This window comes from Panthera pardus, unplaced genomic scaffold (assembly GCF_024362965.1).
Source record: "Panthera pardus isolate Hobbes unplaced genomic scaffold, ASM2436296v1 HiC_scaffold_16, whole genome shotgun sequence".
Taxonomy (NCBI): domain Eukaryota; kingdom Metazoa; phylum Chordata; class Mammalia; order Carnivora; family Felidae; genus Panthera; species Panthera pardus.
Genome location: NW_026526721.1, coordinates 135616835 through 135745925, shown reverse-complemented (window position 1 = coordinate 135745925; position 129091 = coordinate 135616835). Strand labels below are relative to the sequence as shown.

The following is a 129091-nucleotide window of genomic DNA, read 5'->3' as shown; positions in this document are numbered from 1 at the left end:
TATTAGTAAACTTATTTTTGAGCATTTGGGGGATTACAGAAAACCTGAGCAGAAAGTACAGATTTCCCATATGCACCTCACTCCCTTCCCTCCGTATTGTTAACATCTTGCATTAGGGTGATACATCTGTTATACTTGGTGAGCCAATATTGATACATTATTATGAACGAAACCCATTGTTTACATTAAAATTCATTCTTTGCATTGTACGTTCTATAAGTTTTGACAAATGTATAATAACGTGTATCCACCATTACAATATCACTCGGAATAGTTTTACTGCTCTAAAAATCTCTTGTGCTCCATCCATTCATCCCTCTCTCCTCCCAGCTCTTTGATCCTTTTATTATCTCCATCGTTTTGCCTTTTCTAGAATGTCATGTAGCTAGAGTCATAGGATAGGCAGCCTTTTCACATCTGCTTCTTTCACTTAGTGATATGCTCTGGGGATTTGCCTAGGTGTTTTCTTCTCCTGATAGATCATTTCTCTCCATCACTGAATACTATTCCACTGTATGGATGTACCACAGTTTATTTATCCATTCACCCACTGAAGGACATCTTGGTGGCTTTCAAGTTTTGGCAATTATGAAGAAGGCTGCTGGAAGCATTCATGTGCAGGTTTTTTGTTCTTTGTTTTTGTATATGTAAACTTTCAACTCATTTCAGTAAATACCTAGGAGTGTAACTGCTAGATCGTACAGTAAATATATTTTTAGTTTTATAAGAAACTGCAAAACTGTCTTCCAAAGTGACTGTACTGTTTTAAATTCCCACCAGCAAGAAATGAGAGTTCCTGCTACTCTACACCATCTCCCCTCTCTCGCTTGCTCTCCCTCTCGCTCTCGCTCTCTCTCTCTCTGATAGAAGAGAGGTCTATCAGTGTTTGGACTTCAGCCACTCTAATAGGTGTGTACTGACAGCTCATTGTTTCCATCTGTAATTCTCTAATGACACACAGGTATTAAACACCATTTCCTATGCTTATTTGCCATTTGTGTATTTTCTTTGGTGAAGGGTCCGTTCAGATCTTATGCCCATTTTTAAATCCAGTTGTTTCATTTTTTATTGTGGAGTTTCAAGTGTTCTTTGCATATTTTGAATACCAGTCATTTGTCAAATATGTGTTTTACAAGTATTTTCTCCCAAATTGTGGTTTGTCTTTCCATTCTGGTAGTGTATTTTGCAGATCACTTGTTAATTTCAGTGAAGTTCAACTTATCAATTTTTCTTGCGTGGATTGAGGTTTTCATATCTGAAAAGTCATCGCCAAACCCAACGTTACTAGATTTTCTCCTATGTTATTTTTTGGGATTTTATACCTTTCTGCTTTAAATTGAGGTGTCTGAACCACTCACTTTGAGTTAATTTCGTGTAAAGTGTTAGATCTGTGTCTCAATTTTTTTTGTTTAGTTTTGTGTTTGAGAATGTCCAGATGTTCCAGCACCATTTGTTGAAAAGATTACCCTTTCTCCATTGAATCGCCTTTGCTCCCTCGTTAAAGATCAGTTGGCTATTTTGTGCAGGTTTATTTCTGGGCTCCCCATTCTGTTCTGTTGATCTCTTTGTCTATTCTTTCACCAATACCACGCGGCCTTGATTAGTGTAGCTTTAGAGTAAGTCTTGATGTTGGGTAGGGTCAGTTCTCCACCTTTGTTCTATCCTGTGTTGGCTACTTATGTGTTTAAAAGTAGTTTTGTTGTTTTCAGAAAAATTATGCATGTTTATTAAGAAAAATTTAAACCACATAGAAAAGTAATGCATATATTAAAAGTTTACTATTACAGAAGATTGATTTTTAATCAGTGAGAAAAATATTAATAACGCAAGAGGGGAGAAAGTATCTGAATCATTAGTTTCAGAGAAAAAGAAAGTTTAGGGCCCTACAAATATGTATAAAAACATCAACCTTTCTCTTAATTTAAAATGAAAAGAAATATTAGTAAGCTCCCATTTTGGGGTGCGCTTGGGTGGCTCATTGGTTAAGCCACCGACTCTTGATTTCAGCTCAGGTCATGATCTTGTTGTTCATGAGTTCAAGCCCTGCGTCCGGCTCTGTGCTGACAGTGCAGGACCTGTTTGGGATTCTCAGTCTCCCTCTCTCTCTGCCTTTCCCCTGCTTGTGCTGTCTCTATCTCTCTAAAAACAAACAAAGAAACAAACAAACAAATAAATACACATTAAAAAAAACTCCCATTTTTCTCTTTTGTGCCCATTATTAATCAGAATAGAGGAAATAAAACTCAGAAAAATGGTACAAATCGGTATAAAATGTGTAGATGGCTATTTGGCAATATTTGGAATATATGTTCCTTGTAGGAAGAAATTTGTTTTCCTCATATGGTATCCCCAGGCTAAAAATAGTGCCTGACACATAGTATATCTTCAATAAAGGGTTGTTACATAAATTTGGAAAATTCAAAATGTACTTAGTCACTAATAGAGGAATGCTACTACCTGGAATTTACCAAACAAGTATATGTCCAGGATTTTTTTGGTGCAGCATTGTTTGCAAAGGCAAGTGTTATTACCAGACTCAGTGTTCATCAATGCAGAAAACATTAAATCACTTTTTGTACAATCATAGAATAGATTATTATGTAGCTATTAAAAAAGAATAAGGTAGGTCTATATGAACTGATATGGAACAGGGTCAACAATATTACTGCTAAGTGAAAAAGCCAAGTATAGAACAGTAGATCTATAATACGAGAATATATAACATACAACCAACTTGTTTTCTGACCCATAGTGGAAGGATTCATGCTGTCCAGGGAATCTCTCTCTGGTTGATGGATCAAGGAAGGAAGAAAAGAACACTTTGACTTGAGAATCCACTTACTAGCTTACATTTTACACTGTAATAAGAAGCAAGTTCAAGCTTTATAATTGCTTTTCTTTTAAATAGATTTTTAAAAAGATTTTATTTTTAAGTTATCTCTACACCCAATGTGGGGCTTCAACTCACAACCTTGAGATCAAGAGTCATATATTCTACCAACTAAGTCAGCCAGGAGCCCCAAATTTATTTACTTGTTTGTTTGTTTATTGTTTAAGTATGATTTATTTTTTTTAATAAAAATGTATGAAGTTTTTACATAAAATATAAAAAGGGAAGATTTATTTATTCGAAAGTACCATAATTATTTAGGGAAAATGATATATGTTCATTTAAAAATCTATATAAAATCATGGGGTGCCTGGGTGGCTCAGTCGATTAAGTGGCCAACTTTGGCTCAGGTCATGATCTCATGGCTTGTGGGTTCGAGTCCTGCATTGGGCTCTGTGCTGACAGCTCAGAGCCTGGAGTGTGCTTTGGATTCTGTGTCTCCCTCTCTCTGTGCCCTTCCCCCGCTCTCTCTCTCTCTCAAAAAATAAACACTAAAAAATAAAAATAAAAAATAATAAAAATAAATAAAAATCTATATAAATTGACAAAAATAAAAAAGTAAAAATCTCTTCCAAAGAGAAAACTAATATCAGTTTGGTAAACATCTTTCTAGCTATTTCTTTATGCATCTGTACAATTTTACAAAAATGAGCTCACCCTACTTATGCTGCTATGTAGTCTCCTTTTAATCAAACGATATTCACTGGACTTTTTCTAAATAAATCAGTTTGTTTGTATAAGCTTTACAGTATGCCACTGTATTGACAAGTCATTTAGCAAACTAATCACTTATTTTTAAGCACTATAAACAATGCTGCCTCATTCATTTTGAAAAGAATGAATAAGCACACATATAAAAAATAAAATAAAATAAAATAATAAATAGGTATAAAGTAACAGTTTAAGCATGTATGTAAAATAAAATAGCAATACTCTGAAGAACAATCACCTAGTTAGACTTTCTGTGGTTTGAACATTCAACAAGCATCAATACGTGCAGCAAGATTGTAAATGTGCTCATACTCATTGTAGTTTTGCTCATTATAGCAAAAATAGTTACATTATTATAGGTAATAGTTAAATAATGTTACATTTTTACATTTATCATAGAACATAATACAGCAGTTAAAAAGAATAGGGCAAGTTGGTGGGGGCTCCTGACTGGCTCAGTTGGTAGAGCATGTGACTCTTGATATCTGGGTCATGAGTTCAAGTCCCATGCTGGGCACGGAGACCACTTTAAAAAAAGAAAAAGAAAAAGGAAATCACAAAACAAACAGAGTAAGTTGATAGCTACCAACTTGAAAAGTCCCCATCCCATACTAGGTAGCGAAAGAAAGCATTTACAGAATAATTTTGTGGTTATGTTACCCAGTTATTTCTAAAAATACAGGAAACTTGATTTAATGGAACCTACAAGTGTATTCCCATATAAAAATTCATCATGCTGTACATTTAGAATTTGTGCCATTGATAATATGTAAATTAAAGCTAAACTTAAAAAATAGGTTGTGTAGGGGCACCTGGGTGGCTCATTTGGTTAAGCATCGGACTCTCAGCTTCAGCTCAGTTCATGATCTCACAGTCCACGAGTTCAGGCCCCACATCAGGCTCTGCACTGATAGTGTGGAGCCTGCTTGGGATTCTCTCTCTCTTTCTCCCTCTCTCTCTCTCGTGCTCTCTCTCTCCCCCCCCCCCCCTTGTCCCTCTTCTGTTCACACTGTCTCTCTCTCTCAAAAGTAAATAAATAGAGGGGCGCCTGGGTGGCTCAGTCAGTTGAGCATCTGACTTCAGCTCAGGTCATGATCTCAGTTTGTGAGTTCAAGCCCCATGTCGGGCTCTCTGCTGACCCCTTGGAGCCTGGAACCTGCTTTGGATTCTGTGTCTCCCTCTCTCTCTGCCCCTCCTCTGCTCATGTGCTGTTTCTGTCTCTCAGTAAGAAATAAACATTAAAAAAATAATAAAAATAAACAAATAATCTTAGTTCATGTCCCACTTAGAATTGGTTTTAAAAAAAAGTAAATAAATAGACCTAAAAATTTTTAAAAAATAGGTTGTGTCTACCCCACACTGGGGGTAGAGTTTACTTAAAAACATAGGTTGTGGGGTGCCTTGGTAGCTCAGTCAGTTAAGCATCAGACCCTTGATCCTGGCTCAGGTCATGATCTCACAGTTTGTGAAGGCTGCTTGGGATTCTCTCTCTCCCTCTCTCTGCCCCTGCCCTGCTCACACACTCTCTCTCTCTCTTTCTCAAAATAAGTGACTAGACATTAAGAAAATAGGTTGTGTCTATATTTATATGTATATATGTAAACACATAGAAACTGTCTGGAACAACATACACCTGATTTTTGGCAATGGTTACCTTTAGAAAAGTAGACCTCTGCTTTTCCTCTATATACTTCTGTATGGTTTGAATATATTAAAAAGGAGAATGCATTAATTGGGTATCCAATCTATCAATAAATATAAATACAACATGTTTATATTTAAGTTAATAAAATAACATAAATGAAATAATCACTTCATAGATAAAATTAACAGACCACAAATAGATTTTGGAAGAAAACAAGCTGCTGAGAACCTATGTAGAAATACACCCATCTTCTTCCTTGGGAAGTATTTTAGGACAATGTTTTCTCTATCTTAGCCTCTCTGGAAAGAAGTTCACATTAAGTCACCAGCTAACTTCTTTAAGTACCCTAATACCCACCTGACCTGATGCGGAGGTGAGATGGGAATACCGCAGCCACCCTGCAAGGTGCCTGACCCTACCCCAGGGAGCAAGAGCCTATAGGAGACTCGCTACTTGCTTAAGGAACACACCTCACTCCTTTCCACACTTGTGGTGGTGGGGGGATGATACAACTGATGGAAATGAACACGCAGTACTGGCATGCGTGGTATGAATTAAAAAGTAATTGAATAGGGGCACCTGGGTGGCTCAGTAGGTTAAGCATCTAACTTTGGCTCAGATCATGATCTTGTGGTTCATGAGTCTGAGTCCCGCATCAAGTTCTCTGCTGTCACCACAGAGTCCGCCTGAGATCCTCTGCCTCTCCCCTGCTTCTCTCTCTCTTTCTCTCTCAAAAAAAAAAAAAAAAAAAAAAATTTTAATTAAAATGTTTTTTTAAAAAGTAGTTGAATAATAAGAAATTCAGATTAAAACAATCAAATGCCCTGTCCTACCAAACTGGTGAGGATTTAATGGCGCTACCCCATATTGGCATGGGATGAGGCAATGATGAGAGGGGAAGCTAGATAAATTAGCAGAGGTCTTAGGAAGGAAGGAGAGCATTGTCAAACACATTAAGTTTATCCCAGGAATCAGGGCAAGCCAGTAACAAGCCTTAGACAGTTGGATCGCCTGCTCTGAGGAGAATACATTGAGAAACAACCAGACTGGACATGGGTAGAGCGCCTAAGAGGCCAGTGAAGTAATCCTGGCAAAATATTTTTGTATCCTAGAACAGTGGGAAAGGAAACAAGTGGATGAGTAGAGGGATATATTGAAGAGAGAGGTCTGACAGGTCTTGGTGATTGATTGCATCCATCCATCCAGAAAGAGAGAACAGGGTGCTGGTGGTGGTAATGGCAGAGGTATCTATAGCATCTAGGGTTCAATCAGTAAAAGCTGAACCCTAGGACTCACGGAATAAGAAATTCATTGCTGAAATTAGACCTTGCACAGTCTGTGGAAGCAACTGAACATCTGGGAAGGGGCGTCCCTAACCAGGCAAGCTGAGAAGCTAAAAATGTCCAGCCACTGAAGTAGGACCTCAAAGAGGAGACTGATGGAGAAGTCTTGAAGAAGCATTTGCCTTTGGAGATCTAAAGGCAGTCAGACGCTGGTGGATCTGGGGCTGCTGTTGGCCAACAAGGCCTACAGTCCAGAGGAAGAGCTGGAGTAAGAGCAAGGACAAGCTGGAACCTGCCGGGCACCTCTGCTTGCACAGGTCATCTCATTGAACCATGATGGCGTTCACAAGTGGTGCCTCCAAATTCCTTTCTTGGCCCACTCTAACCTGGAACTGCACAGGGAAAGGGACTCTGCAAAACAGTTGCCAGCTTCACCAAGTTACTGGTGGGAGATTCTGGAGGAAATGCATTGAGTTCCGTTTTAGACGCGTTAACGATGAGTTGATTGTAATACGTCCCCACGGAGATGCCCCGTAAGCACCTATCTTGTCCAAATTTCATCACTACGCAAACATATTGCTCTAGTTCTAATCCATCCTGGGGTGAGAGAGTGGAATGCAGCTTTGGATTATGAACCTAGGAATGAAAGATATTGGCCAGGAGTGAAGACAGTCTCAGGAAACAAAAAGATGGTTCAAACAAGTCTATAACTTTCAGGCAGTGACTTGGGGCAGTGAGATGGAGTGTGCAGGCCCTACAGGGCAGGTGGGAGGTGGTGTCCTGGAGAGATGGCCTCAGAAACCTTACCTCTGACTGAGGAGAGAATTGGTCTATCCATCAGGGATAGCCTCTCAAATCAGAATTTTGAAAGTCTCATGACTTGTAAGACAAAAACTTACTTGACAGTTATTCCTCTTATTTTTTAATCCTCTTATGGAGGCACAAGACAGTATGTTTAATGAATGATTCTTCTTTTCAGAAACTTCAAAGACAAGTTTGTTAATACGGTTTGTGACCCTCCTGCTTCAAAGTCCTTCAGCATCATAAAGAGAGTTCTGACTGAGGTTCCAGGTGATGTAATAAACATCCCACACAGAGAGGTGTAGTATCACATCCGTGGAACCCCCACCACTGCCCCCACACCACCACCATTGCTCCCACCGTCTCAACCACCTCCACTACTGCTGTCAACATCATTATCCAATCTGGAGGAACAGAGGCTGGGGAAAGGCAGTAAAGAGAGAGCAAAGGGAGGTAACAATTCCAAATAAGTATGGAAATTAATAGTGCTTTCAGGTAAATCTTTTTCATTTCTAGTGGACAACAAATGTAGTCGACTAACATTTTTTTAAAAATTCCAGTGTAATTAACGTACAGTGTGATATTTGTTTTAGGTGTACAAGATAGTGATTCAATAATTCTACATATTACTCAGTGTTCATCATGATAAATGTACTCTTTTTTTTAAATATGAAATTTATTGTCAAATTGGTTTCCATACAACACCCAGTGCTCATCCCAACAGGTGCCCTCCTCAATACTCCTCACACACCCTCCCCACCCTCCCACCACCCATCAACCCTCAGTTTGTTCTCAGTTTTTAAGAGTCTCTTATGTTTTGGCTCCCTCCCTCTCTAACCTTTTTTTTTTTCCTTCCCCCCCCCCCCCCACCATGGTCTTCTGTTAAGTTTCTCAGGATCCACATAAGAGGGAAAACATATGGTATCTGTCTAAGCCTCTGCACTGCAAAGGAAACAATCAACAAAATTAAAAGGCAACCAACAGAATGTGAGAAGATATTTGCAAATGACCTATCAGACAAAGGGCTAGTATCCAAAATCTATAAAGAACTCACCAAACTCCACACCTGAAAAAACAAATAATCTAGTGAAGAAATGGGCAGAAAACATTAATAGACACTTCTCTAAAGAAGACATGCAGATGGCCAACAGGCACATGAAAAGATGCCCAATGTTGCTCCTCATCAGGGAAATACAAATCAAAACCACACTCAGATAAATGTACTCTTAATCCCCTTCACCTGTTTCACCCATCCCTCCACTCACCTCCCCTTTAGTAACCATCAGTTTGTTCTCTATAGTTAAGAGTCTGTTTTTTGGTTTGTCTTTTTTTTCCTTTGTTAGTTTTTTTTTTTTTTAAGTAGTCTTTACACCCAGTGCATAGCCCAACGTGGAGCTTGTACTCACGACCCTGCAATCAAGACCTAAGTTGAGATCAAGAGTCGGATGCTCAACTGACTGAAACATCCAGGTGCCTCTCATTTGTTTCATTTCTTAAATTCCATGAGTGAAATCATATGGTATTTGTCTTTCTCTGACTGACTTATTTGATTTAGCATAATACCCTTTAGATCCATCGATGTTGATGCAAATAGCAAGATTTCATTCTTTTTTTTTTTTTTTTTATGGCTGAATAATATCACCTCTTCTTTATCCACTCATCTATTGATGGGTATTGGGCTGCTTTCATAATTTGGCTATTGTAAATAATGCTGCAAAAACCATAGGGGTGCATGTATCCCTTCGAATTAGTGTTTTTGTATTCTTTGGGTAAAATACCCAGTAGTATGATTACTGGACCATAGGGTAGTTCTAATTTTTTGAGGAAGCTCCACACTGCTTTCCACCGAGGCCGCACCAGTTTGCATTCCCACCAACAGTGCACAAGAGTTCCTATTTCTCCACATCCTCACCAACACTTGTTTCTTGTTCTGTTGATTTTAGCCATTCTGACAGGTGTGAGGTGGTATCTCACTGTGGTTTTGATTTGCATTTCCATGATGAGTGATGTTGAGCATCTTTTCATGTGTCTGTTGGCCATCTCTAAGTCAATGAACAGTTTTATCTGCAGTATTCTTTTTCCTCCACTCTCTTAGTTATCAAATGAAATCTTGGCGTCCTGTTAGACTATGTACAGGGGCAAATGATATATTATTCTGACTACTTTTTACAAAGGAGGGCTTCAATCCCTCTCTATGCTCTTATTCTGCTGTATTTTTCATGTTAGTACTTACCCCTATCTGGGAATATATGTTTACATGCTTCCTTTATTTATTGTCTGCCTTTGTGTCAGTATAAGCTTCATCACAGACCATGCCTGTTTTCTTCACTGCTGTATTCCAGCAAATAAAACAGTACTTAGCATATTTCAGACACTCAAGTATTTGTTGAAAACTGAATGACACATTACATTCTAAGAATGACTCCAAGTGAGAGGTGAGAGAGAACTGTATCAGGCTAGTGCCTATATACAGAAAAATAAACTTCTGGTGTAAAGGATTGACTCTTTGTCAAATCACAGTCATAGGGTGCCTTATATATTGTCCCAACAGTTCATTAAGCCTCAGAAAAACTATACCCTTTACATGAACATTACCAAATAATAGCAATTAAAAATCTTGGCTCTACATTTTGGCCAGAAGAGCTTAATAGCTTTGCCAGTACAGTATAACCTTGGATTGTGAATGACTTGTTCTGCAAGTGTTCCACAAGAGGAGCAAACATTTCTACCCAATTTTAACTTGATAAACGAACGATGTCTTGCAATATGAGTGGGACGTGACGCCGAACGTCACATGATCACAACTGAGCCAAAGGTTCTTGAAATTTGCTTTGATATACACGTGCTTTGGATTACCTGCATGTTTCTGGAATGAATTATGCTCTCAAACCAACGTTTTCTTGTACTCATTTTCTCCACCTACTTCTTTGCTTTTACATCCTGTTTCCTTTGGTGGGTCCTCTTCCTCCTTCCTGCTAACTGGTCATTCCCTTGGATTTGCCTTGGACCTTGGACCTTGTTGATATCTCTCACCTGTGAGTTTTTCTAGGTCAGCTTCTCAGATGTCATGATGCCATTCTTAGCCAGATGAGGGGTTAGGTCCCTGGTTGGGTACTGTCCTGGGCTTCATCTGACCTGTTTAATTCTTTGTATGAAGGTATGAGTGGCACTGTGAACTCCTCCCCTGGAAGCTTCAAGCTTTTTTTGTCTCTGCATCTTCAGCACCATGCACACTAGTTGGCCTGTTGTAGGTATTGAAGAAGTGATTGGATGCTGACCAAATTTTTTGATGAGATTAAAGTATTTACCAGTGAAATTTATATAATTTTGGGATTTGCTCTAAAATATTCTAATAGACGGGTGCCTGGGTGGCTCATTGGTTAAGCTTCCGACTTTGGCTCAGGTCAAGATGTCATGGTGCATGGGTTTGAGCCCTGCATTGGACTCGGTGCTGACAGCTCAGAGCCTGGAGCCTGCTTCAGATTCTGTGTCTCCCTCTCTCTCTGACCCTCCCCCCACTTGTGCTCTGTGTCTCTCTCTCTTAAAAATAAATAGACACTGGGGCACATGAGTGGCTCAGTCGGTTAAGCATCTGACCCTTGATTTCAGCTCAGGTCATGATCTCACAGTTCTTGAGTTCAAGCCCCGCATCTGGCTCTGTGCTGTCAGATTCTCTCTCTGTGCTTGGGATTCTCTCTCTGCCCCTCCCCCACTTGTTCTCTATCTTTCGGTCAAAATAAATAAAAATAAACTTAAAAATATATATATATAATAAACAAATAAATAAACATTAAAAAGGTAAAATATTCCAATACAAATACATAAAATGAAACTAAAAAATAAAATGGTTGAAGACAAAGATGAAACAAGAATGAAAAAGTGTTGGTAATGGTTGAAGCTGGCGATGTTTATATGGGGGCTCATTATACTCTTCTATTTTTGTGTATTTTTAAATTTTTTTGTTAAAAAAACACAGAAATTTGTTGTTGAGGCAAAGCTAGGAGGGTCTACTAATATGCTAATAGTTCTAGAAACATTTATGAAGGGCAAATTTGTAAATAAAATTTTACTATACAGTTGTGCCCTTCAGGGAATTAAATACAAATAAGGAAAGCAGCAAAACGTTTCAAACTTTTCAGAGCTCTGCTTGTTTCTTTAATTTTTCATATTACCATGTGCAAAGCATATATGAAAGTTACTAAAACCCCTTGCCTATCACATAGTACACCATCTTATTTATCATTTATCATAGAAAATTTTCCTTCCTAGAAATAAGATTTTTGCATAGCATATAGAATAAAAATTCTACTGGGAAGAATCTTAAAGATATTTGCCTATTTTCTAGAGCTATCGTATTATTTTACTTATGCATTCATTTCTCATTTACATACATTTCTCAAAATTAGGCTCTATTTTTTTTAATGTTTTTATTTATTTAAGTAATCCCTACACCCAACATGGGGCTTGAACTCATGACCCCAAGATCAAGAGTCAAATACTCCCCCAATGTAGCCAGCCAGGTGCCCATAAACTGTGTTCTATCTTGTATGTCCAGTTTATTTTTATTATTATTTGTTAAACTAACATAACTGTAGCCAAGCAATGATATATACGACTTACCACAACATATTAATAAATACACATCAAGGAATTCTGAAACATTCAGATTCAGTTTCTGCTATTAACAACATCCTCTCCCTGGGTGCCTGTTTGGCTCAGTCAGTACATCATGTGACTGTTCATCTCGAGGTTGTAAGTTCAAGTGTCATATTGGGTATAAAGATTACTTAAAAAAAATCCTCTCCCATTGAGTTACTAATTTTTTCCCTTAAATTAGTTTTATATAGAATACATTTCCCCCTAAGCATTGCAATTTCACGTCTTTATGTCATATGTTGTCATTTGGTATGGTTCTCAGTGTTCTTTTTGCTTAGGGTAGAAGGAGCAGGCACTTTCTGAGTGTCCCCTATTGCCAATTGCTTCTCCATTGATCTCATTTGATGCTAAAAATAATCCTGTTCATTTACAGAAAGAAAGCAGATGGTCAGAGAAGCTCAATAACTTGACTAAGGCCATATAGTTTGTAAGTGAAGACAAATTTTCTTTTTTTAAAAAAAAAATTTTTTTAATGTTTATTTATTTTTGAGACAGAGAGAGACAGAGCATGAACGGGGGAGGGTCAGAGAGAGAGGGAGACACAGAACCTGAAGCAGGCTCCAGGCTTCGAGCTGTCAGCACAGAGCCCAACGCGGGGCTCGAACTCACAGACCGTGAGATCATGACCTGAGCCAAAGTCGGACGCTTAACCGACTGAGCCACCCAGGCGTCCCAAGACAGATTTTCTTTTAATCCAGAGTCTACATTGTTTACAGTAGATTGTTTTGCCTCTCCATATTCCAACTTTCAATATGAGGCCATGACTTAGTATTGAGTGATAATGGCAGATTCTGGGATGGCATGCAAAATGTGACCCTACTTACATTTCAGAAAAGATGACATATTTATATTATATATGTAAATATATTTATGTAATTAATGTTAACATTAATATATCATATCATTATATATTTAATGATATACACACACACATACATACACACATATTTGGAAAGATAGATAACAGGCGGTTAACTGAGCCTGGGATTTGGGAGTTAGGGGTGGGGCTGGGGAGACAAGCAGAACACGCTTTCATTTCTAGTTTGTATCTTTCTGTCATGAACTTAAAAATGATTATGCATTGTTTTTATGTAGAACATATTATTATTTTGTCATTAGTACTAAATGGGCTCATTTCTTATTTTGACAACTGTCAGCATTCTTGAATACCTGTTACTATGCATATTATTGTAGGTGCATCTACTATATTAAACGTACTCACATCACATACAATTATATGACTTGAGTTGAAGTTAACGGGATGTCACATGTCATAAACATTTAAAGCTACTAACTTTGATTTTTCAGGTTTTAAAATATTCTTTAACTAAAGCAGTTTTTTCAGATCTCCAACATTTCCCTGGGCTTCATGAATTGTGCTTATGTGGATAAAAATTGCCCTATGTGCTGAGTACTGTTCTAGATACTTCTGGGAAGTAGTATAAGAAAGGATGCCTGCTGTCCAGATATTTATCGTTCAGCTCCACAGCTTTTCTTTCCTTTCCTCAGCCTACACCCCTTTCCCATGTAGTCCTAAAAAATTCTGTCCTATAGTTCTTTTTATTAGTCTGCTTGGTTTGGGCATCTCCTATGCATTTTGTTGCAAGTTCTTTAAGTAGAACAAAACAATATTTTCAGCAAGATAAAATGGAGTACAAAAATATTCATGCTCGTGGCACCTGGGTGGCTCAGCCAGTTAAGGTCTGACTCTTGATTTCAGCTCAGGTCATGATCTCACGGTTCGTGAGATGGAGACCCCAGTCGGGCTCTCTGCTGACAGCATGGAGCCTGCTTGGATTCTCTCTCTCTCCCTGTCTCTCTTCCCCTCCCCCATGCTCTCTCTTTCAAAGTAAATAAATCAACTTAAAAAAAAATAATCATGCCCAATTTTAAATCAAATACCTAGGTCTCAGCATATACCTTCAAATGGCTGGGATACAATCTTGTGTTGATTTCTCGGAGTATTTGTTCTTAGATTTCTAGTTGACTTTGTAGAGACTTTGCCTAATTTTATTCAGGCACACACAGTTCAGTCACCAATTTTTTGAGTCCTACTTTTGTGGTCTTTTGGGGATGACAGAAAGATGCATCAGAATATTCAGCGGTAGGCCCACACAAAACTGTGAGGAACTAAAGCAAATCGCAAAGATAAAGGTCTGCCTGACAAGACTTTCTGTGTCATTCCTAGCGCGTAAATATCTTTTATCCTGTTTGCAGAGTGTTTTGGAAATCAAGGGAATGGAATGTGAGAAAGTCGACATTTAATTCAGACCAGGAAATACCACTTTCATTGGGAAGAAGGTATTTTAAGAGGAAGAAAAAGGGCAGACCATCCAGAGACTCTGAAGAGTATGATAAGCAACAGGTCGGTGATCACATGATAACATTTCCCTGTTCCACATGCAAGCACGAAATTGACGTACATGAAATTTTCCTCCATAAAAAGCAACATGTGGCTTGGGCCACCCTGGGGTTTCAGTGGATGGGTGGAAAGAAACCAGGGCCCTCAGTGATTGCCATTCAGAGACAGCTCATAATCGCTAAACTATTGTCATCATCTAGATTCACTGAAAAAATCCTACAGAGCATTAACAATGCTTTTGAGCTACTTTGGAAGAAACAAATACCAGCATACTATAAGATTGTTGACAGCATTCATAGGAGTTCCACACATCCTCAAACTATCTGTCATCTATTGATTAAAGGTGTCGCCATTTGTGAAGATAGAAATTCTACATGGAGAGCTGACATGAATGATAAATTCACTGTAGTGAACAATTTTGGCAATAAACACAATGTGTGTTTCTTTGGTTTGTTTGATGGACATCATGGTGTCTCAGCAGCAGAGCTGACATCAGTTGAACTCCCAGTTTTACTTCTCCATCAACTTTCCAGATTCGATCCTTCCTACCAAATGACCCCTGAAGAGCAAAACATAATTGAATCCTTTCACACAGTGTTTAGAGAAGAATACATAGCTATAGAAGAACTTTTCTCCTCCATAATGAAAAAGACAAAAACATTGAAATGTGAGTATGAGAACATACACAAAGCCTTTGCAAAAGCATTTTGGAGAATGGACAGGCTTTTACGTCTTGGAAGGAAAGAAGTATCCAGGGTTCGATGGAGTGGCTGTTCTGCAGTTACTTGTATACTGGAAGGCAACATTAAAAATCCCTATGCTGAGAGGAGAATCCATAAGCGTGTTAGTGTGGCCGAGAGTTTCCCTTCCCAGATGATGCCACAGATAATTTCTGGAGTATTGCATATTGCAAACACTGGTATGTACATTGAGTTGTGCACACTATACCTTACATTTATTTTTTATTCCTGGCAGCAAAACTTCTCTTGCTTCCAGAAATACTTAGTGACCTATGACGTAGTGACTTATTAATGCCTAGAAATTCCATTGGCTAATTTAAGAAAAGATCAATAACCACAGATTAAATGCATATTGCAGGCACAAAAACAGTTGTAATTTTGGAGGAACATATACATAATGATGTGACCAAAATGTTAAATTTCCTAAATGGGGTAGCAATACAGCTGTTGATAAAGGAAAAGCACATTTGCTTAGATCTGAATGAAACAAAAAACATTTCCCATACTTCCCTTTTCCAGGAGAATGGAAAGTTCTTTGAGGATTGTTACAGTCTGAACTGGTTATTCTGATAACACAATTGCAATAGGTCATGTGTGCTTATCGGTCAACTAGCATCAATTTGATTTTAGAGAAATAATACTTTATGCCTCAATTTTATAGGCATATGTTCTCTTCTCCAAAAGACAATTTTATTTCAAGAAACAATTCTTTTCACTTTAAGTGTTAAAGTTCTAGCTTAGGAGCTTGCCAAAATGGAAAGCACATAGGTTAAACAGTTTTAGAAAAGTTAAGCTGAGTTCCATGAGATGCCTAATTAGGTTTCCACTACCCCTTTCATGAACAGAGTTATTTGTTGTTGTTATTGTTTTTTTAAGTAAACCCTACCCTCAGTGCAGGGCTCGAACTCATGACTCCGAGATCAAGAATCGCATGGGCTACCAACTGAGCCAGTCAGGTGCCCCTGGATAGAGTTATTATTATTATTATTTTTAATATGAAATTTATTGTCAAATTGGTTTCCATACAACACCCAGTGCTCATCCCAACAGGTGCCCTCCTCAAGGCCCATCACCCACTTTCCCCTCCCTCCCACCCCCCATCAACCCTCAGTTTGTTCTCACTTTTTAAGAGTTGGATAGAGTTATTATTAATAATTGCATTCACTTATTGAATATTGAAGATAGCCTAATTTCTCATTTAGTTTTACAAGAACCCTGATATCTAAAGATATATTCTAAGTATTATTTTTTTAAATGTATTTGACATATGACCTTGTGCAAGTTTAAAGTATGTTAATATGATACATTTATATATTATAATATGATTGCTGTTCAGGTGACATTTAGCACCTCTATCATGTTACATAATTACCATTTCTTTTTTAGTGGTTGAAACAATTAAGTTCTAGTCTTAGCAACTTTGACGACTATCATACAGTATTGTTCTCTATATTCCCTATATTGTGCATTAGATCTCTGGGACTTATTACCTGCTGCAAGTGTGGACCCTTAAACTATCCATACCCCTGCCCTAGTATCTGTTGTTACCTCAATTTTCTATTTTTTAAAATGTTTATTTTATTTTTGAGAGAGAGAAAGAGCACGAGTGGGAGAGGGGCAGAGAGAGGGAGATACAGAATCCGAAGTAGGCTTCAGGCTCTGAGCTGTCAGCACAGAGCCTGATGCAGGGCTCAAACTCATAAACCATGAAATCATGACCTGAGCTGAAGTTGGATGCTTAACCGACTGAGCCACCCAGGTGCCCCTACCCCAGTTTTCTAGATGAGAAAACAGAAACTGGGAGAGGTGAGATAATTTGTTCAAGGTCTCAGCGGTAACAGGAATTGGAGCTGGAAATTAACCCTGCTATGTCATACTGCATCTAAAGGCGATTGCTTCCAAAGCTTGAGGAGGCTGGCCCTCAGAGAGTGGGACATTGTGATCGACATGGCTCTGAACAAAAACCAGACAATCACGAAGACCACTATAATGTCAAGGTCCCTGGAAGTCAGCCTGTTTCTGCTCTAGCTCTGGTTCTGAGCCCAAGATGAGTAACTCCCATTAAACAATGCCAAGTGCAATGCCAGTTAGTTCCCTCAGAATTTTCATCATTTCTCAGGCTTTATGCTGAGGTTCCAGATGGCTTCAGAGCAGGTCTACTTCATACACAGTTTTCAGATTTCAGATCAATCTGGGAACTGACCCATATTCTTGGACTTGGGACCTCCATTAGAAAATGTCATTACACATTAAGGTTCTTGTAAAATTAAAGGAAGAATTATGAGATAGTGAATAACTAGACACTATCATTAAATGTCTAATTTACTATGATTTACTACTTCCAGAATCACTGCCGTTTGGCTGGTTCTAATCTCCAGGTCAGACTTTTGTTGGATCTAATCTCCAGGCTACATAATTATGTTAAACTGTTTTCATTTAGGCATCCTTCATTTTAATAAAAACAAATAGGTAGGGGAAAAAATCCAGCTTGTGAAAAGGAGGTTGTGATTAATGACAAAAGAGTGCTCCTGGAAGAAAGCAATTTAAATGGGTTACAAAAAAATGTTCACAGAAATTCACCAAGAGCATGTTTTGTATTTTATGATACAAGACCTCTAATTATAGCAAGGGCATTTTTTTTTTCTTATTTGAAGTTTGTAAAATACCAGTGCCATCACAACTCCGAAATTAAACAAAAGAAAAAAAAAAAAAACTCGCTTTATAATGAAACATGAGTGCAATAATGAAGCCACTGAATAAATGTTGAATGTGTGCATGTGGAAACAGACACTTCCAAACCAACATTCTTGAGTTTTTATTCTTAGCACATCTCATTTAGAGTGCATTTTATAATTTCTCTTGGTGCTCTCGTATTTTACTTCAATTAGTCCTCACAGAATTAAAACACTAACAAATGTATTTACACAGAATACATAATTACACATTTTCCCTAACATCAAATAAACCACAAGTTTTACATTTCTAATTAACCACACTAGTTCCTTATAAACAGAATGAGCCCTTAATTTTCCCCAGTGCTTTTATTTTTAATAGCTTTATTGAGATGTAATTCACAAAGCATACAATTCACCCGTGTACAGTTCTGTGGTTTTTAGTACATTACATTTACAGATATGTGCAACCATCACCATATTCAATTTTTGAAAATTTTTGTCTTCTTACAAAGAAGCTCAGTACGCTTTAGCAATCAGCTCCCTAACCTGACATTTCTCCAGGTCCAAAAAGCCACTGATCTACATTCTGTCTCCATACAGTTCCCTCTTATGGGTACTTCATAGAAACGTAATCATATGACTTGTGTTCTTTTGTGACTACCTACTTTCACTTTGCATGTGTTGAAGGTTCACCCATGTTGTAACCTGCATCGGCACTTCTTTCCTTTCGGTTGCTGCATAATATTTCACCGTACAGTTGTGCCACATGTTGTTTATCCATTTATCAGTTGAAAAACATTTGCATTGTTTCCAATTTTTGGCCATTATGAATAATGTGGGCATGAACCTTGTGGATAAGTTTGTGTGTGGACATGTTTTCACTTGCTTGGGTACATACCCAGGAGTGGAATTGCTGGGTTGTAAGATAAGTCGACAGTTAACCATTAGAGGAACTGCCACACCATTTTCCAGAGTGGCCACACCATTTCACTATCCTGCCATGGATGTCTGAGGGCCCTAATATTTACACATTTTCCCAGTGCTGTCTTTCTGATTCTAGCCATCTTAGTGGGCATGAAGTGGTACTGATTTGCACTTTTCTTTGTTGACTATGTTGACTATTGACTACCTCTTTATGTGATGATTAATCATTTCACTATCTTCCTCTGAGAAATGTCTACTCAAATCTTTTGTCCATTTTTTTTTAATTGGGTTACTTGTCTATCGAGTTGCAAGGTTTTTTAGTATTCTGTACACAGAATCAGATAATATGATCAGGAAATATTTTAATTACATGGGTTTCTTCTCTTTCTTGTGTTCTGAAGCAAAAACACCTGAATTTTGATAAAATCCAATTTATCAACTTTGTTGTTTTGATGCTTGTACTTTTGGTGTCAAATCTGAGACCATTGCCTAACTCAAGGCTGCAGGAACTTACACCAGTGTTTTGTTCTAAGAGATTTATAGTTTTATCTCTTACATTCACGTCTATGATCCGTTTTGATCATGATGGGGGTCCAACTTCCCTCCTTTCTGTGTGGATATACAGTTGTATACTGTTATCTCTTTTACTACTTTCCTTTGAATTGATTTCTTTATTCCTATCTATCTTCTTTGTTGGGTAGTTAGCTATAACTCTTTGTTATTTTAGAAGTTTACAGTATACATGGGGCGCCTGGGTGGCTCAGTCGGTTAAGCGTCCGACTTCGGCTCAGGTCATGATCTCATTGTCCGTGAGTTCAAGCCCCGCGTCGGGCTCTGTGCTGACAGCTCAGAGCCTGGAGCCCGTTTCAGATTCTGTGTCTCCCTCTCTCTGCCCCTCCCCTGTTCATGCTCTGTCTCTCTCTGTCTCAAAAATAAATAAACGTTAAAAAAAAATTTTTTTTAAGAAGTTTACAGTATACATCTTTAGTTTCTCACAGTCTACCTTCAAATATTATATCATTTTACATATGGAATAAGATTCTTACAACAGCATACTTTTATTTCTTCCTTCCCAGACTATATATATATATCATATATAAGGTGTAAGAATCTTATTCCTTATGTATATGATATATATATGTGATATATATGATATATATATATATGATATATGATATATATGGTATATATGTGATATATATATGGTATATATATGGTATATATATGGTATATATATGACATATATATATATATATGACATATATATGAGTTTGTTTATATGTATAAAATATCTATTTTTTAAACTTGTCTATTTTTATACAAGCATATCTAGGAGGTATTTTGGGTTTGGTTCCAGACCACCACAATAAAGAAAATATTGTGACAAAGCAAGAGAAAAGAATTTTTGTTTGTTTCCCAGTGTCCATATGTGATGATCACACTATACTGTAGTCTACTAATAGTGTTATGGCTAAAAAGCCACAGTGCATATCTTAATTAAAAATACTTCGTTGCTAAAAAATAGTATCATCTGAGGTCTTAATAATGTAATCTTTTTGCTGGTGGTGGGTGTTGCCTCCTTGTTGAAGGCTGATCAGGGTGGTGGTCGCTAAAGGCTGCGGAGACTGTGACAATTTCTTAAAATAAGACAACAATAAAGTTTGCCACATCGATTGACTCTTCCTTTCATGAACTATTTCTCTGTAGTTTGTAACGCTGTTTGATAGTATTTTACTAACAGAAGAACTTCTTGCAAAATTGAAGTCAATCATCTCAAACCCTTCTGCTGCTTTATCAACTTGAGTGCCTGTGATATTCTAAATTCTTTGTTGTCATTTCAATGATCTGCACGGTATCTTCTTTACCAGGAATAGATTCCATTTCAGGAAACCACTTTCTTTGCTCATCCCTAAGAAGCAAGTCCTCATCTGTTGGTTTTATCATGAGATTGCAGCCATTCAGTCACAGCTTCAGGCTCCACTTGTCATTCTAGTTCTCTTGAATTTCCACCACATCTACACTGACTTCCTCCACTGGTCTTGAACCCCTCAAAGTCATCCATGAGTGCTGGAATCTGCTTCTAAACTCCTGTTGATGTCGATATGTTGACCTCTTCCCATGAATCATGAATGTTCAGAAGATTTCAATTTTCTTTGCCCAGATCTATCAGAGGAATAATTATCTATGCTGGCCATAACTTCATAAAACTCTTTCTGAAGTTACAACTTGAAAGTCAAAATGACTCCTTGATCCATGGGCTGCAGAATGGATGTTGTGTTAGCAGGCATGAAGACAACATTACTCTTTTTGCACATCACCAGAGCTCTTGGGTGACTTGATCAGCTGCATTGTCAATGAACAGTAATATTTGGATCTTTTTTTCCTGAGCAGTAGGTCTTAAGAGTAGGCTTAAAGGGGCGCCTGGGTGGCTCAGTCGGTTAAGCGTCCGACTTCAGCTCAGGTCACGATCTCACGGTCCGTGAGTTCGAGCCCCGTGTCGGGCTCTGGGCTGATGGCTCAGAGCCTGGAGCCTGCTTCCGATTCTGTGTCTCCCTCTCTCTCTGCCCCTCCCCCGTTCATGCTCTGTCTCTCTCTGTCTCAAAAATAAACATTAAAAAAAATTTTTTTTTAAAAAGAGTAGGCTTAAAATAGTAAATTGTATTATAAATAGTTGCACTGTCATCTAGGGTTTGTTGTTCCATTTATAGAGCACAGGCAGAGTATATTTCTCAAGACTATACTTAAGGGCCCTAGGATTTCTGGAATGGTAAATGGGCATTGGTAAAGTAGTGACTTAGTGTATCGATTCCAATATCTTTATGTCTAGATTATAAATATTTGTTCTTAAAATTCCTTTTAATGAGGCCCCAGAAACTACTTTTGTACTAGTGATGCAACCTTAATATAACTGGTGAGGTTCATTCTTCTTACGTATTAATATGTGATTACGCTTACCTCAAGAGGCTGTGAGGATTAAAGGAATCACTTGGTAACCTTGAGAAGAAAAGGACTGGGGCTTGAGGTGTCCAACAATTAAGGAATTGTGAATAATAGGAAAGTATTTGGTAAAGCTATGATTGGTCTCTGGATCTACAATGAGCTCATGGGACAGAAAACTGGGTCACTTAGGAAACAAAAGTAGTTTCTGGTAATTATTTCCAGCCCTATCCTTTTTCTGTAAAACCTAATTCAATTTCAGAATCACCTTATTTTACGCAGGGAAGAAACCATATTCTTAAATAACACTGACCTTTTACGTGCCTCTTCCTCCCTCTCCCTTTCTTGGGGTATGTTGGTGGTGATACAAACCTGATTCTGAAAATAGATTCAACAAATACTTGACAGATAGTTGAGGCTGACGTGTAAAGTGTTGTTAGGCTCCAGATGTACAACGGTGAACATGAGTTTCATGCTCATACATCCTACAAAACGAACAAAGGCATCTTTTGAATAACCAGTGAAAACTAGCTCCACATCAGCAAGACTCTCATGCTAATTGTCAGTAGGAAGATGTAAACCTAGTGTCCACGCATACAAATTCAGCCTTTTCTGCAAAATGAAAGTCCTGTAGACAAACTGGATATAGGTTGTTTCCCTGACCTCATTTACATGCATTTCTGTTATGATTCCATTTTAGGTATACCTCACTCATGTTTCAATTTCACATTTGTTCATGCTCCTTTTCAATTGCTTCTTTCTCCACTAATTTTCTCCAATAATTCATTTCCCAAGCTCCAAGTTATCGCTCTTTACTTCCTTAAGCCTATAAATCTACTTCATAAGAATTTTCTTAAAACTTTTTTTTTCCCCCCAGGGGCACATGAGTGGCTCATTTGGTTAAGTGCCTGATTCTTGATTTTGGCTCAGGTCATGATCTCACCCTTCGTGGGTTTAAGCCCACGTTGGGCTCTGTGCTGGCAGTGCACAGCCGGTTTGGGATTCTTTCTTGCTCTGCCTCTCTGCCCCTCCTCCACCCGCTCTACCTCTCTCTCAAAATAAACTTGAGAGAGAGCAGGGAAGATCATGTGAAATCATGACCCGAGCCTAAACCAAGAGTGGGACACTTAACCGATTGAGCCACCTAGGCGTCCCAAATTTTCTTGAAAGTTTTTTATAAATGGATCTGAAATGAAACATTTATAGTTTTGTCTTTATCTTTTGTGGATAGCCTCTCTTCTGGTTTCCCCTTCTTGGAACACAAAGGAAAACCACCTTTATCAAGTTTCTACTTATTGAATTACTTTCTTAAATCTCCACAATAACCTTGACAAAAAATAACATTGCAGGTGGAAAACTGTAACTCAGGGAAATAAAGTGGCTAAATGAAGATCAAACACAAAGTTGGAATTTATTAAAGCCGAAGTGTTTCAGATTCCCAAGTGTTCTGTTTCTTCCAAACCAAGGTAACATTTGTTTCCTGGGCACTCCTGCATCCTAAGTATGTTTCCTTTCCTTCCACCATATACAATTTCTCCTTTTCCCTCCAGTTCTAAAACTTTCCTGTTATCTTCAATAGTAAGTGGCTTTATCTGAAAAAGTATCTTGATCTTGCTCATTCACATCTAGAATTCCCTGTTTGGGATTCTAAGGTCACTCTGATGTTTACAGGGATACTCTTCATTTTCATAAGTTGGAGATAACCCAGCAATTGCAGGAGGCAGCTACACCATTGCTCCCTGCATAAGGGAACACTTTGCCTGACTATATACATGCCATCTTGAAAAAGCTTGAGTATCATCTCAAAGCACTTTTTCTAATCCCCATATAATTAATGTCCTTTTCCAGTAACCCTGTTCCACTTTTTTTTTCTAAATCAGATTGCATTTTTTGTTGTTGTTGTTCCACTTTTTTTCTGATAACATTTTCTGAACAGCACAATCTCTCCAAACTACTGAAGTTAGTAACTTTGTCTAGGAATATGAATTATTTATGCCCAGATTCACAGAAACTTTTGTGGGTTTTCAAATCAGTCCACTGCCTAGTTATTCTCATTCCCTCCAAATAGATGTTCCAAGAACCTTTCTTTAAAGCCAATCTGTCCTCCCTTTTAAAGTGTCATAATCTGTTCCTTTCAGTTCTCCACACACTTGGACATACAGTATTATTAAAAAAAATTTTTTTAACGTTTATTTATTATTGGGACAGAGCGTGAACAGGGAAGGGGCAGAGAGAGAGGGAGACACAGAATCGGAAGCAAGCTCCAGGCTCTGAGCTGTCAGCACAGAGCCCAACGCGGGGCTCAAACTCACAAACCGCAAGATAATGACCTGAGCCGAAGTCGGACGCTTAACCGGCTGAGCCACCCAGGCGCCCCAATACAGTATTATTTAAATCTTCTAATTTCCCATCTTCCTGGGGCCTTTTTGTTCACTAGTCTATCCTAGCTTTCAGCTTAATGTAGCCAAACTGCTTATAACAACCTCATTTACAGCTGACAGCACATGCAACCTATGCAAAGGATATAAATGAACTCTGCACATATAATTTTTCTTATTTCCTCCAACGGTACTCTTCTAGGGCCTGAATCTTATGTATCCTCTACTTCCTGGGTAATGTATGAATAGCTGAGATACAGTGGGTACCCCCTCCCTTCACTTTTTCCTTCATGAACCATTCACATAGGTAAGGATACAAGTTATTCAGAAGGCACTATTTCCCTTTTTATCAGGGTGAGCAAACTATCAGCTAACTCAAAGTCAGACAGCAAGTAAATTGTAGAGCAAAAAGTGCAGCCAGAACTTAATATCCCTTCTTCTAGAAAGTTCTATTATGTTGACCCAGAGGGATGTTCACAATAGTAAAATAAACACAGCAACTGGGGGTGGGGGTGGGGGAAGGCAAATAGTTTAAGGCTGTGCTTACCAACCTCTGCAAAGGCAACTTAAATAAAAATACCAGTTTACCACCTTTCCGTTGTAGCAACATAATTACTGTATTAAGTTCTTTTCAAATCGTGCAACAGAGAAAAGTATTTTTTCTTGTTGCTAAAAGGGCTTTGGCCTGCCACATGCAAATTATCATTTAGGAAGTCAGTGGATTTGACCATTCTGAGCCAAATGATGTCCCCTGTGTTTTCAGAGCGATTTACATGTATATGTACACACATAAAGAAATTTCCTAATTTAAAAGAGGTATTGAATCCTGTCTTCTGAATACAACAATTCAGTTTACCCAGGTGACATGTTCACTATTATTCCATGCTTTGCTGGTACAGAAATAATTTACAATTTAGCAAAAGCCAAGGATTATTTTACTGATTCACCTTCTGTAGTGTTTAGAATGACTAGCAAAAAAGACAAGTCAATGCAAAGTATTAATAACCAAACCACAGAGATGTAAAAGAGGTAATGTAGTTTTTGTCACTTACTATTCTCTGGTTTTAAACACATTTTCCACATACATCATCTTTAGAATTCCCATTACACAAATGAGCCAATAGGGCTCAGCCTATCACTGACACTAATGCTTCATCACCAACTTAGGCTCTTTCTGTCCAACCATACTAGTCGTATAGACTTTAGTCTTCTGAAATCTCAATTTCTTTGCCTCAAAACCCGAGATGGGGAGGTTAGAATTGAACCCCTGTAGCAGCAAAATTCAGATTTCAGGTATAGCGTTATGCTTGAAACCAGAATATTCTAATGTAAATTCTGCATGATCTCAGGAATTTTAATTCTCAAAGGTACTATAATATTCAAACATCATTGGGCCGCCTGGGTGGCTCAGTCAGTTGAGCATCTGACTTCGGCTCAGGTCATGATCTCCTGGTTTGAGTTTAAGCCCCACGTTGGGCTCGGTGCTGACAGCTCAGAGCCTGGAGCCCGCTTCAGATTCTGTGTCTCCCTCTCTCTGCCCCTCCCCCACTCACACTCTGTCTCTCTCTCCTTCAAAAATAAACATTAAAAAAAAAAAAAAAATCCAAACATTAACCCCATCTCAGATTAGTATAACCTTTCATAAATGATAAATGATTCCATATCAAGAAAAACTATTGCCTATGTTAGAATATATAATCCTATTCCTAAAAATTTGGGAAAATAATTTTTCTAAGAAATTAAAACAAACTTTGTGTATCTTTTTAATAAACCAAAGAAAGTTTTGGTAATACAACCCTCCCTTAATCTGTTCAGAGCATTGTTTAGATTTTAAGATTTCAATGAAGCACACATCACAGGTTCATCTGAACCACGAACAAACTATGATCTACTTTTAAGATGTCAGTTTTCAATCGAAGAGTTTAATTTAATGTTGACTATTATCAATGTAATACATTAACAATACATATTATTTTTGCTTTACTAGGGCTAATGGACTTAAATTTCTTTTTAACTACACAACATGTAACTAGTAATATCAACATTAACAGTGGTATTCTGTTTACGTCACCCAAACCTACAATATGTTCAAGATCAAACTCCACTCTTAAAAAAAAACAACCCAAAAACAACAACAAAAAAATGCCTGTTTTTAATTAAGAAGGCATTTATCTGAACATGTAAAAAATGTCTGCTCTGTGGAATATATGTCGGTTATAAAAAATTTCAACTGTTGGCTCTTCAAAATAAATATTCAGAAGCTGAATAAAAAACTTGATGGTTATTTTTATTGTCTGTAGCTTTAGTTATTTTAGTATTAAGTGCAGTATTTTAAACACTAGGTTGCTTAAAAATGAGGGATAAACTGGCCTTCCAGTTTCAGATCTTAATGGCCATAAATCGTTCAGTCATATCATTACTTCACACATGTAAAAAACATTTTTAAATTTCTTGCTTTCTGTTTATGCACTGAAACACAGAATTAATAAAGTCAACAGCATACTTTGAGACAATTAGTTTAGGATTAATTTTTCAAATAATCTTCTAGGTAATGTACAAGCAGTCTTATGCAGAAATGGAAAAGGCTTTTGCATAACCAAAGAACACACTACGCGAAACATAACCGAAAGAAGGTTACTTCAGAATGGAGCGATGATTAGTTCAAATGAACCACATGGGCTCCTAGAAGGGCAAATAAAAACCACACGAGGACTTGGGTTTCATGGAAATCTCAAACTGAAGAAATCCATTATTCCAGCACCTCATACTATCTCTGTCCCTATAGATGACTTATGCCAATTCCTTATTTTAGCTACTCATGGACTCTGGGAAGTTCTGGATACAAAGGAAGTCACTGCACTGGCAATGACAATGTTTCAAGTGTATAAAGAAACATGTTTTGTCAAGCAAAACAAATCTTTACCATCCAAAGAGCCTCTGCTTTTCCCAACCAACGAACCAAGTAATACTAAATCAGAAAGTAATATCCATATACTATTTCAGTATAAACCTGAATCTACAAAATGTGTGTCAACTACAAATTCAAAAGAAAATGTATCTGATTCAAAATGTTCTAATTCTCAAAACGCACAAACATTTCCATCAGAAATGACTAATCACGATCTTTGCAGTGAGAAAGAAACCAAAGGACCAACGAGTGCAAATGATGGGCCAAAAGATTCAAGTGAAAAAGAAAAAGAATCATGCACTAAAAATTTCTATGAAGGTGCAGCCAAGTATATTAGCCATGAACTTGTGAACGCTGCTTTAGTGGCTGGCTCCAGAGACAACATTACAGTCATGGTAATACTTCTCAGTGGAAGTGAGGATCAGTTTTTGACATAACAGTTAAAGTTCCGATTACCCAGAATATAAAAACGTACAGACAATTCTTCAAAGACCCAGATATTAGGATCATACATCAATACCATGCAAATCATTTTTACAAATGTATTAAAGAAACTATAAAAGCATGTTTTAGGTTACATCGTACCATTTATACATGTTCACTGTTCCGTGTCAAAAAAAGAGAAAAACCAGTGTTTGCTTTTTATACCACTTTATTCCAACCTGAGCACCTCAATAGAAAACTAAACACTGGTGAACTGTCTTTCTTACTAATTCTGAATTACTGTAGATGTACAAGTTCTGCTAGCAGTTCAACACTTAAATAGATTAAATCATCTCTGACACATGGTAGATTTCATATAATGAAAATACCTAAAACAATTAGTGCAATATACTGAACTGATCAAAATAAAATGAACTTTGGAAAACAAGGCTGCAAGATTGTTACTAACATACGGCAATATTTATGTTACAAATTACTGGTACGTTGTTTATTATGGTTCTAGCCATGTAGGAACAACTGGAGCCCCTTCCTTTCAAAGGGAGAGAAAAGGTAAAATTAGCTGTTTTAGTAACTGTACATTTTGTATACTTTTAAGCAACTCTTAAATATTACAGAAAAAGTAATAAACATATATGGAGACTACAGTGCAGTACCCTATTTACAGTACAGCTGAGGATCAAATTTAAAATAATCAAGTTTGAATGTACATAATTGTTAGTGCATTGACTATATTACGTCCAAAGGGAACGAAAGCCCCCTCCCTGCCCCCAAACAACAAAACCTATGTAATGGCCAGCAGTGATTGAACAGAAATCACAGACACCTGGTTTGTTTCATTTCTGTTGAAGAGCTCACATGTTTGAAGGGAACACTATCCATTAAGATCAGTTTTCATATTCCTAAAACAAGAGATTATATTTGACTTTTTTTTACCCCACTAAAAATACCAGGACAGCTGTAATTTAGATGCCACTAATGTTCATTTTTTCCACCCTTTCACTAAAGATGTGGCACTGTTTTCTTGTGGTTAATTTGTTAAAACGTGGAATGTACATTTTAAGTATGCATACTAAGAGAAATTACCAGTTGCCTGAATACCATAGCTAAGCATAAATATCCTTAGAATCTCCTTCTAAAAAAACAATGTTTTCTGAAAAGCCCAAATTAATAAGTTCCAAATCTTTTTCATAGAAGTGGCTGGTTAACTGTGGGTTTCCATCATCATTTGTCTCTATCCCTGGTGATGAGAAATGATTCCCCCTAACCGTCCAAGGAAACAAGCATACACACACAGCTCTCATCCCCCCTTTCTACTTCTGAAACATTAGTCAGAGGGTCACATGCATGTTATTAAAAATTAAGTTCAAAACACTTAAAATAATTCTGTATTAGAAACTTGACTCTATCATAAGTCTCTTCTTTTTGGAAGTCATACTGGGCTGGTTAAATGCTCCAATTCCACTGTCATTAACATTGAGGAAGCAGAAGAGTATTCCAGCAAGTTCAAACTGGAGGTTTAGTTACTACAACACTGACTCCTGGTTGGCTGCGTGGGTTCAGTAAGGTCTACTCCTCTTCCTCTGGCAGAATTTGCTCCTGGATTCTGTGGTTCATTCTTTGGCAACTTTTTAGCTGAGAGACAAATTGTCAAAATACACACAATTAGAATATTCATATTAGAATTACTTTCACCTACTTACTTAAAATATTTTTTTTTTCCAGCTAGGTTAACCCAAAGAATCACACAGCAGTATGTTCATTCTTTTCAAATGTTTACTGAGTACCTACCAAATACTATGGACTGGTCAGTCCTTAGGTCAGTGGAGTTACACACATATAATTAAAACTTAATTTACTAGAGCTATATTTAATCCTTTATATATTTTCAGTTAATAATACCAGAAAAGTTATACTTTATTTGATAATCATTAATACTTCTATTGTTTAAGAAAATCTAAGTTAATAATGATGGCCAGCCAGTAAGTTTATAAAGAATCTTAGCTTATACCAATATTCTCTAGACTGCCACAAACACTTTTCTGGAACAATTTGGGATTATAAACAAGTACCATCACCATCATCCCGTAAGAACCTGTTCTCTTACTGGGCTACCTAATTATCATCCCAAATTCTGGCAGGTCACATCTCCTGTTTTCTTCCTGGTTACACAGACTTTACCCTTCAAACATCTACCGCTTTCCTCTTTTGGGTCTGATTAAGAACCCTAATCCGATTCACCAGTAGCTCTGCCTAGTTATGAGTTGCCTCGATTCTGAAGGCTCTATCTCAAAAAGCTGCTCTCAATTTTGAGTCAGGTGAGCTTGGCTTGCCACATTTGGATGAAGCCCTCAACCAGCAATCAGGGTTTTAGTTCTGCTAAAGTCCATACAGCTAATGGCTGTTCTCTGGAGCCTGGATCTCTCTGATTTAAAAATTCACCTGTTACATACACTCTGCTTAGATCCCAAAGATCCTTGATGTGGGTTCACTAAATATTAACTAACTCTAAGAGTATGGATTATAAAGGTGACTAGATACATTGGTCTCTATCAACCTTGGAGAGGGATGACTATGGCTGAGTTCTAGCTTTACCTTAGCCTTGGCTCAGGTTAAACAAAAGTTAAACATGCCCTACTTCAGTATCTGAATGCCATGAACATTAATCATCTTTAGAATCCTAAACACTTTAGAATCCCATTCCACCTCAATAGAAGTGAGAACCAGGAACACTGAAGTTTGGGAAGAAAAGCCTTCACCTTGGGCCACTTCTCTAGAAATGGCTCTATGGATCGTAGGGTAAATGGTAATAAAATGGCAAATTTCCAGTCAAATGTATTTTCAAACAAAGCCTTGTAGGGACAAAGAGTAGGCTAGCATTTATAAACTTTATTATAATACTAAGTTAGGTTTTGGACTGAGTGATCATTTCTTCCCTTTAGTATACTCCATGGGCTTTCTGTAATTAGATCTGAATGAAATTAGGAGGTTGCAGGAAATAAATTGGAATGAGGAACTTTTGGCTTCTATCGGTTTACTGTGCAAAGATTAAACTAAAACACAACTCTGAGAAGCAGTCTCCTGTCTCCTATCGTATTAAGCATTACCAAAGTGAAGTTGATACTATTTGTTTGGTATATGGATAACTGGAGTTTACCAATTTGCCCCTGAATTAGGATTGTTAACAGGCTAAAATCCTGGATCAAGCTAATGAAGATGTGCAACGAAAGAAGCTATGCAATCATGATCTTATCAAATTGAAAGAGGATGATAAGTTTATTGTAGATTTTCTCCCACTAAGTAACTACTCCCTAAGTCAGTAAGAGTGAAAATATGAGTGCACTGTGTGATCTAAGTTACTAATCTGGTAAGAGAAATAGGCCACAAATCAATTTATGCTTGGTATTTCTTTCAAGGGAAGGAACACTGTAATTTCAGGAAAAAAACTGGCAATTCTAATATGTAGGCCACTTTCTGACTGGAAAAAAACATTATTATTAGCACATCTGAATAAAAGGTACAAATTAAATAAAGCCCATTTGGGGGCATCTGGCTGGCTCAGTCCGTAGAGCATGTGACTCTTGACCGTAGGGTTGTGAGTTCAAGCCCCACAGCGGGCACAGAGATTTCCTTGATTTGTTACTAGCTTTTTAGATATGGTTCTGGGTATAATCTGTTCTATTAATAAAAAGAGCATATTGTTGCCCAATCCTTCACAAGTATTTCCCTAATAAACTTCAAACCTGAGTTTTGCAGTAAATTATTTTATACAACAGTAAGGTTTTTTCCTAATGAGCCACCATTAAACTCTCTTGCCTAGTGAAAGATATTCTGACAGTACTTGCAGCATTTACTCTGTTCTTTAGCCTCTGAATCAGCTGTTAATTGGTTAATTTGTATGACTTCAATAAAAAAAGAATATTTCTTATTTGGGGATAAGTTTATGGGCACCCCAGTTAAAAATCATTGCCATATAATAAAAATGTTTGGGAATGAGAAGGGCTTGGTGCACGAATAGTGCAGAGACAATAAAATGCGAGAGCCACCAAAGTAGACCATTCTCGCAGAATCTACACCTTAAAATTACTGGAAGGAGGTTGGGGGGCCTGGGCAGCTCAGTCAGTCAGGAATCCAACTTCTGCTCAGGTCATGATCTCTTGTGCTCTGTGCTAACAGCTCAGAGCCTGGAGCCTGCTTCTGATTCTGTGTCTCCCTCTCTCTGCCCCTCCCCCTGGTTGTGCTCTCGCTCTCTCTCAAAGAATAAATAAACATTAAAAAAAAAAAAATTACTGGAAGGAGGTTAAGGTCAATAGAAATACTTATATTTTTGTTACAGAAAATAGAAAGCATCCTTATTAGTATGCTAACTTCATTGCTTTATAATCAACAAACGTGGAATCACAATCATTACCAGTTAAAATTACCTTAAAGGAAAAAGTAAGAGCACTAGGTAGGTCAAATGACCACCGAGCTACTATAAAGCATATTATTTATATATTTAAAAAAAAATTTTTTTTAATGTTAATTTTTGGAGAGAGACATAGCATGAGCAGGGGAGAGGCAGAGTGAGAGGGAGACACAGAATCTGAAGCTGGTTCCAGACTCTGAGCTGCCAGCAGAGCCCAACGCAGGGCTCTACCCCATATATTGTGAGATCATGACTTGAGCCAAAGTCGGATGGATGCTTAACCAACTGACCCACCCAGGAGCCCCAAGCGTGTTGTTTATATTGTTCAGAGCACCTCTGTGCCTCAGTGCTTTGAAACTTTCTCCATTAAAATATTTGATTACAATAATTTGCATACTTACATAACATGTGCATACTTGAGTTATATTTGTCAATCAGTGGTTTGAAAAGAACGTGAGAAAGAAAAATAGCCCTTGTTCAGGGCAAAGTGCAGATGAAAACAGTCATTCATCAGTGAGAAAGAAATCTCTTTATGCCCATATTTTGCCCTGATAAATATTTTAATTTTTTTTTTAAGTTTGTTTATTTTTGCAGAGAGAGAGAGAGAGAGACAGAGAGAGGATGAGTGGGAGAGGGGCAGAGAGAGAGGGAGACACAGAATCCGAAACAGGCTCCAGGCTCTCAGCTGTCAGCACAGAGCCCGACACGGGGCTTGAACTCACGGACAGCGAGATCATGACCTGAGCTGAAGTCGGACACTCAACCGACTGAGCCACCCAGGTGCCCCTGCCCTGATAAATATTGCTCTGAGCTTATTTTCCTTTTCTATAAAAAGTATAACCTAATAGAAAAACATATTTATCCAAACTTCTCATTGAAATCTTTAGACATATATCTGCTTGAACTATTAGCTCAAAGTCCAGGCTTTCAACTCACCTAGAAGAAATTTAACTAAACTGAAAAGTACTACAACCTAATAAATAGATAATATTCTTTCAAATTTAACAATATTACTAACAAAATAATTCTTGGAACGGATCTAGAAGAGAAGAATCACTTAAAAAAAAAAAATCAAGAATTTTTAAAAAGATTGGGCACCTGGGTGGCTCAGTCAGTTAGAACTGTCTGGCTCTTGATTTAAGCTCAGGTCATGTTCTCACGGTTTATGGGATCAAGCCCCACTTCTGGCTCTGCACTAACAGCGTGGAGCCGGCTTGGGATTCTCTATCTCCTTCTCGGCCCCTTGCCTGCTTGTGCTTGCATGCTCAGTGCTCTCTCTCTCTCAAGACAAATAAATAAATAAAATTTAAAAAGACAAACCAAATATGCCCCAGTGTAATTTGTTTTGCCTACATTTACTGTTTGAAAACTTACCTATTGCCATGAATATTTCATTTACATTCATTGATGTTTTAGCTGATGTCTCCATGAATAATAAACTGTTGTCATCTGCATAGGACTGTGCTTCCTGTTTATAGAACAAAAAAATGAGATAATTACTTTGCACATACTATACTTGCCTTATTTTTGTTACAGAAAAAGAGGCTTATTACTACTCCAACTTGACTACCTATAATCAGCAACTGGGTAATAAGCAATAACTACTAAAGGTAATAGAGAGATAACAGCACTCTTGTAGGATACCTTTTCAAATTTCTTTTTGCCTTAACTTCTTGCACTATTCCATTCTGATTCATCTGATCTGACATTAAAATTTGATTTCAAATAGTGAGTTCCAGAGGGTGGAAAATTATCCTATTCTAAATATAAAAGTCTCTTCGATCTCTATAGCAAATTTTATTTATGCTCATTACTCACAATGAAGACAAAGGGAATCCTAGTATCTAATACTGGCTTCAAACACTAAATGGCTAACAATATTTTGAGTATGTCATGAATCATTCCTTTAAAAATTACTATTCTATATTTCTGTCACGCTTTACATTTTACATATATTATTGCCTTTAAGCCTCACAGTTGTGAAGAGCAACCAATTATCTTTCCAATTTAAAGAAAAATTAAAGAAAATGAGGTTCCTTTGAATTGTGTGAGAGGGCCACTTTTGACTATAACTTAACTGCTCTCTATCTCCCACACTCTATGCTGGGGACGAACCATCTCAGGGTAATAGATATTATACCTCATAGGACTGTAACCAGAATTAAATAAAATCACAATTGCAATGGTAGCAATATGCTCAGCTTACTACCTAATGGTGCAAGAAATATTAGTTCCCTTTCAGTCCATGTACTCCACCAACAGCCATCATCAAAGACAATTATGCCACCACTGATACTATACTATATATATATAGTACACATTATATATATAGTATATACACGTACACACACTATATATATATAGTATAGTATGCAGTGTACAGTTTCTACTATATACCATATATAGTAGAGAAACTAAAGAGGGAGAGAAGAGGGAAAGTTTAACAAATGTCTAACTAGGGACATTTGTTTTAAATAAATGTTAAAAAAATGTTAAAAAAAGTTAACAAATGTCTAACTAGGGACATTTGTTTTAAATAATTTTACTTTAGGGGTGCACGGGTGGCTCATTGGTTGGGTGTATGACTTTTGCTCAGGTCATGATCTCAAGATCTGTGAGTTTAAGCCCCACATTGGACTCGCCGCTGTCAGAGCAGAATGCACTTGAGATTCTCCGTCCCCTTCTCTCTCTGCCCCTTCCCTACTCATGCTCTTTCTCAAAAATAAACACAGGTAAGTAAGTAAATAAATAATTGTGCTTTATTTTGCATAAGAGAACATTCTTAATTAGCTAGAATAAATAACCTATAAGTGGATTTTTGAGCCTTTATTTTTGAAGGCCCTTTTAAGAACCACGTAAGTACAAGCTGTATGTGTATATGTGGGTATGTGTATGTATGCTAATATAAACATTGGCAGGTAAATAAAAAAGGTTAGGAAGGATACTAAAGTATGTGTGGGGGTGGAGGGATTAGGGTAGGAGGCAATCAATAATCTTTTGCTTTATAGATTTCTGCACTATTTGTGAAAAATCACTTCTTTTGTAATTGTTTAGATCAACAAAATCTTTGAGAGTATTTATATATTACAATTATGTGAAGATATTTAAAAATTCAGATTTGTCATGAGAAGCATTTTATTACATACAGTAGATCAACATTTCCTTAAAAAATTGATATTTTCTATTATTTGCATGGCTTTAAAATAACTAATTCAAGTGTAGATACAGAAGGAAAATTTACAATACATATGTGCCTTCAAACATACCTGGAAATCGACAGCTCTTTTATTTGCAAGGTCAGCCTTGTTTCCTGATAAAGCTATTACAATGTTAGGACTGGCTTGCCTCTGAAGTTCTTTAACCCAGTTTTTGGCTCTGGCAAAGGACTCCTGGGAAACAAAGAAACAGCTATTTGGCACAGGCTCAAAAAATGGTTAGGGAGAGTCTCTGTAAGTAAGACAAAGCTACAAACTCTTCAATGTAACTCGGAAAGAAGTGCTTAGGATTATTGTATTATTTGAGACAATTTCATCTTTTTTTTTTTTTTTTTTTTAATCAGTTCTTTCATCTCATGAAAGCTTTGGCAGAAATGTCATGGTTGGGTATCGAAAAAAAAAGTTAAAAAAAATATTTTCTCTAATTGAAATTCTGAATACAAGAAATGTATAGTCAAAGTAGTTTCACTGTAGAATACATTTCTACTTACCTCATTTGTGATATCATATACAACTATGGCTGCTTGTGCTCCTCTGTAGTACATTGGTGCTAGGCTATGGTATCGTTCTTGACCAGCTGTATCCCATATTTCAAACTTTACTGTTGTGTCATCAAGACACACAGTTTGGGTTAAAAAAGCAGCTGAAAGAAGAAAATGTCTGCAATAAGTTTAGCATCATTTCCCCCCTAATATTTTCACAGTATAGAAACCACCTGGACATAGGATACACTGTACATGCACAGTTAATAGTGGCTTTAGACACCTGAAAGGTCTGTGCTTCAAAGCTTGATACACATACAGGCTTGTTAGACCTTCATAGTAAAATCAGATTCGAAGATTTTTCTATATTCTTAAAAAGTTTATTGTAACACTAAATAGGTTTAGTAACATTTCTTAAATCGCTCTACACATTACAAATTTAAAAATTTTTAAATTTTAAAACAGTTCAAGAAATATACACTGATATTCTTGAAAAACTGCAAGGGGCGGGGAGCTGATAGAGAGGATGGGCATACCTATTACTACACCACCTACATTGTCAACACCACGCCCCCTGCTCCATTCTCCTGGTATTTATTGGCATAGTCTGGTGATTTAGCTCCAGTCCTTTATGACTAGGTATTTTTTGTTATGATATTTTTCCTTCAAAACATGATAAAACTTTAATTTTCATAATTGTTATGAACTCAACCTAAACTTAATTTGTTAAATTCAGATTCAATATTAACTCCTGTTTCAATCCTTGCCATAAGGACTTTTTGCATATGTGCTCTTTCATCAGTTCTTTTCTTAGATTTTAACAAGAAAGTATCCTTTTTTTAAAAAAGTAATTTCTACACCAAACATCAGGCTCAAACTCATGACCAAGAGTTGCAATCTCTACTGACTGAGCCAAGTAAAGTATTATTTTATGGAGATATTTTTGCTTTTAAGGTTAAGAAGTTCGCTGTCCAATCTTGCAAATTACATATCATTTATTTTCTGAACTGCTTCTCAGAATAGGAAGTAAAATTTCCATCATAATCCTCTGAGCTCTAGGAATAAACATCAGGAAAAACACTGTAATGGATACTAAAAAAAATGAAAAGAAATCGATTCATAAAAGGTAGTTTATAATCAAGTGAATTGAACTTTAAAATATCAGTTGTTAGGGGGTGCCTGGGTGGCTCAGTTGGCTAAGCATCCAACTCCTGATTTCAGCTCAGGTCATGATCTTATGGTTCCTGAGATAGAGCCCTGCATTGGGCTCTGTGCTGACAGTGCAGAGCCTGCTTGGAATTCTCTCTTCCTCTCTGCCCTTCCCCCACTCATTCTTTCTCTCACTCTCAAACTAAGAATTGTTAGACTAAGTTTCTAAGTGTAGCTAGCTGCACTAAAATAAAGATACTTAGAACCAGACCTACACTTAGCCATTTTTTAGCAGCATGCTGACATCTTGCAGTTGTTTTCCTTCGTTAACTTTGGTAATTAATCCTCTGCTACTCTATCATTCATTATAAATTAGTATGCCCTTCCCTTTTACTTTCAGCTCAAGGTGTGATTATTCAACTTTCTCCCAAACTGGCACAGAATTAAGTTATAAAATTTTCTAAAACTCTGGGGTGCCTGGGTGGCTCAGTCCATTGAATGTCAGACTTTGGTTCAGGTCATGATCTCACAGTTCATGAGTTCAAGCCCCACCATCAGACTCTGTGATGACAGCTCTTTCTCTTTTCTATGTTCACAAATACACTGGGAGTAAAAACATTCATTTATACTTCCATAAATCAACTCTAGGCTCAGAGACATAATTAATAGTTATGCTGCCTTAAAGGAAATATAATCTGAATCTCAAACCAGTTAAAGATATTACAAAAGGCTACCAATCTTTTTTTAATAAATGCATGTACAAAAATGACAAATAAAATACAGGCAAGGAAATTTCAACAAATACAATAAAACAACAATAACCCATAACTGTAGATTCACAATCACAAAGCAGTCACACCAGCAGGCTAAAAAAGAAAAACCATATATTTAAATAAATGACAAAAGGGCATTTGAGGCAATATCCATTCCTAATATACATGTAGGAATCTTCCTTAAAGTTTATCAAGTGTCTACTGTAAGCCTGAAATTAGCATTTTGCTTAATAGGAAAGCACTTAAAACAGTCTCTCTAAATCTAGAAACCAAACAAGAATGTCCACCATCACCATTATTTATTAACATTTCAAATATCCTTATAATAAAATAGATTATTGTGGGGTGCCTGGGTGGCTCAGTCGGTTAAGCGTCCGACTTCAGCTCAAGGGCTCAGGTCATGATCTCGCAGTTCTCGTGGGTTCGAGCCCCGCATCGGGCTCTGTGCTGACAGCTCGGAGCCTGGAGCCTGCTTCAGATTCTGTGTCTCCCTCTCTCTCTCTGCCCCTCCCCCACTTGTGCTCTGTCTCTCTCTGTCTCTCAAAAATAAATAAATGTAAAAATAAAAAAATTAAAAAAAAAAAAAGATTATTGAAAAGAGATTATTTTTAAGAAGCATGACTGACAAGAAAATCCAAAGGCATTAACTAAAAAAGAACAGATAAAATAATGAGTTCTTTAAATGGGCTAGAACAGATCAAAGTCAACAGCCTTACAACACACTGGCAATAACCAGGGTTTTAGTTGTTATGCTTGGAGGAAAATGGATCCCAATTATATTAACAAAGAACAAGAACAATCAATTCACTCAACTCCTCTTAGCATCCTTCATCACACCCTATTTAATAGCCCCCAACTCTGTGCCATGAACATTTTCACATTTTTTATAAACACTGATTTATGTCATCTTTTTCTTCTAGACTAGGAGTTTCTTGGGAAATTACTGTTAGCTATTCTTCTCCATACCCAATAATAAAAATCCCAGTTCATATAAATATTCAAAATGTTTGCTAAAAGAAGTTCATAAAAGATATGTCTATTTTGGGGCTATCTTCGATAACATCTGAATAGACAAATAGTTCCCAAATGGGGAAAAAACATAGACATTTCAAAAGGCCTCTCTCTACCCAAGTTATTATATAACTAACACAATATCAAACAAAATACCATCAAGATCTCTTTAACTTGGTTAACACCATACTGTTATTCATGTGCTATGATTGAGCATAATGATGGGGGTGGAAAAAAAGTAACAGTATTAAGAGGCCAGGGGGATGGGGTTTTAGGGTACATCAAAACCACATTAAAACAATTAAAAGTGCTGTAGTGCCACAAGAACAGAAATATTATGTTATGGGACAATTCAGCGTTATTGAACATTACATACTGCAAGGCCATCATGATTCCCTAATGTTCGCAAATTTTCAAATACCTCCCCCATAAAACTTGACTTCCCCCATAAAACTCAGTGAAGTACAGCTGACATCTTCAAATCCTTAATGCTTCTAAAATCACATTGCTAATCATTTATAAAGTTATAAAAATAAATTCTGACACTCAAAATATACACTACTACATCGATACTGTAGCAACATTAACCACCACCAACTTACCTTAATCTGCACAACCACTTTAATTTATCCAAAACGTCTATTTTCTGGCTAAGAACCATCACTTTCTTAGACCTCTTCATTTTCTCTTCACTTCATCACCAGCACTAGCAGTTGGTTTTCTTTTCGGGCCCATATTTCACAAAGAAACAGCTTTTATCACTTCGAGAGTTACTGTGTACGCGACGACAAGTAGAGAAAAACAAAGCTGTGTTGAGATGCGGGTGCTGGCCTGTCTAATAGGCTCCCTCTTTGAGCTCCAAGATCAGTTCCTATTGGTAAGCCTGGCAGCAAGCAAGTAACATTTCAGTTTCAGCAAAACTACAAATTAGCAAATCACAGACCTTGCAGTCAGCTGAGATAGCTGAAACTGTAAATGTTAAATCTGCAAATACCTAAGGCCTATAATGTGCAAGACCTTCATAAATAATAAGCAAGGAAGAGACACTGCAATACAATGAGCCAGGGGAAAAATATCCAAAGCATTATCCGGATAATTGCATTATCCAAAGGTTAATAAATCAGAGTTTAATCTAACAACTAAAATGATTCTACATGAATTGAACAGAAGGGCATAATAGAGAAAAACCAAGGAACCAATCCCACCCCAACCCTCAAATTTGTATCAAATCTGATAGAAAAGGATTATGTTATTAGAATTGACCAAAAATCCTGTATGACTATCAGTTTGATTACATAAAAAAATTTGAGATTTTATCTGCCAACATGTATCATACACCCATAACACAGGGATGAACACATTTTTGGAAAATTTCTACAGTGAATATTAAAGGATTAAATTTTAATATGTAGATAGCTCATATAAATCTTAAGCAAAACTCCGAAAGCATCAAGGATAAATGTGTAAAGAAAATTCACAAAAGAAATAGAACCTAAGAAAAAAAAAGTCAACATCACTAGTAACAAACAAAATCATCCTTACAGCAAAAAGTCGAAAGTTATTTTACTTGCTTATGAAAAAAAAAAAAACCTTGAAAAAGTGTGGCAAAAACTCACATTGCTGGTGATATAACTGTTTTGAAAATAATTTTGCCAACATGTAGCAAAATAATGAAAATGCTGACACTTGTTAATCTAGTACCTCATGGAATCTCCAAAAGATGGTATGGGGAGCAGGAGAATAGGAAGAAGAAATCTTTAGAAAGAAAGAATTTTGTACTTAACAATTAGAAACAACCGAAATGTATAAATGCAAAGGTACTGGTGACTTCGTAGGTATTAAATAGCAATTACATTAAAAATGGTTATAAAATAACCTTTAATTGCCAAAAAGTAAAAAAAAAAAAAAAAAAAATATATATATATATGTATATATATATAAATAAATAAATTCCTGGTAGGTATATGGTACATCTATGTAGGAACATGACCAAAAATGTACAGAAAAAACTAAAATAACAGTAGGCTCCTCACAGTAGAATCATGACTGAATGTTCTCCCTTATACGTAGTGGATTTGAGGCCTTTCAAAACTGAAAGGTAAGGAATAGAATTGCTAGAGAGAAGGGTCTTGGTTGAGGTTCTCAGAAGCAGATCATAAAATCCAAGTTAGAGATTGTTTGGGAGTGATTTGCAGAAGCAAAGTTTTTTAGAGGCAAGGAATTTAATAAATGAGTTCAATGGATCTGAATCAAACTCCCAAGATGAATATCCAATCAGGGAGAAGGATGGCAGGAATTGACCGAGCAGCATCAAGAAGCAGGTACCAAAATTATCAGGGTAGAAACTGGCTTGTTGGGAAATGAGTATCAATAGCAGTAATTGAATATAATGGATTTTCTCAGATAAGCGCTGACTTCAAATAAAATTGTACACAGAGAAGAATATATGGAAGTCTAAAGCTAACAGCAGGCAAAATAAAAAACTAAGCCTATTATTATTTCCCATTAAAATCATCTGTGCATTGTGAGGAGTACCCAGTGGGTTATGACAGCAAAAACCATGTATTCAGGAAAGAGTTACATTTCAGTTAATATAAGAAACAGAAGGGGGATAAAAAAAGACTAGGGCAGACAGGAAAGCATACAGTGACTAAACCCAAAAAGAAAATACTCCAAAAGCCTGGCAACAAGGTAAAAAAAAAAATAAAAAAAAAAAATTTTTTTTAATGTTTGTTTATTTTTGAGAGAGAGAGAGACACAGCATGAATAGGGGAGGGGTCAGAGAGAGAGGGAAACACAGAATCTAAAGCAGGCTCCGGGCTCTGAGCTGTCAGCACAGAGCCCAACATGGGGCTCGAACTCACAAACGATGAGATCATGACCTGAGCTGAAGTCAGACGCTTAACTGACTTGACTTTACCTAGGTGCCCCAAGCTAAAAAAATTTTTACTAGACAGGTACTATGTAAAAAGATGGCAATATTTCTAAAAGTAAATCCATCTTATGAGATGATCTATAAATCACTAATCACATAAGATTCATTCTTAATCAATGAGCATCTAATAAGAGATTGATATTCAGAATAAAGAAATCCTACAATTCAACAACACAAAACCCCAAACATCTAATTAAGAATTGGGCAAAGAAATAGACATTTGTCCAAAGAAGATATGCAAATGACCAAGAAGCTAATGAAAATGCTTAACATCACTAGTAGGAAAATGAAAATCAATACCACAATGAGATACTAGTTCACACCCATTAGGACAGCTATGATCAAAACAACAGAAATCAAAGAGCTGGCAAGGATATGGAAAAATCAGAACTCTTGTGCACTGATGGGAATATAAAATGGGGCACTACTGTGGAAAATGACAGATTCTTCAAAAATATTAAGCAGAATCATCAGACGATCCAGCAATTCCACTTGAGTATATACCCAAAAGATGTGAAAGCAAGGACTTCAACAGATACTTGTATACCAATGTTCATAGCAGCATTTATTCACAATACCCAGAAGGTAGAAGAAAACCCAAAATCCACAATGAAGGATCAACGGAAGATAAGCAGAATGTGGTCTTTATTATACATATGGTGGAACATTATTCCGTTGTAAAAAGGAAATTCTGACACATGAGAATATGGATGAACCTTAATGACATCTTAAGTGAAATAAGCCAATGACAAAAAGACAAGTATTGTATAATTTCCCTTATATGAGATTCCTACACAGTGAAATTCTTAGAGGGAAAATAGAATGGTTATTTGCTATGGATAAAGGTGGGGGAGAATGAGAAGTTATTGCCTAATAAAGAGTGTCAGTTGGGGAAGATGAAAAAGTTCTGAAGATGTTCAGTCCTGATGGCTGCACGTTAATGTACTGAATGTTCCAGAACTGTTACTTACTTTTGTTACTTTCCTTATTATTAACGTTTATTCATTTTTGAGAGAGAGAGAGAGAGAGAGAGAGAGAGAGAGAGAGAGTGTGTGTGTGTGTGTGTGTGTGTGTGTGTGAGCGGGGGAAGGGCAGAGAGAGACAGGGAGACACAGAATCTGAAGCAGGCTCCAGGTTCTGAGTGGTCAGCATGGAGCCTGATGCGGGGCTCAAACTCACAGACGGAGAGATCATGATCTGAGCCGAAGATGGACGCTTAACCGACAGCCACCCAGGTGCTCCTGTTTTTATTTTTTTTAAATGTTTAAATTATAAACTTTATGTCATGCATATTTTACAACAAAAAACATCCAACAACACCTAAAGGCAACTGCTGCTAAATGAATTGCAATATTGGAAAATATTTAAGGATACCTAACTCTCCTAAAGGAATCTACTAACCAGGACATAAGCTAGTCACATGTTACCTGCTGAACATTACCACGGTAGTATTTCTGATACCAAACTATGCATATTGTTTTTAAATTAGTCTTAAGAGTTTGAGTTTGGTTAGTATTAAGTTAGGGCCCCAAACCTGAACACTCTATGATGGGACTGATAAAATCAGTAAATGAACCTTCAAGGCTAAGAATCTGTGCTTATCCCACCACAGGCCCAAACCTTATAAAGTCTTTACTCACCAGATTGGATTTATATAACAAGGATGTATCAAATAATAAACTGGGAAGCAGAATGAACACATTACAAAGAGGAAAGGTGAAGAAAGGGGAGAGGTTGTGAGAAGTTACTAACTAGTTTCAGACAAATGTTCTCCAAGGAACATCAATACAGAAAAAGTTAATGAAATTAACTTAGCTTTAAGGGATGTGTGTCTTTGAAAGACATTTTATCTGTGGACAATAGGTACTTTATTAAATAGTTTAAACAGTACTTTATTAAATTCCCGTAATATGCAAGGAAAAGACACTTCTGGCTTCCAGGTCTGCATGTATGGTGCTTAGAAGTAGCCACGCCATCCTAACAAGTAAAAAGATGAACTGAAAAAAAAAAAAAAAAAAAAAAAAGATGAACTGAAAAATTGTCAACTCTTCTTTGATCTGTAAGAAAATTGAGGGGAGAAGGCAATACGCTACTCCCAAAACTGTACAGAAAGGTGGATATGGTAAGGATAACTTCAGAGCAGAAGGATGAGCAAACCAGCTCAGGTAGAAAAACCTAAGCTTTAGTAATTGACAAATTGCTAGAAATTAAGTGTGGCCAAGTCAGAGTTAAAAACTCCAGAGGCAAAAATAAACAATCCAGACTACATCAAACTAAAAAGCTTTTGTCCTTTATTTTTTTTAAATGTTTTTTTAATGTTTATTTTTGAGACAGAGGGAGACAGAGCACCAGTGGGGAGGGGCAGAGAGAGAGGGAGACACAGAATCCGAAACCGGCTCTAGGCTCTGAGCTGTCAGCACAGAGCCCCATTCGGGGCTCAAACCCACGAACCCTGAGATCATTACCTGAGCCGAAGTCGGATGCCTAACTGACTGAGCCACCCAGGTGCCCCAAAGCTTTTGTACTTTAAAGGAAATCATCAACAAAATGAAAAAGTAACCTGCTGAACAGGAGAAAATATTTGCAAATGATGTATCCAATAAGGGGTTAATATGCAAAATACGTAACAAACTCCTACAACTCAAAACACCCAAATCTGATTAAAAAATGGGCAGAGGACCTAAATACTTTTTTCCAAAGACATACAGATGGCCAACAGACACACGAAAAGATGCTCAACGTCACTAATCATCAGGGAAATGTAATTCAAAACCACAGTGAAATATCACCGCCCATCAGTCAGAGCGACCAGTTAAAAAAAAAAACAGAAATAACAAGTGCTGACAAGGATGTGGAGAAAAGGCAACCCTAGTGCACTGTTGGTGGGAATGTAAACTGATAAAGACACTATGGAAAACATTAAACATTAAAAAATATTAAAAATAGTAATACACAATCCAGGATTCTCACCTCTAGGTATTTACCTAAAAGAATATGAAAATGCTTACTTGAAAAGGGGGAAGCTTCTTTTTTTCCCCCTTCTCTTTAGTGATACACCTTCTGCATTGGGTTTAAGAACCTAGCACTTAATGCTTCCCCAACCTCAAGGGAACCTCTCAGATCATTAAAGTATTACTGTCTTGAAGTGACTCTTTAATGCTTAGCAATAAACCTATCCACTAAGGAAGCTTAAAAGTTCTAATATTTGTGAATTTTACAACACAGAAATGGAAAAGGACAACTTAAAGAAGGGAGAAAAGACAAGGAAGATTTTAACTCCCAGAGTTAACAGTTATAGGAAACTTGTAATCTTAAAACATATTTAAGTCGAGCAATGACAAAAAAAAACAACTGGAAGTATCTCCAAGGGAGGAAAAAATTGATGAAAAGACTGGAATCCTTTTGATCCCATAATCATTAGATAAAGTTATTTTTGGTTCAGTAACCACATCTAGAACTCTATCTTACAGAATTAACTCCAGAGAGAAAAAAAATATTCCAAGAAAATGTCCACAATTAGAGGATTACTTAAAACAGCAATCAAGGGGCGCCTGGGTGGCTCAGTCGGTTAAGCGTCCGACTTCAGCTCAGGTCACGATCTCACGGTCCGTGAGTTCGAGCCCCGCGTCGGGCTCTGGGCTGATGGCTCAGAGCCTGGAGCCTGCTTCCGATTCTGTGTCTCCCTCTCTCTCTGCCCCTCCCCCGTTCATGCTCTGTCTCTCTCTGTCTCAAAAATTAAAAAAAAAAAAAAAGTTAAAAAAAAAACAGCAATCAAAAATACAAATATTAAATATCCAACAATAAGAATATGGTAAAAATATGTGAGATTACCAGTTACTAAAATAAGTATGAATAAAACAGAGATACTGAGAAATTAACATTACTAAATGAAATAAAACAGAATTGCATCTATTAAAAATGAATTCACATAAAAATATCATGAAGTTATAGTTAACAGAAACACAATGGGCTCTAAAAATATGAAAAGATTCTTGATCTTCCTCATAATATGGCAAAATGGCAAAATCTACAAGTCGCTTTTGAGTTAATATACAGTAACAGGCACATTCTGTACATTGTTGTTGAAGGGCTGTCAAAAAATTATATCAGAATTACAAATGTATGTAACCTTTTATATAGGCAATCAACTTCTAGGAATTTATACCATAGAGATACTTGGGATACATCTGAAATTACTATGAATTATTTACTGCAATACTACATTATATTAAGTTATATTAACAGCCAAAAATCTAAAACAATGTGCAAATTCAAAACTAGAGAAGTGACTTAAATATACATTGATATGATCCATGCAATGGAATACTGTTACACCTAAGAAAAATGAAGATGCTCTTCATAAAATGATATGGATAGATCTTTGACAGAATGTGTTCTCCAAGATGGCCTCAACAAGATCTCCCACACCACATTCTTCTTACATGATGCTGACACCCCTCCTTTGAATCTGTGAGTCTGTAACTAGAACATGATTGATGCTATTTATGTAACTTCTGGGGCAAGGTCATGAAAGGCCACCCAGCTTCACCTGGTACTTTTTGGGACAATCATTCTTGAACCAATCCATCAAGCTGTGAGGAAACTCAAGACAGGTGGTAAGGCCCACATGTAGGTGTTCTGGCTGAGGCTCCAACCAATAGCTAGCAGCAGTTGAGATTGAGTCTATCTAGCCCCAGCACTGATAGCAACCCATGAGTGATCAGAAAACCATCTACAAAGCCCACTCGATTCCCAGAACCATGAGAGGATGAAATGATTTTGCTCTAAATCATCAAGTTTTGTGGTTGTTTCTAAGAAAAAAAAAAAAAATCATGTGAATATTAAAGTGAAAAATATAAGCTACATTATAGTAGCCCTGATATGTTTCAAATTGTATTAAATGGGGAAGAGATTATATAGATTAAAAGTAATAGTAACTTCCCAAGGGCATATAACAAATTTACATTGTCTTGGGTGGGGGATGGAGAGAACCCAGTGGGTTAGGAGAATATAGGAAAGAGAATTTTTAGTGTAACCTCATATAACCGTATTAAGGTCCTCGTAAAATGCTGAGAAATGCTAAAGGTACCCAATAATTAATATAGTGACTTGAGTCCCATATCATCAGATTATCCTCTTCTTTTTGAGTCCAAAAGCACTTGCTATCCTCAAGGTTAGAAACCATGAATAACTGGTTCCTCATCCTGCTTCTACTTTCCACATCTGTATTACCTTGAAAAGAGGGTGAATGCTGTTTATCAACTTATTTCAAATATTGTTTTATAAAACTGGTGAAGCACTGAGGATATTCATTTCCAAAATCCAATATGTAGCTTCAGTAACACTTTCATCTTGAGAAATTTAATAATTTGCTAGCTAGTTCGTATTTATATCAAGCTAGCCAATGATCAAACTCCCAAAACCTCTTGAAATTATTTCCTATTGCTTTTCTCACTCTTACACATTCTTATTCTCTCCACCAAGAAGTCTGTAATAAAAAGCTCTCAATGATGACTCCAAATTAGCTTATCCTATGTTAAATTCAGTACGCATCACAAGATTGCATATAAGTAACAGCTGATTATTATAGTGTAAGATGCAAAAGGAGAAAAGAAACATTTTTCAAAAACAATGTTTTCTCTATTTTTATCAAGTCAGAATTCTTATTCTATTAACGAAGTTTTTAAAAAGCTGCCCATTCTCTCTCTCCCTCCCCTGCTTTCACTCTCTCTCTCTCAAAATAAATAAACCTTAAGTAAAAATAAATAAATAAAAATAAAGTTTCCCAACCCACCACATCAAATTATTCAAACCAAGTATCTTATGTGCCTCTGGTGTTTACCAAAGGTCAATTATCCACAAACCTTAAATGTTCAGAACAGAGTCAACAACAGAAAGGTAGCAAAAATAGTCCGAATGCAGCCAAAATAGATGTCATGAAGTCCAAGCACCAAAGTTTATGCAAATTTACATATTTCTTCAGTATGTAACTGAGAATATACTTCCTTTATATATACGTATGTATCCTTTTTTGGGATATATATATATATATATAATAAATAAAAAAGATCAGTCAGAAATTTAGACCTAATTTAAATAGTGGTATGTAATACCACTTTTCATACCTTATGTGTACTCAATCTGTCTCCCATCCTAAACTGTAAGATTTGATTTCTAGTACTTAGCACAATGTTAGGAGCTTGGTAAATTTGTTGAATAAATGAATTTTAAAGAAGTTTGACAATCTTACTTCCCAGTCTGTAAGAGAATAAAAGCAGCAAATTAATCAACAGAGGCTGTTCACTATAGTTAGAGCTAACTGGCAAAAACCATTCTACCAAATAGCTTTGAACACTTAAGCAGCACCAGAGGGCAATCAATGAATCAAGTAAGACAGGACAAAAACTGATGTTCAAAAACTCAAATTATGAAATAAATTTTAAGAGGAGGAAATGATTAAAATGTATTGATTATACTGTTTAATGTGGAAAGTACACACTAAAAAAAAAACCTGCTCTAGAAGAATTCTTACTTACAATCCTCTCCTTTTACAAATGTTCGAACAGGGCTCACAAAGTGTCCATAAAAGGTTGCCAAGACTAAAAACAAGATTACAGACTCCTAAGTGGCAGCAATGTTTAAATACTCCTGTATAACATTCTGAAGTAGGATACTAGAAAAAAATTACTGTTAATTCTATTAAAAAATCATTTTTTAGGACAAAGCTCGTATAAACTGATATAAAGTAGCCAATCTCTACCAACTTCTCTCAGTAATACAACCTATCTCAGATACTGAATACATACTTTCTAGAAGGAAATAGTACTATGCATAAATATTCTTTCACTTGAAACCAATGATTAACTTCCACAAATTTTAATTCTCACTGTATTAGAAAGAACAATGAACATTTCGAACACCATTTTTCTAATGAGTCAAAAACCATATGCTTATGGTCTGTCTCTATCTAGGTCTTCCGTCCTTTCTCAAAAGTACTTTTAATTGAGAGCAATGTGATGAAAAAAGATAAAGGTAATAAATGTAAGGGTTACAATTACAGACCTTTCTCAAGTCACAATGGGGTTAATCCTGATAAACCCATCACGTTGAGAATTTGGTAAAAATGAAAAATTCATTTAATACACCTAACCTACCTTTGCTCAAATGTACTCAGAACACTTATGCTAACCTTCATTTGGGCAAAATCATCTAACACAAAACCCATTTTATAATGAACGGTTGAATACCTCATGTAATTTTTTGAATACTGTACTAAACATGAAAAATGGAATGGCTGTTACCGGTACAGAATGGTTGTGACTGTATCGGTTATTTGCCCTTGTGATCACATGGCTGACTGGGTGCTAGAACTCACTGCCATTTCCAAGCATCACAAGAGTATTGTACCAAATACTGCCGGCTTGGAAGAAAATCAAAACTCAAAGTATGGTTTCTACTGTCTGTATTGCTTTTACACCATCATGAAGTTGAACTAAGTAGAACCACTGTAAACTGGGGATCATTTGTATACAAATCAGTCTTTCTGAAGGCTAACAAGTGAAGGGCAACAGTAGAAAGTTTACTACTACAGGAAGAATGTAAGTTATTCAGATTTAAATTTTCTGGCTGGCTTTTATTTCTTAGTTTAGGAGACAAGTTTAATATCTGAATACATTTAGTATTCTATTTAACAGTGTAATTTCCCCCTCTGAGAAGACTTCCACAAATAGCTTAGTTCATGTGGGTGGCATGCATTTAATGTAATATACACGACTAACTAGTTTTGTGAAAACCAATAAATGGAGAGGGAAAAATTAGTAAGAATTTACCAAGCAGAATTTTAAGAAACTTAGTTGTACATGCTTATACTATCCACTTGAATGAATCTGCAAAAAGTTCATTTTTAGGATGGCTCAAATTTAGTTAAGTACTTGCTTTTATAAAGTTTTTAAAGTCTTATTTGTTCCTATAAATTTTATCTTCCAGGGGTGCCTAGGTGGCTCAGTCAGTTAAGCATCCAACTTTGGCTCAGGTCATGATCTCACAGCTCATGAGTTAGAACCCAGCATCAGGCTTCGTGCTGACAGCACAAGAGCCTGGAGCCTGTTTAAGATTCTGTGTCTCCCTCTTTCTCTGCCCCTCCCCCACTTGCGCTGTCTCCTCCTCTCCCTCTCAAAAATAAACATTAAAAATTTAAAAAGTTTCATCTTCCAACAAAGGAAATCTAAACATAAAAAACTTATTACTGTCAAATCCTAAATCAAATGCCATGCACTATATGGAATAGTCATAATTCCAAAATAATGTCATGCTGTAGCAATATAACAATGATAAAAATGACTCAGCAAAAAGTAATGGTGATGGTAGTGGTAACACCTAACATTTAATAAGCATTGTACTCTGTATTACGCACTGTGCCAAGAAATTTATATGTACTTTCATTTAGCCCTTACTAAAAACTTTTCTAGTTAGATACATTATTTCCATTTCATGTGAGAGCTGAGTCTGACTTACCTATGATCAAGTAGCTAATATGTGCCATGTGCTGGAACTACAATTTAAAAAGGCACTTGTTTCTTTAATTAACTTAGTGTATACTCAGTCCTTGATTACTTTTGGCAATAAAGGAGAACAGCACTGGTACAGATAACTGAAAACTATACAAAGTCCCTTAGTAAAGAGAGACAAAGCAGAGCAACCCTGATGGGACAGAGAAGGGGCCATACTCTCTTAAAGGGCCAACCAGATTAACAGAGTTGAGGGAAGGGGTTCCCATACAAAGAGATACAAGTCATGTGTAATGTTACCAGGACACAATACTTGTAATCCTCAAACTGGAGTAGCTGAACAAACAACATGTTTTCAAAAACCCTACTCGAACTGCAGTTTAACAAAAAGCAATTATTCCAAAAACTTTAGTGTAAATGTAATACTGACTACTCAGAACACAAAAAGCAGTGGTTCTCAAACTTCAGTATGCAACAGAATCACCTGGGAGACTTGTTAACATTTAAGATTACTGGTCCCACTTCAGTGTTTTGGTTCAATATAGGACATAGGAATTTGCATTTTTAACAAGTTCCCAGGTAATGCAGATGCTTCTGGAATATGGAACATTCTGAGAACCAGCGTGCTAAACCAAACCTCAAAAATAACAGTTACCTGCAAGAGGAATGTTAATATTCTCCCGTACAGTTCTGTAACCTAAACTTGTCTGACATTCCTTTGATGATCAGTGCATTCAAAATTACACTCTGGTATCAAACATTTACCTTTCAAAAGAAAAGAAGAAGAGTTGAATGACTGCGTCTTATTTCATTGCATATTAAAAAAAAAAAAAGGTTTATTTACTTATTTTGGGAGTGGGCAGAGGGCGAGAGAGAATCCCAAGCATTCCCTGCAATGTCAGTGCAGAGCCTGACACAGGACTCAATCTCACAACCCTGGGATCATGATCTGAGCTGAAATCAAGAGGTGGACGCTGAACCCACTGAGCCACACAGATGCCCCTTCACTGCATATTTTAACCTTGCTCTGACTTACGTTGAAGATCCACTTGTTTATAAATAGCATTTAAACGTGTTTAAACAATATTTTTTTTTGACAGGAGTAACTCACTTGAAACCTTTAAAGTCTTAAAGTACTCAAGGTGTTAAGTGAAAGATGAACAGCCCTATCCAACAGATATTTACTGAGGAGATACTGAGGAAGACAACCATATGAACCAAATGCTCCTTGCTAACCTTCTGGGCTCTTTTTTTCCTTTTTAGAGAAAGAGAGGGAGAGACAGTGTGTGTGTGAGGGTGGGGGAAAGGGCAGTGGGAGCCTGACGCGGGGCTCGATTCCACGACTCTGGGATCGCGACCTGAGCTGAAATCAAGAGCTGGATGTTCAACCAACAGAGCCACCCAGGCGCCCCTGGGTTTGCCTTAAACAATAAGAACATAAATGTCCTGCAGACTTTAAATCCCTACAAATAAGCTAGAACTCCCCGAAGTATTAAACCCAACACCTAACTACTTAACTTTATTATGAGTGCTATAGGGCAAAGGGGCAATTGTATAGGATGCAGTGAGACAACACTGATTCTTAAATCGAGCTATCATGTTTAGAACTGCATAAACTACCCTGATATTCTTGATGAAGGTAAGGCTCTAGAATACACAAACTCAAGAGAATAGCATATGATTTCAAACATGAAAATTTTAAGTTAGCTCTTCAGACCATACCTAATGTTAGTAGATATAAACCATCAAAAAATAAAATGCAAACATTTGGCTAAGTTCATTTGTTAGGTAAGTCTTACCACACATCAGCCAAAACAAAAATATATATTACTTACAAGTTATGGACTTGGGGTGTTGATAACTAAATAGCTCAAATCATGAAATCCTTAAAACTGAATACTAGTATTGTCCCTAAGGGCGAAGAGCTGTTATCAAAGAGCATAAAATAGCACTCACTATTAAAACATATCTAATCAATGTCTTAAACCTTAAGCTTACACTATGTCAACTATGTCTCAAAACAAAAACAAAAACCCAGTGCTCACAGCTATAATCATAATGGCACTGTCAGACTTCCTAAAAATTGGTCGTCTATAACATAAACTGTCCAACAACCATTAACAGAGAAATTTGGATATAAATCCCTTCTAAAGTTGGTTTTAAAAGTCAATTTGCACAAGTAGAAAATATTAAGGAAGCTTTAGATAGAGGAACACTTGAAAAATCCATAAATGTAGATCACCTGATTTGTGTTAAATGGAAATGCAGATTACATATACGCATACGACATTTATCAGATCTGTATATTTACAACACACTGACAGGGTTCCATTTTTCTTACAAACATCCTTCTTTAAATATCATTACGACAAAGTACATTTGGATGACCATAATATCCAAAACAAAAACAAAGATTCTAGTCTTACCCTCCTGAGGCTCTTGCAGTTACCCAGGAATTAAGTTCTTTACTATATAGTGCTTCAGTGTTGTTAATGGACAATGCACTGTGAAGAGGGGGAGGGTGGCACAGAGCCAGTCCCAAACCTATCTGGCCCAGGTATTTAGCCTAGAATGCATATGAACTTTGGGAAATGCTGCCACTGACAATTACTTGACAAGCGATACTACCCTGAGAGATATTTCATTCCGGAACCAAATGTGTGTGCGTGTGTAAATGTTCTAACAAAAAAATCACAAAGAATGTATATTGTCCATTACATTTTTAACTCAAAAGCTCAATGATGTGGACTACATTTTTGAAGGTCACCCATTATAAAAAACATAAAACACTGAAACAATAGAACACTGTGTAACTTGATATATACACAAATGAAAGAAGATGACAAACACCACATTGCTAAATCTATTAAAGTGGAAATACCACCTATGTACTGTATTTTCTGTACGCAGGGAAGTCAGGAGGTAGTACAGTTTTACAAACTATTTCATTAGAAAGGTCTGAACTATGAATAAAATTATCAAGTGTACCTGAGAACATACACTAAATGCACAACATAAAGTTATATTCCTAAAACACAGATCTAAAGTTGCTACATATTAGCTGGGTCACAGATTTCAAAAGTTTGACTTTTTATACCTATGGGGTTAAAATCTATTTACGTATACCTTTAAAAATATAGTACTGCTTAATTACACACACCTTGCAAAATATTGTGAATCTTAAAGCTGTGTGGTTCCTCTGACATTACCTAATTCAAAAGCTTCATTTGACAGATGAAACTGAGGCACCGAAAAAAGTTTTGCTCCAATGCTATATAGCTGTGAATCTGATTAATTCAATCACCAATTTCCTGTCTTTATCCACACCACTGCACTATTAGTTGTCTCCTCTTTGTCCTGCCTCTTACCTTCCCCTCATCCCATCTCAACCCTACCAAAACCATTGTATTCATGGCTTACTCTATCTCTTCCTCATCTTTGATCTTTCTCTCCAGGTCCCATTTCCCTTTCATGTCCCTTTCCATTGACCACTGACTTTTTCTCTTCAAGTTTAATAAAATTTAATTAATTTTACTAATCAGTGTTAATATACAAATAGTCTAGTTATTTAGAATTAGGATTTTAAGGTTAACCTTCACTATTTATTATTTTCATTATTCATTCTAAAGCCAATATTATTCAGCACAAACGTATTAATTCAAAGAAGCTTCTAATCATTATCAAGAAACAGGTATCAGATCAAATTTAATTACTTGGGACACTGACTCTGTTCATGCTTGTATCTGTAAGTCCAGCTTTTACACAATCATCTTGGGGATAACCAGGAAATCAAAATGTAGAAAGATACCACCTAAACAAAAATCAAGATAAGTTTTAAAGCTTAAGGTCTGCTGAACGGTTTTCTTCACTGTGTGACCTATTTAGGTATTCATCATCACACAACTGGAACTGCAAAATCTTTTTTGCCAATGTATGATTCAATTAAATGAAGGGAAAAAAGAAAATCTCACCCCCTATGGTACTCTCTTGAAATTCATGAAACTGGCCCTTCACAAAACGAAGCACTAGGCTTGATTTGCCAACAGCAGACTCTCCCAGAAGTACTAGTTTGAACTGGCATATTTTATTTCCAGTATTTGGCCCGTTGGGTCTTGTTGCTCCTCGATTAGCCATGTCCAAATTTGAAAGAAGTCCCTAATTTCAGTCTTTTAAATGAACTTCCAGGATGCAAGGTGTCAAATTTTTTTCTTTCTGGATGTAGAGAAACCTGTAAAGAAACAAATATTGTATTATTAAATACACAAATCAGTAAACAAATCTAATGTTAATCACTTCAGTAATTTTGCCTATCACATATAATAATTGTAACCTCTACAGGACACCGATTCCCATGTATTTAAATTCACTACCTTTGTACTGAAATAATGTAAAAGTATGAGACTTAAGCCTAAAATCCTGCTATAATTTTCAGATCAAAAAAAATTTAAAGCTAATCTTTATTTAAGACTCAACTTTGTACCAGGTAGTTAAGTACTTAACATAGTCATTCAACAATCCTATAGACTGTTACAATCCTTAAAAATGAGGAAACAGGCACAGAGAGGTTAAGTAACTTGACTGAGGTCACATAGTTACTGTGACAGAGCCATGACAGAGCCACAACATAGCTGTGTTTCAAACCCAGTCAACCTGAGAGGTGACTTAAGAGTTCAGGTTTTGGAGCCAGACTAGATGGGTTAAAACAGTTTTGGGGAAAATTCAGTTCATAAATGGGAAATTCTTACAACAGATCCTAGAACATAGTAAGAACTCAACAAATGTTGGCTATTATTATTTGAAGGCCCCTATTAAATTGTACAGTTTTTGATTAATGGTAATGTCAAAGCAACAAATATTTTGTGTATCTAGTAGCTAAAAGACTTAAAACTGTTTCCTCATGTGCTCAAATACATCATACATGGAAGTGTTAACAGTGGTTTTCTATGTGGTTAGGTTATTGGTGTCTTATTTACTTACACTTTTCTGTAGTTTTGGGGCTAATAATTAAGTCATTATTTTCCATTTAACACATTTAGAAAAAACTGGCCTAAATGGCAACTTCTATCTGTTTTCTTAATACCTACTGCTAATTTTCAATCTGAAAGGAATAAGGGAACATTAAAAAGGACTCTCTTCCAATCTACTCAAAAATCACAGTTTTCTTATCTTTAGTCAAAATCTGATTATGTGCTTACTAGTAATACTAAACCTGATGATTCCTCCCCCTAAAAATCACTGTTATATTTCATTTAGGTACCTCATATAAGAAATTTGCTTTCCCCATGAAATGAGGTTATATAAAACTCCCTCTCGACAATGGATTAATAAATACCAATGAGACCTTATATTTGACACAATAAAATCACCACTGCCTTATCTCAACAGCAGCTTTGCAGAGTTCTTTTAGTAACACATACTGAACTATTTAAACGTGAAATGGTAGGTCTAAGTTGTTTCTAAACAGTAGGGATATAAATAAAACACTACTGGCCATAGATAATTTAAAGCAGGTGATGGGTTCATTCTACTATTCTCCCCCTCTTTTGTGGACTTTAACATTTTTCTGTAATAAAAAAATGCCCCAATCTCCACACTGACTCCCCACCACATTAAAAAATATTGGATTTGGTGATGTAATCTTGACTGGGTATACTGAACTCTCCATTTCCAAAATACCTAACTTACATAGCTGCTGCAGAATTAAATGAGAGAATAGACGTTAAAAAAAAAAAAAGTCTCTAATACAGTGGCCAACACATAACAGGGACTGAAAAATGGCAATTAGAGTGGCTCTCTGATAAAATAAACAGACCATCATGCAGACTAAACATGTGAACACACCTTTAGATATTTCAACACCAATTGAAATATTTCCCAGTTGTCTCACTACCCACAAAACAGCAAATTGAAATACTCGTCAGGGACAACATGCTCCAAATTTTCAGGGCCCAAAATTTCAGGGAAAACATGAGACTCCCATTAAAAAAATTTTTTTTGCTGTGCCTTTTAAGGGTTAAAGCTGGTTGGAACAGAGCTCTCTCCAACACTCTAGAGCAGGAAATAAATGTATAAAGTTAGCACAGTAAGGTTAAAAATCATGGGCATTCATTTTTATTCGCTACAGAAACTTTTGTTTTGCAAAACGAAGATTCTGCATAAAATGCATTTTAAAATCTTTTGAGAACAACCGGTATCCTATGAAGTCCTCTAGGAGCTCGTTAATAAAGATAGCATCAATAACAGCAGCTAACATTTACCAGACCCTTATTTTGTGCCAACCATTATTCCATGAATTTTGCTTACGGCAACCCTAGGAGCTCATGTTATCCCAATTTTGCATTAAAAATAAAGTTTCTGAGCTCTCTTGACTTACAACAGGGCGGTCCACGTTTCTTTTTTTTAACCAGTTATCTGAAAGGCATCCGAATCAGCATTGAGACCAAACCCCAACTATGTGAATTGCGACGTTTAGAGCTTACAGTCTGAAAATCTCCCGGGGGTAACCAGCTCCCAGGGAGGAGAACAGCAGACAGGTTTAATAAGGTCTCTACCCACTGTGCGTGTGCAGCGGCCCAGCCGTCTTGAGTTCTTTTAAGCTGCGGTTCACCACCTTTCTTAGACCAGACAGTCCCTAGGCATAGCATGTGGACGCGCCTCCTCCCTCCATTACCCGTCTTTGGAAGTCGCAGGTAGGCGGAGCTCCCCCCCATTCACACCTGCTGTAGGCCCCGGTTCCTCCTTGGAGAGTACCTGAGTAACTGATACCAAACTCCCAACGGCCTGAACAAGCAGGACCCGCCAGGCCCCTTGGCCCTCTTTCCCATCCTGCTTCCCCCAACCTGGCCTGGCTCGGGCTGGGACCACCCCCTCCGGGACTGCCAGGACCGGGGCCAGACGGAACCGCGGCCTCCGGCACTCTTTCACGGCGCCATCTTGAGAAGGGAAGAGGGTGACACCCGTCGCTCCCTCAGCCAGTCTGCAAATCCTGGTCTCCAGAGCTGTTTGGGGAATGAATCACCAGGGCCGGCAGGACGGAGACGCCAGGCTCGATAGCTCTGGGTACTGGCGCCGGGCGGGGAAGAATGGGCGGGGGACTCCGTGCCGGCAGGGCCGCGGAGAGACCGAGGACAGCGAATAACCTGGGGTCCCGGCCGGCGCCGGGCAGGGGAGGGACGGTCTGGTTACCTGAGACCGCAGCACGCGGAGCCGCGGGGCTGAAGCCTCCCAGCAGCAGGTCCCAGGCGTGGCCCGAGGAGAGGGTGAGGCTGTGGCTTAGACGGCGGCGGCGCGTCTCCTCCTCAGGCCGCTCCCCTCAGACTGGACGGTGCCGGGATCGTGCCGTGGTGCCGCCCCCGTCCGGCTCCGTCTCCGCCTCTCTCCGCTCCGCCTTCCTCTTTTCCTTTCTCCTCCTCCGCCACCGCCGGCGCTCGAGTTCCGACTAATTCTTCCTCCTCCTCCCTCCTCTGCCTCCTCCCCTCAGACCAGCCGGCGGCTCCGTCGCGAACCAAAACACAAACACTCAAGTCCCAGCGCGGGAGCCACTTCCGCCGCCGGGCGCCGGCCTCGCCGCCACGTCCCTGCACGTAGCGAACTACGCCTCTTCGTCACTTCCGCCGTCGCCAGTGCGCTCTCTCCGTCTGCTCCCCCGCCCCTTGTCGAAGCCCTGGCGGCCGGGCCTGGTTTTCGGGGCCGGGGGGGGGGGGGGGGGTGGGCCGTGTCACGTGACCTCGGCGAGAGGCCGTGTCGGATTCAGCCACCTCCCACCTCCCTCCCACATCCCAGGCAAGCACGGCCCCGCCCTTGTCGGCGCCATTGTTATCTCCGTGGCGGTCTCGGTCTCCCGGCGGCCGGCGTGGGGGTGGGGGTGGGGGTGGGGGTGGGGGTGGGGGGGGTTACTTATTTACTCCCTGGCTTTCGGGGAAGCGTGAGAAAACTGGGGTTTGTTGCTCCCCGCCATGGGGGGCGGCGAAGTTCCCGCTGAATATTTGCACACAGTCCCAGTTATTCTACCCTGCGACACCCCAACCCTGGCAACTTGGCTAAGGGGAATGGGGGGGGGGTGTACTTTTCTAGCACGTGAGAGCCCCCGAACATGTCCTGCGGGGGGGGGGGGGGAATGGATGTGTTGTAAAGGTGTGGTTATTTACCCAGGGAAGAGGATTAGACCCCGTACCAAAAGTTGTCTCTAGGCGAGGAAATCTTAATAACTTGTTTTTGTTCATTCAGTGTACCTATTTTTGATGGTGGTGGTGGGGAGCAAATCTTAAAATGGTAGCTCGCTTTTATTCGGGGCTTTCCTTTGCGAATTACTGTACGAAACGCTTTAGAGGAGTTTTTCCATTTTACTCTTATACTAGAAGGTTTCACTCTGAAACTAATATCTGAAACTAAATGCCTTCCTACATTAGAATATTAACTCCCCAAAGTGGTCCTCAACGCTGTCTCGCATAGTGCCTGCCAGCTCAGAATCTTCAGTCTTAAGTGTGGAATTAATGAATGAGGCGCGCCTTTTTAAAAGGTAAAGAATATGAGGCAGAGAGATTGTGTAACTTGTCCAAAATCCCCACTGAGCTGGTGATGAATTGTATTCTAACCTGAAGGCTGGCTCCACAGCCTGAGTTTAAGCAGGATTCCAGTACAACTTAAGACTTTCGTTACCATCCACTGCAGACCTACATACACACCTTGCTTTGTTAAAGTTCATAGAGTAGTTTCTGGCCAGGTATCTGAAACAAAACAAAATTCATTCTGTAATTTGGTGGAATGTTAAATTGACTTTCCCTCAGGATAAGGACTACTTTTCAGTTTGCAGTTTGCCATTTATAAGCTTCATTTTGAGAACATCGGTATTGATTGTCTAGGATGTGTACTAGGGAAGGTATCCTGAGGCTTCTCAGTCAACGTTATGCAATGAAGATGATTTGAATCCTTGAACAGCCAGTCTTCTAGATCAACTCCCCAGTTACTAACCAGAAGAGCATATATGTGTCATACCTGAATGGTATCTGAGGCACTTCATCCCAAGAGGTTGTTCCAATATAGTGTGTTAGTCACGTTAATACCTCTTGGACAATCCAAGGAAGAATCAGGAAATAGGATATGTCACAGCAGTTTTGACATGCCAACAGTATGTAAACCAAACCTATTCCACCCCAAACCTGCTTCTGCTTTGTTGACTGGTATTAACAGCCTCCCAGTCACCTGAACATGAAAGGCCAGAATCATCTTCACTCTTCCTGTTTTCCCTCATAAACCATTGTCCATTCTAATACCAAAAATTCTCTAATCCCCAAATCTGTGATCTAATCCCAACACCCAGGCTGTGGTAGTATTAATATAAACAGGAATTAATGCACACACCTGTCTTCAATCATTCTGTACGCTTCAGCCAGTCATTCTCAGAAATGCCCAAGGATATCTCATTTGCAAAATAGAGTCCAAACTTCTGTAGTCCTGTCCCACATTTCTTTCATTCTGTTTCTATGGTCTCCCTCTCCCCAAACACTTGCTTTGGATCCTAATCACACGGGTCTATTCTGTTCCCAGAATGTTGTTGGTATGTTATCATCTTGGCATTTTTGATCATTTTGTTCTCTCCCTCCCAGAACACTGTTACCACCCATCACTGCAGGTTTCACTTTGGCCAGGACACCAACTCCTCTGGATGGCATCTGAAGATACAGTGGACCCTTGAACAATGCAGGGGTTAGGGGCACCGACCCCACACAATTGAAAGTCTGCATGTAATGTTTGGCTCCCCCAAAACTTGAGTACTAATAACCCAGTATTGACCAGAAGCCTTACCAATAACATGTTGGGTGTTAAATGTATTACATACTGCACTCTTACAATAATACCTTTCACTTAATTTTTTTGGTATTTCTAGGCTATGCCATTGCAAATTTTTTCAAAATTTTGCAGATCTCCAAAAAAATTTCTGATATATTTATTAAAAAAAAATCTGTGTATAAATGAATTCACACAGTTCAAATCTGTGTTGTTCAAGGGTTAACTGTACTTTTACTGGATTTAGTTATTTTTTTCCTGTAGTTTCACGCTACTTCACTTTACTCTCTGTAGTGGTTCTAATACCTATCTGCCTTATTTTACAGTGCCTACACTTTTCTCCTCAGGTTTTTGTTCCCATTAGGGAAGCTAAAATCTCATTAGGATTTTAAAGTTCTAAAGGACCAAGACTGTTATTTATTCATCATTTCAATTCCTCACAAAGCATCTTTGAGATAACAAGGGCCTCAAAAATATTTGTGAACCTAATTATATTTAGAGTGGTGAGCATTTGATTGGAGAAGACCTCACAAATAACACAGGGATGTGGAAATTTATAAATTGCTAGGAACTCCCCATTTCATTGTTCTAGGATATTGCTTCCTCATTTATTTTCTTCTACCAATTTGGTCTTTTAATTCACCTCCTTCATGAATACATTCCACAATATTTTGTAGTTTAGTCATAATGTTTGTCTTAAAGAGTACTGTGCCAGTGGCTAAGCACTTTTAAGATCTGCTGCCAGAGACTGAAATGCCACAGTAAAGCTTTTCTCTTGCTGCTGCCACTCACAATATGCCTGTTTTTTTCCTAGCCCCAGTTAACTGAGGAGGACTGACAAGTGCATATATTTTAGTGTCAAATGTGGAGTCCTACTAATTGACAGATTTTGTTAAGGAAGCTACAAAGTGGACAGACCCTAAATAAAGTTATAGACTTGAACACAGCCCTTAGTGCTTCCTTTGCTCTCAAATCTATAAACAGCCACTCACAAATTCCCAGCACTTTATGTCTCTCTGTCACCCCTGGCACTCTTACCCTATATATTCTACCTTCTCTTCCAGGACGTCTTTCTTCCATTGTGTAGTTGAAGAATGAATCATAGATAGTAATGACTGGTAACATTTTGTTTTAACTGGGACTACCTGGAGGCAAACCTAAAGGTAATTCTAACATAAGGAAACGTGGGCATGATGGCAAGGCAATGAGAAAAAAATTATGAGAACTTGAGCTAGTCATGTTTAAAAAGTTTGTGTCTTTGCCCGGCTAAATGCAAGCCTCGGTTCAATTGTCATTTAACTAAGGAACTTCTAAGCCCGCCAATTCTAAAGTAGCATCTCTTTATATCAAAGTATTGTTTTCTTTGTAACGTTTATCACTATGTGAAATGATCTTAACTATTGGTTTACTTGATGGTTATTTATCCCCACTAGAATATAAATTCCAAGAGAGAGGTATTGGCTTATATTTCACTATATTCCCATCATAGACACAAAGTAGGTACTCAATAGTTATTTGTAAAAATGAAAGAATTGAATGAACGCTTATACATACAGACATCCCTTCATTTACATGCTTTCAAGTCATTTAAAGTGCTTGAGGGAGAAGAATATTTATATTAACTATATGAAAATTACAGTACACAATTTGTTCAAATGTGAAATGTCTCTTAAGCATTTGTTTTTTTTTTAGTTTTTCATTTACAAGTTTTTCATAGTTTCTAAAAGACTGGAATCCTATAAATTCCATTCAGATTCTAAGCAAGGTGCTCTGTATCCCCTGTATGTGTAAAACATGACAAATATTTACTAAATACACTTTCATTAAAACCTGACAAAGTTGTAGCCCCAATTTAAAGAAAATCTCATGCTTACATATCCAGATTTTGAGTTGCACAATATTTTAAGAAGTTGATATGCATTATTGTATAACACCCCTCAAACTTTAACATATTTAAATACTATTTAAAGCCTATTTATTAAAATGTAAATGTTCTCAAAGACTTTAAGTAGTTTCTGTAACACAGGTACCAAATAACTTCACAGAATTTAAAGTAGTTCTTTAGGCTGAAAGAACTACGTGCACTGTGCTTGTACATGCACAAGGAAGGACCTAAATTAATGGTCACAACCAGAGAAGTGGTTGCTTTTATCCTGATTGCCATAAAATTAGTAGGCCAATGGCCAGGAGGAGGAAGCCCACGGTTGAACCCATCCTGAGGGGACTGCTTTGCTAGACAAACCGAAGAGAAGTTAGTGAACATTTTCTCCAGTGCCCAAAACCACATCCTCCTTGTTTTCTTGCCCTCCAGATTTGGTCAAGAAGGAGGAAAAGAGAGGAGAGAGGGAGGGAAGGAGAAAAAGAAGAAGGGGAAGAGAGAGAGGGAGAGAAACTGACTGGAGAAAGTCGGGGAGAAATGGGCGGGATCCTGCCCCGAGAAACAGTAGCGCGTTAAGCCACGCCCCTGTTTCCTAGGTAACCGGGTAAACAGACCTTAGTCTCCTTTCTGCTAGGTGTTATTTCGTAGGCAGGAAGCTGTGGGCAGGGAGTCCGAGTTGAGATGTGTTCTTTCGTGAGAGTGGGGTCCCCCAAAGGTTTGGGGCACCCCAAGGGATTAGGAACTTTCCTTGAGCCAGGTATAGACTTCCCCTTTGAGATGAGTGCTGTTCGAGGAATGGGGGTGTCTGAGAGGAAATCTCCCCAGAGCATAGAGGTTGGGCTCACTCATGAAGGGAAGGATGATTTAGGAGAGAGGGGGGTCGTCATGGGAACAAAATCTCCCACAGAGTTAGGGTTGAGAGTGGGATTAAGAAAAGAAGATTCCTCATGTAGGGAGAACCTCTTGGTTAGTAATAAATTTGAGAGGAATGCATCACCAGAAACAAAATCTCTGTTGAGCAAGGAGCTTGAAATGAAATTAAAAAGGCAGAATACGCCTAGGACCCTCACGGAGAGGAGTAATTTAGGAGTCTATGGGGTCTCAGCCTCACGGGAAACAAAACCTCTGGGTATGGTGCCAGGAGGAGGGGGTTTAGAAAATGAGTGTCTTCTGGCAGGGTGTTCCGGAAGGATAATACAGCCTCCCTTAGGCATGGTAGGCGAAAGTCCGCAGGCTCTAGGGAGCAGGAGAGGCTCTGCAGCTGGTTCCCCTAAAGTGTTAGGGGCTTCAGTAGGGAAACAGCCTGCTTTGGATATGGATCCTAGACAGGAACTGGGAAGAGGTACCTGTGTGGTAATGGAGCCCAGTGCAGAGATGAAGCCTCCTGCAGTGGTAGACACTGGTCTAGAAGAGCCAGATGAAACAGGCCCCCAAATGGGCTTGGTGATAGAACCTTCTGAGTGCCAGTTTGCCCAACAACCGGAAGAGAGAAAAGAGACTGAAAACAATGAACCTGGAGTAGAACCTCCAGATTGCATCAGACCTATATACTCTGGGAAATTTTTTGATCGGATGCCTTGCTGGCCAAGTGTAAGTTTTTTTCTAGTTCTTTTCCTAGGAACTGTGGAATGTCCTGTCTTTACCAGGATGACAAACTGATGAGACTTGTTTGGGTTCGTGGAGTCAAACTGCAAAGATTTCATTGGGATTCTGATATCCCTTGTCCTGTTGGATTCTTTCCAGCTTTCACTTTGATCTCCTCTCATGCTCTGCCTCTCTTCCTAGATGTCAGCTTTGTTTTCTGTGCACACCAGTGATTCCTCTTGATTTCTCCTGCCTTTCTCCTTTGACTTTCATTCTATTTCTCAATCTGCATTTTCTCAGCCCTTTCACTGAGATACATGTTGTATCCTCTTAGTCATGTAATGAAGGGAAAGAAAAACACATTTTCTCCTATTCATTATTTATTCTGTGAGTTATTCATTCTTTCAGCAAAGACTTGTGGTGGCCATTTTGCTGGATGCAGGAAAATATAAAAAATACATGATCTCTACAATCTACATTTAGGCACTCATTTCAATGTTGGAGACAGCTAACAAGTATTATATAGATGTCCAAATGAATGCAAAACAAATGTGATTCTTCCTTAATAGAGATATACTCTAAGCACAGAGTTCTGTGGAGAAGTTGGACAGCTCTGAAGGAGATGGGAAATACTTTGCCTAGCAAGTAATATTTGAGCAAATTTAGACATATCAGATGGAAAACAAGGTTGGAGCATTTTTGGCAAAGAAAGGCATAAAGCATGACCAAAGTTTCTTGTGTTTGGGAAATATAAGCAATTCTTTTTATCCAGCATGGTGTTGAGAGATACAGATGAAAAAGAAATATGTGGATGGGGGTGCCTGGGTGGCTTAGTCGGTTAAGCATCCGATGTCGGCTAAGGTCATGATCTCGCGGTTTGTGAGCTTGAGCTCCATGTAGGGCTCAGTGCTGACAGAGCCTGCAGTCTGCTTCTGATTCTGTGTCTCCTCTCTGCTCGCACTCTGTCTCTCTTTCTCTCTCAAAAATAAATAAACAACAACAACAAAAGAAATATGTGGACAAAATCTAAATGTCCAGAATGCAGGGGTAAAACATATGGATACAAAACAATGGTGGATAAAATTTGTCTTTTGGAAAGATAATTCTGACATCAGTAGTAATGATGAACTGGAAGGGGGAGATAATGGATGACAGGAAACAGAAGGCTTTATCAAAGTAATTATGGACTGAAATTAATGTAGAGTTAGAATAGAGAGGAGAGTGCAGGTTTGAAAGCTTTTTAGGAGATGATATTGTTAAGAATTGCTATCCATTTGTTCATCTATGTGGTGAAAGACAGGAAAGTTGATGCATGACTTTAAAGTTTCTGGTTTCTGGTTGATCTCTTCTGGTTTGGTGGCAAATGAGTGTCTGGTTTTGGCCGTCCTGAGTTTGAAATATCTACAAGTATCAGATGAAGAAGCCAGGGAGCCCATTGGTAATGTGAGACAGTTGGAGCCATGAGTAGCATAGAAGTGTCTAGGTAAGAACCTTGGGAAACACATTAATGTGGTGGTCAGAGAAAGAAATATGAATTGGGTGAGCTTTTGAGAAGGACTTTTACCTTATTTATTGTGCAGCTTCATGGCATATCACAATGCCTGGCTTATGGTGATCATTTGGTAAATCTACGATAAATGGAAGGAAGGCTGGATTCATAAATGGGAGAATGGACAGTTAGAGAAGAAAGAGGTGAGTCTGAGAGGGTGGTATTGAGTTACATAAAAAAAGCATCCTTGAGATATTCTGAGAATAAAAGACTCCACACACTGAGATTTGACAATACAATTCTGCTGAAGTGGTCACGGGGATTCTGCAGATTTTCTTCTGCAACTGCAGACTTTTTTGTTCCCCTTGGGATTCAGGGTGTTCTTTTGTCTTTGACCCACTTTGCTTTCTGGTTCCATTATTGGATTTCCCCAGCCAAGCGCTTTCACTTGACCACACCTACTTCTCCTTTCTGGATTGGTTCTACAGTCTATGGCTTCAGACCTGATCTCAGACACAGGCTACCAGCTTTCGGTTTCCAACAGAGGCAATTCTAAAACCTGTGCCTCCTCCTCCTCTCACATCCTTTCTAAGTGTGATAGGACAGTGAAGAGAATTTCAAGGAGAAAGTGACTAGAAGTGTTAAAACACCTGTGATTGGGTAAATAGGATATACATTAATTAGTTTTGAATGTTAAGGAAATTAACAACATTGTTAGACTGGCATAACGGAAAGAGAATTTAGATTCCAATATACCGAAGAGTGAATGGGAAATTCAAATTGAAGAAAGTTATTGTGAATTTTTTTTTTTCCTTAAGAAGTGTGACAGTGAAGAGAGTAAAGATTACAGTTAGGAATCTATTTATTTAGTGAATCATTAGAGGAGTTTGAGGTAACAGAAAAGAGATAATGGATGGAACCAGGTCCTAGATAAACAGGAGGGAGTGGAATTAGAATATAGGCAAGAGAAGAGATTAGCATGAATTAGAAATAGTATTTTTTAATATTAAAATATGCATTTTTACTGTAAAACAAAAATAATATCATAGAAAGTTTAGAAAATGGGAATGAAAACACTCAGAATCTTATCTCCCTAATACAATGCCTACTAGCACTCTGCTGCATTCACGTTAATGTTTATTAGCAGCTTACCATATCAACATCACAGCTCATGGAGCTTTGCAGGTATTAACTCATTTGCTGTCACAACAACTCTATGAGACAGCTGCTATTATTTTTTAAAATTTATTTATTTAAATTCAAGTTAGTTAAATACGGTGTAGTATTGGTTTCAGGAGTAAAACCTAGTGATTCATCACTTACGTATAACACCCAGTGCTCATCCCAACAAGTGCCCTCCTTAATGCCCATCACCCATTTAGCACATCCCCCACTGACCTCCCCTCCACCAACGCTCAGTTGCTTCTCTTTATTTAAGAGTCTCTTATGGTTTGCCTCCCCCCTTTCTTATCTTATTTTTCTTTCTCTTCCCCTATGTTCACCTGTTTTGTTTCTTAAATTCCACATATGAGGGAAATCATATGATATTTGTCTTTCTCTGACTGACTTATTTCACAGCATAATACACTCTAGCTCTATCCATGTTGCAAATGGCAAGACTTCATTCTCTGATTGCCGAGTACTGTTCCATATATACACCACATCTTATTTATCCATTTATCAGTTGATGGACATTTGAGCTCTTTCCATAATTTGGCTATTATTGAGAGTGCTGCTATAAACATTGGTGTGCATGTGCCCCGTCGAAGCAGCATTTTATATCCTTTGGATAAATACCCTGTAGTGGAATTGCTGGTTATAGAGTAGTTCTGTGTTTTTAAATGTTTGTTTATTCTTTTGAGAGAGAGTGACAGAGTGAGAGCAAGGGGCAGAGAGAGAGGGAGACGCAGAATCTGAAGCAGGCTCCAGGCTCTGAACTGTCAGCAAGAGCCCAACATAGGGCTTGGACTTGAAAACTGCGAGATCATGACCTTAGCTGAAGTCAGCCGCTTAACCAACTGAGCCGCCCAGGTGCCCCTAGAGTAGTTCTATGTCTAATTTTTGGAGGAACCTCCACACTATTTCCCAGAGTGGCTGCACCAGTTTGCATTCCCACCAACAGTGCAACAGTGTTCCCCTTTCTCCACACCCTTGCCAACATCTGTTGTTTCCTGAGTTAATTTTAGCCTTTCTGACAGATGTGAGGGGTATCTCATTGTGGTTTGGGTTTGTATTTCTCTGATAATGAGTGATGTTGAGCATCTTTTCCTGTGTCTCTTAGCCATCTGGATGTCTTCTTTGGAAAAAGGGACAGCTGCTATTATTAAATTCCGTTTTATAGGTGAGAAACTGAGGCAAATCAAGTAATTTGGCCAAAGTTATATTACTAGGAGGTGTTAGCCTCAGGATTTGAAGTCACAACTTCAGAGTCAAGAGTTTGTATCATTGACTATACGACATTTCTTGTGACACTTTTCTCCCAATGCATTTTAATGGAGTTGTTACACTAAACATAGTTTTTCTTGATTTTTCACTAATTATCATTTAATAATATTTCAGTGTTATTACAGAGACCTTCAAAGATCTCTTATTGATAAAAAAAATCAATATTGGGGCACCTGAGTGGCTCAGTCAGTTAAGCATCTGACTCTTGATTTTGGCTCATGATCTCGTAGTCATGAGATCGAGTCCCATATTGGGCTCTGTGCTGAATGTGGAACATGCCTGGGATTCTCTCTCTCCCTCTCTCTCTGCCCCTCCCTGCCCCCCTCCTTCAAAATAAATAAAATTAAAAAAATATATTTCTTTAAGCCAATATATGATTTTTTAGCTAATTCATTCTCTCTCTTGTTGGACATTAGATTTTTTTCCCCAGATTTTTCTGTTTTCTATGAAAGTAGTCTGTGAACATCTTTATATATCTTGGAATATTTCCTTAGGATAGAGTTATAGCAGAAGCCAACAAATGGATCTTTTTCTAGTTACTGTTGCCAAATCCCTTCCTAAAAGATTGTACCACTGAATTTTAAAAATTAATAATGGTTGGTAGGGCATTGTTTTAATTCACATTTATTGGTTATGTGATGAGATTGAAAATTGTTTCATATGTTTCTTTTCATTGTTTTTCTTTTTCTTTTTTTTTTTCCTTATTAGAGAGCATGGAGGAGAGGGACAGAGGGAGAGAGAAAGAGAATTACAAGCAGTCTCCACACTCAGTGTGGAGCCTGATGTGGGGCTTGATCCCATGACTTTGGGATCATGACCTGAGACAAAATCAAGAGTCAGAGGCTCAACCAACTAAGCCACCCCAGCACCCCTGTTTCATTGTTTTTCTTATTCTTATATCTGGTTATCTTGGTGAGCTCCTATTATCTTAATTGCTTATCATTATATAGGTTTGCCACTTGGGGTGCATCATGTTGAGCACAATCCAAGGAAATGTTGAAAGCAAAGAGCTTTTTATTGTTATAAGTAAGAAGACAGGGAGATAGCTTTCAAAGCACTGTCTCCCAGCATTTTGGAGGAGGGGGCATGGAGCTTGCATATGCACTTTTGGTTCAACTGCTCATGCCTAGCAGGTCAACATGCTAGTACATACATTGTATGTTCAAAAAAATGATGGGAAACTCTGCTCATAGGAGGAGAGCTTAGTATTCTAATGAGCTAAAGGTAACTTCAAGACACCTTGGGACCTCCTCTGTAGGTCCTTAATGCTTATTCAGCTTAAACTGGCTCAAGTAAGGGGTCACCAAGTGAGACACACCTGTCAAAGGGCTATTGGGTGAAACACCTAGTTGGGCATCTCCTTGGCTGGAACTGTTGGTTCTGTGAAGCAAAACCCATTCCTTCCCTGCTTTTGTCCCTTCCCGTCCTCCATTCTGTGATAGTTTTCAGTCCTCTTATTTAAGCAACTTCCCATTGCATCCTAGCTAACAATTATTTCTTTTGCATTTTCTAGGTAGGCATATTGATACTTTGCCTTTCCTTCTTCAGTATGTATACCTGCTATCTTTATTTTCTGTTTCTCTGTATTGCTTATGATCAATAGTACAATATTGAAAGTAAGGTCTCTTTTCAAAATTTAATGGGAAGAATTCCTGTGTTTCACTATCAGGTATTATTTTTGGTGGAGATTTCTGATATATGAAATTAAGGATATTTATATTCATTCCCAGTTTGCTCAAAATGTTTAAAAATCAGGAATAGAGTTTGAACCTTAAGAGCTTTCCCCCACATCTGTTGAAATACATATTTTCCAAATTGAAACCATTAATTTTCTAATAGCAAACCTTTATATTTTGAGCTAAACCCTACCCGGTTGTCATATATTATAATTATAACATATTCCTGGATGTATGGTAGTATTTTACTAGCATATTTGCATCTATGATCCCATGTAAGATCAGACACTAGTGTTTATTTTTGTGCCATTTTTCTCTGAGTTTGGTATGGGAGTAATGCTGGTATAAAAAGAATTCCTTCCACATTCCCATTCTTTATGCTTGCATCAGTTTATCCATTATGTGTATTACCTATTTCTTGGTAGGCTTGGTAGACTTCACATAGCTAAAAGAGGAAAGACAGGCGATCCCTCAACATTGTCACCAAGGAATAGAATGGTAATGTATTTGATGCTCCTGAGGTCATCCAATCTTACAGGAGGAAGGAAGTGCATTTGGGTGAGTTAAAACCCAGTGTCAAGCACATGGCTGTGAGGTGAGTTCAGATGGAAATCCCTATTGTGAAGAGCCTGCTAAAATCAATCCTTGAGGACAATTGCTTTGCATCAGGGTACATTCAGGGAATTGGGGAGCTCATCTCAATCAGAGCCATTTCCAGTTGGGGGAAGGGGAGTAAATACTTCTCAAGGTAAACACACTCATCCTGTTGTCGCATGAAGTTGCTGCCCAAAGTTGGTGTTGATCTTTATGTGAAGGTCTGCTCTGATGGATTTATGAGACTCCATTAGGCCTTCTAGTCCTTCTTGTAAAAGGCATTGGTATAGCAGCAAGAACCTGTATTCAGGAAAAGTTTCCAGGAAATGGTGGCCTACAAAGAGAGAGTTTTAGAGTGTCCTTCAAGAATTAAAAGGATTCTGGTAAAAAGAGGTCTTCTATATGTAGCCCATAAAAGGGCTGTTGGCTTTTAGAAAGCACTCTGTTAGAGATCAAAATCTCTGTAATTGTTATTTCTCCAAGACATCCTCAGACTGTCCCTTGATCACCACTAATACACTGACTATGGCAGAAATGCTGGGTTATTAGACAAAAAACTGAGTCTTACAAAGTACATAGTATTGAGCCCTGATGTACAAAGAGGAAGAAGGAAGTACAGGTTCAAATAAAGGTTAAAAAAATTATAGTGTCTATAATGACTAGAGGCACCTGGGTGGCTCATTTGGTTGGGTGTCTGACTTTTGATTTCCACTCAGGTGATGATCCCAAGGTCATGGGATTGAGCCCTGTGTCAACTCTGAGCATGGAGCCTGCTTAAGATTCTTTCCCTCCCCCTCTGCCCCCTTCCCCACTTGCACATGCTCTCTCTCTAAAAATATAAATAAATAAATAAATAAATAAATAAATAAATAAGTAAGTAAGTAAAAAATAGTATCTACAATGATTAGACAGTATGTTAGGCATTGGTGCTACAAGGATGCCTACTTTCAAGGAGTTTAGAGTCTATAGACCTGAGACCAATAGACAAATGATTTTATAATACAGTAAATGTTATGTAATGGAGATGCCTTATTATTTTTTTCATTCATAAGAGTAGCTGATAGCTATTTGGGGAAAAGATTCATTTTGTCAGAATTTGCGAAGAACCAATCTCTGCAGAATTATGAGAACTGAGTGGTTTCATTTGCATAATGGGTTCAGGGCCTTTTGGGCAGAAAGAAATTGATGTTATCACTCCTGTTTCTCTGAGATATTCAGAGTTAAGGATATCTATGGGTAAAACAGAGTGATCTTGACCAAGGCCCCGTGGGAGAGATGAGACTATTGTGGTAGCCCACACTGAGTTTGGAGGGGGGAAAGTGGCATATGATTATGGGTCAATGGGTCTTTAGCAGCTAGAAATGATCTTTTTTTTTTTTTTTTTTTTTTTTTTTTTTTTTTTTTTTGAAGCAGGGACCCAAGTTGGAAGGAAGAGTCTCCTTAACTCTTTATTATTATTATTTTTTTAAGTTTATTATTTATTTTGTGTGTGAGAGAGAATCCCAGTGCAGGGCTCGAGCTCACAAACCATGAGCCAAAATCAAGAGTCAGATGTTTAACTAACTGAACCACCCAGGTGCCCCTAAAAATGGTCTTGTATCAACCTTCCTGAGTGGACTTGAATCTTGGAAACCAATCATAGAAATGGTCATTGAAAGCTGTGATAGTGGGAACTGACTGAGGAGGTGGCCAAATGAGGCAGAACAGCTGTGATTAGGAACTGAGAAAAGGGTGGTTGAGTAAGGATGTGGTCAGTACAGTTGGGAGTTTGATTACATACAGAGGGCCTGAGAAGATGAGTGGATATATTGAGGAAAATAGCCAAGTTTCTCACTGATAGAGAAAAAAGTTACCAATATGAAAAGGAAAAGGATAGAAGGAATCCTGCTTGGTCGGATTTTAATTGGTGGACACTCATGGTATATCTATATCTATGTCCGTGTCTGAATCCATGTCTATGTATCTGCATGCATTGTATAAAACAGAGTATTATAAAATTGATATAGATGCTAGTATGGGGGTGTGTGGATACATACATACATACATACATACATACCTTACTTCTATTCTCTAAGAGGATCTAGAAGCAATGTTTATCTGGTAACAAATGAACATACCAAAAACCAGACCTTCATTTCTGAATATCATTCTGAATTAAAAGGAATAAGGACTCTGGAAGAATGGCTGACTCTAGGGCTGGTGCAGTACAGTATGAACTTGGAACACTTTTGGGAGCCAAAAAGTAAGAAAATTCTCAAAGAATAATGCAGATGTGTCAAGGGGCACAGAAACAAGCTTGAAGGAGCTCTTAGTGAACCAAACGGTTGGGTTTGGGGCATTGAGTAAAATAGAAATCCATGAATTCAGACTTATGTAAATACATGAAAAATTGAACAGCCAGCAAGAAAAAGCTTCCTTGCAGTATAATGCCAATTAATAAATGTGGATGGAATGATGGAATTAGAAAGTCACCATTTGGCAATCATCATGATAGTAATGATTTAGGCAAAAATCATCAATGGATCTTAAACAGTAAGTGAAAGTTTGGTACAGAACTGGATATTTACGTAGAATAATTATTAATTGCAAAGGAAAAATAACTTTATGGTAGAGAAATGTAGCAGATATCACCTTCATTCAGTGACTGAAGTTAACACTATTAGTAATCGGACAGATTGACAGTGTGTGCTCCCTGACAGAAGAACACAGCATTGTTTCTGTGACACCCCTGACAAAAATGTATAACTTTAATCATAAGAAAACACTAGTCAAACCTAAACCGAAGGACGACATTTTATAAAATAACTGGCCTGTTCTCCAAAAATGTCAAGGTCATGAAAGACAAGGAAATATTAGGAACCTGGGATAATCCCTGAGAAGCCCAGCCCTTGGGAGAAAGTGTAGTAAAGTTTGGATCTGAAAATCAAAAGATCAGTTGTAAGTTGATATTCAGCACAGTTGGGCTTCTGTTTCCACTTCTTTATCCTATGCTAGCCTGACTCCCTACCTCTCTGCGCCGGCTCCCACTCCCTTCCACCAAATCTGTGGATTATTTTCCCAAAGCAGATTTTAGAGTAAAAATGCCAAGGCCAAGATAAGGTAGGGATGTAGCTCCATGCTGAAAATGGGTCATTAATAAATAAAAATATACTTTCTGTAATGCAGGTTCCCTGGCTTTCTCTCTCAGAGGATGAAATCAAAGATATTTCCCAGACATTAAAACAATGATTAGAAATATTCAGATACATCTTAAAAAATAGTTTTTAAGTTTATTTATTTATTTTGAGAGAAACAGAGACAGTGTGAGTGGGGGAGGGGCAGATGGAGAGGGGGAGAGAATCCCAAGCAGGCTCCACATTGCCAGCACAGAGCCTGATGCAGGGCTCAAAACCAGGAAACTGTGAGGTCATGACCTGAGCCAAAACCAAGAGTCCTAGGCTTAACCAACTGAGCCACTCAGGCACCCCACAAATATTCAGATACATTTTGATGGGTTTTTGGAGTGGTCATGGGGATTCAGAGCTGACAGACAAGAAGGAATTCTTGAAGAAGTCTTTGGTGCAAAAATGTGATTTTATTAAAGCAAGGAGACAGGATGCATGGGCAGAAAGAGCTGCACTGGAGTTGTGCAGAGTGACTGGTTACATACTGTGGAGCTGGGGGTAGATTCAAAAAGTTTCTTAAAGGGATTTCCATATGCTAAAGAAGACTCACAGATTACTGGAGGTCTAGCTATTGTCTGGCTAGAGTTGTTTTTCCCTCTAGCAAAACACTATCATTAAGACAGTAGGAAAACAAAAAAAAGACAGTAGAGAGTTCCTGGAGATTAGGCTATTGATAAGATCCCCCTTTTCTTCTAATTGTACTAAGATATTTGTAAACTGTTGGAGACTTATTTCCTGCCCAACTGTGACCTCTATCAGTTAACTGTTGGTTTTCTTTCCCTTTCCTATGTCCTCGGGCAACCAGGAGTGCCTGAGGAATATCACACATATCCCCCCTGGAGGGAAGGGGGTTGTGCTAGCTTGTGCTTGGCCCTCAGCTTGCCTTATGGTCTCTCATCATATTTGATTTAATAGTAGGGCCAGAAAGAGAGAATAGGTAAAATGAGGTAGAGAAAATTATCAAAAAATACAGCCACATTTCTTTGATTTTAGGATACAAATCAAGATTGCAAGGAGTTGGGGTGCCTGGGTGGCTCAGTAGTTAAGTGTCCGACTCTTGATTTCGGCTCAGGTCATGATGTCATGGTTGGTGAGATGGAGACTCCAGTTGGGCTCTGAGCTCGGCTCAGAGTCTGCTTGAGATTCTCTCTCTCCCTCTGCCCCTCCTGTGCAAGCATTCTCTCAAAAATAAATAAATGTTTACAAAAGTTTGCAAGTAGTTAATTGAGGGTCAAGCCAAATGAAGGAAAGAATACCCATACCATGGATCATTACTATGAAATTTCTGAAAACTAGGGATATAGAGATGATTCTAAATACATCCATAGAGGGAAAAAAATCACATATAATGGAAAAATTCAGAACTACATTAGACATCTAATTAGCAAGATCACTTTTTTTTTTTTTAAGTAATCTCTTTGCCCACCAAGGGGGTTTAATGCACTACCCCAAGATCAAGAGTTGTATGCTCTACTGACTAAGCCCATTAGGTACCCTAGACAGCCTCTTTTTTTTTTTTTTTTTTTAATATTTTAAAGTTTATTTATTTTGAGAGCACAAGTGGGGGAGGGGCAGAGAGAGGGAGAGAGAATCCCAAGCAGGCTCCATACTGTTAGCACAGAACCCAACTGTCAGCATAGAGCCGAAAGGCCAACTGTGGGGCTCAAACTCAAACTGTGAGATCATGACCTAGACTGAAGTTGGATGCTTAACCTGATTGAGCCATCCAGGTACCCCACCTTAGATCACCTCTTAAAGGACGTTGGCATAATGCTTTCAGAATTGAGAGAGAAATTATTTGCTACCTTGTATTTTATACCTAGCCAAACCACTAATCAAATGTAAAGAGTAGCATAAAGATATTTTCAGGAACCTGTTAAAAAAAAAATTCAACTGAGTAAATTTGGAGATCTAATGGACTTTTTTCTAACAGCTCATGAATCAGGCAGCATCCCCTTTAGTAAGTGGAAAAGAGCTATGAGGAGCTGTTCAAAATGTAACTCTTTTATAAGCAGAAGGGGCAGGGATAAGGAAGTCATTAATAAAAAGAAAGGATTACTTCAGGCAAGGTCACCTTTCTTTTGGTAAGGGTGGGGTCTACTAAGCAGATGACCTCACAAGGGTTGATCAGGAAATTCCAGACTGATTGATTTAAAATTCCACTCCTGGGAAAGGCTGAAACTGCAATTAGGTTATATATTAAGTCCTAGTTTGCTGACATGGGGCTTAGCACAAATGGCTCCATTTTAAGCCTGTTTGTTTTTTTTTTTTTAACATGCAAGGAATCAAAAGTTGATTTTTATTCTTTTTTGGGAAAATACTAAAGAATTTACTTCAGTGAAATGGGGATAGATGGGATTTAGGGAATAGGCAAACCTAACTCTGAAGCATGGCAAAGGAAAAATTCCCAGGACAAGAGCTCTGCACCAGACTTAAGAGCAACCAGCTGAGATTAAAGCAAGAAGACAAAGTACTATAGGAGAGCTTATTTAAAAAACAAACAAACAAATACACCCTAGAAATTTGACAGTTTGGTTGGAGTACTTGGAAAAATTTAGAAATAGGCATATTAAAAAACACAAAAAGCAAAGGCAAAAGCAACGATTAGGAAAAAATAACGTAACATAACATAACACGACAATATATAATATACTTACTTATTTCAGCCGTGAACAATAATCTAATTATCATAATGTAAACACCATTGACTTTATCAAAAAGTATGATGTAACCGTACTGAGAGGTATAAGAGCTCCAGCCTTCTCCATCATAAAAGGGTACCAGTAGATGATGTCTAAGACTAATCAGTATGTATCAGTATAAGGGTTAGAAACATGCAGATAAATACCAGAAGTGGCTGAAAGTGTAGAAGACAGTTGGTAGGACTAGATGCAAGTGGGGTGGGGAAATGCTGTTTTTTATTACAACCCTTTGATTTTTGAACAGAGTACATGTATTATTTAGACAGTTAATTTTGAAAAAGAGAGAGAAAATAACATTCATTCTTCTAAGTCTTTTGAACCAGACCAGATGGCAGTCTTGACACATCTGTATGGTGTACATACATGTTTGACTTGAACTTGGGGGTGCATGGGCTTGTCCTTCTGGATGATAGGTGCTAAAATAAGTGATAAATGATGAGTGATAAATCAGGTAGGGAATCCTTGCTATAGAAACTGCAAAGATGGAGATGAATATACCTTGTAAAATAGATTATTTGGTTTCATTTTTATTCCCTGGGTTTGAGACTTTATCTTCCTCTCTCTCCTTTGAAAAATCTACTAGTATTTATTAAAGTGTTTATTCCAGGCTGGCCTTAATCATATTATGGGGAATAAGTTTGAAACCAAGAATTAAAAGGGCAGTACCTCTTCCTCTGAAACCAATCTGTGGTTGAGAGATAGTAGTTGGGAAGAAATCTTTAAGAGAAAGGAGGCAAGATTTATGTTATTAAAAACCCACTGTCTTACCTATATGGAGATTTTTTCTTCTATTACCAACCTTGGAAATAGCCTTTTATTTTATAAATGAAGTCAGTGGTAGAAACACTTGAAGAAATGAAACTCCAGCTAGGGGTTCCTGTATATGGCTTTTCATACAAGGCTAATTTAGTGACACAAACAAATAAAACCTCCGAGGTCAAATTAATGGTAGAGCACTAAATGATCCTTCCTTTTGAGATTTAAAATGTACCTTAGTATATTAAAGACCCAGCATTTCCCAAGTTTTTGCCAGCATAATTTTATTTTCATTTTTTTTAAAGTTTATTTATTTTCAGAGAGAGAGAGTGCAAGTGGAGGAGGGGCAGAGACAGAGAGGGAAGAGAGAGAGAATCCCAAGCAGGCTCTGCTCTGTTAGCCCAGAGTCCCATTCAGGTTTCAAACCCATGAAACTGTGAGATCATGACTTAAGCTGAAATCAAGAGTTGTCAGATGCTTAACCGACTAAGCCACCCAGGCGCCCCTGCCAGCATAATTTTAAAACTATAGGTGTTCATGTGACTAAAGTTTGAGAAACAGGGCTAAGGAACTCTACCCATCCCTGGTGGTGCAAGAAGAGGTCCCACCTAGGAGTTCACAGTCCTGGAGAGTGTGTTTTATGGTGTGTTGGGGGATAGGGTTATACTTAACGTTTGTTTATATTTCTTGGCTGGATCCTGGCACTAAAGCTCCCTGAGTCAACAGAAAATCTTCAGGAAGATCATTGCTCTCTTCCTCAGGTTAGGAAGGTCATTAGGACCCCCCTAGGCTACCTTTTAGAGTTCGGGAAGTAGACTCAAGGTGGCCATTAAAGCTGCTTCTAAATTCTGTCTTGGGCCTGCATATACTTGATTATTATTCTTAGTTTCTGGTGCTCTTGTTGCTGTTTTCCTTCTATTTGATGTTGTTTGTAGGCTTTTTGATAACCTTTTATTGCTTTCTTTTGCTTTATAAACCAATATATAGTAGTAAAATATTAAGAAGAATAGTATAAAGAAGAAAGTAAGTCACTTATAATCTCACCACTCAAATAGAATCACAACTAGCAACTTTTTGTCTATGTGTTCTGCGTGTACTGCTGCATATAGAGATGTGATTCTGTGTATTTTGGTTGTTTGTTTTCTTTTTGGTGCAGAAAAGGTGGTTTTATTAAAGCATGGGGATGGGACCTTGGGCAGAAAGAGCTGCCTGTGTGTATCCGTATGTATCCGTACAAATTTACATCTTTGTTTTAATTCACATTATGTCATGAACATTTTTATACTATTCAAAATTATTTATATCCATCATTTTAAATGATTATACAATAGTATATTATTTTTTTAAATGTTTTATTTATTTTTGAGAAAGATACAGAGAGAGAAAAAAAAAAAACACTCCAGCAGGGGAGGGGCAGACAGGCTGGAATCAGGCTCTGTGCTGACAGCAGACAGTCCAATGGGGGTCTTGAACTCTCAAACTGCAAGATCATGATCTGAGCCAAAGTCAGGTGCTTAACCGACTGAGCCACCCAGGTGCCCCACAATAGTATGTCATTTGAAGATACCATAATTTATTGAACCATTTGCCTGTTTTTACATATTTAGTGTATTTACGTATATATAATTTTTTTTAAATGTTTATTTTTGAGAGTGAGAGACAGAGTGTGAGCAGGGGAGGGGTAGAGAGAGAAGGAGACACAGAACCTAAAACAGAACCTGAACCAAGCTCCAGGCTCCGAGCTTGTTTATGTCTATGTAAATAAAACACAATTTTATTGTCTCTTAGTGGACCACATGAAAAATGACACAATAAATTTTCACCAAACTTGGGGCCTATGTTTGGGATAGCCAAATTCAGGTGTAGGCTATGAAGGAAAGAATGTATTTTTGTTGTGGGGCTTGATGGAGAAAATTTAGGGGAGGAAAAATAATTTTCTCTCTACTCTTCTGAGTTCTTGGCTGAGACTCCCTGCCATAAAAAACAGATTAGCAAGAGAAAAACAAGTTTTTTAAAATATGTATACCTCATGCATACATGAGAGATACCCAGAAAAACTGAGTAACTCCCCAAGATAGCTCAAGCCACCTCCTTAAACACCATCTTAAGTTAAAAACAAAAGAAAGGTGTTGGGACAAAGGGAAGTCCAGCTGTGGGAGGTTGCCAAGAAAAATAGAGTAAACAAGGGTTATGTTTGTCATGCAGATTTAAGTCAGTGTTTCCCTGTTGATAAGAGTGGAGTCTTAGAGCCATCCTTTTCTTCCTGGTACTGGGAGGGAGACACATTTACAAATGATTTCCTTTGTAAAACATAAATATCCCTTATGAAAGGGTCACTTCTATTCTTGTTTGCAGAGCTTCTTTCTCAACTGCTGTTTCTTAGAATGGTCAGCTCAGAATAATCTTTATTCTGCTGCCTTTCATACCTCAAAGCGATGGACAGACATCCTTGAGAACAACTGAAGTAAAAAGAGAGATCCATGACTGAAGTGGGGTGGAGGAGACTTGTCAGACTTATTATATGACACTAGATAGAAATCAGACATAATGGCTTCCATTTTTGTGTCCCCAGTCAAATGGCATGAGGACATCAACCTACTCATAGCTACTGATTTGCAATCAAATTGCTTTTCATGTAGGCAACTCTATGAGGAATCCCAAGGGCATTTCTGCCCACAAAATGTTTACAATGATGAAAACCTAGAATATCTACTGTCAAACACTTGGAAGGGAAGCCGGTATGAAGGACAGGTAGAATTCTGTATCAGGCCATGGGCTGATTGATCCATCAATCAATCCATCCTTGCTTCTATCTCTGTAACTATCTGTCACCCACATAATTAGCTGTGGGAGTATTCCCATATTCTTCAGCCTCATGAGGCTATCTTTCCATTGAATATTTAAAAGAATGGCTGGAGCACCTATAACAGGTATAGCAGGAGAGACTTTATGTTCCTTGATATCTCTGAGGTTTCTTACAATTTTTTAGCTGAATTAAAAATCACTTGTATGTGTCCTCCCTTTTCTGTATGCTGCTTTAGCCCAATTTACAACACAGTCTCTTTCCCTTTTTTCACACAGTGTTCTCACGTAATGTAGTTGTATGAATATAATTTACTTGGAATGACTGGGTGGCTCAGTCTGTTGAACGTCCTTTTCTTGATTTCGGCTCAGGTCATGATCTCAGAGTTGTGAGACGGAGCCCTGCTTAAGATTCTCGCTCTCTCTCTGCCCTTCTCCCCCACTCATGCTCTCTCTATCTCTCAAATAAATAAATAATTAAATAAATAAATAAATAAATAAGCATGTGTTAAAGACTTTTAAAAAATTGAATTTACTTAAGATTTGGCATTAAAGCTTCTCACTGGCCAATTTCTTGTATTGGTCCTCCTGGCCTCTCACTTGTTGAAGGCCTTTCCCACCTTCTCCTCAATATTGTCATTTCCTTTAATCCTTCGTTAGTCTAGCCCATCGATAGTTCATATTTTTTCACATTAATTTTTTTTTATTTTATTTTAGAGAATGAGCAGGGGAAGGACGGGGTGGGGGGGAGAGAGAGAGAGAGAGAGAGAGAGAGAGAGAGAAAATATCTCAAGCAGGCTCCATGCTCAGCGTGGAGCTTGACATGGGGCTCAATCCCACCACTCTGGGATCATGACTTGAGCCCAAATCGAGTTGGATATGCAACCGACTGAGACACCCAAGCGCCGCTCTTCTGTTTTTTAGCAAAGCAATTAAATTCTCTGCCCATGTCTGTGGGCTTCCTTTTTTATACCCAGAGATGTTGTCAAGATACTGTCTTAAATCTTGATGGTTCTCCTCCTAAGAGGAATTCTGTACTCAACACTTAACATAATAAAAAGCTTTCACATACCCATCTATATCCATGTATCTATTTATATTTTTATCCAGCTATCCATTTATTTAATCTATCTATCCCCTTGCCAACATCTACACATTTATCCATCCACCCAACTCTCAATCTTTCTGCTTTTCTCCATCCTGATTCCTCCATGACCCTCCAAAGACCCAGAACACTCTTTATGGGAAGTTTCTTTCTCTAATTTTTTTAAAAAGAAACTTATGCTTTGCACAAATAACTATCAGCTGCCTTGAAATGACAAAGGAGAAATAGATAAAAAGTGTATCTCTGGGAATAAATAATTATAATCTTTGTCTTGGGCAAAGGAAGAACAGGTAAGAACCAAGTTAGAATTAAGTGAACAAAACCAAGTGCATTGGGGCCATTCACTGAAGGAGCTTGGCCAGGAATGACATAGTTGCATATGCCAAAAGTTGGGTGTTGGTAGAAATACACTCAAATGCAAACATACCACACACATTCAGAAGTACCTAATACTTTTTCTTGAGCTTAGTTTGAATGCAGCTGTACTCTCATTGTACTGATTATATCATGCAACTGATAAGCATTATTTCTAAAAGTTGAATCCCTCAGCATATTCACAGAGATCCCATAACTGGAAGGATCACTGACAATACTACCACTATGTGTGTGTGTGTATGTGTGTGTGTATGTATATATAAAACTATATGTGGGTATAATATATGTAATGGTATATTTAGCAATTAATATTTATTATGTTATATATCAGGATTACTGTAGATTTGCTATATTTCTTATTTTTTTTCTTAATTGTGTTAAATAGTTGAAAGTAACTTTGTAGCATTAGAAGCATAGCCCAAATTTGAAAGAAATGCCATTGTTTAAAATGCTCCACCTCTACACTGACATGGCCAACTATTTATTTTCTTTTTCCCCTTAGGCAGGGAAAGTTATTCCTATTGGAGACAGAGTTGCAACCTGTTTGACTGAAAAACTTCCCAGGGTGAGCATTTTCAATATGGATTTTTGTGAGCATTAGATAACTCCCAACATTTCTTAATGAAAGTTGTATAAACTTAATGTGGTCAATTTTGATTATTTACTGTATTTTGAGTCCTTTTATTGATTTTGTCCAAGGAAGTAAAAATTCAGGCTTAAAATTTCCAGCTCTACAAAAACTATTGAAAATACCGTTTATTTCTATAGAAAATAGTCATTTATGTTATGCTTTCTAACCTGAATACTTCCTGGTTGTTTTCTAATATAAATTTTAAAATATGATGTTTATTTCTATAAAACAAACACATGTTAGGAAGTTTCATTATTTGGGTCTATAGTTACTCTACTCATGCAATGAAGGGGGGGTGTTCACTGATTGGTATAGATTAATCTTGCTAATATTTTCAAAACTACTTAGTTTCATTTTCTTGTCTCACTGTAGCTAATTACTCCACCTGAGGCAAAAAAATTTTTCAACTATAGATATCCACCTGCTGGAGCTGAAAGAGTATTTTATGGCAGAGCAAATGATCCCCAAATCGCACCTTATTTGACACATGGAATAAGATCTAAAACTTCAATACCGGTAACGTCTTTTCCTTTTTTCCCTGTATGTTATTAACTTCCCAAAGTGAAATTGCACAAATGAGGTATTAACGAAATCATCGGTTCCAGTTTCCTTCCCTCTCATACTCTTGAGTAGTGAAAAAATCCAAGCAGCAACAGCCAAGACACAAGATATTAATGGTCTGAGCCACAAACTACACATTCTCCCCTCAGATAATTAAGAGCCAAGTTGCTCTCCATTCTCTCGGAGTAGAGAGAAATGCTGTTGGGCTTTGTTAGAACACAGAGAGGATGAAGGCTGGGTGATACCACGTTGAGGCACTACATAGTGCTTGTGTATACTTTGCAGGGAGCAGGCTGAATGTTGACTGGGCAGTCCAGATTCAGAACACCTCATCTACATATCTGGAGAGAGCTTGTGGCAGCCTCGTGGCTCTTGCACTTGTCGTTCCCACACTTCTAGACTCTGAGTCAAGTAACCACGGAGCTCTCTTCGTAAACCTTAGAGCCTCCTTGGAGGTTCATGTGTAGGCATGGTTCAGCTTCATAGCTCCAATTCTGACAGTTCATTTGAAGATGAGCAAAGGCAAGGACAATGAAATGTTTTTCCATAATCATATTCTCTTCTTCCCAGTTATTGATTAGTTTCAGTTTTCAGATTTTTGCTTTTGGTTGTTGTTACATCTGTGCTTTATATGATTTCTTTAGGCAAAGGTATTGATAAATCCACAGCCCATTACAACATTTCAACAGAAAATTAAAGATAAAAAGGAATCAGTATATTTAAGCAATCAAAGGGCACCATTAGGAAAATCTCATGATCAAACGCCAGGATTACCTAAAGGCCTGGATGTACTCCATACGACATTTGGGACAGCAGTCGTCAGAGGTAATAAAAAAAAAATGGTGGGGAGCTGGATGATAAAATGAGTCTTCTAAAAAAAAAGAAAGAGAAAGAATTCTTAGAAAATGGAATTGAATATCTTGTTGACATGGCATTTGGTGGTGGTACAAATGATGATTCAGAATGAAAGATGGGATCATAGCAAGAAAATTAGTCTCAGACCCAGAATCCTTAGAGTTTATGTGTACCAAGCAGTAAAATTTCAGGTTTTGGAGGCAGATTCAGCGAGAGATGATATAAAAACAGGAGAGAGATTCAAGAAAGTTAATATTGGAGCCAGCTATGAAGTCTGCAATCCCTTCTCTATGGACATCCATTTGTGTGTTTTATTTCCACCGATGCTTCTGATGTGCTCATAACTCTTAGCTTTTTATGAAACAGACCACAGAACAAGTAAGTTTGACCAGTGCTGTGTACCACACTCCATCCGTGCAGATCCACAGTGTCAACCGTGTATTAACCAAATGTAGGCAGCGTGTAGAGAAGAACTTCACTCTTCTTTTGAGAGGAGTGGAGCACATCTTTCAACAAACAATAAGTTAAAATGGAATTGGTCACAGGTCATTGTTTCTTCTGAAGCCCCAGCCTCCTGCCATATTGTTGGGTGCTTTTCCTTACACCCATTTCACATTTATTCCCTCCTCTCCTTTTCAGGTCTCTTCTCTTTCTCCAGGAATCTTACCACAGGAGACCTCAAATTACATTTTTCTTTATCCCGCAAAGAAGTTTTGTTCTCTTTGTTTTTCTGCACCCATTAAGGCTCTATCTCAGGAACCCTACCTTTGTTTTCACCCAAAGGGCCAATAGATTATTTTCCTTAACATAGTAACACCCACTCTGGAAATAAATTATGCCTCTCTCTTGGGATGAAAAATCTGCAAAATCTACACTTCATCATATCAGATCTAAAGTTAAAATTAGGCAAAATTTGAGGCTTGAAAAAAATGTATTTTAGGATAGATGATCTTTTTCCTTTATACTAGTATTTAAAAATTGTATTTATGTAGGCATGGCATTACAACATTATAATTATTATATCATAACTGCTATCTAGGATTACACCATTCAATGTGAAAGTACTGTCAAGGTATACCACATTTAAATACATAATAGAATGTTCTAAAACGTGCATATGTCTATTCATAGCTGTAATAATTCATCTATGAGACAAAAAGTACTGCCTTACAGGATTATTCTGAGTTGACCCACTTTCTGGTATTCTTCACTATTTGTGTGTAGGCTGTGCCCTGTTTTTCTTGCTAAATCTTCATTTGTGTTCTCTCAGAGTGCCTATGTAGCCTATGCCATTGGCATACCTCATTTGTCATTTGTTCTAGTCAATTTAAATATGTTATAAATAGATGGAAATTACCTTAAACCTGATTTCATCAATTCTTCCTTTAGAATTATCTGCTAGAGATGTAGTGAATCCACCAAAACCCTATGAAGAAGTATGTAAAGAAGGAAAAGAAGGACATGATCTGTATATTGTTTCTCACAATGATTATTATGTGGGTAAGTGCCCTCCAGTGTAAAATAGGCCTGAGCATATAGGATTCTCAGATTTGTGGAGAGGAATAAAGATTATGAGGTTAAATGCCTGGCATATAATAAGTGATCAGTAAATAATAACTTATTAATCATAAGGTCATAACCCCTGATAGCTAGGTACACATATACTTATGCATTTTGTATATTAAATTGTAGAAATGTATGTATTATTAAAAGGAAAAAATATCTTAGAAAGGTTACATGGTAGTTTTAGGTTTAAAAAAATACTGTTCTTATTCAAAGGTCAGGATTATTCTAAGTACTTAGATTGGGTGATGGTCAAGTGCACAGTTTTTTGAATCAGATAGCACAGGTTCAAGTGCTAGCTTATCCATTTACTGTCTCTAAATCTTGGATATTTTAATTATCCTACCATCGTCTATTCTAATCTCTTAAATGGAGATGATAATATTGTGAGGATTAGGGGAGTGCCTGCAAAATGCTTAGCATAGTGCCTGGAACATAGAAGGGGCTCAATTACTACTCCTACTCCTACTCCGACTTCTACTCCCACTCCTATTCCCACTCCTACTCCTACTATTATGATGTAATCTTGTCTGATGTAGCATATCACTAGAACTATTCTATAGCACAACTAAAAGGCATTAGATATTTAGAGTGCTGTGAAATACAGCTTAATTGTTGGCATGTTGGTGCTAAGTGGAATCTTGATGAAATTAATAGAAGACAGAATCAGACTGTGACATATGTCCCGAGAAAGCTGATGGATTATATGTGATTGATTCATGAACTCAGTCTTCATGAGCTAGAAGCAAGGCTTGCTCTTTACTGCAGCGCAAGGCCCCTCTCTCCCTTGCTTTCTCTTATTTCTTTACTTTTTCTCCTCTACCACCCTCTCATACCATAGTCCCTCTCTGTGCTCTTCCTCCTAATTCTGTTGGTAGCTGGGCCTGTTTCCTATTCTCATTGCTCCACTGTCTGGAATCTGTCATTCTCTTCTTTCATGGCCAATCTCTGCTGATTCCCTACACTTTAACACATCCAGTCCTGAGATGATTTCTGCCTTCCCACTCTCACGCCACTGCTTCCCTCACTCGGTCGTGGGTACCCCTTCTACTTCCCTGGCTCTCTCCCTCCCTCCTTTTCTTCCTCTCCTCCCTCCAGGCCTCCCTCCTCTTATTCCTCCTTCCCTTTCCCCCTTTTTGTGAAAATACTTTATTCATTTTTTGAAAAAGCTGAGCATGTATTGCACAATAAAATCCAGCACTTTTAATTGTCATCAAACATATATACATATATGTATGTACAACATAATACAGACAACTTGTAACTAGATACCTCATATATATTTAGCAATTAGAGGAAAATGAGCATAGATTTTTTTTTTATATTTAGAAGAGCTCTAATGGACTATAAAATGACTGACATTACTTTCATTTGATGATTTAAAAATTTTTTTAATTTAATTTTTTTGAGGGGGGTGAGGTGGAGAGAGTGGGAGAAAGAGAGAGAGAGAGAGAGAGAGAGAGAAAGAGAGAGAGAATCTTAAGCAGGTTCCATACCCAGTGTGGAGCCTGAGGTGGAGCTTGATCTCAGGACCATGAGATCGTGACCTGAGTCGAAATTGAGAGTCGGACGCTTAACCAACTGAGCTACCTGGGTGCCCCCATGTGCTGTTTTTTATGGAAGTTTCATTGGCCTCTTGAAAAGGTGTAAAATCCAGGGTGCCTGGGTAACTCAGGATGGTTCGTGAGATTGAGCCCCATGTCAGGCTCTGTGCTGACAGCACAGAGCCTACTTGGGATTCTCTCTCTTCCTCTCTCTCTACCCCTTCCCTGATGCCAGATACACATACACTCTCTCTCTCAAAATAAATAAACATTAAAAAATAAAAAATATATAATAATTGTAGAGAATTTAAAAATCTCAAAAAATGGGGGGCACCTGGCTGGCTCAGTTGGTAGAACATGTGACACTTGATCTTGGGGTTTTAAGTTTGAGCCCCACACTGGGTATAGAGATTACTAAAAAAAAAATTGAATCTTTGGGGTGCCTGGCTGGCTTGATTGGAAAAACATGTGAATCTTGATCTCAGGGTCATGAGTTTGCACCCAACACTGGGGGTTACATATTGCATAAATAAATATTAAAACAAATACATACATACATACATACCTAAATATCTCAAAAAAATTGGAAGAGAAAGTAAATGTAACCTTGAAATCCCATTAGCCAGAGATAACTACAGTTTATATCTTGAACATCTTTTTAACCTGCATGCACTAAGCCATCTATCTTTAGTTAAACGGCGTAATATTCTCCATGCTTTTGGGGAACTTTAATGTATATACATTAAGCATTTTTTATTTAAAATAATATGTCAAAAAAAAAATGGAGTGCCTGGGTGGCTCAGTCAGTTAAGCATCTGACTTGATTTCGGCTCAGGTCATAATCTTATGGTTTATGAGTTTGAGCCCTGAGTCACGGAGCCCCTTAGGATTCTCTGTCTCCCTCTCTCTCTCCCCTTCCCCCATTTGCACACATGCACTCTCTCTCTCTTTCTCTCTCAAAAATAAATAAATAAATATTTAAAAAATAATATGTGAAGGGCACCATTCAATAACAATAAATACATAACATCTTTCAAATACACTTAATTTTAGTCATTACGGAAATAATACATATTTCTTTTATAAAATACAAAGAAAATCTCCCACAATTCCCAGTCTTTCACAGATGATACTTTCATAGATGCTTTTTTTTGTGCATTCACATATAAGTATATATGTGTGTTTTGTTTCCCCACTATATATGCTTTTTTCTACTTGCTTCCCCCCCCATTTAATGTAACACTGTAGTTGTTTTTCCATATCAGTATGTATATTGTATTTTTCAGTATCACAAAATATATTGCTTATATATCTTTGTGAATGTGATGTTTTTAGGATATATTCCTAGATTTATGAACATTTGAAATATTAACTCTGAAAGCCAAAACATACACCAAAATAGGTGCCCCAGTTTGCCCGCACACCCATAGTGTATTAGAGTTTCCACTTCCCATCCTCCTTAACAGTGAGCATTGCCAATCTTCTTTATTTTTACCTGAGAGACAAATTATGATTTCACATTATTGTTTTTATTTACATTGTTTGGATTACTGGTGGGGCTGAATCTCCATCCTTTTTTTAACCTTTTAGCTGATCTCTAGTTTTATCTAGAAAGACTAACACCTTATCTAGAAGACTTTTATCTAGAAGACTAACACCACATTATGACATGAAAAAAGTACAGTATTAGATCTTAATTATAAAAAGCTCCCTGTTGGGTTCTCAGGCTTCAGTTTCTAATATGAGATAAGTGAATACAATGAAATGGGAGGGTTGCAATGTTCTGATGGTCTCATCAAATCAGCAAGTACAAAACACCAGGCTCTCAAATCTTAGCACAGTGGAAAGGGAATCTTGGGATCCCAAAGCACGGCAGTACCTCCCCTGATCTTCAAGATTTCTTCAACGTTAATGGGGCCTGGATTTTTCATCATTCATATGTCTTTCTCCTACATCATTTCTGTACTTACTTTCCAGATATGAAGACAAGGGACTCTTGTTCCACCAGTCTCCCAGCTCACGTGGGAGGATGCTTGTCCTCTGTTGCCAAATCTGTGCAATCCTGGCACTGTTACAATTCCATTTGGTTCCCACTCTCATTTTCATTGTCAGTGAGAGCATAATGTGCTTCTTGCAAGATAAGGTTATTTGTGTTGCTTCCTCTTTTTTATCATAGGAGAAGCAAAGAACCGAAAGTATAACCCATCAAGTTTCCATAGGTTTAACTTGTATGGGGTCCCAACACCACATTTTAATGATGGACGAGCCATGGCAAAAACTTTATATTGGCTCCATGAACTACAAATGTAAGTTTAATTATATTGTATCCTGAAACACGTGTTAAATATCATGGAACATGTACTTAAAGAATAGTATGTTGATTAAATTTATTTTTTGAAGAGGTGCAATGCATTGATATTGTTCAAACATAAAATTAATAGAAAAAGATATGCAGTGATATGTCTTCCAAACTTCCCAGTTCTCCCAGAGATAACCATGATACTGTATGTGTGTGTGTATGTGTATCATTCTATGGTTATTTCATGCCTTTGCAAGCAAATCTGAAGACGTATTTTTAATCTATAGAATCAACCCTATTCATGTTTCTTAAAGATGTGGGCTTTCATATCTCTATAAGATGGTCATATCATATATAACTGAATTGTTATTTATCATTCAGTTTTGTTTCATAGTTATTTGGGCACCTGAGTATCTGACTTAATTCTTGCAAACTGTGACCTTTTTATGCCTGAATTCTAGATAGAACTACTTGCCTAGAAAATTAAAATAAAGTTCCTTAATTTTTCATTTTCTGTGTTATGTTTTATATATAGGTTAACACTTAAGCATTGGGAGATTACTGATAATAATTCATATTTCCTCCTATGCTTAAAAAACCATAAGATTGGAAATACTGATATAGTGGCTTGAATGGTGGCCCCTCAAAAAGACATTGTTCATATTCTAATTCCTAGAACCTATGAGTGTTACCTTATGTGAGAAAAGGGTCTTTGGAAGTGTAATTAAGTTAAGGATCTTGAGATGAAGAGGTCATTTTTGGATTATCTGGGTGGTTCCTAAATCCAATGACAAGTGTCCTTATAAGGGAAGGCAGAGGGAGATTTGAGACAGAAGAGGACAAGACACATAGAGAAGAGGTGATGTGAAGATGGGGGAGATTGGAGTGATGTGGCCTCAAGCCAAGAAAGGCCAAAGAATGATATTTGCCTCCAGATGTTGGAAGAGGCAATGAATAGATTGTCCCCTAGAGCCTTTGGAGAGAATGTAGCTTTGCTGACACCTTGGTTTCTAACTTTTGGCCTCCTGGAATTGTGGGAGAATGTTTTGTCATTTAAGGCCACCAGTTTATGGGAATTTGTTACAGCAACCACAGGAACCCAGTACATCGTGCCTGTACTTCTGCACACCAGTTGTGGAAGTAGATTTGTTTTGCCCTCTGCCCTCTTTAAAGGAGACACTGGCCATCCAAGTCTCCATGGGCCTCAGTGTGCATACAAAGTTTGCATGCCCACAGATATTCAACCTGCCTGGCTCATTCGTCTGTGTGGCCCCTGTGATAGCAGCTCCCTATGTTAGAGGCAAGGTGCTAAGTACTTTACATATTATTAATTTAATTTTTCCAACAACTCTTTGAGGTAGGTGTGTTATAATTTTTATCCTTTCAATTTCGCAGATGAAGAATCTGTGGTACAAAGAAATTAAATCGTGTACCCAATATCATGCAGCTAAGAAGTACTAGGGGTAGAAATGAAACCCAGGCAGTGTGGCTCCAGAGGCTGCCTCTAACCCCCACACCAGGTTTATAGGCACTGGACTCTGTGATCACAGGCCTGAAATACTGATTTCCATTCCTCGTCTACTTTTTTATTACGAGTTTCTGATACTTGAATTATTCAAAGCAATAATGGTAAAACATAAACCCAAAACAAATTCTTGTAATATTATATACTAAACCCATATGAAATAGTTTTCTTTAGAGTACAGAAGAACCCATATAGCAAACATTTGTTAACATGTTAATATTAAAGTAGTTAAACCATTATTTAAGGATTATTAAGGATTATAGATATATGAATTAAATATAGAAATTAATGCCTAAAGGGAGATAACAAAATGTGGTTTATCCATTTTTGAAAGCTTAGAAATGTAAAGCTGTTATCAATTTATAAAAGATCTAAAATAAACACAACAGCAATGTGGTCCTTAAGAATGTCCTAGAGCAGAGCCTTTAGGTTATTAACAAGGACATATTTATCAATGATTTGGTGGGATAGTCCTAGAAATATACACTGAATACAACCAAAATGAATGCAGTGTTATGTGTCAATTATATCTAAATTAAAAAAACAAACAAACAAACACTGAATTTGTAAAAGCAGGTAACATGCAGGGATCGTTTTCCTCCAACTTGTCTCTACCCCCAAGGAGACATCATTGATGGAACAATGCTTTATTTGATCATATTTCTTGTATTTTAAAACTTAATTATTGCAAAAGCAATAGAGAGATTCTTCATTGCTTTGGTTTGCTGGATTTTTAAAAGTTTATTTTAATATATAAATCAGAGAGAGAGGGGGTGAGAGTAGGGGAGGGGCAGAGAGAGGGAGAGAGAATCCCAAGCAAGCTCCACACTGTTAGTGCAGAGCCTGATGCGGGGACTTGAACTCACAAACCATGAGATCATGACCTGAGCCAAAGTAGGACAGTTAACCAACTGAGGCACCCAGGTACCCCTGGTTTGCTGGATTTTAAAAAGAACTCACCTCTTCATTCTACAGTGTGATGTCTATTATAATTTTGGAGTTAAGCATGTTTACAATTTAAGGTATCTCAGTTTTATATTTTAATGTAAATTTGGTTTACGCTCAACTTTTAAGGGATGTATTTCCTCTGTAAAGCTACCTCTATCTATATTCTGTTTACGATCTTTGGTTTGAAGAATCAGAATTTTCAGATGATGGGAGTGTGTGTGTGTGTGTGTGTGTGTGTGTGTGTGAAAATTCACACGGAGGCCTTTATTCTGAGTTGTTTAGTGAATGCTGTGAGGTTGTGCAATGATGCTGAAGTTAAGGATATTCCGACAGACATGGCTGCTAACAGATACTTCATAGTTCTCCCAGAAACATAATCTAGGCACTTTTAGGGTGAAAGGAGTAAGCTCTGTGATTTATAATCCTTACCCACTTCATCCCTACATGTTCCTAATTATGCCCTTTGGAGGTGGTTTTTAGAATGTCAGCCTTATTTGTTCAAATTATGGCCCTTAAACTGCCATTGATTTATTCTGACTTTACCCATATTGTTCTTTTTTCCCCCTTTTTGAACCAAGGGGAAGTTAATGGAGATATAAGAGATGAATTACTTTATATTTCATCTATTGTTTCTCCACAGAGTGTCACTCTTCTCCAGAAATTTATATGGCTCGGTGTTTCTATAGTACAGGAAACAGTTTTAAAAGCAAATGGAGTTTAAGAATTTAATGTTTATTGTTTTTAGTCTTAGCAAAACAATAATTTATTAATTTTAATGTTATTAAATAGTAGTGTTATACTTCACGGTTCTCAAAAGAAACCTTGTTCATTTAATCACAGTAATAGAAGTAATGAAATTATATTACAGAAAATTGGCAAAATAAAATCACCCATAATCCTGTCACCAAAATTCAACCATTATTATCTTTTTAATGTATTTCTTTCTAGTGTAGCTTCCTGTGTAAATGTTGACATAGCTTTAATCACCATGCAATCCTATTTTATACCCTGCTTTCTCACTTAACATAAAATAATTTTATATTGCTGTATATTCTTAATAGCCAACATCTAAAATGCATGCAGAGTGTATTCTTGTTATTGTGACATAATTTAATCACCCTCCATGACTAAACATTTATCTCCTTTTTTTTCATTTGTAGTCAATGAGCTACAAATACATATATATACATATATACATACATATATATATGTATACACATATACATACACATATATATATGTATACATATATACATACACATATATATATGTATACATATATACATACATATATATATATATATAAAACTTTCCCACATTTTAAGTTGTTATGTGGATTATCTTCTTATGATTGGCTCCCAGATACAGATAAAAGGGAATGACCGTTTTTATGCTTTTTGGGTCATATTACCAAATTATTTCCAAAAAGATTACAGTAATTTGCATTTACCAAGTGTTTTACTGCAAGTTGTACCAATGTTAGGTATTCTGTCTGTCTGTCTCTATATTTGCTTATGTACTATGTTAAAAGTGCCACTTTGTTATTCTTTTATTATACATTTGTTCCTGGAGAGTATCATAATTTCTCCATATATTTGCTTACTAGATGTGAGTTATCTATTTATATTCTTTGGTTATTTATTTGTTGCTTAAACTTAGAAATTTTAGGAGTTGCATTTGTGATAATGATATTAACACCTTGGTTGTGTTTACTGAAAAAAATGTTAAATCTGCTTGTCTTATTCTTTACACAAAATTTTATATTCTACTATAAACTTTTCTTTATAATAGAATATAAATGATAGAAGAATGAACATATACAGATTTTTTTAGCATACAGCTTTTTTTTGAAACTGGATGTATGTTTTGATGACTCAAATGATACTATGGTATTCCTCACCATATGTGTATTTGGCAACCAAGAATACTTAGGTTGACAATTTTCTAATTTTATAGGAAAAGAGGAGCTAAGGTTGTATCTAAGAGAGTTGATGATTTCAAAGAAAAGTTTCAACATCAACTTGGAAGAGTTTTAGATCCGTAAGTTAATAATTAACTTTGAATTGATAGTGTCTTTGGATGGAATTTAAACAGTGCTCTTGTGGTAAATGTTGGTTTGTTTTCTGTTAGGTGCTATCCGTTAATTTAAAAAGTCATCTTTCGTATTAATCAGGGAACTCTACTCTACTCCGTAGAGCCTGGGGTTCAAGGAAAGTGCTGAGTCCTCTGAAATGAAGAGGGCATTCGGAGAAAAGGGAGGGAGAATTTTGTGTAAAGCTTTATTTCTGGGATATTAGAAATTTAATTTATCATGTGACATTTTCTCTCTCTCTTCCCTGTGTCTGTCTGTCTGCCTGTTTGTCTCTATTTCCGTATTCTGCTTTGAGTCTGTTCTTAATTTTCTTCTTAACTCTGGGCTTCTGAAGGCCAGGGAAAGCATATATAGCCATTGCTAATGCAAGCGGGAGGTTGGACAGAAGATCTTTTGGAGAACTTCTGTTTGATCTTCATCGTTTGGTTATAGGAGAAATATAGGCTATTAAAAACATATGGCAAGTGTATTCTAAATTCCAGAGATGCCATGTGCTGAGTGTTTTAACTAAAGGATTTGTTTTCTTTGATAGCATTGCAGAAACAATGAATGTTCCCCCAGACCACACGTTTGGATCTTGTCTCCGTGCCGAGGAGTATGGTAAATACACAAACTTTCCCCTTAAAAAACAAACAGCAACATCCCCACAAAGTTATGCTGTTAAATTCACTATCTCCTTCCCTCAAAGCTTCTAATTTTAAAGGCTTAAAACATTACATTAACATTAATGAGAACAATTTGTAGCACAGGAGAGAAAAAAATGTTCATGTTACGTTTGAAATATGTACAGTTTAAAGCCTTTGTGAATGAATACCGTAAGTGTAGTCAAGGCTCAGAACTTTATTTAGAAAATAAATATGGCCTGTATTACATACGCGAAAGTTGAGCGAAGCAGCTTTTTGGTGAATTCAAACGTTGGACGAGGCTCTTGTCACTCAGAATGTGGTGTGCAGACTGGCAATGTTGGTGTCCCCTGAGAGTTTCTAAGCCATACAGAGTCCCAGGCTCCACCCCAGACCTACTGAATCTGAAACTGCATTTTGAAATATTCCCAGATGAATTGTAGGCACATTCAAGTTTGAGAAACCACTCTACTCTACAATCACATAATTAAGAACCACTCTCTTCCGACCAGCCAATCAATCGATTAATCCATAAAGTGGCAGAAGAAACTTGCCAGGATTTTGTCTTTCTTTCTGAGCCATCTGTACGGTAGATATCCAAAGGCAAGACTAGGCTAAAGCTTGTCAGGATTAGGCCGTGTATCAGTGGTTTTCAAAGAGTCTGCAGTCTACCTGCATTAAAATCACCCAGGGAATTTATGAAATATGCAGGTTCCTGGAACCTGTGCCCAGACGTGCTGATCCAGCAGGCTCTTATGTACGCTTAAACTCAAGTTGAAGAACGGCTGTTGAAAAGGCTTTAGCTAAAGCCCACTCACTGACAAATAAGATGTATATTTATTGAGCTTATGCAATAGTGTTTTCGACCAACATTAATCACATTAATTAGGAGATTGTATTTTGGGTCTGTTTTTTAGATGGATTGTTGCATGTTTAATGTATGCCTAACTGTCTTAGAGGCTCTTCTTACCTGTAAGAGTGGTTAAGAGATGATTTAGGAAATGCATCAATGAGCCTGAAAAGTAAATAGGTAATCATGGTAAATTCTGCTTACTCGAGGGTAGGCTTCATGCTGGTGGGTGCTTCATCTTGCTATCTGTTGGATCCCCGGGGTCTAGCATACAGTACATTTTTCACAAATATTTATAGCATGAATTGGTGAATCCAACACATAGTTTATCATTTTGACAGCTTGACAGCACTGACAAATTTCCTAATAGTTGATCGAAGTTATCCTTACAAATTGAATAAGATAGTCTTACAAAATGAAAAGGAAGAACACTGACATTAATAATTTTAAAAAGATGTAAGTATCAGTACCAGCATTGGTGCTGCATAGTTGAACTGTGAAAGGGGACTGATAAGTCCTCTCTGGACTTTTTCTGGAGTTTATGGGTGGACACAGATTAACTGTAGGTTCTCACCTTTTGTGACCATTGTTGGGGTCAACGAATAGCATTTATTCTGCAGTAAGCTCCTGCTTCTAGGGACTTACTGATTTCTTTACTGGGCCTGAATTTCTCCTTTACACTTACTTATGGAAATAAAGGCAGCTGTGCAAAGAATGTCTCATCCTTAAGGCCTGGAGTTACTGGGTATGTTAAGATGCCTCCTGGGGCGCCTGGGTGGCTCGGTCGGTTAAGCGTCCGACTTCGGCTCAGGTCATGATCTCGCGGTCCGTGAGTTCGAGCCCTGCGTCAGGCTCTGTGCTGACTGCTCAGAGCCTGGAGCCTGTTTCAGATTCTGTGTCTCCCTCTCTCTCTCTCTTTCCCTCCCCTGTTCATGCTCTGTCTCTCTCTGTCTCAAAAATAAATAAACGTTAAAAAAAAACAATTAAAAAAAAAAAAAAAAAGATGCTTCCAGGAAGCGTGTAAGGGTTGTGCCCAGCTCTGAGTATGCACCAGAACCAAGACCAGTGGACAGTGCGGCATCATGGGAATTGGTTGCAGGCAGAGTACAATTAAAGAGCTTGCTTGGCTTTTCTGACGGCCGTGGAATGGTAGCCAGGTCACGGTCTCTCGGGGCCGGAACTTTACTCCTGATTTCAGCTCTTTAGAGATGACTCTTGAGTAATTGCAAGTGATTTGACATGAGCTTCATAAAATATTCTTTCAGGGCCAGGCCAGGAGAAGATATCAGCATATATATCACTCACCAGGGGTTATACCTAGTGAAGAGTATAGTGGCAAAACCAGGTGGAGTTGAAAAAAACCATCATTCAAATGTTCCTTTTGGATGTTAATGGAGAGGGAAGGCCTCTGAAGGTAAAAACTCAATCAAGAGCCATCTTATGGAGGAAAGAGGACCTCTGTTTTACAGAAGAGCCACCCACAGGGTTTATATCAGGGGGAAGGAATGTGGAGGAACAGAAGACACCATGCTTATCTGTCAAAAATCACTTTCACTGTCATGATTTCCTCTCACGAAGCCACTTATGCTTTGCCCACTTCAGGGTGGTCCGATGATAGCTGATTCCACTTCAGATGACTTTGTTCTGAGGCACTTGCCAAGTTCCTGGAACCAGCCTTAGTTGCAGGCTTCTCACCCATATCTACCCGTAAAAACATGACTTTTATCAGAATACGTGGGATTAGCGCCTGATTTTATAGTAAGTAAGAATCTCAGAGGTGCAATGAGTACCTATTAAAAGAGACCCTTGACAGAGCCTAATATAGGGACTTACACAGAGCAGGTATAAATACTAGTTGCTGCGAACTGCACCAATGTAGTGATTTAAATGATTCCATCTAGGCTATGACAGTCAACTGCCAACACGACCCTGCCCCCAAGAAAGCAGGAAGGGAGGGCATTGGCATGAATTGAGGCAAAAGGTTCCTTCTGGTGACATCCACCAAGCCATCGCATCTGAAGCAATGGGGTCAACTGTACTCTGATCTCTGTCACCATTAACATCCAAGGAATCCATTTTCTGACAAGGAATGGGGCTTAGAGGCAGAGTGTATGTTTGTACTTTCTTTGTGTCATAATCTGGGGAAGTTCCTTTAAGTCACGAAGGATAAGTGGAAGCAAGGTCTAGGTCTAGGGCGCATGTAGTAGGTAGACTGGAGACTTTATTACTTCCAGATAACTGAGGGGATTGTGGGTCAGGACTCAATTAATGGAACTGTGATGAGGGCTGGTCTCCTGTGTAGGTGGTTGTACTGGGGAAGCGGGGCTGAGAAATGGAAACTTGATATGCAGAATGAAGGCAGACTGGAAATTCATATTAGAAGGGAGTAGGTAATTTGAGTTCCATTTTTACAAGGGATCCCAGAGGTTTATTAACTTCAAGGCATATAGAGTGGTCCCTTATGGACTCTGCCCCACTTTCAGATCCTCAGCATTATAGACAAATGTTTGCTAAGAGGCAGATAGGCAAGGGCTTCACGATCTTAGGAAAGACAACCTAGGAGGGCTGATGAATCCCCTCCCCCCACATTCATTTTGTCAGAAGTATGAAGTTTTATCAGTTATTTTATGTTCTTTTTTATATACAAGGATTTTTTAAAGTTTATTTATTTATTTTTTAATTTACACCCAAGTTAGTTAGCATATAGTGCAATAATGATTTCTGGAATAGATTCCCGCGATTCATCCCCTATATTTAACACCCAGTGCTCCTCCTAACAAGTGTCTTCCTTAATGCCCCTTACCCATTTAGCCCATCCGCCCACCCACAACCACTCCAGCAACCCTCAGTTTGTTCTCTGTATTTAAGAGTCTCTTATGTTTTGTCCCCCTCATATACAAGGTTTTTGTTTTTGTTTTTAACACACTGCATAATAGAATCAGAGTTAGGCGTGAGGTTTTTTCATTCAAAGAAGTTGCTAGATCATTCTCTCTTTTAGGATGGGAATAATATTGACAGACTTTATCTGAATTCAGATGAAAGACTTTTTCTCTCCCTCTTTAATAGGAGCTGGTGATCTCATCCATAACAGACTTCCGGGTGAATATCTTCGAGGCAAGGATAGACACAGAGCCCTGACTGCAGCAGTGCGACATCACTTGAAGAAAGTTAACTACCAGAAATTTGACACTTTGCTGGCAGCCTTCAGGCACTATGACAAGGTCAGTAGTTGAACAGAACTTTTGGGACTATGCATGCGCTTACAGATTCTGGCAGGTTGGTGTAGATCAGGGGTCAGCAGATTAAGGCCCATGGGTCAAATCCAGTCCACCACCTGTTTTCATAAATAGTTTTATAGGCCAATTTATTTTGAATATTTTCTATGGCTGCTTTTGCACTATAGATGCCGAATAGGGCCTCAGAGACTGAATAGCTTGCAAAACCTAAAATACTTGCTTTTTGGCTCTTGGCGGTAAAAGTTTACTGACCCCTGGAGTAGATCAGTGGTTACCAAAGTGTGGTTCTTTTATCACTGTCAGGGTCACTTGGGAACCTGTTAGAAATGCACAATCTAAGGCCCACCCCAGACCTACCGTATTGGGGAACACGGGGTTGGGGCCTAGCGACAGTGTTTTAACAAGCCCTGCAGGTTGATACACATTCAATTTGATTAACAAGCCCTGCAGCCCTGATACACATTCAATTTGAGAACCGCTGAGGCAGATTTAACTGTACTGTGCTGGGAGCAAGGGAAGGGGGTGGCACCCTAGGTCCCCAGGGAAGACTTCCTGGGTCTAGGTCATTTATACCTAAAGCTGAGTATGTACACGTAGTGCTGTCAAGGTCCAAGTCAGACGTAGAACGTCTCTCCCCTGGGGGAGCGGTTGTGGTTTCAGTTTTGAGAGTGTAAAATCATTCAGTTTTCAAGCTACTCTAAATTGTAGCCTTTGAAAAAGTCAGATAAAGCTAGGGCTGCGTAATAACCTCACACCATTTTAGGCCATCACAGGATTGTTTTTACCGAGCTGCATTGCCTTTGGCTTATACGAAAGTGCACTATTGTGCAAATCTCTTGTGAAATATGGCACAATTTTATTAGTATGCCGGTGAGGCTGTTATTTATTTTTGTCACACGCATCCTCTTTATATAGAGAAACCCATTCTTTCTAAAGGAAATAATTGTGTTTTATTTAAGTATCTGGTTTGTTTTTACCTCATGAGAAGCATGAATTTTGTACTGATTGTGAATACCTTTTTGAGTTGGCCTCCAGGAAGCTCAGAGCCAATTCAACAACACACATCTAGTTTTGTGAACATGATCTTATAGCATACATTTTGTGTACTCTTTTTATTCCAGTTTCTTCTTATTTTAGTCCATCTTTATTTTCTCTTTGCTCTGATTTCCTCACTTTTTGGGCTCTGTTTCATTGTACTCATTTTTCTAGGCAGCCTCAAACTATTTTAGAATGAGTCCAATATAAACAAATAAAAGCTCCTAAATAAACCTGTAATGATGCAGCGCATCATAATTTTGATTTGAGAAGAAAAAACCCTGAGCAGAATGATTTTAGTTTATCTCAAAGAGAAAAGATAATGTTTATATCTCCCTTCCAATGTTGAGCACAGTTTTGGAAAAGTTACACTTCACATTTTTTATCTTAAAAAAAATCTTGATTACTCATTGGCTTATTCAGTTTAATCCATTCATTTTCTTTGTTTTTTTTAGATTAGGGGTCTGTGTGCCTGTGTTGTACTGATGAATAAAAAGTGGGTTAACTGTCTCATTTATATTTGTACCAATTATGCAGGGACAAACACCAATCAGTCACCCACTGCATTTCTTGCAAAGTTGTGTTTAAAGAAAATGTAAGCATTCAACTGTTTCTCTGGTTTCTAACAGAGACAAATTCTATTTACAGGTAATTTAAAAATGAATCTTCAGACTTAAAATATGTAAGCTAAAATAAGTACATTTTAAACTTGACTCAAATATAAGTATCTTACAAAGATTATAGTGGGGTAAATTTATTTATTTATTATTAAAAAATATATATATTTTTTAACATTTATTTATTTTTGAGACAGAGAGAGAGCATGAACAGGGGAGGGTCAGAGAGAGAGGGAGACACAGAATCTGAAACAGGCTCTAGGCTCTGAGCTGTCAGCACCGAGCCCGATGCGGGGCTTGAACTCACAGACTGCGAGATCATGACCCGAGCTGAAGTCGGACGCTTAACCGACTGAGCCACCCAGGCGCCCCATGTGCGGTAAATTTAGATAGCACTGATACAAATAAGAGAATCTACCACAATACATGGTGCTCTGCTTTTTAAAAATTCTTCATTTAAAATGTAATTATAGGCAAGACGATCATCTTAATAGCTGTTGATTATCTTAGTGAACCACCAGGCACATTCTTTATGATAAAATTAAATTAAGCAGAGAGGAAATTACTGAGAATTATTTAATTTTGATATACCTTTTAAATAGTTAACTTTTAATATGTACAATGTAGTGCTCAGTGTCCTCGAGGAGCTTTTTTTCTGAGAGGGTAATAAGATGTGGGTCTTCCTGGTACAGCTGTAGGATAATTTTTGATTATTTGAATCTTATATGATTGGATGCCCAGATTTAGTTTAATGAAAAACACAAAACGAAACAGAATAAACAAGCCATGATTTCCTGAATGAATCTTCTTAGCTTAGAGGATTAATTCTTTATTTTATTGAACTCTCATTGTACATCAGACATTGTTCCAGATTATGTGTAGACTTTTGACTTCAGAAATTTAAAATCTAGAAGGGAAATAAAAAGACTCATCATGGTCATAGCAGAGTCCCAAATTTTCAAAATAGGTCTATATCATTCCAAATCCCTTTATTCTAAGTATTACCCAGGAAGTAGCTGAGATGACATTATTCCTTTTAAGGCCAGCAGTATTCAGTGATGAGACCCATTGGACATGAGCCAGAAGCTGGTGAGGAAGATAGACAATTTTTGAGAAGGTTATTCCAAAGCTCAGTCCTACCAGATGGCTATGGATGGTTGGGTGTAGGAAAGGTTCACTGAATACCTTGACCAATAGCTCATTGTTGAGTAACACTTTTGCTATAAGACACACCATTGTCAGGCTGAAAATGGTCCAGAAAGCAAAACACAAGACTCAGATTAGTTTCATGGGCCATCGTCTTGTGCCTGGAGCTGGCTGATTAAACTGGAATAGCAACTCCATAGCTTGAAAATGTGTCAACAGTGTGATGCACCACTAACAGCTCTGAGAGGGGACACAGGTTCCATGTAGACAGATTGGCCAACTTTTGGCAGGAGTCAAAGTAAGGCATGTGGTGTGGTAGCCTCTGCCTCAGAGACGTGGAGTGGTTTTCTTTGTAATGATTGGTGTGTCGCCGTGTCTGGTACAACAATGGATCCAGGCAGCAATGGTGGCACTGTGGATGATTTACGCTCAGTCAGAAGCTTGATTTCAGTCTGAGAATGGGCAGAGAAGGGACCCTTATCATAGGCATCTATATGACTTACTCACATGGTTCAGTCAGGAGCTATGATTTGTTACCATAGTTTTCAGACTCAAAAAGAAGTATTTTTAATCTTCCAGTCTGTAGTTTTCCAAATGGCAAACCAAATAAGCAGGCCATTGGCAATAGTCCAAGAGTCAGTAAAAATATAACAGGTTCATCAAGGGGAATATTGGCCAGAGGAATGAGAGTAGCCTTGAGTTCTGCCCACTGAGTAGATTGACTGTCCATTTTTGATCCTCCATAGCTCTCATTGAGGTTAAAAACCACAGCATGTTAGTAAACCAGACCCAGAGACTCTAAGTGTCAAAATCATTAGTCACAGAGACTTGTAACTCAAAGGGGTCATTAGGGTTGTGTGACCCCAAAGGTACTAGCATCCTCTACTTGTGGCTCATTCATAATACAAACATGTAAAGCATCAGTACCAGTTATACATTCAGTAGTGGAATAATATATTCTGCTACAGAAATAATATATTGCTAGTTTTCCTTCTCCACTTTGAGCAAACCCTGCCCACACCCCACTAGCTGAATCCAGACATCTCCTCCCCATAGAGACTGAGTAGGATGATCAATTTGGCACTCATATCCGAAGAGGCCATAAAAGTACGTGACTTCACCCCTCTGAAGTTAGGCAGTTTACTTGAACAGATGAATGTGGCATTTGATCTCCCTTGGGGACAGGGAGACCTTGGTCCCACATCTAGTCATCTTTCTCCTTAGAGTAGTTGAGGTTGGGGCATGGAGGAGGGAGGAATCAAGGGTGCAGAGGGAGAGAGTGACTCACTACCTGGTGAATAAGAAACATTCACTTTGAGTTTTGAGTGGTATGTAGCTCAATGAAACCACCAAAGTTTTCATTCCACGCAAATCCCTATATTGGGCATTGAAGTCATCACTGTTGGCACCATCTGTTTCAGTTTTGATTTAACAGCCATATCCTACATAGCTTTTCAGCTAGGGCTATGGGGTTCACATTTTTGTTTGACTTGGGCTTGCAGCAGAGATTTTTATAAAGTAGTCTACATTAGTCCAGGGAATTTGCAGCCCCCCTGTCGAGATAATATGTTTTAAATTCTCATTCTCTTTCAACACAGGCATCAGGGATGTTTTCCAGGACTAGGGATCTGACTGCAGGAATTTATCTAGAGTTTATTGGTCAGTTCCTCATTCTCCAGGGATCACCTTCATCAGCACTGTAAACCCAGTCCTGAGCGTAAGAGCTGAATACTAGTCAGTGAGTCATTTATCACCTCTTGGGAGTTTGTCTCAGGGAAATTTCTCTGAGAGGGCCAAAGCTCCCTTATAGCAGCTAGGATGCACTGCAAAAATACTCAGACCTTTTACTCTCCTCTCCAAATGGACTTAAGGGTTGATAGACTCCAGGAGGAGTCTCCAGAGTGGTAAGACGTCTCAGCTCTTGCCCTTCCTCCTTACCAAGCATTACGTGTTCTGCCCCTTTGGTTCCCAAGGGAAACCAGCTGGTTCCTGCCCATAGCCTTCATAAATTTCCCTCCTTCCACACACAGTGTAGGCACTCCTTTAGCTGTTGTCTGGAAGAAGGTGGAAATTCTCCTGCTTCCCCTACCAGGATGAATCTTAGTGCTAATTGTTACAATGGGCCAGATTGGTAGCATGTCCCTCTTGCCCATAGGAATGTTAACAACAAGCAGGCAACTGTCTGCTGTACCTCCGTGCACTTGGCCTACAATTACTTCCCCAATTTCCCCTCATTACCAGAGAGTGGAGTGGAGGGCCATTTAGTGCTGTCTGAGCACCAGAGGTGTTAAAAACTTTGAAAGTATGGGAAATGGTAGAAAGCTGTCAAAAGCACAAGATGTTGGTTAAATGAAATGTCAAGCACAAATCATGGTTACACCTGCCCTACCACAACGTGATTTAAACAAAAAAAGTATTTGGAAAAAAAATTATTAAAATAGAATGAACAAAGATTCTGAGCCACACCCTGCTCCAACCAGGGTTGGAATTACTGTGCGCATGTTAGGATGACACAATGAAGACTTACCTTAATAACTGCCTGCTCTTTTGTAAAATAATAAGATAAATTCATTGAATTTATGTGATAGATCTGTTTTTTTTCTTAAATGAAATAATAGATGTTGCATACTCTGCTCTTAAAGATGATGCTTGCTTCATCTTTTTCTGATTTGTGTCTAACAGAATGGAGACGGGGCGATAGATAAAGCTGAGCTTCGGGAGGCTTGTGATCAGGTCAGCTTGCACTTAGATGAGACGCTCCTGGACCAGCTATTTGACTACTGTGATGTGGATAAAGATGGACTGATTAACTACCTAGAGTTTGCAAATTTTCTTAACTGGAAAGATAAAATGCCTCTGAAAGAGTATGAAGAGAGGGTCATTATTAAAGGTATTTAATTTTTGAAGATTTGCTAACTTCTTCAATGGACTTTTATATTTTTACTTTTCTAGAAGCTTGACTCTTGTCAACTTTAATATATAATATTAAATATGCACATACATACATATTATTTGCTTGTTTATCCATAGAATACCTGTGGAAGGACAGGAAAGAGTTTGATGACATTTAAGGGGAACCAGGTAGCTAAGGGACACGGTGGCAGCAAGACTCACATTTTAATCTAGGTGTTTGTATCTCTTGAATTTGGAACTATGTACTCCTCATTCAGAAGAAAAAAATTAAAAGCAAAACAGTCTACACAGAGACCTAAAACACTAAAGACAGTTCCTCAGAAAACTGTTTGAAAACCATTGTCTTAATTAGCTCCCCTCCCCCAGGAAAAGTCAACAGTAAAATAGAATTTGAGGTAAGAACACTTCTTCTTTTACATTTTCTTACATTGACTTCCTACATCACTAACCATATATTGATAGACATATATACTATGTATATGGACATGTGTGTATATTTTAAATATAGCTAAAATCACAGTGAATGTACCATTTTTATTTGACTTTTTAAACTTTAGCTTTCAAATTTGTATGGAATTAAGAAATAGTTTTATGGTAAACTTTTCTGTAAATTTCATTTTCAGTTCCCTCATGCTGATATATTATGAATTACTAAGCCATTTCCTTACTCTTTGAAATTTAGGTTGTTTCCAGATATTTTGAAAGTAATATTGGTAACACTCAAAAAGCTTTGTTTCTAATTATATCTCATTTCTTATGAATGTTATTATTGTCCCAGAAGAACTCTGTATTTTCATTTTGCTTTTCTAAATGATTGTACCAATCTGTGATTGTATCAGCAAAATCTTTGAGGTTTGACCCTAACTTTGCTACCACTGAGTATTATTTCAAACATTCTTATAATTTAGTTGTTATGATACTTTGTTTGCTTTAATGTTCAAATCTTGATTATTAAGGAAGATTAACTTTTTTAAAAGACTTTACGTTTTTTATCTCCTCTTGGAATATTTTTCTCTAAAAAGTGAAGTTATTACTGTTTTCACTTTTATTTCTGGGTCATGCCTTCCTGCAAGGTCAAAACCAAATTTGGGGCTTTATTGATGATGTGTGACCCCTTATGCGTTTCTGAGATGGCCTTTCTATTCTAACCACAAGGAAAGCAGGAAGTTCTTCTCTGCCTAATGAAGATTTTATGGAAAACATTTCTACCCTCGTGCTCTCAGAAATACAAAGGGGTGATAGATTTATTTTCTTCTTGGCACAACTCATGGAGTAGTGGCCGAGGGCTGAAGCTGGTTTGAAACCAGATTTTCAAATTGTTCTTGGTTTTTGGGTTCTGACTTCATCAGCCATTTTCAATGGAGTCCTTGAAATTTTTCACCTTCTCAGAATTTTCTAAGATAGTGGCCAGTGGTTTAGTCAGAAAGGGCTCAGGAATGTTTCGCCAGGAATTTTTTTTTTTTTAAATTATTTGGAGAGAGAGTGTGAGCACAGGTGAGTAGGGGTTGTCGGGGAGAGGGACACAGGAAGAGGGAGAGAGAATCTTAAGCAGGTTCCATGCTTAGTGCAGAGCCTGACGTGGGGCTCGATCCCACAACCCTGGGATCACCATTTGAGCTGAAATCAAGTTTCAACTGAATTTCAACTGATTGAGCCACCCAGGTGCCCCTGACAGGAATTTTCTTATATCAAATTCTATATTACTGTTGACTTCTAGAGGAAAAGAGGTAAGTGTTCTAAGGTAGTGGCTTTCTTTCTTTCTTCCTTTCTTTGTTTTTCTTTTCTTTTCTTTTTCTTTCTTTTCTTTTCCTTTCTTTTCTTTCCTTCATTTCTTTCTTTCAAGTTACTGTTTTTATTTATTATTTTTTTACTTTTGAAAAAAAAAAAATTCCAGTTAGTTAATAAGGCAGTAGCTTTCAAACAGTTTTCTGAGAAACTGTTTCTCATACTTTGTCCAGATTTCTGCCTTTTGAGGGGTGCAGGGACCGCATTAGAGGTTTTGGAACACAAGGTCTGAAAGTGTTGATGGCAACAATTGGCAGGAGCTGAATAGGGGCTGCAGACTTTAGATAGGCATGTCTTTTCTGGTTTGCCATGGTTCTCACCAATCTGATACTGGGGTTCCATTTGCCTTTGCAACCCTTGCTTGGGCTTTCCCAGAACCCTGAGAGTTCTCCTAGAAATTGAAAGACCACAGCGCCCTCTAGTGCTGGCTGTGTAGCTACCAGGTCTGTGAAAAAGCTGTGTCAGGAATTCAGTCCTAAATTTCGGAATGACTCAGTAAAGTAAATCTTCAAAAAGACAGTCTTAGAATTGGAGTTTTACCTCAGGGTTTTCTTTTATATACTGATTCAAGGAGGTATATAACCTAACCCTATATTATTTATATAATCGGTTCTTGAGCTCACGCTGTGTTCTCACTGCCAGTCCAAATGTTGCAATATATGGGGTTCCCTGCCACCATCAGGTATGTGTGGAATTTACAACCCCGATATGTCTTCTCCCTCCCTCCTTGGGGGAGAACTCTGGAAACAACTCTGGTAATCCTGTAGTTCAAGTTAAATATGAAAATAAATTCTAATTTTTTTTTTTTTTTAAAGGAGAAATAGGTTCCATGGTTTCATTTGGTCTCTCAGATTTAAAAGCTTTATTTTAGAATAAAGTGAGTGGAGTGGCAAGAAGAAACCTTAGGCCACATTGGGATTCCCATATATGTCATCAGCCTGCCCTTGCTCTCCCACAGTGGGACGCTGGCTTCAGTGGAGGGTTTCCATCAGCCCAGTCTCTGTCTCCACCAGCAAGGAGGGACTAACCAGGAAAATGGATTTTGCTGTAGAGCAGTAAGCACCAAGTAGTAATTTCTTCCTGTACTTCCCCGCCCCCCCCCCCCCCAACTCCCCTGCCTTTCCCTCTTTGCTTGAAGGTAGAAAACCAGATTGTGCAAACCCTGCGGAGGCTAATATTGAAGAATCTGAACCAACTCTCCTGATAAAGCCCGAAGATACTGTCTTAAAAGAACCAGGGAGCTCAGAAAAGACTCTCCGGACACTTCTGAGGCCAAGTGATAAAGTTTCTAATCACTATAAGACAACTTCTTCTGAGATCAATGCAGTTGTAGGAGCTGTTCCTTCTCTTTGTGAGTATGCCACGTTATTTGCTGAGTTCTAAAAGGATCAGCAAACATAGAAGTGTTCTTTGTCCTTGTATTATCCCCAGTCTCTTATCTTCATTAGGCTGTTTCTCAAAGCCTAGGACCTTTCATTCAGTTCTGTATTTGAAGCAACCAGGGGGGTCTCAGTAAATGTAGGGAGAACTGAACTGTTGTTAATGATAACCCAAGTAATATGATTCTCTCAACGCTAATGAAATTGATCTATGATGAGCAGAATATTGAATATTACGCAGACTTCACCAACTGTTAGGAGACTTATAAACCATGTGATTCTTAGCTACAAACAGATTTGCCTTCAAATATTTGAAGAGCTGTCACAAAACTCTTCTCTGTATCTTCATTCTCCTTCTGCTAGTTTGCTAGGGCTGCCATAACAAGTACCGCAAACTGGATGGCTCAAACAACAGATATTTATCATCTTATGGTTCTGGAGGCTGAAAGTCTGAGGCCGGGGTATTGATGGGAGTTGGTTCCTTCCAGAGCTGTGAGGGAGAATCTGTTCCAGGCTCCTCTCCTAGATTTTGACAATTTTTGGTGTTCCTTGGCTTCTGCTGTATCACCCTGATATCTGCCTTCACCCTCACATGGTGTTCTCCTGTGTGAGATGCCCCCTTTTGTAAGGACCCCACTCACATCGCATGCGTGGCCTACTCTACTCCAGTATGACCTCATCTTAATTAATCACAAATACAATGACTATTTTTTTAATGATTTATTTAATTTATTTTCTTTTTTTTAATGTTTATTTTTGAGAGAGAGAGAGAAAGACAGAGCATGAGCAGGGGAGGGGCAGAGAGAGAGAGGGAGACAGAATCGGAAACAGGCTCCAGGCTCCAGGCTCCACGTCAGCATAGAGCATGACGTGGGGCTCAAACCCACAAACCGTGAGATCATGACCTGAGCTGAAGTTGGATGCTTAACCAACTGAGCCACCCAGGTACCCCGCGATTACTCTGTTTTTAAATAAGGTCACAGTCTGAGGTACTGTGGTCAGGATTTGAACATATAAATCTGGGGAGAATATAGTTCAACTCATAACACCTCATTATCTTAATATTGAGCATGATGATTCTTGGTTAGTTAGAAAGATTATTTTATGTTGGTCAAGATCACTTCCTGAGACTAAGGACATGACTAAGGATTTGCATGTTTTTCTTAACTGGATTTTTTAGATATGCCATATATTCTGGTGTAATGAGCTTCTACTCCCATTAGAATAGTACTGTCCAATAAAAATATAATTGGAGTTACATGTATTTAAAAAATTTTAGTAGCCACATTAAGAAAAAGAAACAGGGAGGGGCGCCTGGGTAGCTCAGTCGTTGAGTATACAATTTTGGCTCAGGTCATGATATCACAGTTTGTGAGTTTAAGCCCCAGGTTGGGCTCACTGCTCTCAGTGCAGAGCCCGCTTTGGATCCTCTGTCCTCTCTCTCTCTGCCCCTTCCTGCTTGCACTCTCTCTCTCTCACAAAAAAAAAGAAGGAAAAAGAAACAGGTGAAATCAATTTTAATAGTATATACACTTTATATATAATACATAGATCTCCCAAATACCTTTTCAACAAGTAATCAATACAATATGATTAAATATTTCACTTTTTTGGGGGTACTAAATCTTTGAAATTCAGTGTGTATTTTACCCTTACATCACATCTCAATTTGGACTAGCCCATTTCTTTTTCTTTTTTTCTTTTTTTTAGATATTTCTTTTTTATTTTTTGAGAGAGAGTGAGTGCATGCATGCAAGCAAGGCAGGGGCAGAGGGAGAGGTAGGGAAAGAATCTCAAGCATGCAGAGTCCAATGCAGGGCCCAATCTCATAATGTGAAATCATGACACAAGCCGAAATCAAGAGTCAGATGCTTAATGGACTGAGCCACCGAGGCACTGCAGACTAGCCCCATTTCAAGTGTGTACTCAAGAGTGACAGGTGACTGGTAGCTACTGTATTGTATAGCTCAGTTGTAGAATGTCTGTTTTCCTCTCTCATTGATGTCCTAGGTTATCCCATCTATGGTGTTCCAACCATTCGGTCTGATATCCCTGCCCCCCGAATTCGTCGCATCAGTGATAGAACTAATTATGGTGAAGAGGGCAATGCCTATTCATTACTACATCCTACCGTCTTTGGCCAGAAAGGAGTGTTTGAAAGAGACTTCTTCAAGACAAGATCTAAAAAAGAGGTAGAGCGTATTATTTCAAAAGAGTTGAAAGACATGTCAACTTTGCATAAACACACAAAGATGAAAATGCTTATTTATCAACAGCTATTTAATTTTAGACTTTTAAAAAGTTGAGCTTTTATGTTACAAAAGTCATCAGGATCCCCAAATAGAGGATTCTTAAGGATACTATTTAGTTTGGTTGTGACATTTTGGTACAATTCTTGCAGCAGAGTTTCCTCTGTGATAGGAAACATTACTCTCATATGATACATCCACTAGGACCTATGTATAAAAAGAAATGTTTTCCTAAGGAACTCAATCAAAAGGGATCACTCCTTTCCTTGTGTAAGTATCTCATGGTTTTATATCTCCAAAACCAGAGAGTAGGCATGAGAAGGGCCACTCTGCCACCCTCCTTATATACTGCTATCTGATTTAAAATATTCCATCCTGTTGCCACGTCCTTTGTCAGCCCATGTATCTTGTTTCTGTTTTGTTTGTTAGAAAACATGGTCCTCATATTCCAGGTGATTTTCTTCCTAAGTGGGTTAGAAAACAGGAGTGACCAGCTACATCAGAATAGCCACTAGGGTTCTTAGGGCCAAGGATTAATAACAACGCATGGTCAGCATGCTTGATCTGCACTCGTGGAAGGCAGCGTGTAATCTAGGACACAACTGCTGCTTCAGAACTCTCATATCCAGAGCTAGGAATGATATGAGGAGACATGTAGACATATGATGCTTTCTGAGACTTCAGATGAAGAGTTGATTACTTGAAAATTTACTAACTCCTACCTTAATTATAACAGATTCATTCTAACAATTCATCCCCACTGAGGTAGGGGACAGAGGAAGGGAGAAACTCAGAGGAGAAGCCTTTTGCCTGGCCTTTGGGACCATCCCCGGGGGATCAGAGAAGGGACACCCCCAGACTGTGTTTTCACATCTCTTAATTACTCTAACGGCCATATGAAATAGAAGTTCAGGGTTGCCAAAAGAAACAAAAATCTCCTGCTTGTTGCATGTTGCCTAAAATTCTTTTAACTAGGAAGTCATCCTTTGTCTCACACATCTGGAAAAAAAAAAAGAACCCAGATGAGTGGTTGGAGTGAGAATGGACGGGTTTCTGGAAAGATCAGCTAATCTGTGTATTACAATGGAATGGGGACCTAAGGGAGGGATGCCTCCTGAGGAGGGGGAAAGGAAGTGGAGGAGGAGGCCACTTCAGGAGTTGACTCTGTGGGGACACTCCTTACCTGTCACTGTGGGTGGGGCAGCAGGAAAACGCTGTTCTGCACAGGGGCACTGAGGTGTTTTGCTGTACAACTGCAGCTTCTGGCAGCTCTTCTGAATTTCAAGTGTAGTTGATCATACGGTTAATTTCCCAGGAGGGCACATCATTTCTCCAGGATCTTTAAATTGTTAAGATTCCGCTTAATAGATGTATTCTGCAACTCTTCTATTTCTTTGGCTTTCCTATTCACTGTCTAACCTTTCTTTCTATTTCCCTCTGCTTTTTTTTTTTCTGTGTGCTTCATAATAAATGTTTTTCCTCCTTTAAATTTAATTTTTTTTTCAAATCTTTTATTTCCTCTACTCACTCTAACATTTCTTTCTACTTCTATGTCTTATCTTTCCTTCCTTATGTTTTCCTTTAATAATTATCATTGCAGAGAGGTTGCTAGCCAAAGTTTGCTGGCTTTCAGTATGTTCAGATTTTAGTTTGCTCAGTTATTCATGCATGCTTTATCTCTCTGGCATTTGCACATTCACAACTGTAAAGTTTATATCGGGCCAGTTAGGGACATTTTATAAATGATCCTATTTTAGAGAAGGGAATTTTCAAGGGGTTTACATGACATACACAAGATCCTAGTGACAAGAAGTGAGTGAGATGGAACTTAAATCCAATGTGTCTTCTCTAACTTTTTATTCTTTCTGCTTGAATTTGGCTGCTACCTTAAAACAATTTTTTTTAATGTTTATTTGAGAGAGAGAGAGAGAGAGAGAGAGTGCGAGCAGGGGAGGGGCAGAGAGAGAGGGAGACACAGAATCCGAAGCAGGCTCCAGGCTCTGAGCTGTCAGCACAGAGCCCGACATGGGGCTTGAACCCACGAACTGTGAGATCATGACCTGAGCCAAAGATGCTTAACCGACTGCGCCACTCAGGCACCAACTACCTTTTAAAATAACCAGAAACACTTAAATAGTTGAAAGTAATTTTATATATGGGTTAGTATAGGTGAATACCCTCTTAATTGCATTAATGCTTATTTATTTATTTTGAGAGAGAGAGTTAGAGTGTGAGTGGGGGAGGGGCAGAGAGAGAGGGAGAGAGAATCCCAGTCTGTCAGTGCAAGAGCCCAACATAGCTCATTAAGATCTCACTAACCATGAGATCATGACCTGAGCTGAAATCAAGAGTCAGATACTTAATTGACTGAGCCACCCAGGCACTCTAAAAATATTAAAGATATTAAAATACAAATTTAAAAACATAGATCTCAGTCTGACTTTCAATTTTTCCCCTAGATTGCAGAGATATTATGTAACATTGGTGTCAGGCTTTCTGATGAAGAATTTGAAAATGTATGGAATCTCGCATCAAAAAAACATCACAGAGGAGAAGTTTCTGTAGAGACCATCAGAAATGTTCTGGATGAGCTACAACATGCAGACCGGATCAAGTGTAAAACAACCATGTGATATTTTTGGAGTTCATTCATTTAAAAAAAGAAATGTTAAATCTGTGTTCATTAAAATGTTGAGTCCATTCTGGTTTTAGATATGTTAGATGTCAGTCACTGAAGTAGGACTCATATGCCTATGTGTATTGCTAATAAATTTGATTTGGGATTTTAAGATTTATTGTATTGTTTTCTGTAAAACACCAAACAACTTGATGAGCACTTAGAGTTAATCTTTCATCTCACCAAAGGCCTAGTTCAGAATGATGTAGATGTTTGTAATGAAAGCATTGTAGACAGATGCTTAAGAAGTCTATGCATTTTAGTTGGTTGAATGAAATTCAAAGTCTAGTTTGTGATACTAGGTTGACAAAATTTTGCCTTCAATCTTTTGTTATTTTTCTCTTGAGGTGTCAGTATGACAGAATGTAAGCTTAGCAAGCTTTCAATCTGTGTTAGCATCTGAGGAAAACAAACACAAGGAGCAGAATTTAGAGAAGAAAAGCTGGAGTTCCAACAATGACACGATAGCCGTTAGTTTTAATATATTCCTATGGCCATTTATAGCAGCATTATCCACACTAGCCAAATTATGGAAAGAGCCCAAGTGTCTATCAACTGATGAATGGGTAAGGAAGATGTGGTGTTTACACACACACACATACACATACCCCCCCACACACTAGAATATTATTCAGCCATGAAAAAGAATGAATTCTTGCCATTTGCACTGATGTGGATGGAACTAGAGTGTGTTATGCTACATGAAATAGGTCAGTCAGAGAAAGACATATATGATTTCACTCATATGTGGAATTTAAGAAGCAAAACAAATGAGTGAAGGGAAAAAAAAAGAGGCAAACCAAGGAGCAGACTCAACTATAGAGAACAAACTGATAGTTACCAGAGGAAAGGTGGGTGGAGGGATGGGTTAAATGGGTGATGGGGATTAAGAAGTGCACTTGTGATAAGCACCAGGTATTGTACACCTGAAACCTATGTGCACTGTATGTTAATTAACTGGAATTTAAATAAAAACTTAAAAAAAAGTCTTCCTATGGCCAGAAAAGCATATTGCCCTTAAAGTATGTGAAGAGGACACAGCTGACCCACCATTACTTGCAGCTTTAGAGCACTCTTAGTAGCAAATTGCACACAATCATTTCCTCTCATGCCTTGGCCCTCTGATGCTCTGGCCTGATGAAGTAGGGATGGTGAGAAGGTGTGACCTCAGCATAGTGTGTTCTTCCTATACATCAAAAGCACCAGTGTGGGTTAAAGCCACCACTGAAGCTTGATTAGTAATACAACTTGATTAATTGAATTATCAATAAAATGTATTCTGTCAATGTTTTTCTGTGATTGACTTTGAATTTTGTTGTTCATTGTCTATTAGTATGAAAAATTACTGTTTAAGATACTGTCGTTACAGTGTAGTCTACCATTACTTATAAAAGAGAGAGAGAGAGACCTAAAGTTTAAAAAATTGCCCATTCTCTAGAAAATGTAATTTTATAATTCGTTTATTATATGGGCAATTTATTTAAAAAACTAAGTTTATTTATTTTGAGAGAGAGAGAGGCAGAGACAGAGAGAATGCATGAGTGCAGGGGAGGGGCAGAGAGAGAGAGGGAGAGAGAGAATCCCAAGCAGGCTCCATGCCACCAGCACTGAGCCTGAGGTGGGACTGGAACCCGTGAACCGTGAAATCATGACCTGAGCTGAAATCAAGAGTCAGATACGCAACCAACTGAGCCACCTAGGTGCCCCATAAAGCCACTATTTTCAAGACCAAGGGACATAACTGACTCTCCTAATACATAAAAACAAACACAGGAAGTTAGACAAGCGGCACGTGGGTGGCTCAGTTGGTTACATATCTGTTTCAGCTCATGTTCAGCCTCACATTGGACTCTGCACTGACAGTGGAGAGCCTGCTTGGAATTCTGTCTTCCTCTCTCTCTGCCCCTCCCTTGCTCATGTTTTCTCTCTCTCAAAAATAAATAAACTTAAAAAACTAAAAAAGTAGATTAATCACTTATAAAACTGTATGGAGGTTAAAGCACAAAAGCAGTAAAATCAATTATACAAAAGTCAGTCAAGGGATTCACAAAATAAAAGGTTGCAAAGTATGACATTATGTACATAAAACATGGTTGGTGGGGAGTAAAAACTTAGTGCTTTTAGAATGGGTTCACACCCTATGTTTGACAATCAATATTGCTATGTGCATAAGATGTTATATATAAGCCTAATGATAACCACAAATCAATGTATAATAGTCATGTCAGTTAAGGGTCTGACTCTTGGTTTTGGCTCAGGTCACGATTTTGCAGTCATGAGATCAAGCCCCGCATTGGGCTCTGTGCTGACAGCATGGAGCCTGCTTGGGATTCTTGCTCTGCCCCTCCTCTGAACTCTCTTTCTCTCTCTTTCAAAATAAATAAATAAACTTTTTTTTAAAAAAGGAAAGGAAATAAAAGATATCTAAATTGGTAATGAAAAAGTAAGACTTTCACTAATTACGGTTGACATGATACTAAATATAGAAAACCCTAAAGACTCCACCAAAAAACTATTAGAACTGATAAATCAGTGAAGCCACAGGATATAAAATTAATATACATAAATATATTGCATTTTTATACACTATTAATGAAGTAGCAGAAGGAGAAATTAAGAAAACAATCCCACTTAAAATTGCCCCAAAAATAATAAAGTACCCAGAAATAAACAACCAAGGAGGTGAAAGATCTGTATTTTGAAAACTATATATTAATGAAAGAAATTGAAGAAATCACAAGTGGAAAGATGCTGTGCTCATGGATTGGAAGAACAAATATTGTTAATATGTCTACACTACCCAAAGCATTAAATATCCACATATTTAATGCAATATCTATTAAAATCCCAACATTTTTCACAGAACTAGAACAAATAATCCTAAAATGCATATGGAACCACAAAAGACCCTGCATCAAAAATAGACACCGTAGATCGATAGAACAGAATAAAGTGTCCAGAAATAAACCCATGCTTTTATGGTCAATTGATCTATGACAAAGGAGGCAAGAATATACAGTGGGAAAAAGACAAATGGTATTGAAAAAACTGGACAACTACATGGAAAAGAGTGAATTTGGACCACTTCCTTATACCATAAACAAAAATAAAATCAAAATGGATTAAGGACCTAAATGTGAGACCTGAAACCACAAAATTCCTAGCAGAAAACATAGGCAGTAATGTCTTTAATATCAGCTATAGATACATTTTTCTAGATATGTCTCCTCTGGCAAGAGAAACAAAAGGAAAATTAAAGTATTGGGATTACACCAAAATAAAAAGCTTTTGCATAGCAAAAGAAACCATCAATAAAACAAAAAGGCAACCTACTGAATGAGGGAAGATATTTGCAAATGATACATCAGATGAGGGGTTAATAACCAAAATATATAAAGATCTTATATAACTTAACACCAAAAAATATTAATAATAAAAGAAATTTAAAACTACAATAAACAATAGTCCAATTAAAAATGGGTAGAGGACCCGAATACCCATTTTTCCTAAGAAGACATTAGGATGGCCCTACAGACACATGAAAAGATGGCCAAAATCACTATCAGGGAAATGCAAATTAAAACCACAATGAGATATCACTTTACATATGTGAGAATGGCTAACATAAAAAAACATGCAAAAAACCCACAAGTGTTGGCAAGGATGTGGAGAAAAAGGAACCTTTGGGTGCACTGTTGGTGGGAATGCAAATTGGTGTAGTCACTCTGGAAAATAGTATAGAGGGTCCTCAAAAATTAAAAATAGAATTACCATATGGTTCAGTAATTCCACTGCTGGATATTTAACCAAAGAAAATGAAAACACTAATTCAAAAAGATATATGAACCCCTATGTTTATTGCAGGATTATTTAAAACAGCCAAGATACAGAAGCAACCCGTGTCCATCCATAGATGGATGGATAAAGTAGAGGTGGTATGTGGGTATACATACATACCTATGGAATGTTATTCAGCCATGAAAAGAATGAAGCCTTGCCATTTGCAATGACATGGAGGAACCTAGGGGGTGTAATGTTAAGTGAAATAAGCCAGTCAGAGAAAGAAAATACCGTATGATTTCACTCATATGTGGAATTTAAGAAACAAAACTGATAAAGAAAAAAAGACAAAAGGACAGACTCTTTGGCAAACCACTGGTTGCCAAAGGGGAGGTAGGTGAGGGGGCGGGTGAAAAAAAGAGGTTTACATTACACTTATCTTGATGAGCACTGAGAACTGTAGAGAATTGTTGAATAGTTGTATTATACCCCTGAAACTAATATAACTCTGTATGTTAATTATAATTGGGGGGGGGGGGGACCAGCCTTTAATATGTAGACTAACCTGACGTCAGCAGTATGCCATCTCCGACCAAGGTTCAGCAAAAAGCGGACAGCCCAACCGTGAAACCAGCTGCACTGCACCAGGTCAGCTCCTGGAATCAAACAGCTCATGGTGCTTGGGATGCTGTGAGGTGCATGATGCTGGAGATTTTCTTTTCATGCAGATGAACATCTTGTATTTGGCTATATTAAGAAAGTATGAGGAACTGTCATCTCAATCAAGTTTCATGCCTTCAATGATTTCTAATTCATCATTTAGTTTTTTTCCACTCTTTGCTAAAGTGACATCCTTTCCCCCAGATTGTGTTGCATCAGAAAAGTAGTGCTGATTTCTTGATTCCTATTTGTAAGAATTACGGTCCTGGCATGACACGGTCTTCAGGCCCTCACGCTTCACTAAATCTGGCCACATGGTGTCATAAAATGCTTAGCAATTTTAGTTTATCAATCAGACTCTTCTTGAGGAGCAAACTGAGAGCATTTGATATGAATAACAAATCTGGATTTGTGACCTTAGGAAGGACACCTAAACTTACAAAGCTGTGGCTTTCTTATTTACAAAATGGAAATAACATAAGTCCCTTATGAACTTGTAAGGCAGCTTTGATGGCATATGTGAGCACCTAGAACCATTTTAGCTCAATAAATATGAGTCAAAAGACCTGATTCAGGTCATAGCTCATCTCACCTACTTGTAAGTACTATTTTGTTCTCCATATATTAATATAATTATGTTGACTTCTTCTTCGTTTTGTCCTCATCCCCCTGATTCTTTTTCTTAAGTAAGTGTCCATCGTTGATTTTGGCAGATTCGATAATCCCCACTGACTTACTGCTCTAGGTAATTTAGAATCCACCTGGCATGTCTATCACTATGCTTTGAGCAGAGCTCCTCATTTTATTATTTTTTAAAAAAGTGTGTACACACACAATATACTGGGATTCTTACTGTGATTGCATTGAGTGTAAAGATGAATTTGGGGGGAACTGACATTTTTATAATGTTTTGACTACCAAACAATAAACATGATACATTCATACGTTTATTGAACTTTTCTTTATCTCAGTAATTCTCAATTTTCCATGTTGAGATATTGTACATTTTCTGTTAGATTTATTCCTAGGTATTTGGTATCTTGATTTTATAATACATTGTATCCATTTTCATGTTGTTATTCTATTTTTTATTTTTTTAAAGTATTTATTTTTTTAAAGTTCATTTATTTTGAGAGAGAGAGAGAGAGGGAGAAGGGGAGGGGCACAGAGAGAGAGAGGGAAAGAGGATCTAAAGTGGGCTCCACACTGACAGCAGAGAGCCCCATGTGGGGTTCGAACTCATGAACTACAAGATGATCTGAGTTGAAGTCAGACACTTAACTGACTTACCCAGGCATCAATGCATCAATTTTTAAATAGATTTATTGAGATATCATTTACATTCAGTAAGATCCACTGTCACAAACACAACATAGAACTGTTCTATCACGTCACAAAATTCTCTGGTACCCTTTTGCGGTAAACATCTCCTTTTCCACATTCTAGCCCCTCACAACCACTCATGTGTTTCTTTGTCCTGTAGTTTCCACCTTTTTGAAAATGTCATATCAATGGAATCGTGGAATATGTAGCTAGCATTTTGAGAGTGACTTCTTTCACTTAGTAATGATTTTAAGATCCATCTACGTCATTGCATGGGTCAGGAGTTCATTCTTTATTGCTGAGTAATATTCCACTGTATGGATACACCACAATTTGTTTATCTGTTTACCAGTTAGACATCTGAGTTGTTTCCAGTCTTTACCAATTCTGAATAAAGCTGCTATGAACACTTGTGAATAGGTATTGTGTAAACATAAGTTTTCATCTCTCGGGAAAATAACTACGGGTGAGATTGCTGGACTATATGGTAAGCATATGCTTAACTGTATAAGAAACTGAAAATCTGTTTTCAAAATGGCTCTATCATTTTGCATTTTCACCAGCAATTTATGAGAGTTCTAGTTCATCCTGGTATCGTGTTTGAAAAAATTATTTTCGTCTAATAGGTCTGAAGTAATAGCACATTGTGGTTTTAATTTACATTTTTCTAGTGACTAATGATGTTGAGCATCCTTTATGGGCTCATTGGCCATGCATATATCTTCTCTGGTAAAGTATACATTCTAACATGCTGCCTAGTTTTTTAAAAAGTTTATTTATTCTGAGAGAGGGAGAGAGAGAAAGCATGAGCAGGGTAAGGGTAGACAGAAAGGGAGAGAGAGAATCCCAAGCAGGTTCTGTGCTGTCAGCTTGGAGCCTCATGTGGGGCTTGATCTCACGAACCATGAGATCATGACCTGAGCAGAAATCGAGTCAGACGCTTAACCGACTGAGCCATGCATGCACTTCACTGCCTATTTTTTTAAACGGCTTGTTTTCTTATTATTGAGTTTTGTGCGTTCTTTACGTATTATAGATACAAATCCTTTATCATATGTGTTTTGTGGATATTTTCTTCTATATTTAGCTTGCCTTTAAAAAAATTTTTTTTAAATGTTTTTGAGAGAGAGAGACAGAGACAGACAGAGTAGGGGAGGGGCAGAAGGAGAGGGAGACACATAATCCAAAGCAGGCTCCAGGCTCTGAGCTGTCAGCACAGAGCCTGACGTGGGGCTTGAACTCACAGACCACAAGATCATGACCTGAGTTGAAGTTGGTTGCTCAATCGACTGAGCCACCCAGGTGCCCTGCCTTTTTATTTTCTTAACAGTGTCTTTCAAAGAACATAAGCTTAAAATTTTGGTGAAATATGATTTATCAATAATATAGCAAAATTGCCAGCCCTCCTGAATTTGGTGATCATAAATTGAAAGTGAGACCAATTACTTGATTTTTTATCTTTCTTTGGTTAGTTTCTTCATATGCAACTGCTGCACTTCAGATTTGGAATAAGTGGAGATATGAATTTAGGGGTGGAATTTAACCTGGTGAATAAAATGGTGGGAGGAAGGGACCAAGGAGTTGAGTGTATGCAAGGAGTTGATTCCAGTGATAGAACATGGAAACTAAGATGAGTAAAGAGGAAGTTCAGAAATAAATGATAGTGAAAAATGGCAGGATTAATGGATTGGGCTATCCCAGTCAGTCAAAGAATTGTGGGAGAGTTATATATATATATATATATATATATATATATATATATATATATATATATATATGAAAAAGTTATATATAAAATAGGAGTTGGTGATCACAAAGTGGAATGCTTGCAAAGTGAAATTCTGTACGTGGTAGTTGTTGGTAATGAGAATGTCTAGGATGTGATAATAGGATTGCATGACTTAAACAGGTGGAGAATAGGGTCATTGAAGGAAAGGAGTACAAAAAGTGAGAAGTCCATTGTTAAGCAGAAGGATCACCTACCTGGATATTGATACTACCAAGAAAGACGACAGGGAAGGTAACAGAGAGAGAATGACCCTGGTTTCATATCCCTTTGAAATCATGATGAAAGATACACACTGTTATTTTAGAAAAGAACACACGCAAATATTTTTGGTCATGTAATACTCAATTCCCCTTCTTCCCCCCATAGATAGACCTCTAGACCAGGTAAACATTTAAGTAGCTAAATTTAAATTTTATCCTCAGGTGGGCTTCATATATATCCTTATTTTCTTGCCATCCATCCATCCATCCATCCACTTACCACGTGACTAACCACCCCGCCTCTGAACTTTGGTTAAATATCATTTTCAGGAGAATGCTGTTCTCTGAATGGAGATGCAAAGAAACATGCTTCCCCATTTACAACGGTAGGGGGCACCCTAGCATTTCCAAACTTATTGAGGAGCCTTAGCCCACAGTGCAGAATAGCTGCAGAGGCTCAATAATACTGAGTAAAAAGAAGACTGTTAAACTGGAGGGAGGAGACTTTTTACCACTGTACTTTGTGAAATCCAGGATGATCCATGCAGTTTCTTCTTTTATTATTTAGTGGCAGTAATTAGGCTGGAAAGGAACATTTTAAATAGTAAGCTAGAGTGAGGCTTGTTTGGATTATAAAGTGTTATCTCTGAGTGACACAAGTAAAGCAGTGAGAAATATTCAAGTGAGATAAAAATAAATATCCAAATATATCACCACGTTCTCACCTAAATCCATATTTCTATAGTGTTCAGATAGTCTTGTTAAAGGTAAAATATATTAAACCCATGAAAACTTTAAAAAGCCAGTTTCCTAGCCCAGGAAAATAAATTTAATACATTTTCTTTACAACATAGCTAACAAATAGAGAAACTTGTTGGAAATATTATGTGGGCCAATAAAAGGTAATTTTATTTTATATAGTCAAAATATGAAAACTCACTGTGGCTGGATGTGAAGAGCTGGGCTACTTAGAGGTTAACACCCCAACCATAAACCACCAATGAGGATAGACTTGAAGGGCATTTCTTCTATTATGAAACATTTACAATAATAGCCTTGTAAAAAATAATGGGATCTATTTAAAGCTCATTTATTTCCCAGCTAAGTGGCAATTTCCTATCACTCAAAATGCTAATACTTCCTCCTGAAACCCTAGGGATAATCCAATTCATGTGTGTTCGTTGAAAAAATCTGGTTAAAATAAGCAGGTGATTCTGTTTTAATAATATCTGTCCTGCCAGCAATAAGACAGTCTCAGGTGCAAATAAATATATCAACAAACAGATTTTCTTTAAAGCACACAGGGTCTCATATCATTTCCAAATTAGCCAATTAGCATGATGCTATTGGAAGAGCTAATTAAAAAGTGCGTTTAGACTCAGAAATGTTTCCTGAGAGTAATCTGGAGCTTACAGTCCTTATTCCACCTGTAATTACTCTGCCTGATTTTCTACTCTGTAGTAGAGGTGAACACACCTTCACCTGGGCAGAGGAAAAAGCCCTTTTTTTCCCCCCTCTCTTGGAGTCAGCTCATGTATATCAATCAATACCTTGAACTGATTAATGCATGCTTAGTTTGTTAAAAAGCCACTCCCATCCCAATTCTTTAAGTTGTTAGAAGGATGGTTAACTAGTACAGAACTTAGAGTAAAGTTAAAAATTTCTTTAGAAATTTGGTCCTGGTAGAAACATATTTACAGTTAGAATCTTGGTAAGTTCAACAACTTTTGCAGCAAATGTGTCTATCAGAAGAACTAAATTCTTGAGATTTACCAGTAGAAGAATTTTGCTGGGGGGAGGTGAGGATAGGCGATTTATATTTGATAGCCACTAAGTCAGTGCCTTTTATTTTCATTCATTCATTCATTCATTCATTCATTCAGGTAGGCCCAACATGGGACTTGGGCTCACAATCCTGAGATCAAGACTTCAGCAGAGGTCAAGAGTCGGATGCTTAGCTTAACTGACTGAGCCACCCAGGTGTCCCTAAGTTAGTACCTTTTAAAGTTTAACATCCATACAGATTACCCATAGATCTTTTTAAAATACATTTTCTTACTTGGTAGGTACCCCCTCCCCCACCCCCCTCCCCCACCCGGGGGCTGAGATTCTGCATTTCTAAAGCTTCTGGGTGATACAGTGCAGCTGGCTAGGGATAGCACTTGTGCTCTCAGTATAGCCATTTCTCCAAAGAATCCTAACCAGCCCTTTTAGTAGAGAATGGTATTGGAAATCAAGTTCTGAGCACTAAGTGTGCTAATTACTACTGGAGTGTCTTTGCTTCCATGCCCTCTTAGCTAATAGAGCAAGCAAATATATATGTGTATATTAGACTGTGTACCTATACATATTTACAAATATTTCTATGTGTAAACATCTATATCTACATTAATCTAACAATGAGCTTAATGATGTCCTTTCTCCCTCCCTTTCTCTTTCCTGACATTCAAATTATGCACATTAGGCCTTTTGAAAATAAAATTGTCCCTTCGCTCTTAGATGTTTTGCTCTTTTTCTTTCCTTTTTGCCTTTTAGTTTGGGAAGTTTCTGTTGACCTATCTTCAAGCTCACTGATTTTTTTTCTTAGCCATGTCAAGTCTACTGATGAGCCCACCCAAATCAATCTTCATTTCTGTTCCAGTGTTTTGGATTTCTATAATTTCCTTTTGATTCTTTTTTTTTTTTTGAGTTTTCATCTATCTGGTTATATCATCCAGCTGTTCTTGCATGTTGTCTACTCTTCATATTCCTTAACATATTAAATCACGGATATTTTAAATTACTTGTCTGATAATTCCAACAGCTGTGTCATATCTGAATCTGGTTCTAATGCTTGCTCTCTTTGGAGTGTGTTTTTTCTTTCCTTTGATTTTGCCTTTGGTTGTAAGATTTAGTTGAAAGCTGGTCATGTTGTATTGGGTAATATAGGAAGTGAGTTCAATAGGATTTGGGAAAATTTATGTTAACCTGGCTAGGAGGTGGGATGCATTTCATGTTTGCTGTAGCTATAGGTACCAGAGGCTTCATATTCCTTTAATGCCCTTGATGTCTCTCTCCTGTAGATTTTGGGTTTCCTTAGAACTCTTAGAGTCTGCATGTCATAGTTCCTTCATCTGTAACCTGCTGTGATAGTGGAGGCCTGTTGGGGAGCTGGTATGGTATGGGGGAGGGGAAGCATTGTACAACTGTAAGATGAAACCTCAGTCTTTTAGAAGGCCTGTGTCTCAGGGCTGTGACCTTCTTAACTGTTGATAGGGTGGAAGAGCTTTTTTTCCCTCCTGACATGAGGCCAGAGAGCTAGATGAGGTGGAGTAGGAGGAATATCCTCCGACCCCCCTACCCCCCCAGTTGGGATAACGCTCTGCTTCATTCTTTCCCTGGGAAGTAGACCTGTGTTATAGAGAGCACTTTGGACATTTTTCATAATGATTATTCTCCTTCCTCTGCCAAATCCACCCAGTCTTTCTGTGATCTTCATCATGAGAACTTGGTAGTTTTCTTGAAGGTAAAATCCAACGGAGTGGGGGGAACCCCCCCCAACAGTGTGGCCCCCAGGAGTTTCTCAGTCTCAGGCTGCTCGATTGTCAGCCTCAGCAATTTGTCACAATGATCGTTTCCTACCAGCTTCTAGTGCCAGCAGCTCCTCCTCCAGGGAAGCGGATCTCATCTGTGACTCTGGATTTTGCTGTCTCTCCAGATTTTGGATTGGCAGTTTACCCTGCAGTGTCAGTTCCCTGATGGGCCCAGGAAAAGTTGTTTTTCAGTTTGTTTTGCTTTTTTAGATTGTAAGGATGGGAGATTTGACTTCTAAGCTCTCTACATGTTGAAGAAAACTAGAAGTGTTGTATTAACTTTTCACTTGCACCTCTATCTGGGTGGAGGGAAAGACAGGGGAATACCAAAAGGAGTATATTTCATAATTTACGAACTGTAGTAAACAAGGATGAAACCAATCACTGAAATGAGTTTGAGAGTTTAGTTTGCGTGTAATTATTTCTCTGTCTCTCCTGTCATAATTAATAGAGATTAATAGAGTTCCAGGATCTTGTGGTTACCTCTGCAAGGGTCAGCACATGTATGAAACACCACCTAATGTATCAGATAAAATGTTGAAAGGAATATATCAGGGATGTGTCTTGACCATTCTTCTTTTTAGTCTGTACCTTAATGACTTGAAAGGACTTCTGAATGAGCTGATTTATGCCCCGTATGTTTACAATTTCTATGCTTATCATTGCTTCTTACAACTCACTTCTTTCTGAGTTTAATTTCCTTCTTTTCCTTTTTAGTGGTTCTTTCTGATATGGCTAATGATTGTTAATTTAATCTGTTTTCACTTTCATTTTCAATCACATAATGTTTTAGTTCAGTATAGTATTTTAATTGATAATTATTGTTGGCCAACATGTTGGCAATATTCACTGCATTTTAATTCACATTGTTACTTTTGAAATGAGTGATTTCTGACTGTTTCTTTGTAGGTCATATATCTTTTCTCTCTTCTTGCTTTCAAGACTTTTTCATATTTTTTATGTTCTGTAGTTCACTGACATATAGGCGTGACTCTATTTTAGTTATTTTGCTCAAGACTCATTGTACTTATATCTGGGTTCACCTTTGACAAGAGAACTAAAACAGTAAGCTAAAGAATCCATGTGCTTTTTTGTCTCAAGTTAAAACATGAGAATAAACTTAATCTTGGTGGCAGTCTTTGCCAAATGGGACTGAAGTTTCCAGAGACAAGGAACAGAGTTGTAATCCAGTTTTGGGCATTTGAACTGGGCTGTTTCTCCTCCCACTACTAACACATGGGCCTGATGGATGAAATATGAGAATAGAAACACAACTAAATCGTATCTCTCTAAAAAAAAAAAAAAAAAAAAAAAAAAAAGAAATAGAAATCCTTGAATGCTTGAAACAAAGAGGTAATTTGAAATCAGAGAAACATGTTCGTAGCATGACATCATGATAACCTGAGCCTATGCAAGGTATACATTAGAAATGAGGTTCCTGAATCAAGCCAGAGCCCTATAAGGGCTGCTGTGGCAGATTACATTGTCCAAAGGTGGCCAAAAGAATATTTCTAAGCCCACTTGTCCTATTTGTTTATTTATTTTGAGAGAGAGACAGAACAACGGCAAGCGGGAGTGGGGCAGAGAGAGAGGGAGAGAGAATCCCAAGCAGGCTCAGCTCTGTCAGTGTAGAGCCCAACGTGGGGCTTGAACCCATGAACCATGAGATCATGACCTGAGCTGAAATCAAGAGTTAGACACTTAACTGACTGAGCCAACCTGACACCCCCACTCCCCATGTTCTTATAGATACTTGCCCCACCATCAAAAGGTGGAGTCTAATTTCTCTTCTCTTAAATCTCTCATGTCTCACTTATAACCAATTAGACTGCAGAAGTGATGCAGCATGACTTCTAGGTCTAGGTCACAAAAGATGATGCATCTTTTCCTTTGTTTGTTGGAATATGTATGCTGGAGTCCTGTGCTGCCATGTAAACAGTTCAACTGCCATCATGCTATGAGGAAGCTCAAATTATCCCATGTGGAAAGACCACATGGAGAAGGCCTGAAACTATATATATAGAGAGATGCCTGGCCAACTCCCATCTGCTCCTTCTGACCCCATTCCCCTACCTCACTTCTAGCTCTAGTCACTATGTAACTACAACCACTCGAGAAATCTGAAGCCAGAACTTCCCCAGGGAACCAGTGTCAAGTTTCTGACCCAGAGAGACCGTGAGATCATAAAATGACTTTTTTATTTTATTTCATTTTATGTCATTTAAAGCCACTTAAGTTTTATGAAAATTTGTTAATACAGCAATAGCAATTGGTACTATTATACTTTTAGTAAAAAGCAGACTAAAAGCAACCTTTCCACTGACTCACTGGAAATAATTTCTTTTGAGAAATCAAAAGCAATAGAGGGCTCTCTTCTGAGACTGTGAGCTATGAAGACCATTTAAACATAGATTGTTGATTTTTTTTATCACATGGTAACTGTCTTTGTTTGTTTGCTTCTTTAAATTTTTTTTTTAACGTTTATTTATTTTTGAGACAGAGAGAGACAGAGCATGAATGGGGGAGGGTCAGAGAGAGGGAGACACAGAATCCGAAATAGGCTCCAGGCTCCGAGCTGTCAGCACAGAGCCCGATGCGGGGCTCGAACTCACGGACCGCGAGATCATGACCTGAGCCGAAGTCGGCCGCTCAACCGACGGAGCCACCCAGGCGCCCCTGTTTGCTTCTTTTTTTCGTTTCTTATTTCAAGTTTTTATTTAAATTCTAGTTAACATATAGTGTAATATTGGTTTCAGATGTAGAATTTAGTGATTCATCACTTACATTCAACACCCAGTACTCATCACAAGTGCCCTCCTTAATGCCATCATCCATTTAGCTCATCCCCCACCCTGCTCCCTCCATTAACTCTCTTTGTTCTCTATAGTAAGGTGTCTCTTATGGTTTGCTTCTCTCTCTCTTTTTTTCTTACCCTTTCTACTGCGTTCCTCTTTGTTTCTTAAATTCCACATATGCATAAAATCATATAGTATTTGTCTTTCTCTGACTGACCTGTTTAGCTTAGCAAAATAGATTTTAGCTCCTTCTATGTCATTGCAAATGGCACAATTTCATTCTTTTTAATGGCTGGGTAATATTCCATCACACGTGTACACACACATGCATACCACATTTTTCTTTATCCATTCATCATTTGATAGACTTTTGGGCTGTTTCCATGGTTTGGCTATTATTGATAATGGTGCTATAAACATTGGGATGCATGTGTCCCTGCAAATTAGTATTTTTGTAACCGTTGGGCAAATACCTAGTAGTGCAACTGCTGGGTTGTAGGGTAGCCTATTTTTAACTTTATGAGAAACCTCCATCCTGTCTTCCAGAGTAGCCACACCAGTTTGCATTCTCACCGGTGACTTTGCTGAATTCATGTATCAGTTCTAGCAGCCTTTTGGTGGGGTCTTTTGGGTTTTCCATGTAGAGTTTCATGTAGTCTGCAAAAAGTGAAAGTTTTATTTCTTCTTTGCCAATTTTGATGCCTTTGATTTCATTTTGTTGTCGGATTGCTGATGCTAGGACTTCTAACACTATGTTAAACAACAGTGGTGAGGGTGGACATCCCTGTTGTATTCCTGATCTCAAGGGGAAAGCTCTCAATTTTTCCCCCTTGAGGATGACATTAGTTGTGGGCTTTTCATACATGGCTTTTATGATGTTTAGGTATGTTCCTCTATCCTGACTTTCTTGATGGTTTTTATTAAGAAAGGATGCTGTATTTTGTCAAATGCTTTTTCTACATCTATTGAGAGGATCACATGGTTCTTATCCTTTCTTTTATTAATGTGATGTATCACATTGATTGATTTGTGAATATTGAACCAGACCTACAGCCCAGGAATGAATCCCACTTGATCATGGTGAATAATTCTTTTTATATGCTGTTGAATTCAATTTGTTAATATCTTCTTGAGGATTTTTGCATCCATGTTCATCAGGGATATTGGCCTGTAATTCTCTTTTTTTGTGGGGTCTCTGTCAGGTTTGGGAATCAAGGTAATGTTAGCTTCATAGAATGAGTTTGGTATTTTTCCTTCCGTTTCTATTTTTTGGAACAGCTTGAGAAGGACAGGTATTAACTCTGCTTTAAATGTCTGGTAGAATTCCCCTGGGAAGCAATCTGGTCCTGGACTCTTTATTTGTTGGGAGATTTTTGATAACTGATTCAATTTCTTCACTACTTATAGGTCTGTTCAAATTTTCTATTTCTTCCCATTTGAGTTTTGGTAGTGTGTGGGTGTCTAGGAATTTGTCCCTTTCTTTCAGGTTGTCCAGTTTGTTGATGTATAGTTTTTCATAGTATTCTCTGATAATTGCTTGTATTTTTGAAGGATTGTTTGTGATAAAACCATTTTCGTTCGTGATTTTATCTATTTTGGGTCCTTTCTCTTTTCTTTTTGAGAAGTCTGGCTAGGGGTTTATCAATTTTGTTTATTTTTTCAAAAAACCAGGTCTTAGTTTCATTGATCTGTTCTACTTTGTTGTTGTTGTTGCTGCTGCTGTTTTTTTGTTTGTTTTTGGATTCTATATTGTTTATTTCTCCTCTGATCTTTATTATTTCTCTTCTTCTGTTGGCCTTGGGGTTTCTTTGTTGCTCTGCTTCTAGTTCCTTTAGGTGTGCTGTTAGATTTTGTATTTGGGATTTTTCTTGTTTTTTTGAGATAGGCCTGAATCGCAATATATTTTCCTCTTAGGACCGCCTTTGCTGCATCCCAAAGGGTTTGGACTGTTGTGTTTTCATTTTCATTTGTTTCCATATACTTTTTAATTTTTTCTTTAATTGCCTGGGTGACCCATTCATTCTTTAGTAGGATGTTCTTTAACTTCATGCCTTTGGAGGTTTTCCAAACTTTTTCCTGTGGTTGATTTCAAGTTTCATAGCATTGTGATCTGAAAATGTGCATGGTATGATCTTATTTCTTTTATATTTATTGAGGGATGTTTTGTGACTGTATGTGATGTATCTTGGAGAATGTTCTGTGTGCACTTGAGAAGAATGTGTATTCTGTTGATTTAGGATGAAAAGTTGTGAATATATCTGTCAAGTCCATCTGGTCTAGTGTATAATTCAGGGCTATTGTTTCTTTATTGATTTCCTGTCTGGATGTCCATTGTTGTAAGCGGAGTATTAAAGTCCCCTGCAATTACCACATTCTTACCAATAAGATTGCTTATATTTGTGATTGTTTTATATATTTGGGTGTTCTTGAATTTGGTGCATAAACATTTATAATTGATAGCTCTTCTTGATGGATAGACCTCATAATTATGATATAATCTCTTGTTATAGCCTTTAGTTTAAAATCTAGTTTGTCTGATACAAGTATGGCTATTCCACCTTTCTTTTGACTTCCAGTAGCATGATAGATGGTTTTCCATCCCCTCACTTCCAATCTGAAAGTGTCCTCAGGTCTAAAATGGGTCTCTAATAGAAAATATATGGGTCTTGTTTTTTTGTTTTTTGTTTGTTTGTTTGTTTTTATCCATTAGGGTACCCTATGTCTTTTAATTGGAGCATTAATTGTGATAATTTAGTCTATTTACACTCAGTGTTATTACTGAAAGATGTGGATTAGAATCATTGTGTTATCTGTAGGTTTCATACTTGTAGTGATGTCTCTGGTCCTTTGTGGTCTTTGCAACATTCCACTCACAGAGTCCCCCTTAGGATCTCTTGTAGGGCTAGTTTAGTGGTGATGAATTCCTTCAGTTTTTGTTTGTCTGGGAAAACCTTTATCTCTCCTTCTATTGTGAATCACAGACTTGCTGGATAAAGGATTCTTGGCTGCATATTTTTCCTATTCAGCACATTGAAAATTTTCTGCCATTCCTTTCTGACCTGCCAAGTTTCAGTAGATAGGTCTGCTGTCTACCCTTGTAGGTTAAGGCCCATTTGTCCCTAGCTGCTTTCAGAATTCTCTCTTTATCTTGTATTTTGCTGGTTTCACTATGATATATCATGCAGAAGTTATGCCTGAAGGGAGTTCTCTGTGCCTCCTGGATTTCAGTGTCTGTTTCCTTCCCCCAGATTGGGAAAGTTCTCAGATATGATGTGTTCAAGTATACCTTCAGCCCCTTTCTCTCTCTCTTCTTCTTCTGGAACTCCTATCATATAGGTATGATTCCGTTTCATTGAAACACTTAGTATTCTAATTCTCCCTTCATGGTCTAGAATTTTTTTATCTCTCTTTTTCTCAGCTTCATCTTTTTCCATAATTTTATCTTCTATTTCACCTATTCTCTCCTCTGCCTCTTCAATCCTCACTGTCACCACTTCTAGTTTATTTTGCACCTCATTTACAGTATTTTAAATTCATCGTGACTATTTTTTAGTTCCTTGATCTCTGCAGCAATAGATTCTCTGCTGTCTTCTATGCTTTTTTCAAGCCCAGCAATTAATCTTATGACTATTATTCTAAATTCTTGTTCAGTTATATTGTTTATATCTGTTTTGATCAATTCTTTAGCTGTCATTTCTTCCTGGAATTTCTTTTGAGGAGAATTCTTCCGTTTCATCATTTTTGTCTAGTTTTTTGTCCCTTATGTGTTTTAAAAACTTGTTATGTGTCCTGCAACTGTGAGGACTACTACACAGTTTAAAATTAAAAAACAATTTTTTTTAGTGTTTTATTTATTTTTGAGAGAGAGAGACAGACAGAGTACGAGTGGGGGAAGGGCAGAGAGAGAGAAAGACACAGAATCCAAAGAAGGCCCCAGGTTCTGAGCTGTCAGCACGAAGCCCAATGCGGGGCTCGAACTCATGAACCGTGGGATCATGACCTGAGCTGAAGTCGGACGCTTAACCGACTGAGCCACCCGGGTGCCCCTGTGAGCACTACTATATTAAAGAGGGGTCATACACTGTCCAGGGTCTGGCCCTTCAGGAGGTGTTTTTGGAGGGTGTTACTTGTTCTCTGTAGTTGTGACTCTGGTTGCTTTATCTCCTCACTCGTAGTGATGTTTTGGACCCTCCACCAAGTGTGCTTTGATTTTTTCGCTGAAGTAGCCCAGGAAAAGAAAACAAGCAAACAAACCA

The 129091-nt window shown here is 37.9% G+C and overlaps 3 protein-coding genes across 9 annotated transcripts; 2 read left to right on the top strand and 1 right to left on the bottom strand.

The window, feature by feature from the left end:
• Window positions 1-7646: 7646 nt before the first annotated feature.
• PP2D1 (protein phosphatase 2C like domain containing 1) lies at window positions 7647-27781 on the top strand. 4 transcript variants are annotated; one of them, XM_019435330.2, is made up of 3 exons: window positions 7647-7825; window positions 14204-15015; window positions 26551-27781. In XM_019435330.2, the coding sequence occupies exons 1-3, from the start codon at window positions 7803-7805 to the stop codon at window positions 27345-27347; spliced, it is 1632 nt and encodes a 543-aa protein (XP_019290875.2). In that variant the 5' UTR covers window positions 7647-7802; the 3' UTR covers window positions 27348-27781. The 4 variants fall into 4 exon arrangements, with proteins under 4 accessions (XP_019290875.2, XP_019290886.2, XP_019290868.2 ...); XM_019435341.2 differs by having other exon boundaries at window positions 14204-15267; window positions 26815-27781; XM_019435323.2 differs by having other exon boundaries at window positions 14204-15267.
• On the bottom strand, window positions 27545-57298 carry RAB5A (RAB5A, member RAS oncogene family). 3 transcript variants are annotated; one of them, XM_019435353.2, is made up of 6 exons: window positions 57017-57298; window positions 53803-54059; window positions 35466-35617; window positions 35026-35148; window positions 33134-33227; window positions 27545-28986 (listed from the first exon to the last, which is right to left on the bottom strand). In XM_019435353.2, the coding sequence occupies exons 2-6, from the start codon at window positions 53963-53965 to the stop codon at window positions 28871-28873; spliced, it is 648 nt and encodes a 215-aa protein (XP_019290898.1). In that variant the 5' UTR covers window positions 53966-54059; window positions 57017-57298; the 3' UTR covers window positions 27545-28870. The 3 variants fall into 3 exon arrangements, with proteins under 3 accessions (XP_019290898.1, XP_019290906.1, XP_019290914.1); XM_019435361.2 differs by lacking the exon at window positions 57017-57298 and adding an exon at window positions 56502-56526; XM_019435369.2 differs by lacking the exon at window positions 57017-57298 and adding an exon at window positions 38992-39162 and having other exon boundaries at window positions 35466-35634; window positions 53803-53917.
• Window positions 57299-61329: 4031 nt separating this feature from the next.
• EFHB (EF-hand domain family member B) lies at window positions 61330-110828 on the top strand. 2 transcript variants are annotated; one of them, XM_053903841.1, is made up of 13 exons: window positions 61331-63086; window positions 80691-80753; window positions 81192-81335; window positions 82025-82205; window positions 83625-83735; window positions 87519-87648; window positions 92071-92154; window positions 92739-92806; window positions 96746-96900; window positions 102396-102603; window positions 105550-105762; window positions 107801-107982; window positions 110499-110828. In XM_053903841.1, the coding sequence occupies exons 1-13, from the start codon at window positions 62178-62180 to the stop codon at window positions 110670-110672; spliced, it is 2622 nt and encodes an 873-aa protein (XP_053759816.1). In that variant the 5' UTR covers window positions 61331-62177; the 3' UTR covers window positions 110673-110828. The 2 variants fall into 2 exon arrangements, with proteins under 2 accessions (XP_053759817.1, XP_053759816.1); XM_053903842.1 differs by lacking the exon at window positions 83625-83735 and having other exon boundaries at window positions 61330-63086.
• Window positions 110829-129091: the final 18263 nt, after the last annotated feature.

Bases quoted from the DNA above. Each gene is read 5' to 3' on its own strand.
- RAB5A (XM_019435353.2), bottom strand. From the start codon at position 53,965: ATGGCTAATCGAGGAGCAACAAGACCCAACGGGCCAAATACTGGAAAT. The intron at 35,618-53,802 runs GTGAGATTTTCT...TTCTTCTTTCAG, and splicing joins TCAAGAGAGTACCATAGGGG to CTGCTTTTTTAACCCAAACT. The intron at 35,149-35,465 runs GTAAGTAGAAAT...TTTGTTTCCCAG, and splicing joins TATATGATATCACAAATGAG to GAGTCCTTTGCCAGAGCCAA.
- PP2D1 (XM_019435323.2), top strand. From the start codon at position 7,803: ATGGAAATTAATAGTGCTTTCAG. The intron at 7,826-14,203 runs GTAAATCTTTTT...TCCTGTTTGCAG, and splicing joins GAAATTAATAGTGCTTTCAG to AGTGTTTTGGAAATCAAGGG. The intron at 15,268-26,550 runs GTATGTACATTG...ATAATCTTCTAG, and splicing joins ATTGCATATTGCAAACACTG to GTAATGTACAAGCAGTCTTA.
- EFHB (XM_053903841.1), top strand. From the start codon at position 62,178: ATGTGTTCTTTCGTGAGAGTGGGGTCCCCCAAAGGTTTGGGGCACCCC. The intron at 102,604-105,549 runs GTATTTAATTTT...CTTTGCTTGAAG, and splicing joins AGAGAGGGTCATTATTAAAG to GTAGAAAACCAGATTGTGCA. The intron at 107,983-110,498 runs GTAGAGCGTATT...TTTTTCCCCTAG, and splicing joins AGACAAGATCTAAAAAAGAG to ATTGCAGAGATATTATGTAA.